The sequence below is a fragment of the Sphaeramia orbicularis genome, chromosome 8 (genome assembly GCF_902148855.1).
Source record: "Sphaeramia orbicularis chromosome 8, fSphaOr1.1, whole genome shotgun sequence".
NCBI lineage: Eukaryota > Metazoa > Chordata > Actinopteri > Kurtiformes > Apogonidae > Sphaeramia > Sphaeramia orbicularis.
In genome coordinates, this window is record NC_043964.1 from 13692494 (window position 1) to 13810626 (window position 118133).

General features: G+C 38.2%; 7 protein-coding genes across 14 annotated transcripts in view; 2 read left to right on the plus strand and 5 right to left on the minus strand.

Annotated features, from left to right (window-relative positions):
• Positions 1–43986: 43986 nt before the first annotated feature.
• On the minus strand, positions 43987–61343 carry trip10a (thyroid hormone receptor interactor 10a). Of its 3 annotated transcripts, none has more exons than XM_030140908.1 (15): positions 61031–61343; positions 55461–55576; positions 54285–54341; positions 53761–53908; positions 53043–53105; positions 52234–52338; positions 51997–52125; positions 51708–51854; positions 51400–51588; positions 48401–48424; positions 47648–47757; positions 47278–47410; positions 46309–46394; positions 46098–46231; positions 43987–45553 (listed from the first exon to the last, which is right to left on the minus strand). In XM_030140908.1, the coding sequence occupies exons 1-15, from the start codon at positions 61052–61054 to the stop codon at positions 45402–45404; spliced, it is 1617 nt and encodes a 538-aa protein (XP_029996768.1). In that variant the 5' UTR covers positions 61055–61343; the 3' UTR covers positions 43987–45401. The 3 variants fall into 3 exon arrangements, with proteins under 3 accessions (XP_029996768.1, XP_029996766.1, XP_029996769.1); XM_030140906.1 differs by lacking the exon at positions 48401–48424 and adding an exon at positions 48710–48874; XM_030140909.1 differs by lacking the exon at positions 48401–48424.
• A 1006-nt stretch (positions 61344–62349) lies between these two features.
• LOC115424934 (hemicentin-1) lies at positions 62350–70308 on the minus strand. The gene is made up of 12 exons (XM_030142340.1): positions 70105–70308; positions 68479–68757; positions 68077–68400; positions 67604–67915; positions 67247–67489; positions 66119–66448; positions 64903–65154; positions 64301–64624; positions 63985–64218; positions 63250–63480; positions 62857–63120; positions 62350–62723 (listed from the first exon to the last, which is right to left on the minus strand). The coding sequence occupies exons 1-12, from the start codon at positions 70154–70156 to the stop codon at positions 62548–62550; spliced, it is 3021 nt and encodes a 1006-aa protein (XP_029998200.1). The 5' UTR covers positions 70157–70308; the 3' UTR covers positions 62350–62547.
• Positions 70309–70482: 174 nt separating this feature from the next.
• On the minus strand, positions 70483–74596 carry angptl6 (angiopoietin-like 6). The gene is made up of 7 exons (XM_030142341.1): positions 74083–74596; positions 73861–73998; positions 73554–73761; positions 71944–72137; positions 71574–71844; positions 71164–71496; positions 70483–70573 (listed from the first exon to the last, which is right to left on the minus strand). Exons 1-6 carry the CDS (start codon positions 74542–74544, stop codon positions 71312–71314), a joined length of 1458 nt encoding a protein of 485 aa, XP_029998201.1. The 5' UTR covers positions 74545–74596; the 3' UTR covers positions 70483–70573; positions 71164–71311.
• Positions 74597–77125: 2529 nt separating this feature from the next.
• Positions 77126–84964, plus strand: ppan (peter pan homolog). The gene is made up of 13 exons (XM_030141335.1): positions 77126–77325; positions 77604–77774; positions 77966–78067; positions 78170–78220; positions 78424–78594; positions 78796–78872; positions 79059–79166; positions 80147–80270; positions 80356–80434; positions 80624–80753; positions 80842–80990; positions 81071–81475; positions 83892–84964. Exons 1-13 carry the CDS (start codon positions 77311–77313, stop codon positions 84818–84820), a joined length of 2511 nt encoding a protein of 836 aa, XP_029997195.1. The 5' UTR covers positions 77126–77310; the 3' UTR covers positions 84821–84964.
• Positions 84965–85965: 1001 nt separating this feature from the next.
• Positions 85966–88864, plus strand: eif3g (eukaryotic translation initiation factor 3, subunit G). The gene is made up of 10 exons (XM_030141382.1): positions 85966–86094; positions 86184–86230; positions 86965–87053; positions 87345–87407; positions 87513–87617; positions 87699–87894; positions 87994–88104; positions 88209–88345; positions 88561–88667; positions 88756–88864. The coding sequence occupies exons 1-10, from the start codon at positions 86072–86074 to the stop codon at positions 88769–88771; spliced, it is 894 nt and encodes a 297-aa protein (XP_029997242.1). The 5' UTR covers positions 85966–86071; the 3' UTR covers positions 88772–88864.
• Positions 88865–90719: 1855 nt separating this feature from the next.
• dnmt1 (DNA (cytosine-5-)-methyltransferase 1) lies at positions 90720–103161 on the minus strand. 4 transcript variants are annotated; one of them, XM_030141379.1, is made up of 35 exons: positions 102983–103161; positions 101272–101308; positions 100646–100753; positions 100336–100552; positions 100160–100232; positions 99965–100046; positions 99832–99872; positions 99699–99756; positions 99530–99613; positions 99226–99335; positions 99016–99134; positions 98835–98927; positions 98603–98754; positions 97990–98177; positions 97578–97592; positions 96613–96796; positions 96378–96475; positions 96092–96239; positions 95884–95999; positions 95609–95810; positions 95388–95521; positions 95114–95293; positions 94803–95027; positions 94524–94716; positions 94222–94312; positions 93972–94124; positions 93571–93853; positions 93330–93471; positions 93065–93231; positions 92793–92970; positions 92163–92358; positions 91912–92075; positions 91633–91749; positions 91379–91472; positions 90720–90978 (listed from the first exon to the last, which is right to left on the minus strand). In XM_030141379.1, exons 1-35 carry the CDS (start codon positions 103018–103020, stop codon positions 90926–90928), a joined length of 4533 nt encoding a protein of 1510 aa, XP_029997239.1. In that variant the 5' UTR covers positions 103021–103161; the 3' UTR covers positions 90720–90925. The 4 variants fall into 4 exon arrangements, with proteins under 4 accessions (XP_029997239.1, XP_029997240.1, XP_029997238.1 ...); XM_030141380.1 differs by lacking the exon at positions 102983–103161 and adding an exon at positions 101776–101972 and having other exon boundaries at positions 99971–100046; XM_030141378.1 differs by lacking the exon at positions 102983–103161 and adding an exon at positions 101776–101972.
• Positions 103162–111572: 8411 nt separating this feature from the next.
• Positions 111573–118133, minus strand: part of s1pr2 (sphingosine-1-phosphate receptor 2) — a 15888-nt gene continuing 9327 nt past the window's right edge. For 2 of the 3 annotated variants that reach the window (XM_030142034.1, XM_030142032.1), the window contains exon 2: positions 111573–114783. In XM_030142034.1, coding sequence (XP_029997894.1) covers positions 113550–114665 — 1116 coding nt within the window. In that variant the 5' untranslated portion in view covers positions 114666–114783 and the 3' untranslated portion in view covers positions 111573–113549. The remainder of the gene's footprint in view (positions 114784–118133) is intronic. The other variant, XM_030142033.1, reaches the window with a different exon arrangement.

Sequence of the window (118133 nt, forward strand, 5' to 3'; positions counted from 1 at the left end):
GTAGGTGGATAAATTTGATTGCATGACAGCAGATAATGAAACTTACATAAAGTATCATTGATTGATTGATTGATGTATTTATTTCGAACATGAATGTCAAACAGAAGAAAATAAATAAACAAAACACTTAAACATAAGACATATAATACATCATCATGATTCCTTACATGAAATTTGCAAGCTTCTTACATTAGTTTCCCTCATGTGAGTAGAAGAGACTTTTTTCATTGCAAAGATTTGGACTTGTTAAAGCAGAAACATGTAGATTTTTAGACGCATGGCCACATCCCATTTATGTTTATCACTTGTTTGCCTTGGAATTCTGTATGCTGGTTTCACTGGAATCGCCTGGTTTAATTTAATGGAACACACCCATTGTTAATGCTATCAGTAACACCCTTCCTTCTGCTTCTGAAACCAAAAAAGTGTACTGTGATGTGCCGTGCATAATGTTGAGAGTAAAAGTGTAGAGTTAGGCTGTTGTCATGGTAGTTAAAAGTGGAATAAATTATAACTAGTTTACCTTGAAATACCTTAATCTTTTTTTCCAGTTAATTTTGTCAGTGATGTAGAGGTCTGCTGTGACTTATGCCATTTTAATGCAGAGTTACAATTCCCTAGGGAAAATAAAAGAACCAGCTTTAAAGTTTAAGTTGGCTTGAATAATAAGTAAGCAATACAGAATTTTTACTTGGAGGATACATTTGTCTGTATGTTAGCAGCCAGCGTTAATGCAGAGCAGAAATAAATAATAAAAACAAAATGCCTCAGAGTGGCACTGGTGGCTTGATTTGCTCAAAGTGGCTATAAGCATGCAGTCTCACATGCACTTGAACTGATTGAGTACAAGTATGGCTGTGATAAAACTAGTTTGATAGAGTGCATAGGGGTGAGCTGCAAAGGCATGAGGACAGAAACTCAAGAATTAAGAAACATACCCAGTTCTCACTTTAATCATGCAGCCATATTGAGAAAAAAAAGGTCCTTTTTGACAGAACCACAATCAATTGTGCAACCAGTTCTTGAAATGCTTCTCATTGATTAAGTTGTTGCCAGCATACAGAGTGCATTTGCTTCCAGTCAATAGATTACTTACAACTACTTGTATGATTGTTGCTCAATAATTCTGCTATACTTTCCCATTTCATTCATTCTTAAATCAGTATTCTCATCTCACACACTCTGCCACCACACCTGGAAGCGTGCCTTAGTATCTTCCACATTCACAATAAACAAACTTTTCTCAACTCTCTGCCCCTCGAGGTGACACAAAAACACTTTGAACAAGTCTTTGAACATTTGTTTCCTCATGATTAAACATAACCTGCACATAGTTTCCTTGTTTCCCCCCACATCCTAAATTCATCTAAGAATTCAAAAAATGATGCACAGGAGTAGAAACAAGCAGATGGAAAACAAGAGAGGAGGTCATTTTACTTCACTTCATTCACTTGAGTGGAACATGAACATTAATTGCTTCTTTAATTGTGTTTTGAGTTTCCATTGATCAGCATTTGCATTTCTAATCTCATTAGGCTCTGTTTTGTGAAGGACAGTAAAGTAGGATCAATCTGGGCAACAACCATGGGTGATTCAGTTTTATAACCCTCATGTCCTGACATCATGCACCTCTATAAGGCAGTAAAGATGTGCTATGAAATGGTGTACTGCAGGATTTCCTGTATCTCAGCTTTCTGTCTGTAATTAAGATGCTCCTGCAGAAAATGAGCCTAATGCTGGTGTGTTGGAAAATAAAAACAGTCAAGATATACAACAACAAAACTCACAGAATAGCTACAAGCAGAGAACCACTAGTTAGTATGACAGAAATGCAGAGTGCCTTCAGTTCTGTATGATGTAACATGACATGCTCCAATCACTGCCTATAGGGTTGTATATTCTGAATTCACTTAACAGAACATCATCATCCTGAAGTGGAAAGTCAGTTTTATTTACAACATGATTATGTACTTCTTTCATCTGCTAGGTAAAGTTTAGCCACCTTTTGAGGAGATGATATTCATTGTGTCATCAATACTAATGATGCTTATTGGAGTGAAAAGACACTTTTAGAGATTACATTAAAATATATATTTGAAAATGTAGAAAATGCATAGTATAGTTCTTGTTAAATCAGGATATACACCCAGATCTGCATTTCATTTTACCTAAAATCTTTTGCAGTCTTTTCAACTCACACTCCTCTCAGTCCTTCTGCTATAGTGAGTAATATTTTGCACAGGAAAAATAAATTAAAAAATTATGATGATAAATTATTTGCGGTAAGATCTTCCCAACCCGACATCATGACTGAAGTTATTATGGAATTCAAACTGCATTTCAGCTACTATAGAACTACATTTTTAAAAGTTTATCACAATACAATTCACAAGCTTTTTTAAAATAATGTCTCTACTGGTGAGCCTTCATGGGAGCAGAAAATACTTCCAACATTCAAGTTTAAAACAGACCTCATAAAAGCTGTTGGACCTGTGGAAGTGAACAGCAGCTCCTCTGGCTTGCAAAGATAAGTGTGATCTTCTGTGATGGACTGTTTGTAATTCATAGGATTTATTGTGAATGTAATGTGTGACATCAGAAATCTTGTCATTTCCCTTGAAGCATTATTTTAAGGAAAATATATTGTATGCATTAGACTGCAAGACAGAAGGAATTATCATTCCCCTTCAAGTGATATTACAATCCAGCTCTGATGATGAGGACAACTGAACTCTGGGGGCTATAAACCAGGCGAGGAGAATCAGCTTTCTATTCAAGGTTGTGAGGTGCATGACAGCAGTATTTTTCAAGTTCAAACTATTTGAAAGGAATCACCATAAGCAGTAAATTCACTCATGGCAGCAAGGTAAATCTGTGTGATTTTTTTGTGTTGAGACTACAATAACTTTGATTAATTCTTCCATGTATAAATTCACTCTGTAGATGCTGCAGCCAGTCACCCTTTATTACAACACATTGTGATTTGTGCTTGAAGGAAATTCACATGCGGCTCTAATACGGTTAATAATGACTATGTTTTGCCTTTTGACCAGGGGTGTTAGAAAATATTAGTTCTGCACTATATGGTGATATTTCATTTCACAATACTGTATCGATATTAAAAAGTACTGTATCAATATTTTTAGGTATTTATTCAAATGCAAATATGGCAGAGGTTCATTTTTGTTTTTTGTTTTTCTTTATTGTTTGTATCTTATTTATTATTTTCTAACACAATTTTATCCAATAATGGTTATTTGAAGCATCCTAAAAGCACTTTTTACTGTCTGAGAGAGGCAGATGTTAGTTCCTTTGTTTGAGACTGCACAAAAATAATGTTTTGATGTTAGTTATGAACAAATAGAATTTGAACATTTGAGCAGGGTCTTAATCTGTAATGTCTGTAGAACATAATTTAAGTTTTAACACAGGAACATGTTGTGATATAGCATGAGATCCTGTTGTGATCAAATAAAAATGTGTTCAGTATTTGTGCATATTTCTGGTGTAATTCAATTCTTCCAAGAAATAATCTTTTTTTTTTTTTTTTAACAGAAAGAAACAAAAAAATTGCCTTTTTAACAGTATCATAATATATTGTGATATATCGTATCATGATCCAAGAATTGTGATTTTTTATCATATTACCAGATTCTTGCCAATACAAACCCCTACTTTTGACACCATGTGCAATACTTGCAACCTTAACCTACAGCAACTACATAAAAATAGTCAGTTAGAATGCACAAAATGCACACTTGTCTATCATTTACATTCTTTATTGGAAAACTAAATATTAGAAATAGGACTGCAGTGGGTTCCTATGATACAAAGTGCGGCTCATGATTGCTAGAGTGGATTGCGGCATTAATTAAGTTTTCCTCTGATTTTAACTCAATGTGCTTGTGACACACAACTCTACAAATATTTCTCTTTTATTGGTGCTTGACCTGTGCTGCACACGGAAACACTCAGGATATTAGTTGTCTCAGTGAGTGTCAGGACCTCAATACTAGAGTCTGAAGAGCCTTTCTTTGGATTCTTGTGTAGTTCAGATGTGCTCTTAAACACCATGTAGCTGCAAAACATCCATTTACTGCATATCGCACTTCTTATGAGGATCATACTTGCAGAGATAATATATGGCATCTGACCTCATCATTCCCTGCAGAGATGTACCACACTTACAACAGAGACTGGGAATTGAAGACAATAAAAATACTTGGAGATGAGAGATGGATTCTAGAGTGAAGCTGGGGCATATAAGAGAAATGTGTATCACCCCTGTTACCAGTCCCCTCCCCTTCGTGCCGGTAGCATGACCGTCTGTTTTAAACAAGACACAAATAATATGGCAACTTCCTTATCAAACCAAAAGCCCACCAGAATATCTGTAATAAAATCTTATAATGAACACAAACTAAAAAGAAGTACAAGTATGAAGACACTTACCAACACAGTACAAGTGTGCTATTTTTCCCTGATCACAGGGTTGAGATGTATCCAAAATTAGGAGAAAAAAATCCTATAAAGAAACTTTCATAAGCATCATCATAGTGCAGACTAAAAATTAATAATTTACACACATAAACAAATTAGTCTCTTGATTCTGTGTTTCTCTCTTCATAAAATCCAGGTTAAGCACTACTTAGCCTGCTTCATAATAAAACCAACAAGCAGGGCCAGCTGCAGCTTTTTTGGTGCACTGGTTGGATTTTAAGATTTTCTGCTTTGCACACCTGAATGATCGGACCAATTCAATGTGAAATAAAATTCTGCTACCCGACATCTGTCTATCAGTCATTCAGTCTATCAATCAGTTGCACTTCTTACATCCTGGACTGGGTCGGTTTGATGAATATGAAATGTAATCCTCCATTTTCAGCGTGCACAGTACATGTACAGGCCAAGGAAGATGAAAAATTGTTAGGAATAGAGGAGCAAAGTGTATTTCTTCTTTATTTATTTGTCCTTTTGTTACCTCAAGGCAGAAAACGAAAAGTGAACCCACTGGCAAATTTTTACTTATATGTTTTTTCTTTTATATTTTTCCTTTTGGGGCAGCCAGCTCCAAAGAACCTCTTTTAGCCAGCCCTGCTATAAAGTAAATAACACACAAAGTAAATAGCTTTAACTTTCAGGCAGAATTTAATTAGAACCACAAATTATGTATTGCTAAAAATAGTTAAATATTTATATGTTACTAAAAATACCAGTACTTATAACGCAGGGTTACATATAAGCTGTAAGGGAAAATGTCAACTTCAAATCTGATTCTGATAACAAAACTGAGGGGTGGTATGAGAAAGAGACAGACAGAGTGGCAGACAAAGTGAAATTCAGGTTAGAAAGAAGCCTAGAAGCAGACTGTCAGATCACAGCTGCATTCTCTACTGTATGTCAGGGAGACAAGATGGTGTTCTCTCCCTCAGAAGATCAAAAGAATGAAGGGGGACTTTCAGAGAGCTCTTTCCTCCCTCCCTGCCCTATCTCAATTCTGTAACAAATAGGATTTTAAAAAAGGGTGTTGTCATGGGTCAGTAGACAAGAGAATGGTCACACAGCATTGAACTATCCACGAAAAGGTCAAAAGATAAAAAAAAAAAAAAAAAAAAAAAAAAAAAAAAAAAATCTGGATGTTGAATTTGCACAGTTTCTGCAGATTTTTATCCCACAGGTTTAGTAGTGTCTTTGTCATCATGGCAACTCAAAACTTTACACTTTGTTATAGTTCCATCACAGACTGCCTCTGTTTTCCATTACAGATGATAATCAGTGCTATGTTGACACACAGGAGTAAACAAATATGATCTATATTTAGAGGAAATACTACAGCTAATTTGCATTTCCCCCATCACATAACTGCAACTTTACATAATTAGCCTAAACCAACATCAAAGTTAGACAGCAGTTATACAGACAGACTATACAATATGTCTAAACATACAGATGGGTGATTAAAAAAAAGGGGGGAAAAATGACTGAAGTGGCCTTCTCCAGAATGATAGTACCCTCTCAATTGTTTGATGTGTATATCAATCAATCAATTAATCAATTTTATTACAAAATTATTACAAACAGTTCAAATCAACAATTCATTTACTAGGTACATTTTTTAATAGGACACCCCAAAAGCAATCCTCAGCTTATAAATGGGGGCCCTTAAACATGTGATAAGAGACACAATTTACATTATAATCTTTAATAAATCAAAATGTTCTAAATAACTACAAACATATTTTAAAATATCTGCCTATATGTCTAATGATGTTTCATTTCATTTCCTTTCATGAGTCCTATTGTAGTCAGCATATTCCAATATTCTCAGATAATTTAATAGTCAGACCTGGGCTGTATCCACATATATAAAGAGATTACATGATTTGTATATCAGCCAGCAGGGTTTTGGGTCAGGCGTATTTTTGAAGTAGCTCTGTTTGTTTATGTTTATGTTTTTTTGTTTTGGTTCATTAGGCCATATAGGGTTACACTAAGTATAAAGCAGCAACAGGTTTTGCTTAAGATGCTGTTTAAATATACAGGGTGGGGAAGCAAAATTTACAATATTTTGAGGCAGGGACTGAAAGACAGTGTATGACCGATTAGTTTATTGAAAGTCATGAGAATTTATTTGCCACAAGAAAATTTACATAATAGAAAATGTTTTTATTCTATGTGTCCTTCTTTCTCAATAACTGCCTTCACACGCTTCCTGAAACTTGCGAAAGTGTTCCTCAAATATTCGGGTGACAACTTCTCCCATTCTTCTTTAATAGTATCTTCCAGACTTTCTCGTAATAGTTTTGCTCATAGTCATTCTCTTCTTTCCATTATAAACAGTCTTTATGGACATTCCAACTATTTTTGAAATCTCCTTTGGTGTGACGAGTGCATTCAGCAAATCACACACTCTTTGACGTTTGCTTTCCTGATTACTCATATGGGCAAAAGTTTCTGAAAAGGTATGGATAATAGTGTTAGGTATGATTATGACATCAATATATGTTTGGTTTCAAAACAATTGACGTAGTGCCTGCTGGGAAAAAACAATTAAATGTTCATTGTAAATTTTGCTTCCCCACCCTGTTTATAGTATTGTAGTATAGTAGCATAGTTTAGTATAAAAATAAGTTAAGTCATATACTATAGCCTTTGCAGTCACCAGATCTTAGCATAGCGTGCGTCCGTCAGGCTCCCCCAGGGCAGCTGTGGCTACAAATGTAGTTTATCACCACTAGAGTGTGAAAATGAGAGTGAAGGAATATTGGATCAATAATGTAAAGGGCTTTGGTTGCCTTGAAAAGCGCTATAGAAATCGAATCCATTGTTATTAATTATTAATCATTATTATTATTATTATTATTATTATTATTATTATTATTATTATTATTATTATTATTATTATTATTATTATTATTGTTGTTGTTGTTGTTATTATTGTTATTATTATTATTATTATAGCTGAGCACCTCTCTGAATCTTTGAACCGACATTTTAGACAGCGCTCTCCACCACTACCATCAAAACTGCAAATGAGAAAATAACTTTGGAAGAATGGTGCTACATCCCTCTCAGAGATCAGACTTGCAAAAAATGTATGTACCCTTTCAATCTAAATCAAGTAGTTTTTCCATGTTCCTGTCTATGATGTAATCTTTGGGTTTCACAGTGCAAAATCATGCAGGTTTGACAGTGTCAGGATGTCTTCACATTCATCTGCTCAAGTGAAAAGTTTCTCTGACAATTTAAAATCTGGATTTTCAAGAAACTTTGAGAAGGGTGAGAGATGCCACACATATTTAGAAGACAGTTTGGATTTTTTCATGCGCAACCCTGAAACTGGAAACTCTCATAACACATACACTGATTTTGTCATCCATACACCATAATTTGATGTTATGCTAGTTGTCAAGACATTCTTTTAATGTCATATCTGCCTGATGGTAAGAAGAAAAACTCAAAAGATTACTGAAGTCTGTTAAGCGAGGTACACACTTAAAGATAATTGGGCTTTTTTTGTCCCGATTTTCCACCCATCCCGACCAAGGATGGTAAACGTCAGATTATCTTATGTTTTATAAGATTATCCTGTAGTCCGAGGTATGTTAAGAGTGAATTTGTCCCGATAATCGGCTCTGAAACAGGTTGGGGCCAACAATTGTAAATATTAAACTTGTTCAATATTTACAATGAAAAATCTTCAAGGTTTTTCTAAATCTGCAGAGATTTTTTAATGTGTTACACACCCCATACATGAAGACAAAAAAATCAGGCAATGAACAGTTTTGATCATACTGTGTGTGGTGTGCTCCGATAAGTTCAACACAGCATGTGCGGGGTGTGCAGCACATAAAAAATCTCTGCAGCTTTAGAAAAAATGTGTGTACCCTGCTTTAGGGTCGTCATGATACTGGCCTTAACAACTGTACTGTCATGGTCTGTTTCCCCGTTTTAGTTTTTGCAACTTGCTCTCATGTCCTTCTCTGCTCTCTTCTTGTCTTTGTGTTTTTCCCTCCATTTCTCTGCTCATCTCTCCCTCAGAAGTTTTACACCTTCCTGCACACTCCTCTACTCATTTGCAGCTTTTCAACCTATCCCCCCCATAATCACCCATTTCCAATCCATTATAAATGCCATTTACCTTCTCTTTGTTTACTGTAACTTCATCAAAATGTCCTACCATTTCTGCAATAAACTCTGGAAATACTGATCCCTTCACATCACAGTCTCAAACTGACCAGACCTGGGTCCAACAGAATTGCAATTTTCACCTGCGAAGATTTACTTTTTACACCAGGTTTGGCAATTAGCCCAGTAGATTCACAACCTGCTGTTTACCACTCCTTCCGTCCTCTTTCTGCACACCAACTCTGGTTTGTTGGTTTCCTCCCTGGTTCCATCTGGAATGATTCCCAGGGGTCTCATTTCTGAGGCACTCAGCTAGCCATTATGAGAGCTCCCACAGGAAAGCAGAGCTCCTAAAATTGATGTCAGAGCACTCAACAGGCACCAGGACATGTCTCTGCAGTGCACCAGTCCCACTCCTACCCACTGACATGCCAACATCCAGTTCCCTTTTACAGCTGCAGCATCACAGGTATTGGAGTCTCATGGAATAGTTTCTGCTGCTGCAACATAATAGTAACTGGAGTTGGTAGTACCAGTTTACAGACTGTGGAGGTCAATGGTAGGCATGCTGTGGCAGTGCCAGGTCTAAGACTGGAAAGGTCTGGACATCCAAGGAGACTCATTCCCCAGAGGGGTTCTATCTCCACCTCTGACAATCCACCAGTGGAACTGTGTCTGCCCATCAATTGCATCCTGACCGGCTTCCAAAGAGTCTCACCTTTGCCATCTATTGACTTTTTTTTTTTTCTTCAGTCTTGTTTTTCTAGATTTAATTTGTTATGTCTGCCCTGCTGACCCCATCCTCCTTCCTGACTTGATTTAGACTTTCATTTTTATTAGGACAACTGGAATCCATGCTGGGATCAGTGGGTTCTGACATGGCCAGCTTCCTGTTTTATTTTGTAAGTTGCCCCCTTGTGTGTAATTGTCTCATATGCAGTTTTCACTCCAAACCCATTGTGCCTGCCCCTTACTTACCTGTTTCTAATCCACTAGTCACACACTTCAGTTTGTATGCTACCCACTCTCTCCTACTCACTTTCCTTGTCAGTTTGTCAACATCCTATTTTCTGCCTATTAGACTGCCTGCTCTCCCCATGTTTCATTTTGTTCCTTTGTGTTTTTTAGATTGTTTTTGATTTATGTGTTGGAAATTATGATCCCTTTGTATTATTTGTTTACCTGTTGTTGAATTTCTTCTCTTTTTTTTTTTTGCGTGTGGGTCCTTCACTTCCTGCTACAAACTCTGATGCTGTGTGACAAGTATCCGCAACATGGATAAAGGATCTAACAGACCTTTTTTTACAAAAGATATTTTGGCTGTAAAAACATGTGCAGGTGTTACGGATAACATTAACTCTGCTCTGTTCCATTTAGGTCCCCCAGGAGATCATGCCAGGGAATTCAAGCATGCATAACTCCAATCTCTGAAATTAACACATCTTGAGACGCAGCCATTTTAATAATACTAATTACACTTGTGTGTTTTCTATAACAAGTGTCTGTTAGGAACCAGTATATATAACAGGTAAATACATCAAAATTTTGTGGAACAATGTACATTTGCTGATCGAGTATTTCAAGGGAATATTAATGTTTTTAGCAATGAATCATGTAATTAGCTTTTATCCTACAAGATAATAGTATTATATTCATTGGACCTGGAATCAGATTTGTGAGTGATTTTCCACAGTGCATTATAAATAGAACAAAAGAATACAAATTTCTATATTCATGCTGTTTTGTATAGAAAATTTTCAAGGCTATTTAGTTCCTTCAAACGAGTTCAGTATGTAAAATGTTTATCCTGTATATTGTATCTGCTGCTGGCTGCTTCTTATGCACTTTGCATCTACTTGGTCGTGACATTATTGTTGCTTCACTTAAGGATGTGGGCAGGAGTTTGATTTAATTTTTATCTCATACCATCACAGTTGTTGCTCTGTGAAAGGATTACTGTTAATAAAACTGTATCATATGGTTTTGCATCCACCTGAACTTGAATTTATATTGCTTTTTATAGATTCTCACGTGTCTTTTGAGACAGTTTCAAATAATCTGTTTTCTCTGTCTCACTATCTCTTTTTCTCGCCTACAGTATGTGCTGAATTGTGCTCCAGGTTGAGACATGTGGAACTTCACATTCCTTGCATAAAGCTGTTGTATAATTCATGCCTATAGAATATATTTTCTGTTTTAAACTTAACATAAATCTAAGCCATGCCCACACATTCAGAAAACGACTTCACCATACATTAAAACATATTGAGCCTTGGCATTAATTTATGTGGGAAACCACAAAAAGCCTCAAAGTGAAATCACTGAAGTAGAAAATCCATGGGGGCGGATTCATATTGGTGTCATTATTTTTCTTCAGCCTGCATTAGGGAAAAAAATACCACCCCTTGTCTTTAAAATGAGCTGGGATATACCTTTTCTATAAATATGCAGACATTATAAAAATTCTGCCAGACTATGCTGTCTTTCCTTACCTCCACTCCAACTTAAATGGGTCCCACCCCTGTCACCTCGAAAGCAGCACAAAGTAAAGGTAATTAAAAACAGTCGCCTCAGCCCCACCCGTCCATAAACATTGCAGGCTGTATGCACCATGCTACATTAATATGCAAATTGAAGCCAGGGCCACGATCACAGCGCTTTACTGATCCAGTTATTAAATTAATTTCCCCAAAACAAGCTGAAGGAGCTGCTGAGGTAGTCAATGGGTTTTCCCTCTATCTGCGCATATTAATGTGCTGTTATCAATTTTACATTCATCACAGAGAGGAGATGGAAGGAACTGCACAAGCTGGCATCACCACCCCTGTAGCAGGACACCCTGCTCTGCAGTCACAGCCATTTACAAAGTCGTCCATCATCAGAGCAACTCCAGGACATAGAGGACCATGATGATCTCCATCTCCTCTTCCTGTTTCCCCTCTGGGGCCCAGTCTCATCTGTGTGGCACTGCATGCACAGCTACGCACTAAGACAACACGATCAAGTTGTTGCAGTGACAGCAACAGGTGAAATCAGACAGCAGCCAAAATGGTGCAGTCTCTGAGGAGCAGCAGTGTCAAACAACTGTACACTCTAGTGTGAGCAACTGGCTGCAGCCCAGCATAAACTGAACACACACACTGTGTAGGTTAAAACCAGCAAGGTATGTTGATGGTCTCCAGTGGTGGAATGCAACTACCCTTTCCTATTTTATGGTCATGTATTTTACTTCAGTAAAAATGTGAGATACTTGTATTTAAGGATTTATTTATTGTACATCCTTCTTCATCATGTACATCATTTCAGTGAAAAATACTTCCCTTTTTACTCCACTACATTTCTCTGATAGTCTTAGTTACTTTCAGAGTTCTTCCAGTCCAATGAAATCCATGTGTTTCCAAATGTGCTGATTTAGAATGTTTGAAATAAATGGAAGGATTAAGTGTTCATTAATCGTTGAAAAAAGATCCCCCTCTTAAACTAACTAAACCCTTGTAATAATCCTCTTGGATTAGCTCCAAAATGCATTGTCACAAAGCTGAAAACATGTCTGTGGATTAAACTAAACTAAAACTACATAAAGTGGCTCAAATAAGATCAGCATTAAATATCTACAGCAGTAAAATGCAACATATAAATTCACACAGCAGTGATAGGAATGCAAAAAATATATTATACACTGACAGGGACCATTTCACTGCACAATTTGTACTTTTACTTTTCACATTTTGCATTTTTGCTGATAGTACTTCCATACTTTTGCCTAAGTACGTACAGTTTTGAGTAAAGAACATTTCATTGTGTGGAGTATTTTAAGTGTGGTGTTAGTACCTTTTTTTTTTTTTTTTTACATATAAGTGCTGTATGTCTTCCATCCCTGATGGACAAAAGAACAAAAGACGTCCTGCTGAAAAGAGAGCGGTGCTGTCGGTGTCACTACAAAGAAAACAGAGTGAAATTCTAACTTGTTTTTCCTTTGACAAATATAGAATCAGACAGACAAATGGTTCTGGAATGGAACAAACTTTTCACAGCATGAAAACAACTGACCCACACTGTCAACAAATGAAAAAAAGAAAGGTGGTGAAAATATAAATGTTTCCTCTTGAGGACTGGGTGGGGATGATTGGAGTGTTTGCTTTACTTTTACCTTCTTTTATTTGTATCTGAAGTGACCTTGGACAGAGACTCAAGTGAGAGGACATTAGCAAACCGACAAGCATTGTTCTAGCAATTACTAGAAAATCATAGGGCCACAGGGAGCAATTATGTGCTTTGGGTTTAAATGACTGGGGTAAATGAAGATCAGCCGACAGAAAAAAAAAAGTGAGCTATACGCGAATAGGTGGAAGTGGAATAAAATAGCAGGATGAGGAGATGAGACAAAGACAGAGCAGCTGTAATATTAGCGGAGACAGCAAATGAGTGGCTCTACAGCTGGGTTTGTATGAGGATAGGAGGAGAGTGAAAAAGAAGAGAGATTTCAGTGGCAGAGAGGTATACTCACAGGTGTAATACTGTGAGCACTAAGGAAAAGTGGAAGAACAAAATAGCCAAGAACTCTTCTTGAGTCTCCAGTGCGTGCATTTTCTACTATAGTGATAACTTGGATTTCTAATACAGCATCTTGATCCTTTGAGGCATACATTTCTAATGGCTCCCACATTGTCCCCAAAGTGGCTGCCCACACTGGTAGATGTGAGTGGTGACGAGATGGCTTGGCAACATGGACAGGCTGAGTCTGGGGCTCAGCTGATAAGAGCAGGGTGGAGGAGGTCACTGAGCTCACTGTATTGAGACATAACCGCCGGTCAATTCAATTTCCTTAAGGACACAGGAGTCCTAACCGCAATCAGAACATTTCATATCACATAGGCCCCTCTTGCCCTTTTCCCAATTTCACTGGAGGAGAAAGGGAGAGAGGCAAAGGTATGAGAGAGAGAAAGCAAAAGGGGAAAAAAAAAAGAAAAAGCAAGTATCAGGCAGAGGTGGGGACTTTAGAGGTTACTGCAATGGCCTGGAAAATCTTAATTTCCTGTTAGTGTTATTGTAACCAGTGATTAGGCTCCAGCTGATCTCAAGAGGGAATGAGAAGTAACATCAGAGGACACATTCACAAACAGATTCAGTAAAGCTTCAGCGCTCAGACAAACAGGCTAATGCTGTCGGGATGTCGGGTTCTGTAAAAGAGAAGAATGAGCCTTTCCCCGGCGCTTTAATTATTCATATCAGTATGCGCTTGACTTTCAGAAGAGAGTAGGAGCAGAACACATTCAGGCCACCCATAGGATCAAACACCACGCCGTCTTCAACAGAGCATCCAGCAACAAAGACACCCAAACCACTCTGTGATGCAAAGAAAAAAAGATAGGAGGATGAATAAGACACGCTGAGGGGAGGATGAGGTATACAAAATACCAAGCTAAATTTGACTGAGATTTGAGGATGCTTGCGGACACCCACGGACCTAAAGCTAAACAAAAGATTTAAAGTTATCCTCTGCCTACTTAGAGCAAAAACAGTCAAGATGTGGCCTCATTTTTTTAACCACTGCAACTTATGAAACTTGTAAGTCTAGTACCGTTTCACTTGAATTCTCCATGCAGGTAATTGGTCTCATAAAGTTAAGACCTTTTGCACTCATTTAGCACATTTAATGATCTCCCAGGTAAGATTACTATGAAGAGTGCCATTACAATGCCATTAAGAGAAAGATTTTTCTCAAGTGTTGCAAAATGAGAGCCATACACGATTAACCTAATGGAAACCACATTTATGCAGGTGTGTTTTCATACAGCATCAAGGAATGTTGCAAAATAAGATGCCAACTGCACCGGTTTCTTCATTGTGAAAACTGCTAATTTACTACAGTTAAGGGTGCCATTTTCTGCCTTATGCATTGCATTTCACAAAGAGGAACTGTCCCTAGCTTTTAAATGTGTCTTGTGAATGACAGTAAAATGATGTGACAGAGTTGGTATTTACTTGAAGGATGCATAGTCATTATTTTCAATGAAAAAGGAAAGGAAAATAAAGAAAAAAAAAAAAATTGGCAGATTTCCTTTTACTGCCTCATTCTGAGTTTGTCTGTGTGCATATGTGAGCATTTTCTGTCCTCATTTACATACAGAATGCCTGGTGCTAGTGGTTTTAACTTGTTCTCTTTGGCTTTATGCATGAGGCATTGCAAGTAATGTGTGTATGTTTCTCTCCATCTGTATTCATGTATACAGCAATTAACCATAACATCATGACCACTGACAGGTGAAGTAGAAACAATATTGATTATTTCCTTACAATGGCACTTTTCACTGGAGAGCGATACATTAGGCAGGAACTGAACATTTATTCCTCTAAGATGATGTGTTAGAAGCTGAAAAATGGGCAAGCATAAGGATCTGAGCCTCTGGAACAAAGACAAGGTGAGAAAATGTGATGACAGATAACTGAGTATGTCAACTTCAGGTTTTGTTGAGTGTCTGTGCAGTTGTCAGTACCCTTCCAAAAGGACAGCCAGATCTCAATCCAAGTGGACATCTGTTGGATGTGCTGGACAAACCAATGCAGTCCAAGGAAGCCTCAGGTCGCAACTGACAGGACTTAAAGGATCTGCTGCTGATGTTTTGGTGCCAGATATCACATCCCACCTTCAGAAGTCTGGTGTCGTTCAGACCTTAGAACTGTTTTGGGCAGCAAAAGGGAGATCTACATCATTTTAAGCAGTGGTAATAATATTATGTTACATAGCACATAAAAAGAATGACTGGGCTGAGATTTGTTGTCCTGTTAAAACATCAACTTCAAGGATGGTGCTGTCCTCGGTGTCTGTAACAAAACTTGACAGTCAAATAAATACCTTGTAAACTTCACGACGCTGAAGGCATCTGATCTCTCGTCCACAAGTTTAATGACATCAGGAGGGGTGAAACTGAAATATACAGAAGCATAATAAATGCCTTGCTTGTCTGTTACATCCATAGTATTGCATAAAAAATGTATCAATTCCACATTTCACATAAATGAAGTCCCACTGAATTTTCCCTACCGCTACAAATCATTATTTATGCATTTTATTTATTTATTTATTTATACTATTTTTAGCTTCAAGATGTAATATATAACATCAATATTTAACATAAATTACATGTTTGTGCATCTAAATAGAATTTTACTAGAGTATCTGGTGACATTAATAAGAATATTGGCAGGATAAAGATTACTGCTTCAAACTTAACAAAATGAACATTTTCATAAAAATAAACTCACACAATCTTACAGAGAGGCAACATAAATCAAAACATACCAGTGATGCTGTCAGAGGCCTAAGATGTATACAGATGTCGCTGGATTTATTTTACCATGCCATTAGGTCAAAAAACTCCATGCCAGGTCATACCAAGCCAATGCCATGTCTCTTACTTCCTGTTTACACCTAACTTCCTAGTATTCTTAAAGTGACCCCAAGGGTGAATAAGACAGATTTTTGAAATCTTATTTAAGCTAAAGGGGTCATATTTTTGCCGAACCCATTTTGTTAAAATTAGTCTTTGGTACTTTTATTTGTGTATTTGGACCCTAATAGTTCATAAAGTTTGAATTTGAACCCTCCAGGTGCTGAAAAGCTATCTTTATATTCATTTTGGCAAAAATTAGGGGATTTCTACAACCTGTTTCAATTCCTGCTTAATTTGTTGCATCTATAAATAGTTACATCACAACATTTACTCATATAAGGTCAAGACTTCCGATGAACATTTCTCTGAGCACGCCATAATTGCTTGTCAGCAGCAGCGGTTGGAGTCCATACTGAAAATATGTCCAAAATTTGAGCCAGTTACCTAAAATGTTCAGTTGTTGGTTGTATTAATGAACACAAGTGGCTGATCGGGGCAGAGCAGCACAGCCAACAACTTGGAGGGGGCGGGGCATGAAGTGGCTCATTTGCATGCAAAGGGCCAGCGCTCAAAACGACCTTTCTCGTGTCATTACTCAGAAATAGGTTTGAAGATGGACCTATGGAGTTTAATTAATGAAGAATTCAGACCCGAGGATAGCATTTACAGTTTATGTAGACCGCAGGGAAATGTTTTAAAATGCATAATTCCATTTAAAATAGCAAAATATCACTCCTGTAATATAAATTAATCATAACAAAACAAGGACTAAATGCCTGAAATATCCCACCCCATGAAAGGTGCCATTGCAATGAGAAAATTAACATTATTATTACTTTCACCCATCGGTGGTCATAATCTTATGACTGATCAGTGAAGGTAAGAATGACTGAGTGAAGTGTGAGGAACAGTTCCTGCAGGTTAAGATAAATATGAAGGAAATATGATTAACACCCAGGATGAGAAACAAATTTCAGTGAAAATATAAATGATTTGGAAATTGTGAATGGATGGTCCCTTGGTCATTACACCTTTTATAAATCATGCATTTTTTGGATTGCATATCAGAAAGTTACACATGGGACTTTGCCAAACACTGACATGGAGTTCGCATAAGTTGGTGATTTAACTGAAAGCTGCAATAAAGAAACCAGATGCCATGAAAGTATAAATAAGCCTTTTGTTGCAGCAGTGATCTATAAGCACATAAAATGTAGAGCCCAGAGAGTAGATGAAGAGGTTGTGATGAGCAGCTGAGCAAAAGAAGAGCGGCTGATGAAATGATTATAGTGTTTAGAAGTACAGAAAGGAAGGATAAGGGCTCATAATCAAAGGCCATGGAACCCGGCGCAATCAGTCTGTCTACTGATTTTTATTGAATCAAAACCTCCGGTCTACTGGCAGAAACGTGGACAAGGGCATAAACAAAACTCATGAGAAAAGCTTGTTTACTGTTCTGTTCCTTCTTAGCTGTACGTGCAGCATCTAACACGATGTCAGGGAAAGGGCAAAATAAATTCCAAGACTACTTTTTATGGGATGCTACACAGTTAATGTGGCAAAGAGGAGAGAGGTGCAGACACATAAGGGTCAAAGTTTGGCTTTTATTGTACATATTTTCCAATGGCCTACAATTCCTCCCACTCATAATAACACTACTCTGAAGTATATAGGCCACCAAATGATTATGATTATGCAGTGCAATGTTCCCAGTTCTTGCTAAAGTAAGAAAACAGAGTGAGAGAGACAAAGTAGATGCAAGACAGCCAACAAACTCTAACAGCATCACTCTGAAGAGAATCTCTGGAGCTTTATTACCAGACTTCAACAGCAACAACTCAACTCTGTGGAAGCAAACAAGCTGCAAGTTTCTCATCTTCCTTTCATACATCCAATACTTCCATTCACCCTACTGCTCTTGTCATACTCTACTCCTCAATATATGAGACTCCTCACACCCTGCTTCACCTCTTCTTAGCTGGCCTTCTGACTGTCTGCCTTATTTTTGCTCCCTCATGTTGTCAGAGTTGTTGCAACCCTTCTGTGGGTCACTGCTTAGAGGCTGAAGTTGTATCATACTGCCTGACAGAAAGAGAATGAAAACCAATATGGAAAAGACAGAGGAAAAAATAGGGCTTTTTCATGCCCACCAGGAGGGGAGGATGGGGGCAGAAGATGGAAGAAAAGTTGTGAGTGTCACAGAGACCTGCCATTCTGAGGTCTTCACAAAGAGACAAGAGAGACAGCCAGTGGAAAAATACTCATACACAACCACAGCAGGTTCCCTACTCTTTTACAACCTTCCATCGCATTAAAATACAGTAGATGACAGGAGCTGACAGGTCTACAGCAGGAGGGAGTGCAAAAGAGAACACAGTACATGTTTTCTGTGTCTTTTTTGTGCATATGTCTTGCATGTGCACATCCATGCATGAAATAGGGTTTACAGCTGCTGACATGACTACCACATCATGCAAGCGGGATGTTTAATTAAAATGCTGATGTCATTAAGACATGATTTGCATTAAGTTTTATTTGAGCTTTTGTGCATGCTAGTTTATGGCACTGCATCTGTGAGTGTGCATGCAAAGGAAATCATTAGAGACATTCAGACCTATCAAACTTTAAAATGGGTCTATTATATATGTAAAGGAAAATATGATATCCATATGTGAGGAAACATGAGCATATATGTGAGTGATGTAGAAATATGAAATGCGACCAGGGGGCTCTTATGATGAGTGAGAGATTGAGGTCATCCTCCATCCTGATCTTTGTTATATGGAGGAAATCTTTCCAAAGTGAAAGCATTTAATCACTATTCTCTCTCCCACGCATATTTAAAAAGACGTGACATTATTGGGACATACATCATGGAAAACAAAGACCTTTCTAAAAATTACATGCAGCACAGTGAGGTGAGAAAACAAATGTGATTTTTATCTCTGAATATTCATAATTGATAGAGCTGCCATGCGGTTACATTTAAAATTCTATACACAAACCCCAAAAGACTGGACAGCATATGGACAAGACTGAAAGTGTGGACAGCTGTGAATTACTGCTTATAGTCAAAGTCAGAGCTAAGTACACATACTGCCACTAAGGTTGAACGCACTAGTAAAGGTGAGTCTTAAAAGTTTGGATTTTGCAGTATTTTATTTATTATAATCTATTTCCTTCACAGAAGTGAAGAAAATACATGAGCGCACCCCTGCAAAGTCAGCCCTGTAATTATAGACTATGCAGTTGATTAACACGGCATCTTTAAATAGGTTTTGTCCCACTTTCTGCATATATAAGATGGTCTCTTTCTTACTTCAGTGTGCAAGAACATGCACACATATTAAAGTTCACGCACACAGAGTCTAAAGTAACAGTAAGCAAGAGCAGGTGCTACTCTAGATGTGACTTGTGCCTTAGAGAACTGTAGATTTATTAAACCTCCAAGCAAGCTGCCAAGCTGCCCTTTTTTTGTGCACATCAATTCAAGCCCAAACACCACAACAAATTAAGATGGTGTGAGATGTTTCTTGGATCTAGTATGAATGACTATACTGTGCTTTTTCATATTAGGTTTCATATGGCCACTAATCACAGAGGTTGCAACTGAAATAATAACTGATCAAAAACAAAAGATATGAAGCTCTAATTAAAAGTAGCCACTGATTATTAAGAAGTACAAGGCTATATAACAACAACAAAAAAAAAAACCAAAAACACTCAGGTGAATTTTAATTAAATTAAATGAGTAATTTTAGATCAAACAGAAATTCTACTGTGTAACTGAAATGAAAGTACACAGTAAATAAACCTAAAACATGGCTGTGATCAGTAATCCAAGTTCGGAGAACATTATGCACTACTATGTGATACTTACAATAAAGTACATTCCAAGTTTCAAGTGCGTAACTGTGACTATGAAGGAGGTTCAGAACATACAGAAAACAAGAAATGATGTCTGAGCTGAATTTGAACCCAACCTGGGGTTCATCACTGGTCTTTTGTTTAGAAAACCTTGATTGTAAATACAACTAATCAGAGCAAAGTTTTCAGACTGATTCTGTTCTGGGTGTGTGTGTGGCAACATTCCCCTGCAAAAAGTCGTTATCTTGGCGTTTGTAGCATCATTCCCACAGAAAAAAAAACACCATCTGTGACCAGTGGCATGTGCTCTATTGCCATAGAAACCAGTGACCTGTCACTGTGTCAGCCGCTACAGACAATTTAGTTCTGAGAGAGTAATTAACATCATTACCTACACCGAGGCTGTACATGCAGTGCAGCCCACTACAGTCTAATTTCACCTGACACAGGCACTTGATAAGATAAGAATAGTGTATATGGAAAGAGAAGTAGTGACATAATTTGCTTCTCTATCCACACAGCTTTTTGTTTACAAGGAGTCATTCGTGAGGACCAAGGTGAGCCCAGTGAAATCCTTGTCCAGGACCGTGACAGTTAAGAGGTTTCAATTAGGGGTTACAGGTTCCCCGTCAAACTGTAACACAGGTGTCCTACAGTGAGCTCATGAAGAATAGGCATGTCTTCTGTAGCCAGAAGTATAACAACACCAGTGCTCCAGGGCTGTAGATCCCAACTCATTGATCATTAATTGTAAGGGACTGTGAGTAGCAGAGCCTGTCATTACAGTATTGCATACATTATAATTTATATGCAAATGTATTCATTTTGAAATCCTCAAAAATATGAACGAAGGAGAAAAACATGTAAAGCTTTTGCAGATGGGATCACTCTCTTCACATTTTAACATTAACACAGAATTCATCAAACTGCACCAGCAGGGGATTGTGTTATTGTATTATTCCATTACAGGAAAATGCAGTTACAGCCTACTCACACCAACAGAAAGTAATCTTGAATGTAATATGTAGTAAGTTAAAGACATCAAGGCACTTCTGAAGTAAGGGAGAGAATAAAATATCTAATAACAAGAACAAGAAATATAGATGAAAAAAAAAAGAAAAAAAAAAATTTTTCTAGACTTGAAGTGAGCTGACCAAATACTTTTAGTGCTAACAGAGTCAACAAACCACTACAGACACTGTTGTGGCCACAGGTTCCAATGGCCAGCTGACTTAGGTTACTGGATGATGTGAGAATCAGATAAGGTCTGCACAACCTGTGAGCTCCCAAAAAATTTTATTCACCACAAGTAGTGATGTTTCGGGCCACAGCCCCTCATCAGACGTGGGGCAGATCATGACACACAGATGTTTATATAGGGTACTGATTGTAATGACATGTGACAGGTGATGCAAATCAATTCATGTTATCAGTAACTTTTAAATAAGGATAAGTGTCTTTAAATACATAATAATGCATACAAACATGATAATCAAATTTCTTTAAACTAATATACACTACCGGTCAAAAGTTTATACTCACCTTGTCATTTAAATGGCATGAGATGGACCACAGATGGCCAACAAGTGCTCAGCATCACTGGGAACTCCTTCAAGACTTTTGGAAAACATTTCAGGTGACTACCTCATGAAGCTCATCGAGTGAATGCCAAGAATGGGCAAAGCAGTAATAAAAGCAAAATGTGGCTATTTTGGGGAATCTAAAATATAAAACATGTTTTGAGTTACGTCACACTTTTGATGTCTTTTGATGATGACGTTTTGATGCCTTCAGTGAGAATTTACAATGTGAATAGTCATGAAATAAAGAAAAACCAGGTGAGTCCAAACTTTTGACTGGTAGTGTAAATACAGTCAGTTCATGCAAATGCATACAAACCCAATGATCAAATTACTCCAAATTCATGCAAGCTCATAAACACAGCCGTCAAGCCACTCTAAATCAAAGCAAATTCATACTAATACAATGATCAAGTTTCTTTAAATTCATACAAGTTCATGAAACTACTGGATGATGTCACACATGGGATTATGACTGAACGCCTCTAAGTCAGAATCCCGCCTAGACGTAACGATACTTGATGATGCTGGAGGACACTACGCATGCAATGGTTACAATCTATTCTTTTTTAGTACAGTTTAAAAACAAAGTCGCAACTCGTACCACTTATCTCCAATAGTGGCACCAAAGAGAATAAACACTGCCAGCTGCTTTAAAGAGAAATCAAATCTTTTATGGTTCCGATCAACAGAGTACCATAATTGATTTCATACTTGATCTGATCCTAATTATGCACTTTTTCAGGGTGTGTTGTTAGAAATAACCCAGACATCTTTATATTTAATTGGGTACTGTATTCATTTCTCTCTAAATTCTGAATTACTGGACTGTCAAACACTACTGAACCAATTTGTGCAGGCATCAGCAATGATGACAGCAGGGAATAGTGAGATAATGATGCAGAAACACACCTGAATGATAAAACAAGCATCTACAGTAACTAATATGGGATGTTAAACTTCAATTGATGCCATCGTATTTTTTTGTTCCTAAAGTATGTGCAAGATGATTTGGCAGACAAATATTGTTTGTTGAGGTGCTACCAAGGCTCATTTAAATTTCAATTTGATGTGGAGGAAGGAAATAAGAACAAAGGAGCGCGAGGCAAATGTAAGGTAGCAAAGGTTTCAACAAGTCCAATCACTCATAGATGAGAGTCATTTGTCTCAGTCTGAGAGGCACACTTTCAATTACTCTTTAACTGTTTGCTTTGAAGCAGAGCAAGTATTGATTCATTTCTCTTTATACCACATCAAGGAAGCAGAGTAGGACAATGAATTAAATTTCCCGCAAAAGGCTCAGCAAAAACGTAAATAAATGCATTTTCCCCAATAACTTATTATACCCTACAAGGTATAGAAACTGAAAAAATAACCACTTCACATGCACTCAGTTACAAGTGATATTCCTTATCTTATACCAAAATCTTGTAGACTTAAGATTAATGAGCAAAAAAAACAACAACAACACACACTGCTCCTATTTTATCACACCCCAAAATACAGATTATGTGATAGAGCTTCAGACTGTATCATCGACCATGTCATACTTAAACAAAATCCTGTGACAAGTGGTCACGTCAAAAAGTCCTTTTGAATTTGGCACAGGAGCTGAAGAAGTTATTCAGAGCCTCAAAAACAGCTTTAGTTGTTTTATTCTATACTGAGCATAATGTGAACAAATATCAGGTAAACAAAGAGTAAAAAAGCAACAAAAGGATTTGAGCTCCCCGCAGATGCCAAAGCTCTGTTTCTACAGGGTTTATCCTAGAGGACGAGGAGAATGGGGAGGGTTTGCTTATTTATTTATTTATATTGTAAAACCGAGTCACATCATTATGAATGCTGGCGATACAACAGCAGAATAATTTCTAACTGTGGTGTGTGTGTGCGAGCACAAACGTGTCTGTAACGATATATGAATGAATCAATCAGTGAGTCTGTGGGCTTTTGTCACCAGTGCATGGTCCTCACATATATGCATGAAAAAGAAGAAAAGAGGGGAATGCATGGGGAGAAAGTGAGAGCCAGCAGAGATGAATTGCTGTAAACTGTTGACGGTGAGAGCCGGCTAAATTGCTGACTCATGTAAGGCACCGAATTACACCCCAGGAATGCCTGCTAACCCCCTGTGATTGAGCTGCTTTTCACAGTAATTTGTTATTTTGAGTTTTTTAGGCAACTATCGCAGATCCGCAAGAACCAAATTGTTGCCCTTTGGAAACTAATTCTAACCATTTAAAGTAGTTTGTCTGGCACATTATGCTTCCCTTGAATATTTCCCTACATGCCTTATTTCCAAAACTGTTTGCTTCCCATTTACAAAAAGCAGGCTTACAAAGGCCTCTTTGCTTTTTATGAAACTCATTAATTCAAAGACCCATGTTAAAATGTGACAGAATTCATTTTTTGGAAGAAGGAAAAGGCTGAGATATTTGCTTCAGTGGAGGAAACAATTGTTTGGACCTGGAGGGAATGAATGTGTATTTTTTCCAATGTAATGATTCTATAACTCTAGGGGGAACAAGACTTCTCATGTATATAAATAAATATAGAAACTGCTGCGATGTTTGAAATTGTAAATAACCCTTAAAAATCTCAATTAGCTTTAAGCAACCCATAATTGGGTAACATGAAACAAGACTATTGGGATTAAGTGTTTTCAAAAGAATAGATTGCACTGAGCCAGAGCAAAGCTATTTCAAAGTTTAGGCTTCACTGGATGAATATATGGATATAATATGTAGCCATTTTGAACCAGCTGATATATACACAATAACTCTGAACGAAAATCCTGAGTTGAAGTAAATTGCTACTACAACAACACTGTATTATAAGTCAGGCTGCAAAATTGGTTGACAGTCTCTACATATTGTCAGTGCGGTTAGATAACTGAACTGTGTGTAGTCACCTAAGATGGAGAGGAGTGTAATCTGTTGAATGAGACAAAGCTTTAAAATAAAACTCATTCCTTCCCCTTGGCATTGTGCTTTGTCTGCAAAAAATGAGGATTTGCAGTGACTTCTCTGGAAACCAGGGCCGCTGGTGAACAAAAAGAGTTATTATTCACATCACAGGAGTTCACACATAGACAGACACACATACACACATACAGATGCACACATGCTCCAGCTCACAGGTCCCTCTGCTGCACTTGCTCATCCATTGCTATTCAGCTTCGTTTCCCTCTTGGTCCTTTATGACTCCCTGAGCAGCTCTTGGAATCTGTGGTTACAAGAGGTACAAGTCTGTTTAACAGCCCCTGCATATTCAGAGGACCTATAATAAAGAAAGGGCAGGCAGCAAGTGTGCACAACACTTCCAGCTAGTTGATGACTCTGAACTCCAGACATCTTGAGAGCTGTGGGAAAACTAGTATAAATAGTAAATTAAGGTAAGGTTTCACAGTTAAAAGCATGAAGCACAGTCAGTTGAAAGTGTAATCTGATGGGCAACAACGGTGTTTTGACATTTTTAGCCTATTTTGAAAAAAAAGGTTGCACATAACTCTGAGACACATTTTTTTCCCCTTTTGCATCCATTTTATTGGGATGTAAAAATTAACTGCAAAGACAGTAAACTTTCTTGACATCCATTTTAACTAATGAAGTGTGAAATTATGACTTTTTGCAGTTTTTCCATGCATATGCTGTCATTCTGTGTTAAATTTAAAAGAAGATTGGCACAATAACAGAGGATGAAAAGGGCAACTACATTCACAAAATTGCGAATAACCTTCTGAAACATATGCTATATTTAATCAGTTGGGCATGTGCATATTTGTGCGTATGTGTGTGTATTTCTCTGTGTGCCGTATATTTGGGAAATATGAAAATAAAATGGAAAATATGGACCTTAAAGGAAGAAAGCAAAAAATAGGAATTTTGATCATCAACTGATATGATCTGGCTCATGCATTATGAATGATGCACTGTAGAAGGGCTGACTCTAAACCATTGCATCTGCAGAAGCAGTGACTGTCAAGAAACTGAAGGCATGAAAAGGGAGAGATACATTTGCATATGGGTTTATGGATTAATTGATGGTCTAATCAGGAGTTACTTTCAGCAGAGGGTTGTTTAATTAATGTCAAGAGCTTTTTCAGATGTGCTACAATAACTCACATAATTTCAGCTGGACCATTTAGACAGCAGTCCCAGCCCCCAGAGCTTTATGAGACTCATCCACCCCTCTCTCTCACACTTATACTAAACTCAACATTAGGCTGCATATTTCTGAATGAGCTAAGCCAGAGCAGCATTACCACGGAAACGAAAAGTATTACCATGGGAGCAGAAAATATAATTATGTAAAGCAGGAGTGGACGAAATATAAGAAACTGCAGAAAGTAAAGCTTTGATTAGACCCAAGTTTTAGACGTGAGTATTTTAGTTCCCTGAATTTTCTTGTATTATTTATATTATTATTGCTGCTTCTTTTTGACATCCATAAGGCATATGGAACAGCCTGGGTAAAATGATTTATATAAGTGGGAAGACAAATCATAATTGCAGCAAGCCAGAAAGTGGAATATATGTGCCTGTGTGTGATAAATACAGAGCATAGGGAAGAGAAATGTCCCATTCTGTTTGTCATAATATGATGGACCTTGTTGAAAATACAAACTGACAGCCATGTTTAATTTGCTTTGCAATAACTGAATATTGAACACAGAGTATAAACACTGACAAGACCTTTAATCTGCAGTAAATGCTGATGATAAACTAACAAAACCATAACATTTACGTCAAGAAATTTCTGCAGTGGAAAACCCACTCAGTCATATTTAAGTTAATATATGCATATACGCTATATCTAAGTGCTTACAAAGGATACATAGAGCTGACATGAAAAATAAAATGTTTAAGAAACATACACCTTTTTTTTTTTTCTTTTTTCATATTTGATGTTTAGAAGCATGCACTAAATGCATTTAAAAAAAATTAACTACATGATTAGGATTACATGAGTGAATTATTAGTCAGCACATAAATATTTTGTGTTAAATTTATTTATTTGTGTTTTATTTATTTATGTATTTATTTTTGCAGACATGCCTCTTCCATGACTTGCAACTGAGCAATATTCTATTTTAAAGGAATCAACATGTTGAAAAGGTAACCTGAGTTTCTGCATAGAGCCTTTAAAGTATTCCTCTGCCACCCACACCAAATCCATTATACTAATTTGTTACCTCAAGGCAAACAGGTCTTCTTGCATTAACCTCTAACAAAGTCCCTGGCTGCAAATTAAACAGCTAAAAGCAAGTATATATTTTAGTTTCATTTAAGCAGTCCTGATAACTTTTAGATAAATTCATAAATTTGGTTAAAAAGGGTTAAATATTTTAATTTTAACAAACTTATGTTATGTACACATATATGTCAGAGTTGAGCTTCTACAGCTTATCTGTTTATAAGTATTGAAGCATGTTTATATCCTGTAATATCATAAGAAACACTTCAGTTAAATCATGGTAATCTAATGTTTTAACTACAGTATGGGCTGTGTTTCAGTTGATAATGTCATGCATTTATCTACTCCCTGAATGTAGTGGAGCTACTCCTAACAAAGTTAATATTTCCCCTAACACTGTTATGCTGTTCACAACCCAAGAGTGATCTATTTTCTGAAGCTGCAAATGGAGATAGATGAAAGTGTTTTAGCTGTTGATGCAGAACATTGAGAAAGATGAATATTTATACAGAAGCACACATGGGAACACTTCACTATACTGCTGAAAGCCAAATATTCAACCAACTCATTCTCCTCCCTTCTTCTATCAACCCAAACAACCCCTCAATCAATTCTCTCCTAAAAAACCCAAACACACCCATTTCTTCATCTGCTGTAGTGTGTCCTGCTCACGCATCAGACCAAGGAATCTGTTCATATTCACTCTGCCTTGAAAACAGTCGTCTGAAGAGGCCAAAAAGCCCCGTCCAACCATGAGTGTGTGTGAGAAAGAAAAAGCCCATGTGATCTGGTGAAATACACAGCTTGCCGTTTATCCTCAGACAAAAGCGCTGGGCAGAATGAAAGGGAAATTGGAGTGCTTACTGAAGCTGCTGAGAGGGCCCCTAGCCGAGCTACAAATTGCTTTCCTCCTCTCCACTACACAGCTCTAACATGGCTGAAGCCATACATCAATTACCCGCTACCTCAATGGAACATCTCTGCCATTGCAGTACCCTTTCTGGTTTCCTGCCAAATAAGTCTTGCCTCTTACTTCACATAATAGAAGTCAAGCAGGCAATACTGAAAAGGCAGGTGCATTATAAATCTGCTGCCCATCCAAAGGAACTAAGTATCTGTTGACAGGTGCCTGTAGCACCTCATGCACTGAGAGTGAAAGCTGACAAAGGTCTACAACTAAAGTTTGACACAGCTCAATGATTTCACATTCTGTCTACTTACTGTGAAGATGAGATTTTCAGTACAAGGCTGGCCAAGCAGTTTGCTTTCTCTGTGTTCATTAAAGAAAAAAAAACCTACCCCTACCACCCCTCGATTTGAACAAGCAGTGTGCTCTTACTCTAAACCTCCCTTTCCCAGAAACAACTTAGTTCTGGGCAGTCGTCCATCAGAGTCGAAGCTCACAGGGACAGAGATTGAGAGAGCACAAGTGTAGCCATTTTGTCCAGCTTGCTACATCCCAAGCCCTCATCTCTTGTCTGGTTGCCTGCCAGGAAAACCCAGCTATCCCAAGATACATGCTGGCCTGTCCTCTGCAACTATTAAAATGGGAGTGTTCCTTGTTTTCATTTTATTACCACACCTGCATAAGGAGATTTTGTTACTGCATCAACCATTGATGGAGTCCAAGCTGGACAAAAATTGAGGATTAAGATAAAAAAAAAAAAAAAGGCAGTAATTTATGAAGGGATTGGAATTGTGTGGGGAGGTAAATGATGGATGGCTTACTGCACACGTTTATGCTAAGTTGGATTCAGTCTTTTGTGAAGAGAGCAGTAATGGTTCTTTGGACCTCTGGGCACCCACATATCTTGTGCTCTCTGTATGTATCATGCGTCTCTGCATGCCGATGCAAGAGCATGGTAATGGAATAGGAGCATGTCCGGAGGTCTGACTAGAGGTGGGAGAGCATACAATATACTAGCAGAGAAGCCAATTAGCAATTTCAGCAGTTGCTTGTTGAACCGGCACGGCACAGAGGTCTGTGTTAAATTAAAATACAAATGTGAACTTGCCAAATGGGGCCAGGGTGCTTGTAAATCACATCACAGCCACTTTCAGTCAGTCAGATAAAAAACACCGCATAAAGAAACAAGTAAAAAGTTTAATAGATAGGGGAAGACCAATTTCTACTCATGAGACACCTAGTTCTCGCCTACAGATATAAAAACATGGCATAGTTTAGATTTTTGTGTTGTGGGGTTTGGTCTGATTTCTTCTCTAGAGACTTTTGCTTAATTGCCGTTCACAAGGGAATCACTCAGCTCTTGGGCACATAAGCAAAACTGTGCAAACACACATAAGTGGACACAAATTCACACCCCGGGCTTCCTTCCTGGCATGTCATCCCACTCTTCCACAGCCTTGTGATTTCATTGAAACACAGCCTGAGAGAAAATGAATTCCAATAATCCAAACAATGTTTAATCTAATTGTCCTTTATGTTTTGCATGCCACGCTGCACAGCAGATGCTGTTGGTATGTGGAGGTTGAACATTGTGATAGAGGAGAGAGATAACTAAGTAAAAGGAAAGATCTATCCATTGCTACCATAGAAATCCGTAGCAAGAATAGATTCAGTATAAATGGAGACTGAGAACGATGGTGTATAGCTATATTTGAACTGAGACTCTGCATGTCTCTTTGGGCTGAAATAGGCAGATTCAGATTCAGAAAGCTTTATTTATCCCATACGGGCAATTCTTTTGCGGCTTACCATAGACATCAGCCAACATTCAAAGTGCAATGTGACAAAGACGAATCAGTATACAAATACAAAGACAAGATAGGTTATTGGAAGGCAACTACAAATAGATACATTAAATAATCAACAATAAATAATTAATCATCAATCATCTTGTTTAGTATCAGTGCAAAGATAGTCTTTTAGCCTGTATTAGTATTTATTGATTATTTATTGAGTCCTATCTGGGTTTGTGATGGTAATCATCTTATTTAGTATGAGTGTAAAGATAGTGATGTGTCTTTAGAGATCTTGTGAGGCAGCGATAATTTCCTAAAACACAGTACCAACTAAAACTGCATGGCATGTAACATGACTATCGGCCTGATCACAATCAAGGTGCACAAGTATATTTGCATCAGTTATTAATCAGTATTGCAAAAAGATACCCCCCAAAACCATTCCCAAAATGTTTCTTTACTAGATCTTGCAATCCTCCAAATTTGAAGAAAATCGGATAAAACTGATAAAATGGCGACCCAGTGAGCGAGAAAACATGCACAATTTTATTGTTATAAGAGAGCAAAATTATTGTACATAATGTTTGGTAACACAATAAATAATTACTACTCAACTCCCGTGTCTTTTTTATTACAAAATACACACATCACATTGCTTTTCATTTATTGATAATTTTTGTTGAACAGCTGTTTGATTATCAATTCTTATTTTCAGTATTAACCATTTTGTTATGAAAACCCTTCTTTTACAACCCTTTAATTGTAATAATAGAATGGGAACCTGTTTTTTAAGTATTATTATGACTAAATATGCACAGCTAGACAGATTTTGGTATGCTCCCTGGCTGCAGAAAATTTGGTAACAATGTGGCATACAGATGTTTACGTCAAACCACATATTTTCAATGGCGCGTTGTTCACCAAAATTCATGTAGTGTCTGTACACCAATATACTTCCATCAATAATATGGCGTATATGCCTTATAGATATATTGTTGTAACTTGTTCACAAATGTTTATTTACTCCTGTACGAGGAAGACTTAGTTACAGATCTAACAGAGATGCGACCATGTGGTAAGCCAGATTTCCATTCCAATCTTATAGAGTCCATACACCAAGTAGTGTCCGTACACCATATTCAAAATATGTGGGTCTAATTTTATTGTTTCTGTCAATATATGGAATTTTTCAGCATGCATGCTTTGGACATGACATCTATGCAATAAACGATGCATGATTATCCTGAGTGCTGAAACATTTGTATATCTTTGTAGGCATTAAATATGGAGGCTATTAGGTTGTAGTGTCCGTACACCAAAGAATTTCTGATTTGACAGGGGTACAAGCCTGCGAAATTTTTAGTAGGCACCGTAATACAAAAATATTTTGAACTTTAAAAGAGAAATATCAGACAAATAAAATGGCCCGTCTAATTTTTTGATAGAGCAATATTATTTTTTATCTATCTGTGCACCCTTCCTGTTACCCTTGATTAAGATCTGGCCATATATAAAAAACAGCTGATTTCATAGACCTACTGCTTTAAGCCTGTGTCACATTGTGGCCATCTATGCATCTTGAGTATTCTGTCTGTATGTTGAATTCTCTCCCCATGCATAAAGATTATTTGCTGAGGATGGCGTCTGCCCTGATTTGGCTGAGTTGTTCTTATATAAAGAGATTCAGTGTACCTCCAGTGAGGGTGATCTGCTCGAGGTTTGACATTTAATCCATGCCAATTTATCACTGCAGCCCACCTCAGTGGATACTACTGGGTGGCATATTCCTTTAGAGACAACTTTTGGCACAAATGTGGAGCAAATGACAGGTGTTTCGGCTTTATTTTTTACTGGTTTGTGTGTGAGTAGGAGGGGTTGTGCATGTCCTGTATAGAGGTGTCAGATGAACTTGTTCACATTTGAATAAAAAATAGAAGATGGTCATAAAGGAAGCTATTGTTTGCACCTTTTATGGGTGCATGGAAGCTGGCCAAGTCTGCTGTTGTGCAGAGATATAGTAATGAATCTCTTCAATAGCCTAGGGAGGAAAAGAATATAACAAAGTTTCTTGAGAGATTCATTACCATATTTGCTGCACTGAGAGAATAGTTGATGATCACTTTTGCTTTAAGTGCATAAGGCCAATGTAGAACCATTCATTACTTGTTTATGAAAAAAAGTTCACATTAAGAAGCCAGCCTAATAGGAACTGTCTATGTTCACAGGGCTAAACCTGTCAGACATGATATTTTTCTAAACTCATTGTCACCCCTCAGGAGCATCTCCTACATCTCCAATGATAATAAAAACACAGATTATATTACTTTCTGTCAGTATCTCCACGCTCCCTGTGCATCATCGTGATTGATTTTCAGTTAATTCACTGCAGGAGGATGATCAAATATGTGTCCCAGAAAGGTGGTACACCAACAGATTACAAGCGCAGCAGTCTGCCTTCCATACAAAACCTTGTTTAGGGTGATGTTGACATTCAAGCTGTCGTGCACTGAAAAAGCACATTGACTTTGTTTTCAGCAATGTGAAGATGGGGAGAATGTAAAACAATGACAAATGGGCATAGACACAATTCGATCTGTCAGCATTTGAGACTTCTTTAGTCATTGCAGTCCACAACTTCAACTTAATATCCTTACCAACACATAAATTCATTTTAATATCAGTCTCTTCTCACTGATTCAAGTTTTACAATAACAATTTAACATTCAAGTAATATTTGTGCCTGGAGTTGTTCTGCACACCTCCCACAAATCAGTTTATCCAAAGTCTCTGGTACACATAGATATAAATAGATTTTTAAGGTTAAGGTCATGGTTAAAGGTTAGATTTGGCCAGTCAAAGATGCAGGGTTTTTATGTAGCCTAAAGGAACAGTTTGACTGGAAGACACAACTCAGAGAAAGTTTCTTGAGCAAGAAAGTACAAACTCTGAGAGCTTTTTCTGGTATTTGTTAAAGCAGTATATACAGTATGTCCTTTATGAAGCAGACCATAAACCTTGTGTTTCTAATAGAAAGCAGCTCATGCTGAAAGCAGGAAATAAAGGAAAAGAATATTATTTTGCTGTATTCACAAACAGAATTATACCAACTGTGTCATACATTTTTCTTTTTCCCATACTCCCACCTCCGTCTCCACTTCCACATCCTTGGCATCCTGCTCTGTCTTCTTACTCCCAGCTCTGGGCTCTCTGAGGCCCATGACCCATCAGTTCTGCTAAGACTTCTAAGGGACCATCCATCACAAGGGCTATGCTGTAACCTGGGGATAGATTTCCTCTCCCCCTGCCCACTCATCAATCACTGGGGGCTACTGTGCATACCCAAGCAGGCTGCAGAAGGTGGAAAGGCCAAGCAATGTCATTCACTGGGCAAACAGGCACCCAAAGAATGATAAAAAACATAAAGACTACATCCAGTGTGTAAGATTTAGGTGGAATATACAATTGGAATGTATTCCTCCTAAACCTTACGCATGAAATATGCAACTGGAAATGGAATTTTCAGAACTGTGTTTTCATTAGTGTGCAGTATACTCACAAATAAGAATCATAGCATTTTCATTCATGGTAGGGGGTTAACATATCTTTTTTTTTTTTATGTATGTAAGTAAAAGACCAATGGAACTTGTCATCCATGGCAACAGATCTCATATTAACCCTTACACTACCATCCGCAAAAGACTTTTATTTTGCACAATTCAAATTAGCGTTGGTCACTGAAGCATGAAAACTGACTCAAGACACTGGTGTCAATCAAGGGAGAATTACATGGTCAATAAACACATATGACCAGATTTTCAAAATGTCTTCACATTTTGGTTTTATGTTGTTTTTCCTGAGAGTCTACTTTTTTTCTGATACACCCTGTAGTTTTGTCACCATTTTCTTTAGCCCAGAATGGACTTCTTCTTAACCCTTCTGTGTTTTCAGTTTTATATACCCTAAACCAAAATGATTCTGAGGACCTTTTGTATTGTTCACATTACTTTCCTGCTTTTTTTGGTTTTTTGTTGTTTTTAAATGTATGTTTTTATGTTTCGAAGGGGTTTTGAATTATACCGTTTGCCCATTGACACTACTTACCTATATCATACACACCAAACCCCCATGCAATATTATGCGGTATGTGTTACTACGTTGTACTAATATGTGGTAGTAATATTATTTACTGTTTTCAGGATAAAATCTCTACATTAATACGCTTAATTGACATGAAAAGAGAATATCAAAATATAGAAAGTGTATTCTGGCCGAGGTCAGATGCACTATTCTTTTTTTCTATCTTTCTCTTCTTCTTTTCTACTCTTTATCGATTGTTTGATTCTGAACTAGCGCTCACATACTTTGAAAAAATATCATTGTAACTTATTGTTCCTTAGAATGTCATTGAAATATACAAGAACTTTGTGAGTCACACAATGGAGGAAATGGAGGTACTGTAAGCAGAGGCCACGGTGACGCAAAACAATGAAAGCAACAATGAGAGACACTCAAAAGAGTTGAGAATACGGGGAGGTGTTAATCATTCACAACTACAGAGGAAGGGAGCGGTGATGCAACAGACTAGAAAGAGCTAAAATAGGACAAAAGGAAAGGAAAGCAAAGCGAGTGTTTAAGTTGATATATTCAATGAGAGATGGGATGGAGGCACCTACAGCAAACAGTTGCACATCGCTGAAGCCTAGAGAGGGAGGATGCAGTAGAAGATGAGTGGGTAAGAAGGCCCGTGGCTGAGCACAATAGTGGATGGTGTTGAGTCAGCCAGTGCCAGGTGTCCTTTTGACATGGGCACCACTCCCCTAAATAACTGGTTGAACGTACAGAGAATGATGCTGCCACCATCGCCCTCCCAATTAAAACCTCTAATTAATCAGAGCTATTTAAAGAAGCCCATTCATCCCCGAAGGCGTTTAAGCACACTGACACAGAAAGATAAAGTGCACATCTTGTATCTGATTTATGTTTTCTCTAAGCTGCCCTGTGGCATAGCTGTTTTCTTTTCGCATCTTAAACATGCAGCTGTCATCATTATGATGTAAAGAATGGCTGCATCAAACTGACAAAGTGCATTTAATTCCTTTTTTCTTTATTTATTATAGTTACAGTACTACAGAATGAGGTAATGGAGGAACACCACTTGAAAGGGAATTTTGTGATATGTAATAATAATAATAATAATAATAATCATCATAATAATAATAATAATAATAATAATAATAATAAGAAGAAGAAGAAGAAGAAGAAGAAGAAGAATATTTTTTATTATTATTTTATTATAACCTTTATTTAACCAAGGAAAAAAAGTGCGGTGCACCCAAATATGTGCAACCACATTTTGTATAATACATATTGTATAGTAGACAAAATCTTTTTATTTTCACTTTATTTGTGCAAATATACGCTGATAGTTAAGAGCATTATTATTTTACATTTGCGTGATGCAGGCCTGTGAGTTAATGAGTGTAATGGTAAGTGGAACCTTTGGCACTGTAGTCGTCTGCCCCCGGTTGCCTATTGCGGACCCATTTCCTGTTTCACTTCAGACGCAATCTGGAGAAAGATACAGGTACTTCTATTTTTCTTGCTCTAAGACTCCACCTTTGTTTTACAGATTTTAGTCTTTTTGTTATTGTGGTCACCATGCCTGGGGCCCATAACAAAAGCTCATTGAGATTAAAAATGTCTTTTCAACAGTGTCCTGGCCAAGACAGCAGCAGCAGCATAAGTGTCATATAATGGAAATCACAGCCATACATCCACACTAATATACATAAACACAATGAAAGTCAGTACTAAAAACAAACTTAAAACTGATAAGAATGTACATATAAAATGTCACCATTATTTTAAAAGGTACTAAAAGCATCTCAAAGCTGAACCCAATTCAATCAATTACAAAAACATCTGTCCTTTTCCCATTCATTTAAAATGACTTTGGATGTATTAAAAGAGACCAATTCCATGGATCACACTGTTTCTGTCACTTCAGCTCTATGCTTATTTGTTTTTTCACACTGTCCACATGTGAGGCTGAATCACCTAATAAGTTCATCGGGTCTATGCACCATTTTTAGCTCTTCATATGAAAGGAGCTCAAAATAAACTGTGTCTGTGTAGGAACAATGGGATGACAGTGTTATTGTGACGTGGTCAGGGATGAACACGAAAGGGAGCAGTTTGATCTAACCAAAGCCTTCAGTGGCTGCAGTTACATGGACAGTATGTCTTCCGTTTCATTGAAATACTACTGATCTGAGACTCCAGTTTAATTGTTTGCATGGTTGCTGATCTGACAAAAATGTGCAGTTCAAAACATGCAATTTTTCAACAAGAAGAAGACGAAGATCCACAAGAAACTTTCCATTATTCATTATTTTGAAGACCAAGATTATCCTTCCCAGAAACTTATCATGTGACCTAATGTTACCCCATGACACACACATCCAGTTGTTGAAAGGTGTGCAAGATCCCCCCCAAAAAAAACAGTAGATGAAAGAATTAGATAAGGTCCACAAAACTGGTGCACTCCCAAAAAATATTTTGTAGTGAATAAACACTTTTTGGGAGCTCACAGGTTGTGCGAACCTTATCTAATTCTTTCACCTAATGTTACCCCTACATGGGTCGAGAAAAAGCAAGACAGAGTGGATCGAATCAAGTGTTTACACATCTAATATTTTCCTATTGATTGGATCAAAGGTTTACTCCACCCTGCTCTCTCTGATTGAAAATTCCTTCTGGTCAGGCCAATCTCCTCTGATTGAGGTGGCATTTTTATTCTGATTGAACTGTTATTCCTGTTATTAATGGAATATCAGGGTCTGTGTAAACCCAGATTGGAGCAAGGTTATTATCGTCAACGAAAACTAATGAAATGATGAAAACTAGAATTGAAAAAACATTTTCGTGAACTGAAATAAATAAAAACTAAAATTAAAAGAAAAAATGATAACTAACTGAAACTGTATTGTCTGCTTACAAAACTAACTAAAACATATAAAAATTATGGAAAAAAATTCCCTTCATTTTCGTCTTTGTCAATGTTGGATTAATATGAAATTAGTTTATTTCATTCGAGCAATTTTAGCTGGTGGCACCATACGGCACTTCATGGTCCATCACTTCTCATCACTTGTTGTTTGAGTCGGCTTCTCGTCCCCATTCTACCTGGAAACATGGACACTAAAGCTGGGAGAAAACAACAGCATGGGATTTATTTGAATATGACGTCGAGGAAGATAAAAGATATGAAAAAAGTAAAACTAATACTCAAACTAAACTAAAACTAAGCATTTAGAAAAAAAACAAGAACTAATAAAAACTAGCAAACCTGCTCTAAAAAGAACTAGGACAAACTGAATTAGAGAAAAAACAGTCAAAACTAAATAAAATTAAACTATAATGAAAAATCCAAACCTATCATAACCTTGGTTTGGAGTCTAAAAGCTTCCTCTCACTCAACATTTCAAGACCAAAAACATGACAGTGGATTTGCAAAAGTCAAAACACCCTGATTGATCAGTGAAGACAATTTATGAAGTGGACATCAAGATAGTGTCTATATACAAATATCATAGTTTGCATTTGGACAACAAGGTGGACCAATCCCTGAACACAGATGCACTGTATCAAAAGGGACAGAGTGGGTTATTATAGCTAATGAGACTCAGGTCTGTAGATGTGAGGTGTTTTACCAGTCAGTGGTGGCACACATGCTGTCCTATCCTGCAGTCTGCTGAGGAGATGGCAAAATGGATAGGTGATGGATGTGGATAAGACAGAAGACATCATGAACATTTAAGATCATCCTCTTCACCACATTCTGACCTACCAGTGAAGCAGCTCCAGTGGAAGACTCACCTCATTACACCACAGCAACGAATCTTACAGGTCTTCCATCCCCATTGCCATCAGATTGTAAAACACCTTACTTGATGACAATCTGACCACTGAACTGGACATTTCCTTTGACCTGCCTCTCTTTGTATGTTTCTACTTGTTCTTGTTCTCTAATTCACTGATTTCTTGTTTTGATTTTCATTTTGTTTCTTCTTTTCCCGAGCTGCAGGGCAGATGGCTTTCTCCTTGGGATCAATAAAATTAATCTGAACGTGAACAGTTAAGCAGCAAACTAAAGCGCAAGATGTGGAGAGCATAGAGAATGACCTTACAACCAGCAGAATGCAGGTCATACAAGTTGTATTATAATCTGTCTTTACTTCACGAAAGCATTTCATTGTTGGGTCGAACTTTCTGGAATACAAAGGGATGCAGGTCATATTTTGGCAGCCTGCATTTTCTCAGTGAAAAGAATTCATTAGTTTCTGCTGCCCTCACTTGAGACTCCTAGACAGGACTTCCTCTCATGCTGAATACAAATCCCACCTTCCTCACTGGGATTAGAAGACCGAAAATCTTTCCATGGCTGTAGCCCAGGGCCTTTTCTATATCAAACCTAAATCAAACATTTTTGCTTAATTAGTGAAGCCTTGTGGAGGATATGCGTGGTCAAGAGAGACTGACTAACTGGGAAGGTCAGTTTAGGACAAAAACATTAAATCCAAGTAAAACAATTCTCCTTCTTATTGGATGGACTGGTTTATCCCCTAAACATATGCATACTGTGACCAAATTGGATTGCCCTTAGCTTTAAATGCAGCATGCATTCACCATGGCGTCATTTCAGCGACCTAATGCAATTGTTTTTTTGGACACATAATAATACTGAGCTTAGACCTGACCAACTGAAGCAACCCCATCAAAACACTGTCCCCACAAGCTTGGACTATAGGCACTAGGTATAATTAGAGTATCATCCACTTTTCCTCTCACCTTCATGTTAAATGTGGACTATAAGGAAAGAAACTGGCTCCAAATCCAGTCCTTGAGGGCTGGTATCCTGCATGTTTTAGATATTTCCCTCTTCCAGCACACCTGGAAGCCATTACATCGTTATCAGGCTTCTGCAGAGCTTGATGATGAGCTGATCATTAATTGAACCAGGGGATTTGAATACCCCTGGTATAGACCTACCAGTGAAAGTTCAACACCCACAGACATCAATGCCTTGGCCCAGGTAAAGTAACTGAGACCAGAAAGAGTCTAGATGATGGTTAATTCAGCTACCGGGTCAGGAATTCAGGGATTGTGATGACCCACATCAGGTTTTGCAGTCTACTCATCCTCCCCCATCTGCAGTTCATCAGCCAATGAGCAAGCCATATCAGCAGCTCAGTTTCTCCAGTCATTGTCAGATTCTTGCTCTCACTCGGGAGGAAGACTTCAAGCCCCTCAGGCTGTGCCGGCCATGCTGCCTGAGATTCTTGTAAATTTAATCCTAAGATTTTTGTGTTCCAAGCCTAGGATAAAATATCTGTGAAGAAGATTCCTGAGTTTTTGTTCCAAGTTAAAGACTTTGTAATAAAGATGGTCAATCTGATTGCACTGTGCGTGTGAGTCCTTACCCACACCACAGGGATACCAATACTAATAAAAGGCCTTTTATCCCTTGTGTTATCCTTGGGATCAATTTGACCCCATTCCGCTGCTTTCGTCTTGTGGCTACGGATATGGAAGGCACGGACAGCTCTACTGTAGTCATGGTTAGTAGATTCTACTCACAAGACTGTAAAGTGACTTTATAATGTTGGATGAAGTTTACCTTTTTTACTAACCCAGTAAGTTAGCACATTAACTCACCTCTGACCCCTCGGACTCCTGGTTTTCTGAACCTTTTTTCCAACTATGGTCACTTTTGGCTCTGTCATGGTTCTTGCATCCACTAATTACACAGCTTATGATCTAGACCAGGGGTCACCAACCCTGGTCCTCAAGAGCTACTATCTTGCATGTCTTAGGTGTATCCCTCTTCCAACACACCTGATTCAAATGATAGCCCTATCCTTAAGCTCTGCAGAAGCCTGATAATGACCTGTCAGGTGTGCTTGAAGAGGGATACATCTAAAACATGCAGGACAGTAGTTCTCGAGGACCAGGGCTGGTGACCCTTATGTAGACTCATCAGACCACATGACCTTTTTTGATTGCTCCACAATCCAATCTTTGTGCTCTCAGGCAAACTGATGGTTGTTTAAGAAATAAGAAGCTCCACTGCATCACTTAGGGTTGAACAACTTGTTGCCAAATGAAACGTATTAATCACTGCAGTAATTTGCCAGTCGATGGCTCTTACCTATTTGCTTGGTTAAATCCAGGAGGGGACTTTTTTTCAGCAGCGCTGTGTATGTAATGCGATTACAATGCCTGTCTGACTTTGGTCTTCCACATTTGTCTTCTTATACATATAGGCCTCACCAAATTGTCCAGGTTTGCCTCATTTCTGAGTGACACTGTTTTGCTTCTAAATAACAAGAAAACTGAAAAAGAAAACCTTGAATTTCCCTTTTTTATTCACTACCTTGATTTTATACTTTATGGAAATCTCAGTGTTTGTTCAAATAGGTTAGCAGTTGAGCAATTTCCATCATCTAATCACGCATATTTGTAAAATCTGAAGTCTATACCCACTTGTTAAGTACCTGGCAATTTGACTGAGGAGCTATTAAACTCAATTGGTGCTGTTACACAAATAGGACAAATTGTAGACCTGATGTTGTGTGATTTGATTAAGAACAGTAAATATTATAAATGGTTCAGTCTTAATCAAAATCGTGTTGAATTTGAAGAGACACTCACCTCCATTTTCAGAAATATAAAAAGAGAAGACTGAAGGCCCTGCGCTATGGGGATTTTTAAGGAGTAAATCAAATAAAAACTAATTGAAGACTTTACAGAAATTGTTTTAATTTGATTAATTTCATTTGCATTAATTTTGCATTCTTCGTTGCTTCTATGTGAAAATGTAATAAAAGTCATCCTAATAGCAGCATGTCTGAAAGTCCTTGCATATGGGGTTCTGTGGTTTCGAAACTTTAGACATAGTTGGTGCTACTGACGTACTGTAATTATGTAAGACAGAAGTAATTAGATTTGGTAACGGACTTGCCTAGTTCCACTCAGCTCAATACACAATATAGAGAATTCATATTTGCATTCATAATCAAGTAATACATGCAACTGAATGGTAGTGTTCAAACACCATCTGTTTTTCTTTTTTGCAATCCAGTTTTGAATAATCGGATTCACTTTACATGAAACAGCCTTTTTATACTTTAAAGCTTTCATAACTTGTCAGCATCTGTTAAGATGTATTTTTTCACTCATTCTCTTTGAAATCCACATGCTTTTTCAACATCCTTTTTTGTTAAGAGATCTTGGAGATACTTACACAGTGCAATGCTGATACAAAGAACTTGTACTTGATTAAATAAACAACATAAAAGTTCTGGCAGATACAGATAGTTGATGGATGGATTTAAATAAAATAATATGCAAATTTAAAAGAATGTGCCATTCACAGTGTGCATGCTACCTTCTGATGAAGGCAAAAAGCATCATTATTTTTCACTCTTTCTGTATTTAACTGGTTTTGTTTTTGCATTTTGCCCAAAATCAGAGTGTTGACTTCACAGATTTTCCCCCTTTGATAGTAACTGATTTCCTTCAAAAAATCTCAGAATAATGGTTTATGTTTCTATGCAATTTAATGTTGCACAAATAAGACAACCAAAACTAAGGTATTTTTTCATTTTGCATCTGCTTGTGAGACCAAATGTTAATAAAGAGGGGAATTGTTTATGAAAAGGCCTGAAGCATGCTAATGTAAAGAGAATTAATCACCACTGTTGTCTTGTTGGCATTCTCATGAAAACCTGAGTCAAGTTAGAGTTTTGTGTAGTCTCAGTATTACACTGACCATTAATTACTGTTTATTTTTTATTTTGGCATGTTACATCTGCATGATTAAGCTTACTGCTGATACTGAGGCAATTTTGTATTTCTCGTGACTCCTGGGAAAACTGTGTACGAGCTGGGTGGTAGTATTAAAATACTTTTGATTAGCTGAGCTAATTCAGGCTGTCTAGATTGTCATATACAAGAAGCCTTGAATGCACTGAGAGCAAGCTTCAGCCAAATGATTAAAAATAAAAGTAGTAAACATACAGAAAATTGGCCTCAAGCTGTGCTGTAGAAATAAACACAAGCCAGTGATTTACTGTATGTGGGAGAATTTTTACCTCTAATTTATTTTAAAAATTATATGTTAAAGGTCCCTACAAAGCAGTTGTAAAAGTTGCTTGTTTATTCATGACTTTCATTATTCAGATCACAAGGAACTTGAGTTGGTACAACAAAAAAATTCTAAACCGAGAATATCAATTATTCAGACATTGTTATGCCAGTATTATAATTGTCTTCTCTTGTGGCTTAATGGTATAGTGAGATCAGACACTATTAGACCACACAGAGCTGCTGAAAAGCTTAAAGGTTTCTCTCCATCTCTGTCTTCTTCCTGCAGTAACTGCTGGAAGATCGAGCTCTTAAATCTTTAATCACCTGTGGTGCAGTAGGCAGAGAAATAATTGCTTATTTTGTAACAGCACCCACCATAATAAAAAGGGTATGATATATCACTTACACTCTTATGAGACTGACACAATACTGAATTCTTGCAAAGACGATGGCTATTTCCAGCTTAGTTCTTAAGTCACTACTGTAATATTCAACTGACCTAAATGCTAATTAGCATCAGGTAGTGTTCATTAGTAGATCACACGGTAACAACTTAAAGGACCTTCAAATTAGGTCAGTGAAAAAGGTGAGCTGTTCTCACAATAGCTTTCCTTGATATTAGGTTGCATTTAAATAAATTTAACTAAAAATAGACATTTTCAAAAACCATGGCACCACAGGTAGGTTAATCCATCAACTCCTTTTCTTCTGGCTGACGCTAAATCTCTTTACCTCACACCAAAAAACTATGGAAGAGTCAGTTATTTCTGGTTTGGCTTCAAAATTGCATATATGCACACTAATAAGGGTTTTACTGCTGCATGCATGAAACCACTTTATCACATTGAAATTACTTATGTAATTTTAGTGTTTATATTGAATATATTAATCCTGTTTCAGAGGTGGAGGAAAGCAGTGGGATTAAGAGAATGAATCATGTAAAGGTACCTATTTTCAGAGGCAGCACATTACAAAACAGTGAAGCAGACTTGGTTTCATTTGTTATTACGTGGCAGATTGTGTTTGATGGCAGGTACAGTTAACTGTGCCTGAGATTACCTCAATTCTATTGTGTTCAGATTGAATTCCTAATGATTCTGAAAGGGCAGAAAACTGGAATGTCACCATTCTATGTGGATTAAAATCTCCACAAATTACTTTCCTATAGCCACACCCCTGCTGATGTTGTAGCAGGTGTTGTTGCAGCTGATTGGGTGCAGCAAAGCAACATGCTGCAGGTACTACAGCAGCTGAACTATCTCCAACTGTGCAGGCTTCAATGTGGAAATCTTTTATGTCGCCAGTAGGCAAAGGTGCCAGGATGCAGTGTTGTCTCCCAGCTGTAGGCAGGCGCAGGATGTTGGCTGGATCCAGTATCCTTATTGAGAAGTTGACCTTTAACGCATCCTGTGACTAAAGGCTTTGCATACAAATGATGAGTCTATTCCTCAGTCATCTGACCAGTCAGTCAATGCAACAGCACACCACTGCTTGAAGCCCCCTTTGCTGGGAAGCGCTCCATCAGCCCCCCTCAGTGTTGTTTCATTTCCACTGGAAAACACGATTATTTCAGTCTGAACTTAATATTTGACCATGTTTACTTTAATTGTCTTTCCCTTCATTTGACTGTTGATACGAATAAGGTGAATATGAAAGTGGGGCGCATGCCAATTGGGGGTTATTTAATAAGTCATTATAAACAGAACGGTTTTGAAGCCAGTGCAATTTAATCAGGTATGCAAATGCTTGGCCTATATTGAAAACAAAATTATGCAAAGAGAAGAGTGGATGGCAGAGGTATGCCTTAGAAATGATGCAACAGTGCCACCTATTGATAAAGGCAGCTGCATGTACTCAACACTGACAATTTTCACAGGCACTGCAATGAATTCTACCTTATCTTGTGATGGGAGATCAAACGTTTTTTCCAAGGTTGCTACAACATCTAAGTCAACACCAAGCCATGAAAAAAAAATAAAAAAAACTTTTAAAATGTGCGTACGCAACAGTTCAAAGGGCATGCAATACACTTGCTGTAACTATAAAACATCAGATGACATTTAAAGTTTTAAAATGATCTGGAAAAAAAAAAACATTTTGACAGGTTCCTTTTACATTACTAAGAGTCAAAAACATTTTTAGTTTTATGTGTTGAATATCTCCCTTCCAGGCACTACAGTATGAATTATTTTATAACATATGGCCTCACATTTTTCATCTCAGTGAAAGCATAAATTCAACTTCTCCAGTCTCTTACTTCAGGGAAAAGTGACACAATGAACACCAGTATTGACTAAACTGTCCCGTAAAGAAGAAAACATATTGACCAAGTTGTTGTGGTGCACAGAAGCTCTCAAAATGGTTGTCAATCCTTTTTAAGGTCTAACTGTGTTGGATGACACCATAGACCTCAAATTTACTGAATCAGCACAAATGGCACACACCTTACAGAACCAAGACACACAATGTTTGTTTCAAATATTTATTTTCCAGTCCAGAAATGATATAACCACTTCTAACCTGAAATGTGTTTTACATTTATTAAGCCTTTAAAAACACAACATATCTTGGTATAAATGATATATACAGAATCCTTACAATGACAACAATAAGGCACTATAGACACATGAGCAGTTATTTGAAGAGTAGTGCTTCCTGCTGGCTCCAAAACAACATAAAACCAAGACTAAGGATTGACCTGCGAAGGTGTTAAGTAAATCCAAACAAAACCAACATTATCTGCAGCATCATTAGAGACATTTACTTTTCTGTCACGACAACCTTTATTTGCATGGTTAAAAGCTAATAAGACAATAGTGGTGTTGTGATACCTAAAATATATATTATTTATTACATAAATACAATAGTCTTAATGTAGCACATTTTATGTGTGCAATATTTACTCCCTTTTGTGGCTCCAGACTGTCCACTACTTGTCCAAGGGGAAAAGAACAATATGAAGACATCCTTAACACAAACTTCTGAAACTTGAAAATCGTATTTATAGAACATAGACTTATGTAATAAATTATTATCATAGATCATTGTTATGGTTATAGGATGAAAATTAAATTAATGATGATATGGCTGTGATTGTCTGAATATTTAAGAGACTCTGAAATTGTGTACCTGTGGTTTTTTCAATAGGAGCGCTGTCAACATCTCTGGTTCCACAAATTTCTACAAACCAAAAACATCTCCTGTATACCTCAGTAACTCTGCTGAGGTACTCATGATTTTTGCTTCTAGCATGAGCAAAGTGATAGTGCCATACATCTCTGCAAGTGCTATTAGAAGAATATGGAAAGCAAGGAAGAGCTGTGAACATATGTGTTCAAATGTGGAGTGGACTGCTATGAGTTAGAGCAGGTCAGCGTTAACTGAAAAAGGTAAACAGGTGAGGTAACTTCCTCCTAAATGTTACTGGTACTAACACTCAGTGTAAAGATGGCAGCAGCACTCATCTTCTTCCTCCTCCTCCTCTATGTCTTTCAGAAACTAATGCCTTATTAGGCTATGGAATGAGGCACACGGTTCTACCATGATGGTGCCTTAGATCCATGCAAGTTATTAACCACAACCCAAAATGATCCTGATGTTACATCAAAACCTAACAAAATATGGTTTAATGTCTCTTTGAACTTGGATGAGAATACCTCAGGCTGGATTTGTGAGCCATAATGAACGGTATGTTAGCACCATTCCTCTGCCTATTTGGGGCACCTCTCTTATGAAATCAAAGAACCTTATTTGGACCCTCCTCTGGATAAACCAGTGGTCCCGCCCACTGTGCTGCGGCTTCTTTATGATTGGTCCATTGGGAAGAAATGCATACAGCTCTTTTTTCGGCGCTCATCTCTTCTTGTGGCTAGAGTGTGTTATATCATTTGTTTAGGGTGATTGTGACATAAGATGTAGGGATGTAACCTTCATCCCCATTATTCCTACGAACGCGGGTCCAACCATCCCCTTTGTCCTCTTCTACAACAGCCAGGACCTCACCCTCCTGCATAGAGATGGTCCCTTCACTGGCCCCTGAAAGCACAGCCCAGATGATGACACACAGCACTGTGAAGCTAGGCCAATGCTGATGGACATCCTGCCTGATTTGGATGCTGGTTGCACCACATCATTCTAGTTTGGCTGGATTAAAAGTAGAGCTACTAGGCAAGGATCTGTCAGAAAATACATTTTTGACACAGGATATTTTGTCAGTAAATGGCATTAATTAATGTGTCATTTAAATATTGCAAAAAAAGTCATATGTGTCAGATCAAAAGAAAAGTTCGAATAACTATGAACAAAGTCTACAATTATGGACTTTTTGTATTTGCTTGTAATAGTCAACCAGCAAAGTTTCACTTACCGGAAAAAAAGCATTACTTCAAGCAAAGCAAACCACATATTAAGTAAATAGAGTATTTATTGTATGTCCTCAAGGAGCAGAGCTAAAATGTAGAAGCAGTTCCTCATTTCTCAACAAGATTATCTGTCATAAGCCTAAATTTAATAAATTTACCAGCGACATTATTCATCTTGCACAATATTAAAATTTCAGACAAAGCACCCTGATACATACCTGGGAAGTTGTACATAGCTGTGCAGCTCCCAATAGGAGCAGTTAATTCCTCATCTTCAAAGTCGTCATCAAATTCAGCGTAGATGGCTTGGGAGGCATCAGGAGTGCTTTCATCAGAGTGAGCTCCATCAGGACTGGAGAGAAAAATACAGGAATCAGACAACATCTTCCTGTGTCGAATATAATGCCTGTTTGTGGAATTTGGTGGTACCTGTGTACATCATGGGCTCCGTTGTTGTTGAATGTGTGAGATTTATAGCGCGGTGTATCCCGACCTCCAGCCTCAGTGAGCCAAGTCTAATTAAGTGAAGAGAAAAGAAAAAAGAGCAATACAATGCTTTTTATGAGATGGAGCATTTAAAATAAGTGTGCAGTTACTTCCAAACCCCATAAAAATCAAAGTGATTTTTAAAAATTCATTTGAACCTTTAAACTAAAATAATCACTAAGAAAAAGATTTTCACTGAGCAGTTTAATTGTGCTTCGTAAATAAATATGGCTTTAATAAAGAGTTTGACACCTGCAACAAACTTAATAAAAGTTACAAGTGAGACTGTTATGAAAGATTACACGTTTAGCAGGTTAGGGGATCATGAATGAGCATAAATGGAGCACACGCCAATAGCATACTCTCTGATCTAATATTCTATAATGTTTTCAGTCTTATTCGTCTCTGTCCTTACTTTTTTGAACATAGTATGAGCATCGAAATCAAACAAACAATTACGGTGGTCAGTGAAAACCATTTTTTTGTAATTTTGTCATCTAAATAAAATTTACATATTTTAGTTCCTCTTGCATTAAAGGGGATGTGTTACATTTTCTGGAGAGGATATTTGTATTTTGGTATCACATGTCAACCACCATACTGTACAATGGGAAAAAATGGGAAATTAAACTTTTAACCTGCATTATCTTGAGACATTCCTTAAATAACAAATATTGAAGATTAAAGAACCATTAACAATTTAATTACCGCATTGTGCTTAAAAAAACAGGCACCATTATTAGATTAAAATATCGTATTCTAAGTGACAAGGAATCTGTGTAAATTCAGAATCCCCCTGTAATATGCTAAGAATTGCAGCTTCAGCTTGTAGTAGCAGCAGTCAAAGGAACTACTGAAGGCATAGTGACAATATAATAATAGGTTTAGATGAACAACATCACTCAGGATTACCTCATACTTGTTGAGCTCTGCCCTGAGTCGCTCTATATTCTGGGATGTCTGGCTGATTTGGGACGCCAGACTGGCAGGGTCTCCCATTTGAGGATTTTTTTCATAAACATCTTTCATCTTCCCCAGGGCCTCACTGAGAAGAGGAGAGGGAGAGAGATAGAGGAACAAGGGAGAAAGAAGGAAAGTGACTTTCAGTAGAAATCAGTTCCCTGCAGAGCTTAGAGCTGTGTAAACAACCCAAACACTCACAAAGACACTGCACAAGTACACAAACTGATATGCACTGCATTAATATTACATCTGCACTGCCACCTGAGAGGATCTAATAGAGATGGTTATTAATACGCTGGAGGAAAACAAACACACACACCTCTGATCTACTTCCTTTTGCAGCTCTTTGAATATTTCTTCTAGTTTCTGTTGTAACCTCTTCCTGCGCTGTTCTGGAGGAAGATGGCCAAAGTCCTCTGTTACCGTAGGCTGCAAGAGTTCACAGGAAGGGAGGGTTAAGACTGACCTTCGTTTGACAGCGAAGTGGCAGTTTCATAACAGTAACCACAGTGAGAGAAACAGGCACCTATAGAGCCACAACACACCTGCAGTTTGAGTTCAGCTCAATGGTCAATGTTAAACAAAACAAACATTAGTTTCATAGATGTCTTTTATAGATTTGTTGGCTTCAACTTAACGTAAAACAACTGATACACAGCAGTGAGTGAGCTGAACCCAAAACCACCACCCATGCACCAACAAATACAATAAAGCAGTTTTCTTACTTTCTGGTTCAGTAAACAAAGTCTTGAAACAAAAAGGTGACCCAAGAAAGTGCAAAAAAGAGTATGACCATTTCAAATGTGGATACTGAATTTCTCATTTTCTTTTTGTGCTACAAAGCTCTCTTCCCTTAAACCACCACTAGATGGCCACCTCTTCAACACAAACTTGCTTTGTCACATTAACACTGTTGGATGCTGCATGTTGAGGGTCTTCAGCCAAAAATTCTGAAAACTGGAGATTTGTGTTTGAGAAAAATCTAAAGACATCAGCTGTTGTAATAAAGAGGCGGCCATTTAAGGTCATCACCCAAATGAGTTCCCCACACCAGCTCTGATGTCCATATTACCATCATCCTCTCTGGAGTAAACTTCTGAGGGAGAAAAAAACAGTATGTGTGTAGAAAATCTCACAATATCCTTACATGATTCTTGCTTTCAGCCTTAAAAAGTTCTTACTTACTTGTTTATTACAAATACAAACAGAAGCAGTGGGAGAGACATGGTCAATAATTCTATATACTGAAGTTTTAAAATGCTACTTGTTTTATTCATCTGAGGAAGTCACTCATTCTTGCAGAATCACGAAGACAGGAAAATGTACAAGCCCCGACTGGTAGAGGTGTCCAGCGTGTGAACCATCTCGTTTGGTGACTCACCGATCTCCTAAGAGTCCGGAACGAGGAGATTCTGGGTTTGACTGTCTTATTGATCTCCTTCAAACAGTACGACAGCGTATCCCGGCCAAACTTGGGGGAAGGGGGTCCGTTAGCGGGCGAGGGGGCAGGGGGTGTAGAGAAAGGTGGGAGTGTAGCGGGAGAGAGCTGGGGTGGAACGAGACCAAAGTACCGGCACCCGAGCATGAGGTATGCAGACATAGGGTGGCGTGTTGGGGAAAAGAGGGGCGGAAGGATAGAAAGAGGGAGGATGGGGAGGACAAAAAGAAAACAAGATGACAAGGGAAAGAAAAAGACACCGTCAACACCTTAAAGCACACCACAAAGCCAGGAGGACAACACTGCAGCAAAACCAGAGAGCACAAAAGCAGTACACACACCTGGATCTTTGGGTTTCATCTGAAAAACCCAAAGCACAAAAACACAGCAAGCACCCAACCACAGCACCCACACCAGTACCACAGCAGCCCAACACCTGCAGTCAAACTCAAGCCAGGTTGAAGGGTGGAGTGAGCCTCAGTGAGGAACTGGGACAGGCCAGACCAGACTAAACCAAATTATTATTTTTAACAACATGGCTTTTATTATTTCAATACATTTAGTGATCATATTTCATTTCTATTCATTTCAGAATAGGGCTCTTTCACATTTCAAACAAATTGCATCCTCTTTTAAGTAAAATTGCGTATGAAAAGTTAAAATGCATTATTGAAACTGTTCAGAAACTTTTTTTTAGTGTTGACCAACTAGTCTTAATTAGAGTTGTAATACATAGATGATTTTATCAGCAACAAGTAAGTACCCCATAAAAGTGCTTCCAAATTCTTTTCTGCCTTGCTCCAATGGGATAGTTTGTAATAATTATTCTTTTCTTTATTTCATTAGCGCTCCTGCACTTATTAAACTGTGTAAAAACATCTACTGAGCATCTAAAGCTCCTGTGTACCTCTGGTGATAATGTTTGTTAAAATGTATTTATAACAGAATAGCATACTCACTCAAATTATCACAATTAGACTCGTGTTATAAAAGGGGAAAATCCATTTTATGGCCAATCATTAGGAATCTGTTAATTCTAATGTCTACAGTTCTTACACTGCCCACAAACCTATATATATCCTCACACTCTGACCTACATAGATAAATTAAGAATCCATACTTCAGTGGAGTTGTTACACATTCCCTGCTTAATTACTACAGTGGAATTGTGCAAACAGACTTTCTGGGGCTTGACTAGTGTTCAGTACGACCTCTCAGAAAGAGGTAAACTTAAAAATAAGCCTGGGGTAAAAACTGTATTCTACCAGAAAATAGTTAAAGTGTTAGCCATATGTGAAAAGAAAGGGGTGGGGTCCATTAGCCAAACTGACTGATGCCTTCTAGTCTTCTAGTACTCAATGTCTAAAACAGCCCCTTAACAAAGTCTCTTGTGTAAATACTAAGAGCTGGAAGTACCGCACTACTATTATGTGAACATCTACTGGGAATATGCTACTTTACACAGAGTTATGGGGATATAAGTAAAGGAGAGCAGTTAAGAATGGGAGTGTTTAGGGGCCAGGCATAAACCAAAAGCTCACTCAAGCCAATATTTTCAGCCTCCTATTCAGACTGCTACAGCCCTAATTGGGAGAGCATGACTGATGACACAGTGCGGTGTGCCACACACATACACAGGACAGGAAAAGTGCACAGGAGAGCACAGCCAATACAACATGCAGAAAGAAGAGAGGCATTGAACAAGCAAACACTGCAGGGAAGAAGCAAGAGTGGATCATTTAGTGTTGGGGGGGGCATTATAGCTGGTTAGTGATAAGCCACTCATATCACCAATTTATTTTGAACCAACTGACACCTCAGCACGAGCACTTCTTTGAGATAAGAGCCACGACTTCCAGTGGAGTGAAGGCCGCTTGACCCAAATAGATATTTAAAGGCAGAAACAAAAACAGCAAAGTTAAACTCTACAGCATCTGTGTTTGGACCTGGTCCAGTTTTTCTGACCTGCCAAACCTGGTGTCATCCTGATTTGTTGCTACAAAGATTTTATTGTGATGCAGGACATAATGCTACGTTCTGGGCAGTATAATGGAAGCAGTGTGTTTCTGGATGCCTGTAGAGGAAAATTCAATGTTGTTTAGGCCCTGTGCTGATGAAAGCACAAGCACAGCAGAATGCTGACTGCTGGTTGACCTACTGGAAACCACGTTGCAGATAGAGAGGGAGGGGTGCTGTGGGGGGGGTCAAGGTTTATTCATACACAGCCAGGGGACAGAGACATGCAAAGGACCTCTTCCAGAAGTGTTGGGATTCGTGTAAGTTTTTGGATGATAAAATGAGAGGTTCATGCATTTCAAGCATTATTATGTTGAGCTGTGGAGAGGAGTGTGCGTTTATGTTGTGCATGTGTAGGCACAACCACAGGTCCATCCTGAGTGCTCTCTGTAGATGGGGATTTCCTGACTTCACCAACTCACAGTGTGGTTGAAACACTGCCATGCAAAGAGCCACACACTCTTCTGACTGACTGCCTACCTGTAGAGCTTAAATTCTCTGAAGTAAGTCATTGGTGGAGAAGGTTGATAAATACATTCAACTATTTCCACATGGCAAAATGTGGGTTACTATTTTTAGGTTATGTTAGCCCCTGGTGTTAATGTGGAATGTCCTACCTTACTCCTTTTGCTGAATAGCCAAAAGTTTTTGCTCCTGTTCTTTCCCAGCAGATCCATTGGGCCTTTAGGAGTACTCAGACTACTGTCAGATGAGGCTCTGTTGATGCCTTGACTGTAGTCTTCAAACTCCAAATCTCCAGGACGGTCAAAGCCTGACTTGTTCTGTTCTATTACAACCATGGAGTCCTGCACGGATAGGAATGATCAAGATTTAAAGATATGTGTTTGTGCAGTCAAAATAAGTGGTCTGCGTGAAGCCATGTTAAATGTTTAAAATCAATTCAGCATTTTGGTGTCCAACTCACATTCCTCTCATTAACATTAGTGCCCGCTTTAGTAACGCCTTCCAGGCACTTGCCAATGATGGGCATCACATGCTTCTCTGTGTCTGAGAACAAGATGTAGCCTTGCGCTAACTTCCGTACCCGCTTCTCATCAAGATCCTGCAATTTCTGGAGAACACACAACAACAATTTCTCAAATGGGACGTTACATATTACTTTGCCTATAACAGAATGCATATTAACGTCAAGATCTTCATATGTAAACCAATGGTATAAAATATATCTCAGTGAAGAGTAAGCATTCACTTACATTGAAAATGAGTGGCATATCAATATAATAGAACTGGTTCTGTTCCTTGTTGTATTTTTGGAGTTGAGCAGCATAGTCGTTCTTACACTCTTCAGCAACATGTGCTCTCATATGGGCCTGCTGTTTGGCCTACAACCACACACAAATAAAACATATTAACTGGGTGTCCATTTCACTCAACTTGTCAGTGTGTTCAATGCAATAGTCTTCATAATGCAGAATTTTCCCTCTCATTACTTTTTCGACATCCGCTTTTGTGGCATTGATGTCTTGATCAGTCTTTTCTGCATACTGTGCTGCACGCTCTGCTTCTCGCCATTCCCTCTCAAAGCGCTTTTTACTCTGGTGAGCACAAATAAAAGAAAGACAGTGAGAAGAGTAAGACCATGTAGAGTAACTACATGAGGCCATTACATAAATCAAATATGAAGAAGTTCTCTAGTTCTATAAAGCAGTCTTTCAAAAAAAAGAGACAGATGAGGCTTATTTCTTAAGAACTGTCAAATCTGAAACCAGGTTTTGATTATACAGGAATAAAAGAGGTAAGTGTTTTATTCTGTATTTCTATCTGTACTGCAAAAATCTAAATCTTACCAAGCGTATTTTTATAATTTCTAGTCAAAATATCTCACACTTAAAATAAGACATAATCACCTAAAGAGTAACTTTTCAGTGAGATATAAGAACTTATTTGTTCCATTGGCAGATTTTTTTTTACTTGAATTAAGCAAAAATATGCCAATGGAACAAGTGAAAATTATATTGGTAAGATTTCTTGAAATAAGATTTTCAAGATCTATTGTCTAAAATAAGTTCTTATATCTCACTGAAAAGTTACTCTTTATGTGATTATGTCTTATTTTAAGTGTGATGAGATATTTTGACTAGAAATGAGAAAAATACACTTGGTAAGATTTAGATTTTTGCAGTGTGTTGTTACTGTAAGAGAATGTAGCCACTTAATACTTATACAATTTCTGTGAGTTTAGCGAACAGTTAACATATCATTTAAATCAGTCTTCTCCTGAATACAATATTAGACTTACGCTGTCAAGCTGTTTGTAGGTGCTCTCCAAACTCTGCTGGGCTTTCTTGGCCTCTATCAGATACTGCAGACATTCATAAAAATAGACACAGTGAGAGGAGGGGAAAAGGGTCAGATGACAGGGAGAGACTCAGCTATGTGTAGGGGTAGACATAGAATAAACAATGACCACCAAAAGCCACACAACATAACAGACAAGAAAACAAATACCAATGTGTCTGTTTGAGACATCTCGTCTGCAGAGAGAGCCTGTATACGGCTGCAGTGTTCTGCAATCCAATGGGACAATGCCAAAACATTCATCATAGAGAAAACACACCACTGCTTAGACCATGCTTCTCCCAGGAGACAGAAAGCAAAGTTCCCTTCCTGCCACAACATTTAGATCTTCACATCTTCACTCCTACTTAAACTCTCCTTGTGTCCTCCTCTAACCCTTCACACCTCCTCTCAGCAATGTGGGTTGTATACATAAATTCAAGCCCAATATATAGTAGACTGTTAGTGAATATGCATCTGAATTTACATAAATACTAGTGCAGTAGTTATTTCTTTTATAGGCATCCACACTAGATGCTTTGGAAACATGTGCTGCTTTAATAAAACTGCAAAGTCTCTTCTGGACAAAACTCTCAAGTCAAATGTGAGATGTTACTTTTTAAAACATGCCAAATATAACTTAACTACTGCACTGGTGGCTGCAGATTTATCAAGCTCACCATCTTCCGTTCCTGCTTGATGTCTTGCAGGTACTTGGTGAGATCGATGCAAATGTTCATCATCATGTTTTCAGCAATTAGCTCCCTCTGCCCTGCGTAGTCATTCATCTCATTCAAGATGTCCAAGAAGGATTGGTAGCTGGACAATCTACCATTAAAGAGGAGGAGAAAGGAAAGGGTGGTGTTTAAAGGACATAGTGATGGGGCCACTGATAAGATGATACATAGCCAGGCTCAAAGAGAAAACAACAGTGGACCATGCCGTGATAAGAAGCTCATGACTTCCTTATTCCTGCTTCCTTTTTGGGAAACAGCACCATGGATAAGACTAATGGCAAAACAACAGCTATAAACACAGTTTTGTGGTTATTATGCTTCAGAAATGAGTAACCAACACGGCTTTACAGGTGCATGTTTTCTTGAAAACAAGAATAAAATAATCAAATTTATCAAAACCTTTCAATCATGTGTCTCAATCATGTGTCTCTTTTGATGTCTTTTCCACAAATTCCACAGTGGCTCACCTGCATTCTGGTTCATCTTTGCTGCTGCGTTTGATGTTATATTTTTTTGAAAGGTTCCTGTAGAGGATGGAAGTGCATTAAATGATAAGGTACAGAAATAATTATTAGTAATCAGCAAGCACAGCTACAAATGTACAAGGCTGGTAAACAAAAATGTAGACATCTGCTGTGTAGGAAGCATAGACTGTGGCAGGAAAGCATCATCTGTCAGTCAGAATAAAGACATGCTGCTGGGACCCACTCTATACTCTAACACTGTTTCCACTTTTATTTTTCATTTATGTAAGTATGCTAATGCATGCAAATTTTAATTCTCTCAGAGAAACAGGAAGCTACACTGTCATTTACTTATAAATGTAAGATACATATACTTTATTTTACCCAATCATGACTTTTTTTTTACAGTTCAGATTACCTGTGGATATATTTAGTTAATTCACTTTTAACATAAGCACAATGTAAACACATTACAGAATATATTAAATAAAATAACCTATGATGTGATATTTTGTGTCTCATTGCTATTATTCATTTCCTGCATTTTATTAGATATTAGATGATATTGACTTTATACATGACTATCAGCCTTGGGCCACCAGCTCTCTAAATAATCTGCATCTGACATAAAAAAACAAACAAAAAAAAACATATCGGTTGAGCATGAGAGAAAAATAAAAGGTGCTACAAAAACTCATTACAATAATCCTTTGTTTTACAATAAGATTAGAAGCAAAACTCTACTACAAGTATTAAAATAGCTTCACTTGTCCTGTTCTTCCTCCTTTCACTCTCCTTCTGACCACATCCTGTCTATCATGTGCCAGTCTGCTCCCACTTCCTCTCCTCTCCAGCACAGCTCAGCACTCAAACAGATGTGGGCCTGCCGGCTGGGAGACAACTGGGAGAGGGAGCACCATGGATAAAGAGAGAAGGAGGGAGAGCAAGCAAGCACACTGCAGCTGGAGAATGAGGCCAGTGTTTCCGAGACAAGTTAGATTCTGTCCCAAAGTGGTCATAAGACCCCGCAAACATTTCATAAACAGTCTTTTAACATGCACCCATATAAACACAAGCAAACATACACACACACACACACACACCAACACAGGCACCACACTCACACACAAGCGTCTGAGGCAGCTTGTACAGGAGAACAACGACAGGAACCGGGCCTACCTCAATTGTTTAGCATAGTTTTGCTCGATCTCTGTTCTCTCCTTCACAAATTTCACATACTTCTCCACAAGCTCCAGGCCAGACTGTGTGTGCTTTTCAATGATGTCATATTGGTCCTGGGGAAGGAAGCATATCAGACAAATAAGGAAAATATCAAAAGCCAACACACAGTAGGATACAGAGCATGTGTTCAAATTTATAATAACTGTGGTGTTGGTCAAATTGAGGTCATTGCAAGGAATCCTGAATCAAGATATCCCAAGAAGGCTCTACACATGTAAAATCTTGCTGATGGCCTGTAAACCTAGCTTTAAAAAAATCATGAGACACCCTGTGGAGACAGTTAAAGGACACAGGGTCACTGCAGCAGTCACAGTTTTCATACAGGAAGAAGGAGGTGCTCTGATACATATTTTGCTGTACAGTGTAAAATAAATTGCGGCTCTCTTAAGCAACAAAACATATAACAATGAATTTCATCTCATCAATTTTAGAGGGCTTCATTTTGTACGTTATTCAACTGTTTCATGTTTACGTTCTGGTCGTCACAGGACAATCAAATGTGCTGATTCTGATTTTTTATATTGTACAGTATAAAAGAAATACTTTCTTCCTCTTTTGTTCCTTATTAGGTAAAGAACTTTATGACACATTCAAGCTCAAACAAGTCTTTTAGTGTGAGCAGTGATCTGAGCCAATCTCCTCTGCACTGTAAACTTTTCCTTCAAACTCTCTTTCTGTATTGAGAAGGGATCATTGTCAAAAGGGGGATTCCTGACAAGTTGGGCCATGTTCTTGCCTCCCCTTCCTGCCCTTAAGGTAAAACAAAAGGGACAAATGAATGAGACAATATGCAGTCTAATTACAGAACACATTTAAGGGTTAAAACAGAGGCCTGCAATCTATCACTGCAATAACAGCAGAAAGGCCAGTGTTTGGGGTTTAATTAACCTCCGTTAATTGCACAACAGAAGTAATGATAGTCAATACAGCCAACTTACAACGGCAGATTTCCTAATTTCCTAAGGTGCTAACAACAGATTTTCTTCTTAGACTTGGAAAGTAACTGACCTCAATTTCACTTGCAAGTAGAAATGGTGGAGAAGGATAATACTGAAATACTAGCTCCATTTTATTCTGGCAATTTGGCAACATGTAGTCTATGTTAAGATATCCTATCAATATTTGATTTATAAATGATTTATAGCAGTATATGTTACGCGCCCAAGGTATATTGATCAAAGTAGTCCTGAAATCTCTCCACTTTAACAAAAGGTGAAATTATCCATGTTGTCGTGAAAAAAATGATTAGACCATCAAAAGTCATCAAAAACAATGGTTATGCAATCAAGTACTGTATGTGTCATGTGACTAAAACAGACAGAAAAGAAAACATGGAATGCCTAAAAGCACTGTTTTTGGCAGTACAATGCCATAACTATTGATGTAAGAACTGAAGTGATTTTGGTTATTATTAAGAAAACCATGGAAAATGGCTAGATATCGGCTCTTAGATTAAACTTTTATGAGCTATTTTTGTTGTTATCATTATACATGTCCAAACAAATGTACCTTTAGTTGTACCAGGCATTAAAAAGAACAAGAAATTGAAGAAAACAAGGGTGGAGTAGTAATTTTTTTGGCAACTGTATATTCAAACTTATATATTTCCACTCCCAATAAAATGTTTTAGTTCTAGTCTCAATAACACAAAAAAACAAATATATGCATAAATGCAGTAATCAAAATGCAAGTAAAAATACAACTGGGGAGGCAAAAGCAGCAATAATTGTGCAAACATAAAGAGGAGCAGTTGACAATGTGCAATGCTTATTGGTCAAGACTTGACATGGTGTTGTGGTCAAACTTTTACAGTCTTGTTTACAACCTAGTAATTTGGAACATAAATTGTGACGGTAATGTGAACAAGGAGTACATCGATAAAAAGTTTCTTGTTTATTTCCAGAGTTTAAGATTTATGATCACATTTTGAAATTGCAAAGATTACTAGGAGGACGAGGTTGACCAGTTAATGAATTAATAATTTAAACGAACACTATAAGATGGTGATGTTTGTAAATTATGAGCATGATAAGGTTATTGGTTATAATAAGACATTATTAATGCATTCCACTCTGCCAGAAGCATGTCATCTTTATTTTGCTAGAGAACAAGCAATCAAGTTAAGTTTCTGCAAAAACAGACTTCATTTTTTTTTTTTTTTTTTTTTTGCAAGTGTGTTTTATTGACTGATTAATCTACAATCCACTTTTAACAGTGCCAAATTACCATCCCATCAGCCTTTTAAAATCCACCATTGATCAGCCTCTACAAAGACGGCTGAAAGATGTGGTCTCCCTTATAGATTATAGACTGCATGAGTAAGACGTTTCTGTAACTCACTGTGAAATGGCTATGACAGCAGAAATGGGAAGTTATTCTCAGTTCTTACTCTGATGCAGGCATTTTGCATAGAAACGTCTGTTATTTGCATATTCAGTTTCTGAGCTCCACATCAGTCTGTGGCAGTTTGTGAAATAAAGGCCAACTACTGTGAGGACTGCTTTGACTGATTCTCATTCAATATTTATACTTCCTTATACACTCCAGCTTTGTGGTGCATACCTGTACATAAATATATTATCACCTTTGTAATAAGATAAAAGACTGTATCAAATCTGCCCATCAACATTTGGATGGCTGTCAGTTGTATTTATTAGACAAAGCTTGCATTCCTGATAACAAAAAAATGTCAACTTATAGTTTTAACAAATACATTTTTGGAGTATCAGTCAGTGTAATGTTAGTCACATATTTCATCAGAGGATATTACTTACACTGACTCATTTCAGTGTCATATGTAGCAGTGTAGTAATCCTGGAAAAGAAAGATCACTTCATGAACTATATATGCTCTTTTATATTTGGCAAGAATTTTCATTTGATTCTGCTTTTGAGTACATAATTATGGTCTTGTCAAGCAGCAATTGCTGTCATATTACTGCTGCTTGTTATAATCTGCCCCAGCTGTGTCTACAGTACATAGACTGGGAATGAACTGATTTTCATAATTTATGTGGCGTTTTGAATATGAAATTCTACTAACGATGACTGTTAACCTTTTGTTTTGTTTGTTTACTTAAAAGGTTTGTTTTAAGAGCAACCTGTCTGGTTTACAGTAAAGCTATAGAATGTATTAAGTGTGATTATTATCATTATTATTACTGCCTAACAATTTAAATTTTACCATTGTAGGTTGGCTCTGGCAATTACATAGCTTGCCAGCCAGGGAAGCCATACAACTACGTTTTGTGACAGGTTTACACTAGGTGCTGTAACAAAGAGAATAATGATTTCAGTCTTAAAAACTCATATAGACAAAGCAAGAATCTTGAGAGTCTGCATGACGATACCATCACGTATTTCCAGTAATACCAGAGACAAACTGGCACAGTCAAATCCACATAACTACAAAAGGAGTCACCCTGAAAGTCACCAGTCCACAAGGCTTGGATGGATATTTCAACCCTGAGTCACCTTGTCTTCAAGAAAATTAGGGCCCTGGCCTGACCAGACCTACCACACTGAAGTTCTCATGACTGGCCTCATAGCACTCACTATCGCAGCTAATACCTACACTGCTCTTCCACACTGCAAACTTGTACCTTAAAATAGCCTTTGGATTAACAACAATCAGGGGACAGATGCCATAGAGCTGACTTGACCCATGGGAGGACTCTCCGGTCAAACATTAAAAGAACAAAGAGCGCTTGCAGGGCTTTGTCTCGTATGAAAAGAAAGACTGCACAGCGAGAAACCTATTGTACTGAATGAAAAAATTTTATTTTGATTTCACAATGACCAAAGTCAGACTATTACATGCAGAGTTCTAATAAACCGTTAAACAGCCTCTTGCAACGAACAGAGATGACTTCTGTATGGAGAGAGAGAGCCTAATAATGATACTGGGGTACTGATGTTTCTCTGACTTGATCAAAGTAGGGCAAAACTAATTAGGCTATTGCACCAGCACGTATGATGGAAAAGGGACAGGGGAAGAGGCCTAGGGGGAGACAGTAATGAGGTCACAACCTCCCAATCATCATCTTTGCATTGCTCCATTTTACATACGGTGTTTGACAGAGAATGTGCATGTATGCTGGTGGATGTGTGGGCTTATCATTCTGCTTCACTGGCACATATACTGTACCACACATCAAGTTAACATGGCAGGGAAAGTGTCAGCAAAAACTGGTTGCACCCACACCTTTCATTTTGTCACCTGTAACACTTTGACTCTTAACAAACACCTAGTCATCTGAAATTACCATGTGGAGATAATTTTAGTTACTACACTAAAAACTAAAAAGCAAAATAACTGACTCACACACTTATTTAATTCCTTATTACTATACCAAACAGCCATATTACAGAGATATAGTTTAAAACTTTAAACTATCTAGGAATCAGTGTGCCACTTGTTACCAGGTGGGCATCAGTGATGGGGCTTGTTGTCAAGGCAAATGACAGCATCTGATTTCATCTCTATGGATGCAAGGTGTGCCAGACTGTAAACATTGAACCACCCCACTGGGTCCAACCCACCTTAGCACACTTTGAACACCCTTATGTAAACACCCTGCAACACACCATGGCAAGTGAATTGTTTTAACTTGACAAAAACCTTGCATGCATTATAAGTGTTGAATGTATAAAGTAGCTAAACTAAATGATGAGAAACAAAAAATAATATGAAACACTAAAACAACTGAAAGCTGATATCAAATACAGCATATTTACATGGATATATGTGGAGTAAAATTGTGGAACAAATTGTGTGCGGAGATAAAACAAATATCAAACATTATTCAGTTAAAAAAAAAAAAAAAAAAAGATATAAAAAAAAATGATTCTTGAGAGGTACAGTATTTAATAATGACAATGAGGCTTGTTTGTTTATGGATGGTGTTGTACTGATAAATATACTGTAATTATTGAAGAAAATGGTTGAATTGTTGAGTCTGTTTGTATGACTGTACTGCTATGATCATATTGTTGGGTGTAATTCAGTTACTGCATTATGTAATTGTTGTGATTTGATGCTAAAATTAGGAAAATAGTATTATTTGATTCTTGTATCAAGTTAGTGATAAAGGTGTAAAAGCACTGAGGGATAGGATTAAATAAGTTTATACTTCTTCCTACTCCTTTTCGACCATGCAAAATTCAGACTTGTATGTGCTTGAAGATAGATTCTGTCCATTTAAATGTTTTATTTTTTTTTTTTAATTTTTTTTTCTTTGCATGTTCGAAATAAATCAATCAATCAAATCAATATATGCTGAAATACTGTTGAATAGAATCTGCACAATATTAGCTCCATGCTCCTGAATGCACCGTTTTGCAAACATCCACAGCCTGCTCCGGTCTCTCCGTTTCTTCAGACATGTAGGTTAGTCCTCTCAGCCTGGAGGTTTAGAGTTACCGACTGTCTACGAGAACCAACAATCTGCGTAAAGTGCACCCTGCTTTTATGTATTCTCATCAAACCGAGCCAAATGATGGACTCACCCAAAGCTCTGAGCCCCAGTCCATGTTCAGCTTGTCGGCCAAGCTGCCCGACTATCTCGAATACAAAGAACTTCTCCAAAGTTATCCCAAAAGCTCGGAGGACGGCCCTGACAAGTAATCCCGAGGTGATAAATCACTACAACTAGTGCGCACTGCGGGTTCCAGGCCTTTAACTAATAATGCGAATCATCTTCATAATTAGCTCATTAACTTGGGTTGGCAGTCGTTAGTCTAGTTTGTCCAAATATTTTTCATAGCGAAGGAAAGAGGGATAAACTAGGTTTCATATCCGCGTCACTCCCAAATCCTAAGTCTTAAAGGGGCAGCGCACTGAGCCGCACACGACTCTGGACAACTGTGTTATCCCACTGACTGTCTGCCTGCCTTCTCACTTCAGTATGCTTTAACCCAGTCTGTCCTTTTGGTGCAGCAACTGAGCTACAAAAGCTTTCCCCTAAAATTCAGCCAGGGATCAATTACATTCAGCAACATTCATCATATATTCCCAAAAGCTCCAAACTCCTGACTTGGAATAGTGCATTCCAAATATAGATGTCTGAAAATAACACTCACTGACTGCTGAAGTTAATTAGAGATACCACACACACACACACACACACACACACACACACACACACACACACACACACACACACACACACACACACACACACACACACACACACACAAGAAGATTAGATTATTTTACAGAAAGTTGCACTCATCATCTCATCCTTGCACCTTCATACACTCTCTTGCACTTTTCATCTTGTATATTGTACATATTCACATTTCCTTATTCTTATCCTACTGCTGTAGTCATATTCATATGTTCATATTTACTGTATATATTATATTGATACTGTTATATTCACATTATATTAATATGCAGATCCATTCTACATTGTGGTTAGACACAATCTGCATTTCGTCGCCTTGTACCTGTGACATGCAATGACAATAAAGTTGAATCTTATCTAATCTAATCTAATCTAATCTAATCTAATCTAATATAATATAATATAATATAAAAAGTGTTTCCAAATCAAAGTCAGTAATTGAAACCACATCTTTTTATTGAAGGTATATAATTTATCAATTATGTTAATTAAGGCTTGTACATTTTAATCAAATAAACATTAGACAAATGTCTCGTCATAACAAATAAATGAAAAAAAAAATGAAAGGGATACTTGGATACAATAACTCAACACAATAGCTACATGTTCTGTTGACATTTAAGGAAATTATATATATATATATATATATATATATATATATATATATATATATATATATATATATATATATAAATGCATACAAAAGGTATTTAAAAGTCTGGATCTGATAGTATAAAAAAATAAAATTAAAAAAAAAAACATATGAAAGTTTAAAATGAGGATACATTATTTACACACTATTGCTTCCATGAAAAATCATGACGTCTCTGATTAAGAATGATTACTTTTTCAATACTGAGGCTGCTTGATTTGCTTGTTTAGCCAGAAATAAGTGTCTTAAACACGCACCCCGTTGGACCGTGTACTCAGTGGCAAACTATTTGGCACCATATTATATTCTCCATGTTTTCTCTTGCGTCTCAACAAAACAGCGATGAGGATGACGAATAATAAAACGATAACCAAAATTAGCAACACCAATATTAAATTCTGGGGAATTGTGGAGGTTTCACCTGCAAAACAGACAAGATAAATCATCATCAATTTAAGATACTTTCCAAAACCATATTTTAACCCATTTATGTCAACTTAAACATAAATGTCTCCTTTACTTCATATATTTTTGTACAGATATAATATTATTACCTTTCATAATCAGTGTGACATTTCTTGACATACTCCCAACTTTATTCGTGGCACCACAGATGTAAACACCAGCATTGGTAGACGTGGCTCCTGTGACACTGATACTGATACTCTGCTGCCCTCTAGTGGTGTGCACATTTACCGCAGGGGGATGATACCACTGGACTAGAGGGGAAGGGTTTCCCTCAGCAAAGCAGTTCAGAGTTATATTTTCACCTGAGATCATCTCCCTGCTGTAATTTCTCTCCTGGAACTCAGGTGCATCTATGAGAAGAAAAAATAAGGTTAGAAATTTAAACACCACATGGAATATATTTAAAATAAAAAATCCCAATATTTACAAGAACAAAGCATTTCATTGATTTGTGTTCATTTTGTTACATAAAAACTCACACAAAACATCAAGGTATAGAGTGTGGCTGTCTTTTCCATATTTGTTGGTTGCTACAATTGAGTATTCTCCACTATCCTGTCTTCTCCAGATCTGTGGGGATTCCATCATCTGCTTTCCATCTTTAAACCAGACAGTGTCGGGTTCAGGTATTCCCTCTGGTTGACACTTAGAATAGAAATTGCCATTTTCTTCAACTTCATAGCGGTCATTACAGGAAAATGAAGGACCATCTGTGAATATTGCATTGAATTACTTTTCAGAAGAAAGATAACATCAATAATAATAATGGATTAGATTTCTATAGTACTTTTCAAGGCACCCAAAACACTTACATTATTCATTCGCTCTCACATTCACACTCTGGTGGTGGTAAACTACATTTGTAGCTACAGTTGCCCTGGGGCCAAACAGCCCCTCGGACCACCTCCAAACATTCACATGCATGCATACACCACTGTGAGCGACACTGTAGGGAACGTGAGTGAAGTGTCTTGCCCAAGGACACAATGGCACATAACTGGGACAGAGCGGGATTCAAACCTCCAACTCTTTGGTTATTGGACGACCCACTCTACCTTCTGAGCCATGGCTGCCCCAGTAATCATAACAACAATAATAATAATAATACAGCACAAATCTTCCAATCTTGAGGCAACTGGAATAATAGAAATAAGCTGGACATAATAAAACTGGGTGAACCTCCAGATGAACAGGACCAGGTTTGACGTACTCACATTCAACTGTCACATCAACAGACGTGCTGCTCTTCCCGACGTGGTTTTCAGCCTCAGCTCTGTACTTTCCTGACTGATTTCTTGTGAGGGGCACAAAGGGATTGATCGGTGTTTCATGATAATACCACTGGACAACAGTTGGGGGGTTCGCATCAGCTTGGCATGGCACCATGTTCATAATGAACTCATACTCCTTACCAGCATAGGGTGGGCAAGATGAAAACAACGGCTTATCTACAAAAAATAGCAGAAATGTCAGAATGGGAAACGTCAGGGCTATGTTTGGCAGGTTGAAAGAACAAGACAGGAAACTCACAGTGCACAACAGCGATGTAAGGTTCTGAGGTTGCAGCAGGGACAGGCTGTGGTCCATTCTCTCCTAGATGAAGCTCAGCCACACATGTGAAATTTGCTCCATTGTCATCCTTCTTGGGGATGATTGTCAAAATAGCACTGATGTTGTTGTTGTGTGGGTCCACATGGGTGTCGCTGACCATATCTTGCACATATTCATCGTTTCTATACCATTTCACTTTGACCTTGTCAGCAGGGACCACATCACTGATGTCACATTTCAGATGATATTCCTTACCCTCCACCATTGGGCCATTATCCAAGATTGACACCTTGTCTGGAGTCTCTTTAAATAAAACAACAACAAATGAACAACTGGCAAGGGATAGAAATCTAATCTATGTGTGAAATATGCTCCATTGTCATCCTTTCCAGAGGTAACTCTAAAGATAGGCCATGCTGGTAAGGTGGACTGATGTAACTATTCAGAAAATTATTAGTTTGTCATTAATGTAATTTCTTTCTAATTTTTAATTTTTTATGCATTAATTATCATATAATCATTTTGCAGGATACCTCAAGATGATCTTTATAAAACACTGTATGCTGTATTCACGTACTTACTATAAACAGTGATATTCAGTGTCTTGTCACACTGGTCATTATTTTTCAGTGTAATAAAGCACAATGGTTGCAAATCCCAGACTTCCAGCTTTTTAACTGCCCAGTGGACTGTAGGAGCAGTTGTCAATCCTACACCTCCAAATGTAGCCTCCCAGCCCATTCCCGCAGCATCTGAAACTGATGTACTGCAGTTTGCTGAAGCTGGATCTCCATATCTCACCACAATTTCAGCAGGTGTTATTGTAACTGGGCCTGCCAATTAGGAGAAAAAGTTGGGCAGTTATCTGGTGCAGAGATTAACATAAATATACAGTAATTACTACATATTCCATACGGATGCTTCTATGACACTGTGTTCATTTTGGGTCCTGGCACTTTGCAAGGTTTTTAGACCGAATAATAAAAGGTAAATGCAGACATATTTCCCCCCATGATGTAGCTAATGATGACCTCAGATAAATGCAAAAAAAATTATACTCTTGCTCTGAGCCATCCCTAAATTAATGAATTTTTAATCAAATATTGTGGCCAAAAATAGGAACAAAATTGGGACAGGAAAAGCTACCTAGGTGTCAGTGCATTTTATCTGGACTACATGGCTTGAAATGGTCTTAATATAGCACTGTAAGTAAAGACACTGTGTTAAATTTGATGATCCTAGTGGTTTTTCTAATCCAGACATGTAGGTTTTTCACAAATCTCAGTCTCATTCCAGGTTTTGTATGTAACCCATTGTGTCCATTGGCGTTACATGCAGTACCTGCCCAGTTAAACACTTATAAATTGTGAATGATTTTGCAACAATGGTCATTTTTGTGGAAACACTCTGCCTCACATAATTAATTCACTTGAGAGAATAAAGAGATATTTTTTTTTAAAAATAGTAGCACCTAAGTTTCATGATCATTTTGACCGTGTGACATGCAGATCTTTGTATTAAATATAATGTCAAATAATATAAAAATGTGTTTTTTCTGAAAAATAGTTTCTCTTTTATCTCAGAGAGTATTTATTTTTAAAATAGACCCAAAGTGCTTCCAAACTTGCTTCGTAACATTAGTCTACATCTAGTTTGAATGTTTAGCGCCCATGTCCTGTTTTTAGGGACCAGTTTCATAGAAGCACCCATACATAAAGGACATGTTCTGTGTCTTTTTTCATACAAATGCCTCTAATGCAGTCATGACTACAATAACACCAAAAGAAAAAGACTCACAGTCCACAACAGCGATGTAAGGCTCTGAGACTTCAGATGGGACAGGCTGTGGTCCATTCCCTCCAAGATGCAGTTCAGCCACACATGTGAAGTGTGCTCCATTGTCATCTTTCCCAGGAGTCATTTTCAAAATAGAGGATACATTCTTTGGGGTTACACTGGTGTCAATGAACATTTCTGTATGTACAGTTTCATTGTTTCTGTACCACTTCACTTTGAGACTGTTGACAGGGGCCACATTAATGATGTTGCATATCAGCTGGAATTCTCTGCCCTGAACCATTGGACCAGATATGTTCAAGGTAGAGACTGATACAATGTCTGGAGTCTCTGAAAGACAAAAGAGAGAACACTGAATATTTAACCATAGTGAGGGAAAGTCATCAGCCTGCTCTTGTTGTCATGTCTATAATCTCTGTACAATCTGCCATTTAACATAAATTAGTCATGATTGGGTCATTCTATAGCAGAGTTTTTCAACCTTGGGGTTGGGACCCCATGTGGGGTTGCCTGGAAGTCAAATGGGGTCGCCTGAAATTTCTAGTAATTAACTAAAAATAAATAAATAAATAAAAATGATAATATATAGTGAGTTGAGAGAGACAATCACAATACATAAAAGGCATGACAAACTGTGAAGCTGAGACTGAAGCACTGTGGTACTGTTTATCTATCAAATGTTCATTGTGGCCAGTTTAAGATGCTGCAGTTCTTTCATAATTCATAGTTTGAGTTATTGTTTCTTCAGTATTAATGTGCAGCCTTGTAAATACAAGCAGGACTGACTGTACATATCCTGACCAAGGAAAATAAAATTCTCACTTTGTGCAGTAATCTACACCTGGCTTTTCTACCTCCGTCCATAATGATATACATTATATAGACTAAATATAATCTAAAATTACCATTTATTTTCAAGATAGTATAGAAGACTATTACATGGTCAAAAATAAATTCAATTTAACAAAAAAATGTCTCCATTATGAATGTCTGGGGTCACCAGAAATTTGTGATGTTAAAATGGGGTCACAAGCTAAAAAAGGTTGAAAACTACTGTTTTATAGAATCACTACCTGCACTTCTATTTACTTTTACTTTCACTTTCACTTTACTTTTATTTTTACTTACTATAAACAGTGATGTTTGGGATCGTTTCACATTGGCTGTTGTCTTTCAGTGTGGCGAAGCATGCAGGATTCATATTCCAGTATTCCAGTTTATCAACTGTCCAGGTCACATCAGAAACATTTTCTGTCTCTACGTCCTCCCAGCCAATTCCTATTACATCGGGAGATGTTGTGCTGCAGTTGACTGAAACTGGATCTCCATATCTCACCACAATTTCAGGAGGTGTTATTGTAAGTGGACAATCTGTCATTCAAAACAAAATGTTGAAGAGTTGCTTGGTGTCCAAAGATGAATGAATATATAATATTGATGCATACTTCATGTTTAAGCTAACATAAAGGACACAGTTGTGTATACCTTTTGGGACAAATGCCTGTGGGTTGGTCATCACATCAGGGGCTGGTGTTGTTTTGGTTTCAGCCACAACAATAATATAGAATTGTTTTTCAATACTTCTGAGATTATTGGTTGCTGTGCAGAAATAGCTTGTGCTTTCATTTACTTGAATGAGATTTAGATATTCTGTGTCATTTGAAAGAGTCACATCATTTTTGGTCCATTTATACTGAGGTTTGGGGTTGCCCTCAGCCTCACAGTTCAGTAAGATGTCACTGTTTTTATTCACACTGATGATGTCGGTAACATTGTTAATCTTAAACTCAGGAGGATCTGAGGAGGCAAATATGGAATTTTCAGTTAGTCAAATATTTGCAGATTTAACATGACTTCAAGCAAAATCTAATCTGACACTGGAAATTTAAAAAAATAAAAAAAAATAAATAAATAAAAAAAATGCAGTGTAATATTGAAACAAGACTGAGCATACTCACAGTGCACAGATAATGTGTAATTATCATTTGACATGACAGGAGGTTGTGGTCCATCTGGCCCTAGGTTCAGCTGAGCCACACATGTAAACTCAGCTCCATCGTCTTCTCTACTGATGTTGAGTGGCAGAATTGAAGACTCAGACTCTGGGGTTTTAGTTGTGTTGGTGAAATAATCTCTCTTGATGATTTGATCGTTTCTGTACCACGTCACAGTGAGGTTTTGAACTGGAGCAACATTGACGATGTCACACTGCAGCTCATACTGCTCCCCCTCTACAGGGTCATTGCCACTTACAGGATACACAATAACGTGGTCTGGTTTCTCTATCACAACAAAATGACAGATATTATTGATTTACCCACCTCTTTCTTATTTTTTGATTTATTCAAAATGATACTTACTGTACAAAGTTATGTCAAGGTCTTTGCTGCATTCATCGGTTTCACTCAGCATGATTCTGCACTGGGCTTCTGTGTTCCACTCCGGCTTTGGCAATGACAAAACTCTGTAACTTCTGTATTCCTCATCGTAGGTTAGATTTCCAACTTTCCAGTATATCCCATCATGTTCTGCACTTATGTAGGTGCAATTGACAAGGATAGGCTCGTCATATTCTTGTATAATAAAAGGAGGATCCAGGGTGAGACGGTTAAACGCAGGAGGACATTCACTGCCTGAATCTGTTGAAACACAAATAGTATTGGTTTTATTTGACTCTGTGGAAATCAGATTGACAGTGTATGTCACTTGAGTTTTAAATCATGCAATGCTGATTTCTAGTTTTTTGTAAGATAACATCACTGAGATGTAATCTATGTACATTATTATTCCAACACTCAAAGACAAAATAACTGCGTATGGAGCTGTTAATTTCAAACGTAACAAAATATATAATACTGCCAAAAGCAATAATAAATATTCTAAAAATGTCTTGTGAATGAAATTAAAAAGTATGATTATTTAATAAAAAACACTGAATGAGAAGGCCAGAGATAGAAAATTAAAGCAGTTTATTCACAATTATCAAAATCTAAAAAAAAAAAAAAAAAAAAAAAAAAAAAAAAAAAAAAAAAAAAAAAAAGAGTGTATTGTGTTTTGTTTAAATATTTAGTGAAAGTATTGCAGATTTTTTTTTATGGTCCAAACTTGCTGTTAAGAACAGTGCAGAGACATAATTTTTGTGCAAACACACCCTATGCTCTAATGCTCGTTCACTCTCATAAACAGTGGAAAGCTTTAACCGCAAAATGTGTGACACCTACCTTTGCCTCTTAAAGTTTTTTTTTTTTTTCTTTTTTCGTTTGAACAGTATATAGCGCACAGGGTATAATAGGGCACATGTTTTTTTATTCACTATTTGTCAGATCTAAAAAAACAAAAACAAAAACAAAAAAACGTGTTTTTTTAATTTAAAAACTGTAATAAGGTTCCTGCCATAAACTTGTAGAGCTATATTTATTACAACACTTCAGCTCTAGGCCTTCAATCTGGAAATGGTTGAAAATGAGAGGCCATCTTAAACAGGGAGTGGCTGTGAGTCTGCCTTCACATGTGCAATAGGAAAGGATCAATCATCAATCAATTTATTTCATTATGAAACACGTTTAAAAATCATACAGTGAGTAATAAATATAAAATACTGCACATAATAAAACCATAAATGCTTTGCATATTTTCAAGAAATTAATCAGGAAATGCAAAATAATCACATTCAGTTATGAAATCTGTTAAAAGGATGGCACAATTTTCATGTTCCTTCCCTCAGATGGCCACAGTTGTACAGATCCTCGGAATTAATACTGTTATTAATTTCTATATTACTGCGCTATGGTTTACAGATTTAGATTTCCATTATCTAATTGTAATTTTCAGTGCATTTGTGTAGTAACCTCAGAAAGTAACACATGGAGCTACTGAAACTGTAAGTAAGCAGATGTTATACCAGCATTGTAATGCCTTTTGGCCCATAAACCTGGAAAAATTTTCAGACCTACATAAAGGGACGGCAAACAAGCATTACCACTTACCAGAAAATAAAAGCATGAGCCTGAGAAGGCCCAACATCCTGACTGACAGCATGCTGAATCACCATGGAGGCAGGAGGAGGATGGAAGGGATCAGGCGGATCAGCAGGTTCAGAGGATGTTAAACAGTGAATCCTTGCTGATGATGATGGTGATGACCTGCTGCTGTCAGTTACATGAAGTTTTCGGAGATAAGTTTGAGTACAAAAGAAAAGTCTACGCCCTGAGTGAACAGGAAACCCATGAAACGGAAGTATGACACCACAGCCACTGTAAGCTGGAACAAGTACGCATACATCCTCCCATATTTTGCGCAACATGCATCATTGTCAACTGTCATAAAAGACGGCATTATGTATGATTTATTGACAACGATACTGCAAATAATAAACATCCATTTTGACACAAAATTTCAACAACGACAATGGACAAACAAAAATTTGCTACTCATCATTCAGTGAACAATCTATACCTGTATTTTTCAACTTTGGGGTCAGGACCCCATGTGGGGTCACTTGAAATGTCTAGTAATCGCTAAAGAAAATCCCAAAAAACCTACTAATAAAAAATATATGGTGAGTTGAGAGAGACAATCACAATACATAAAAGACATAACAAACTGTGAAGCTGAAACTGAAGCCTTGTGGTACTGTTTATCTTTCAAATGTTCATTGTTTAAGATGCTGCAGCTCTTTCAAAATTCATAGTTTGAGTTATTGTTTCTTCAGTATTCATTTGCAGCCCTGTAAATACAAGCTGGACTGATTGTCCATATCATGACCAAGGAAAATAAAATTCTCACGTTGTGCAGTAATCTCAACCTGGCTTTTCTGCCTCCGTCCATAATAATATACATTATATAGATTAAATCTCCTCTAAAATTAAAGTTTATTTGCAACATAGTATAGCAAACTATTACAGGATCAAAAACAAATTAATTGTAGCAAAAAAAAACAAAAAAAAAAGGCTCCATTTTGAATTTCTAGGGTCGTCAGAAATTTGTGATGTTAAAATGGGGTCACATCACAAGCTAAAAAAGGGTTGGGAACCTCTGGTCTATACATTTCCCTCTTATCAGTAGGACAATTTTCAAGAGACAAACAGGTACCACACTGTATAGCTAAGACTTAAACATATCGTAAATACACACCCATGTTTCCAAATCCTATGCCTATAATGTACATTATACATACAAACATACAGCTCTAATTTATATAGGTTTGATCATCATAGAAACTCGTTTGAGTGAATAGGACCCTCCATGAAACTCTGCCCAATAGACGCCATCCTGATAACGGCTGCGATAGTGTCCGCCACGATACCACACACCATTCAGATTGGAGTGGGCACACATATGGTACCACCAGCCTCCCTTCTGGTAATGAGCACAGTTACCTGACAACACAAGAAAAAGAAAAGTTTTATTAAGAGAAACCAATGAGAGTCCAAAAACCACCAGGGGCAAAGCAGACCTGAATAGCTGTCCTTGTCTCGGTCTAGAGTGGTGAAGGCCTTGTTGTTGTGCCATGAAAGGGAGTCTCCAGCATTGCCGCTGTATTGTCCTAACCTCAGTCGGTACCAATCACTCTCTGGTTCTAGGTGGAAGCTGTCGTACTCAGCAAACACATGGCGGCCCTGCCAGTCTTCAAGAGCCACCCGGAGCTTATATTGTGCCTGTTTTGACAGCCAGTAAAGGTGTTCCAGGCCGAGCCAGTACTCACCATCCAGGTTCCCAAAGCCTTGCTGTGAAATACATGTGAAGAAGCAGTATTCATTAGTGTTGTAGAAAAGGACAAAAAACACTGACATGCTTGGAAGACATTAAAGGCACTTAAAAATCACCTTATACTGCTCCCAAGTCCTGAAGAAGTTGACTGATCCATCTTGTCTCCTTTGGATGACTGTCCATCCTCCTTGAGCCCGACTCTGCTCACACCAGGCCTGCAGGAGTCGGTTGGCACTCTGTGGCCGAAGCAGGTAAATCCCACTAGTGGTCTCACCTGATTGCAGTACATGCTGGCAGTCTCGCCAAGGCCCTGAGTGGGACAAAATGTTTTAAAATAGGTCAATTTTGCTCTGCTTGTTTTCACATGCAGATAACAGATTGACAACCACTCTACCGTATCGGTGTTTTCTTCAGCACATTTCATGTTTAAAGATAAAATGATGAAAAGACAAATACCTACGGAGGAAATGTATACAGAGAGAAACATCTCCCACACCAAGAGATAATGTCTAATGGTCTTCCCCAACAAGCATTTTCAGTGGAGACTAAACAAACACTTGTTATCATGTCATAGAGGTGGTTCATGTGTATAATTATCTTGGAGTCTTGATTGATGACTCCCTCACTTTCAAAACCCTCACTGAAAACCTGGTAAAGAAGTCAAAGCTTGAACTGGGCTTTTACTTTCGAAATAAGTTGTGTTTTTCTTTTGGTGGCACTGGCACTTTTTTGATCGGTGTTAGATTATGGAGATGTACTTTATATGAATGCGTCATCAAAATGTCTTCAAATGGTTGACACAGTTTATCATGCTTCTCTTAGGTATATTACAAATTCTAAAGCCATGACACATCATTGTGAGCTGTCCACTAGGAGGCTGGGATACTGGTACACCAATATTCACAAGGCCATACTTGGACTATTGTCTTCCTATATCTGTTTAATAACAAGAAGAAGTGTTGATTCTTATTGTCTGCGATCAAATGAGCATTTGTTCCTTTTTGTGCCATTCGCCTGTACAGAGCTGGGTAAAAGGGCATTTGTCTACTCTGCTCCTTGCACATGGAATATGTTGCTAAAAGACTGGAAATTTACTGAATTGATCCACTTGAATGCTTTTAAATCCAAACTCAAGGTGCTAGAGACTAACTCAATGACTTGTCCTGTAAATTATTGTATGTTGTAACTGTGTTGTATTTCATGCTGCCTCTTGGCCAGGACTCCGTTGGAAAAGAGGTTCTTAATCTCAACGGAGTCTTTTTTACTGGTTAAATAAAGGTTAAATAAAAAAAATAAAATAAAAAAAAAACTATTTGGATAAGATGCACAGTCTTTCATCAGAGCTTTTAGGAAGTTTTGAGTTACTTTAGTCATGTGGACTGGATACACTGGCTAATGTCTCTACTTTGGAATTTCACGCATTACACTTGTGCAGTGGCCAAAAATGCTCATGTTAGTTCATATGTGTGCTTAAATATATGTTTGCATTATACAGCCATCTATGCTGATAAGAGCTGCTAGCACTGTCGGACATTGTTTAGGAATTCCCATAGAGATAGGCTCCATCACCAGGTCAGTGACTCCAACAGCTTCAGCTTCTTATCTTAGCAGTGAAATAGCTCTGGCAAAAGATTGATGCCCTCTCACACACACACTTGAGTCTTGTCAAGGAATGCTATTACTACCACGTAGTACTTCTGCTAAAAGACAAGTTTTACACTGATACCTGGGGTCTTTGTGACAGGAAAACTAATGAATGGAGAGTCCGCGGGAGTACTGGTTGTAGTAGTAGGAAGGGAATGAACTCCCACTGTATTTTCCTGCTGTGGTGAAGGAGCACTTTGGTCTCTTTGAACATCATTAGTCATTTCGTTGGCTTCAGAACTGTAATTACGATCCACATTAGGCTGACTTTTTGGTGGTTCAGTCACAGCCTGTTAAGACAAACACAAAAAAACAACATGTGACCTTCAGTTTGTGGGTACAAAACCAATACACAGTACATATTATCATTTGAAATTATTTGTTTTTACCAGAGCGGACTGAGTGGAGTCCTTGCACTGGCACTGCTTCTCCAGACGGGCAATGAATTGGTTCTGGGAGCTCATCATGGAGGTGAGAGCTCCATATTTTTTCTCCAGCTCCCTGTAATTACTGGACACCTGCAGCGCCTGGGATGGCACGGACATGGAAGAGATGATAGCTTTTTAAAAAATTCTGACACATGAAGGAGACGAATAATATCCTTTGCTCACCTGTGCTGTAGCATTTAGCAGGAGGTTCTCCACCCTTCGTTGCTCCAAAGCCTGATCTTTCTTGGTGATGACTTCATGTAGGAGCTGGGCATATAGTTGAGCAATGCGAGAGTTCATGTTGGTACTCTCTTTACGCAGGGCTCTTATTTCAATTGCTAGAGCCCCCTCCTGCTCCAACTGTCCTCGGAGCTTCTCCAGCTGTTCCTGCTGCTGTTTAAGTTCTGCCCGCAATGCCAGCACCTCTGACTGGTTTGCAGTAGCTGTGTTCAGACACAATGCCCCTGTCAGTTTCTGCTGTGGAACAATGAAGGTGTAGGAGCAGCGGCCTTTTGAATCTGAAGAATGAGAAGAACGTTTCTGAGCGCTGTCTCCATGGGCCCCGTCCTTCTGTCCTCCAGCTTGTGGTATGTCCAGCCAAAGGGTTAAGAATAGTGTCAGACCTATTGTTAGTGTCCTCTCCATGAATTTGTGAAATATGTGAAACCCCTGGTAGGAAAAAAGGCATGATTATTAGAATTTCTTGATTTTAGCCTTTCTAACAGTTACATTTCAGGGGAAAGACTGTGTTGTGTTTTTTTTTGACTGTTCACCAGATGTTTCTTTCTAAGTAGACATATTTGTTCCTGGCTGGAATTTATTAGCAGGTCAACAATGAAGGGACAACAGTCAATATAAACCAGCTAGAATCAACACACTTCCATCTCTCAGTCAACAGAATCCTTTGAAGCAGCTCCACATCCCACCATAACAACCACACTCAACACCATAAACATGTTAAATCAAATATTGACATCTCATTTCTTTAAAGTTTCCCATCGAAGCACATTGCTGTTAAAATTTTTTTCTGCTTTTAAGTGTTCTTTTGTTTCTAAAAGAATTATTTGGCTAAATGCACTATGGGATGCCTTACCCAGTAACTAACCTTTTGACATTTTATTACTTACTGTATTAGCTGAGAAGTGTTTGGATGTCTTTGACCGGTGCCGGGCTGTAGCTGCTGCCTCCAGAATGTAAAGATGTTGCACAGAGACTAAAGCATTTTACAATTTACATTTTCAAAAGGATGAATATATAAAATGGGTTGCTTCCTCCAAATTAATAGATGATGAGAAAATGAAGCGAACTGGATTACAAATAAATCTCTAGGACAGGAGCTAGACTACTCCTTCTTCTCCTGAAGTTCTGTCACTGCATCTCCAAGGAAGGAGCCAACTAATTACAAACTGTCCAAATGACACCGCCCCCCAGTACTTGTTGTTTAGCAGGAATCCTGGGATATCTCCTCCCTCTGTCATCAACCTGTTATCCTGTGCTAGATTGTTTTCCATAGACAACTTAGAGAAACTCAAGTAACATGGGTGACAAATAATTGCATAGATGCCACCTCTTCACTGAGATATTGTTGATTAGTTTTTTGGCTATATTTGCTGAAAGCTGAGAATTTATGCAATTTATTTGTCTGATGTGTTCATCAGTTCATGTTGTTTTTGATTCTCTGATGCACAATTTTTTTGCCAGGCAGTTAAACTTCACCATCATTTGCTGCTTTTTAGTTTGATCTGATTAAGTTTTGGGCGGAGGTAGGTTGTGCAATCAGATATCTTCAGAAACATGACTTCACTTTTGACCTTTAAAAGTTGTTATTGTAACTGTTTGGTGTTGTCATGGGAATTTGTTATTACACTATATTCTTTACTGTAGAACATCAGTACAAGTAGACCTCATGTATATATTGAGCCATTTTTTCTCTGTTGGCTCAAGGTTATCACAAAATCATACAGGGCAGAGGGTTTAGTATTTAGGTTATGCTTGAATAAATGAAAACACGTAGAGAATAGGATCTGAAATTTGATTCATAGTCACACAACTGCATTTTACACTACTATATAGATACCACCTTTTCACCTCTCCAAGAGTACAATCTGATTCACTCTTTCAGTTTTTAAGTGTTTCCAGCCAAATAAATTTATATTATTACCTTCGTAGGATGTTTCACTTTGTTCTGCTTATAAACTGTAGATTGATCAAAATAATTTACCTAATATGTCTTATTTATCTTCTGTCTATTGCTGTTAGATTCTTTTAACTACCTGATTTCCTTGTTTAGCAATAATGACTTATTGTATCTGAGCTGATGGCACAGCTCCCTCTTCAGCTGGTATCTTAACACATTAATGCACACATTTAAAGCCACTGTCCTTTGGTGGTTAACTTGATGAACATTGTGTGCATAAATTGTGAAAGAAAAGCACCAAAAAACTTTCTCCAAATTAACTGATGGCCACTTGCCTAATAAACAGAAATTATCATTCTGATGGTTTTTTGTTGGTCTGAAGTCTGAATCTTGGAGTGTGCTTATTGAAAATAGGTTACTCCAAAAAAGGAATACTGTGTAATGTACAGTCGTGGAAAAAAAATTATTAGACCACCCTTGTTTTCGTCAGTTTCTTGTTTATTTTAATGCCTGGTACAACTAAAGGTACATTTGCTTGGACAAATATAATGATAACAACAAAAATAGCTCATAAGAGTTTAATTTCAGAGCTGATATCTAGACATTTCCTGTGTTTTTTTTGTTTGTTTGTTTGTTTTTTATAATAACCAAAATCACTTAAGTTCTTACATCAATAGCTATGGCATTGTACTGACAAAAACAGTGCTTTCAGGCATTCCATGTTTTCTTTTCTGTCTGTTTTAGTCACATGATATACACAGGAGTTAGTGCTTGATTGCATAACCATTGTTTCTTTTGACTTTTGATGGTCTAATAATTTTTACTGTATATATTTGACTGTATATTATTTAATACCATTTGATGTGTGTCTTTCCACTCATCAGTTATTTAAGGTGATGCTCTCACTATGTAAAAAAAAAAAAAAAAAAGTATAATATTTATGTCATTTTTGGGAATTTAGATTTAACTGAGTTTTTGTTATGTGTTCATATAGTTTGATTTAAAAGAGAATGGTGGTATCGTTGGTACATAACACAGGTTCATCATTTTTTGCCCGGAACGGTTTTCGGGCAACTTAGAAACCCGGACATGTTACTATGTCACACACGGTGGTAGAACCATGTGGACAGTGTCGCGTTGACTCCGTAGCTGAGTTGTTTAAGTGTTGTTAGTTCGGTTTAGTTTTCGCAATGAACGTAAAGTTACTTTTCATTTAGTAGTAACAATACGTGTACACCTATTGACCTACGTTACTCACTACATTTCCGTGGAAAATGGGTAAATCAAAGGTAAGTACCGGCCTGTGCTAGCATGCTACAGCCTTAACCTGGGACTTGATCTGAACATAACAAGAATTTACACATTTTGTTATTTTACTTCTAAATTTAATAAGCATAAAAATAAGAAAGTAGAGGACCAATTTGTCTTGGATTTTTGATAATCGTCAATAGAGCCACTTTAAGCTTCAGCTACTCGGTCCAAGTGATTTACCTTTCACCGAAGGAACAATCTGTATTGTCATAAAATATAACTTAAGTATTTGCATGTGACTCTTTTTTAATTTTAGACCAAGAACCAGAAGAAATCCAGAGCAACAGCCAACCATGTGGCCGAGGAGACCTATCAATCAGTCCCCCATTCCTTCGTGTTTCACCGGGGTCAGATTGGGAAAAACGTGACCCAGCTTATCATGGATGTTCGTAGAGTCATGGAGCCATTCACAGCAGAGTCTTTGAAGGTTTGTCTTCTGTTCAAAGGCTCAACTAGCCACCTTTAACATGTTGTATAAATGTGTATACAACGTCATACGTACATACAATGCTTTTTTAAATTACGTTGATATATGAACTATTTTTGTTTGTTTGTTTTTTGCTGCTTTTGCCATATGGCTGAATTTAGAACTAATTTAGCTTCATTTTCCCCTATCAGGTCAGGAAAAAGAATGTGTTGAAAGACTTTGTGGCAATAGCAGGACCACTGGGAGTGACACACTTCATGATTTTCAGCAAAACATCCAACAGTATCAACATGGTGAAGATACATCAGATCACTGGCAAACGATTCTTAGAGTATTCTGCAGTTTGGTTTTCCCTGTATTTATATTGTGTAACAACACTTTTATTGTGTTTTCAGAGGCTTGCTCGACTTCCTAAAGGACCCACGCTTCATTTCAGAGTCCTCAAGGTAAATATGCAGTGTAACATAATGAATATACACATGGAAGTAAAACTGAGAGATGGGTTCAGATGATGATAGTTTTCATACTTGACTGATAGTGATGTTTTTCAAAGTAAACGCACTGATGTACCCCAAAAAAACAAAGTTATTATAAGAAAAAAAAAACTCATTTTCAATTCACTTTGATAAGAACCTTTTTTTTTTTCCAGTACTCCCTTATCAAAGATGTGGTTTCATCTCTGAAGAAACACAGGATGCATGACCAGCAATTCACACATCATCCGCTTCTCATCCTCAATAATTTTGGATCTGATGGCATGCACATCAAGCTAATGGCCACCATGTTTCAAAACATGTTTCCTTCCATAAATGTGCACAAGGTATGAAAAACGTGCATATTTGTCATGTAAGAGACTCAATATTGAAAGCCCTGTTTGCATGATGAAAGTATAGTCTTCTGAGTTCACCTCTGAAGATTAGTCAAAAGTAAACGCTTTCTGACATTAGGAGGCTTAAATAATTTAGCACAGTTACATTTCTGCCTCGAATATAGTATGATGTGTTAGTGTCATGTTTTGCAGGTAAATCTAAACAACATCAAGAGGTGTGTGCTTCTGAATTACAACCCAACGTCTCAGGAAATAGAGTTCCGTCACTTGTAAGTAAAATTTTTATCGCACACAAAATGGTTGAATTGTTGGCTTCAATGATGACACTTTCTGACTTGACTGTTCAGTGATGCATATTCAAAGTAAACGCACTGATGGGCCTCAGCAGAATACTCTACTTTCTTTTATTACGTGATAAAAATTCTCACTGATATCGTCATGCTTACACCATGCAGCAGTCTGAAGGTAGTCCCTGTGGGTATGAGCCGTGGAGTCAAGAAGTTGATGCAGGAGAGGTTCCCCAACATGAGCAAGCTTGAGGATATCAGCGAGCTCTTGATGAAGTAAGGTTCTTTTAATGGTACTAGTTTTTTGTCCCCCCTGAGGTTGAGGGGCACTTGTTTTTGAAGCTGTAGTAGGGCGAGGTTAAGGGTGTCACGGATGGACAGCCCGCTATCTTTTGACTCATAAGTTTTGAACCAGACAAGTTTAAGACAAATATTACATATAATTGAAAAGGGCTAAATGTCATCTTAAACATACTCAAAGGGCAAAATTTATTTTCAAATATTTAAAAAAATATATATATATCAAAACTACTGCATCACAGATGGACCAAAAATTAACATCTGTTTTTTGCAAGAATTACAAAGTTCTCAAAAGTGAAGTCCCCATGACATTTTCATCCTAAAATTTACTCAGTGTATACCTTAAACTCTGTATTTTACGACCTAATAATTGGTTAGAGGAAAAAAATATTTAATCATACCTAAATAGCAAGAGTTTTGACAAATTGCAGTGTCACAGATGGACAACAAAAGTAAATACCAAATTAAACACTTTTTATTTCAGTTATCAATATCATATACATTTTCATTTACAATTTACAAATAATATTAACATTATATTCAAATATATTTTGCATAGATATATACATCTATTAATTTTAAACACTGTGTTTAGAATATGACATAAATAATATTAGTCAAATATCAATGTATTTGGAATAAATTTAGTTTATTTATGAGAGTTTATAAAATGAACCCAGAATGATGGCAGAAAACTTTGTCACGTTCCAAACATTCACACTCATAAAATTCCTCAAATTTTTTTTCACAAATTTTTTCTCATTTTAAAATACATTTTCCTGAAAATGTAAGTAATTACCTACCCAAAAATATAAGTTTGTTGTAGATTATTGTAATTTAACTTTTTTTGACCAGATGTTAACCTTCCCTTGACTTCGCCCAGTAGTAAGTGTGTCAGTAGCTGCAGAACTGTGAATAGACTGGTGTGGAAATGAACATCCTTCGTCTATTCTTAGGGGGACAAACCTTTCAGAAAGTGAAGCAGAACAAGACGGGGATCACAACATAACTGAACTGCCACAGGTGTATTCTGGCCGTGGAAACATGGCATCTCAACAGAGTGCTGTTCGTCTGACTGAGGTAAGTAGACAGAGGGGGTGAAATTATTTAAACATATTAGTATTCCACAGGTCACAGCTAAATTCTTGAATTGTTTTGTCCATAGATTGGTCCTCGGATGACTCTGCAGCTGACAAAGATACAAGAAGGCATGGGAGAGGGAAATGTCCTTTATCATGCTATTGGTAAGAGCACACTTAGACCAACGTATTGACTTCTTTGCTCTTCAGGTGTACATGATGATAAAATCAATATGAATCCAATGATTTCTCTCATATAAAGTAAACGCTTACTGATACACTGCAAGCTTACTATACCTACAATATTCAGGCTTGACAGACTGGCTTTTTAATCAGAATGTTATATACTTGCAGCCTTGAAAACGGAAGAGGAAATAAAGGAGATCCTAGAAAGAAAGGAGGCACAGCTAAAAGAGAAGGAGGATCGTCGAAAGCAACAAGAGCAGAATGTGGCTCTGAAGAAAGAACAAAGAGAAAAGAACAAGTAAATTAGCCTTACGGAGCATCTCATTCTCTTGTTGCAACATATTTTTGCTTCACTGAAGTGTAAAACTATCTTTATATTTTAACAGGAAAAAGAGTTTGGAGGGCATCAAGAGGAAACAAGCTGAAGCTGAGGAGGACAGTGAAGTAGAGGACCCAGGGTTGGGGGCAGCTGCTGTCGAATCCGACGACGAGGTGGAGTACTACAGACAAGCTGTAGGAGAGGAACCAGACGAAGGTACGTGAAACTACAATATTATAAAGTGTAAGTTGTTATTTACTTTGATGTAACATACTGACCAAAGACCCTTTGTGCAGATATGTTTCCTGGAGCAAAGAGAAAACGGAGCAGAGGAAAGCCTAACGGGCCCGTCAAGAAAAGGAAGCTGTCCCCTGGTAAATCATCAAGTAAAGACCGAGGTGGTAAATCACCAAAGGGAGACAAAACAGGAAAACCTCAACATAAAAAAGGATGGAAGAATTTTGGGAATGGGGAGAAACAGTTTGGAAAGAAAGGCAAGCCTGGAGGCAAGACGTTCGGAGCCAAGAAACCCGGTGATAAGGAAAAGAAATTTGGTGGCAAAAAGACTTTTGGAGCAAACAGATCATTTGGAGGAAAGAAAACTAAAGACAAGCCATTCAGAGCTACAGGTCAAAAAGGCAAACCAGGCTTGAAGAAAGGTGCAGGAGCAAAGCACAGCTTCAAACAGAGGAAGGGAAAAGGCTGAACCCTGCCTCTTTTTGGACTAGAAAAAGAATCGTGTAGCTGGAGCACTGGGTGGCAGCACACATCCAGTTGCTGTCAGTGTATCTGCTTCTGGTGATGTACATCAGACTGTTGCTGAAAATCAGCAGAGGGACAGAACTGATTAAAAGTGTTCATTTTCACATTGTAAATAAGTACAAATAAATATTGAAGATGTACTTGAATAATAAATGGTTTTAAAAAAAACATTGCTGCTGGAGTGATCACATTTTTAATCTTTGGGGCTGCACAGCAGAATTAGTTTTTGCATGTTATCACTTTGAGAGTCCCCCTTGCTGTATGAAAGAACAGTACCCTCCAAGCCGGTACTTCACCCTGAAATGCATGAAAAACAATGGACAAAGACACATGTATATTTCTTTTCTGTGTATTTTGTTGCTGTTTTTGTCATTTTTATTTGACAGTGCACTTCCTTATGTACATGTGTTCCACAAAAAAGCACTTCTCTTCTGGTGCTGTCTTGCAAATGCACTATTGTAGCATCCTGTGCAACATTCATAACTTTTTGCTGATTCCAGAAAGATCCTGTTGACTGAACTGGCATAAGTCTGGGAGACTACAATAGAACTGGCAGTTCTAGGAGATTATCGATTGTAGGATGTGGTTTGTCAACTTAAAATTTGACCATAACTTTAACTTATGTACTCTGTAACCACACTCCAAAAGGACCAAATTGTTGGGTATTCTATTTAATGTGTTGTGGAGCTGGGGAGGATCCACAAGGGACAAAGGTATTGGTCACTTTTACTTGGAATTTAAGAAATGTGGCCTGCAGTTAGACTTCAATCTTTCTACTTTTTCCTCAGATGCTGGATTCCCTGGGAATTGAGTAACTAAAAACAATATAGCAGTCCACACCCGTGGCATGAGGTTTTGTTGCTGATGCTTTTTAACTCTTTCCTGTCTTCATCAAAGGAGTTTAAATTAATGCATTTGTGAGGTCTGCTATAATAATATGAATATAAACTGGTTTTTAACTGGTGATAATTAGAAGATTAATATTTGTTGAAGGAAAAAAACACCTCAAACTCAAATTGGCTCACACTTTATCGATTATCTTCTAGGTCTATGGATCCTAAGCCTAAATTACAAAACATTTGGTTGAAATTGTTAATGTCTCTTTCACTCTTATTTGTAACATCAAAGGGATTATTTTTGCAATGTTGGAAAGTTTAGAGCATAATTTCAGATTGTATCAGGGACTTCAGTGACAAGTACATTGTATGGTGTTTTTGTCTTTTCATCAAATGATTTTTTTTGAAGATATGGGAATATAAGCAGCCAACCAGAAGCTACACAGAAGTAAGTGATAAACCAAGATAAGTCTTTTTAAGCACTGTGGGGGCAATCTATGAAAGTGTCTTATTTGCATGAATAAAAGATAGATCTATAAGTACTGCACAGCAACTTCTTATAAATTGTATTTTGAATCAGTGTACACTATGAATAAACACTAAGAATGGTAATATATATATATATGATACATATCCAAACCAGGCCAGTTAAGTACAAACATTGTTGGAGAAATGAAAGTGTTTTTTAATACCAAATTTAACTGAGGGTAAAGCATCACAAGGAATCAGACTTCTGAAAAAAAAAAAATCCCAAGTGCCAGTAAATTAACAAACATTATGCAAGGCCATCTCAATCCCTACAGGTACAAATACTGACTTTTTCAGTTGATGTTGTTCAATTTTCCACAAAAAATTAAGGAAAAGAGTCATCAAATTTGTGAAATACCCAACCTCAGAAAGGAAAAGTCTGTGAGGGAGAAACTGTTTGCCGCTGAGTTTGATTGCTGTAATCTACAAACAAGTTTAAGTCCTTTATATAAAATCCTAAATAGGCGACCTTTTTGGCTTTTTACCTGTTAGTTTCTGAAAAGTTTCTGTAAATATAAAATGATCTATAAAATGCATTACCTCTGCAGTGCATACAGTGATTTTTACTTTAAAATAGTTTGTTTATCCATGCATTGGTTGGCAAATGCTGTTGTCATCTGAGTTTTGCTTCTTCAAATTGTGAAATTTAGGCAGAGAGTGAGAGGAAGTGGCTGTGTCGCTGGTTTTAAATAAATGTTCCATATCTTGCCTGTATGTCAGTTCTGAGAGAAACATCATGGGTAAAGGACTTCCCGCATTTTCTTTACTGTTATCACACAGGAAATGAAGTCTTATATTTCACAGTACTGTGGACTGTAAGCTTTTCTTTTGGTAAGTGAAATTATAAATTCAGAATTGTTTTTTCCATCCTTTCCTAAATGTAAAATTTTAACAATTAATAAAACGCCACAGACTAAACTTACATACAAATGTAACTTTAATGAAGTGACCTTGTTTACAGACATTTGGAGGAGCAAGCTGTGAAAACAAGCCTCAGCTGAATGCAGGATGGGGGATCTCCAGGAAAGTGAGAAGTTCCAGATTGACCTGCTGTGCTCAGTCTATGGGTTTGAGTTCATTGTTGCACTCACAGGAAATGTCTTCGCGCTGTGGCTGCTTGTTGTCAGAGAAAGAAGGAACTGGCACACCGGCGTTGTCCTGTCCTGTAATTTGGCCATCAGTGACCTGCTGTATGTCCTGACCCTGCCACTGCTCATTGTCTACTACTCACTTCAGAAACACTGGGTGTTTGGTAATGCAACGTGTAAAATCGAGAGATTTCTTTTCAACTGCAACCTGTATGTGAGCATCTTCTTTGTGATGGCAATAAGTGTGAACAGATGTGTGGCTCTTGCCTGTCCATTCTTTACCCGAACACACATACAACCAGCCCACGCGAAGATCATCAGTGTCATCATCTGGATCACGGTTGGAGTCATTTCCTGCCCTGTGTTGAAATTTGCCTCTATTTGCCCAAGTGTGAAGAGTAACAATACTGTGTGTGTTTCCAGTTGTGATGGAAACAATGAGGAGAGGTCTCACTTCATCTACAGAATGTTTCTTACTGTGTTTGGTTGTCTCATTCCGTTCCTGGTTACTTTCACTTCTTATTGTGTGGTAATTTCGGTGGTGTGGAAAAGTGTGAGTATAACCACACTGGAAAAGCGCAAGGTAGCTCTGTTAGTCATGTCCGTCATTGTGCTGTATGCCATTTCATTTGTGCCTTACCATGTCTTTCAGACATATCACTATTATCTCAAACTTCACAAACGCTTTAACAGTGTGGTGTACAAATCATACCAAGTGTCCAAAGGGCTGGCAACTTTGAACATGTGTATCCATCCCCTCCTTTATATGGCAGTTTTTGACAGTATAAGAGTGGCTTGTTGTGGGAAGAGCCCAGAGGACAACAGAAGATAAATGACATGACATCAAGTATTCCATGCAGCAAAATCTAACCTGATGTTTTCACACAGTAGTTCAGCTTGCTGTTATTTCTGTTATTGCCATATAGTGTTTTTCTTTGCTATTATACTATTACTGTCTACAATAAAGATATTTTTATGCTGTAATGTGCCAACTTTTATTTATTTATTTATTTGGAGATGAAATGTCCCATTCTTGCTGTAGTTAAGACAAGAGAATAATAGTTCCTGTTTATCTACTGATTCAGTTTTAATGAAGCAGTTGTCTCTACCAGGACAGTTACTTTGAACTGACAGTCAGTGATTAAAGTGTATTCATGCTTTTTTAAGATTTGCAAGTAGATGAGTAAACATAATTTCACAATCAAAGTAAGCAGAATCAAGCCTGAGAAATTTTACATAAAATATTGCACAATAGCCTCCTAAGACCCTGATATGGGTTTTCTGTTCACATTTGTGAATAAGAGTTTCATAACTTTATACAAAAATCGAGAAAAAAAACTGTCCACCACAAAGGACATTCCATAAAAATTTTAAAAACTGCATCTGAAAAAACTGTTGTATCATGATGTTTCCAATATAGGCACTTATCTAATAATAATACTAATAATAATACTAATAATAATAATAATAATAATAATAATAATAATAATAATGATAATAATTAAAAAAAAAAAAAAAAGCTTGTACGTAGCTGACATTTCCTGGGTCTTAAGAGGATAGAGACGGAAACAGGACTTCCCATATTATGGTGTAAAAGGAGAAGTCGCCCTCTGGTGGTCTGTATCTCATATCATTTTATCCCCACCTGGAGATTTGAGGGGTCACAAAGCATGTCAAAAAATGACAGTTCTTGACCACGGCATATGTCTTCTGACGTGGTTGTTTAAGAAATGAGAAGCTCCTCGCTGCAGTTATGGATAAATAACCCTAACTGCAGCTAAAACATAATAATCACAATAACTATCCAAAGGAAGGATATGAACAATATGCGCAGTTAAATCCAGGTGGTGACTGTATACAATTTAATATATATACGGTGCCACACCAACAGTTTTATGTTTGAAACTATGCGTAAAAACACTCGCAAGGCGATATTATTGTGTAGTAAAAGTTTAGCAAAAAAATAAAAGAAAAGAACTTTTATTGCGAAGTTATCATCCCGGAAGTGCGTGTATCGGCGTCTGCGCGCGGCGTCCACGGTTCCGGTCTTCGCAGCCCTGACTCACAGAAGCTAATTGTGAGGATGCCGTCAATTGAATACGACGAGTGAGTGTATTTCTTTGACAGTGAAGTATATATGTTCATAATTGCGGTTCGTTTAGATATTTAATGTTCCATAACTCTGTATTTTCCAGCTCCAAGCCCAGCTGGGCAGACCAAGTCGAGGAAGAGGGAGATGAAGGTAAGCTACTGCTAGCATGTCTGCTACAGTAAGTGCCGGCTAGGTGGAGGCCGTCTATGCTGCCCATTTCTCCACGTGGTGTTTCGATTAGTTTTTTAATCACAAAGTACACCTGTTTGTGATATTTCGATTGTATTGACTAGTAATAGGCCGCGACATAAGGCTGTATAATTGACATTAGTTAGGTAGGACAAATACTTTATCGATCGTGTTGTGGCCTAGTGGCGACGTAGCCAACATCCAATACGCTAGCACGCTAGCTGTGCAGAATGGTTTAGTGACTGCGGTTAAGATGCATAAGGAATCATTGTATCCCAAGCCCTAATGTCTGTGCAAGTACATCGTATATTTGGTCTTGGTTTTGGGTTGTGTTAAAAAGATGAGAAAGTTTGTTGCTCCTATATTGTTACGTTACGTATGGTCTTACCAGAATTGTCTGTTAGTATCTAATTAATGATTGGAGCAAGTAGTCATTAGAGTAGAATAGAATAGATCTTTATTGTCACTGTCACAGGAGCAATGAAAATCAGTTTAGCAGCTGAGTTCAAATTAGCAGCAAAACACTTAGTGCAAAAGGGACTGTATAAGAACAATAAAATAAAATACAAATATTAGTTGCGAAGGCTTTAAATATTTCTTAATGAGTTGGAACATTTCATCACGTTTTTTATGTGGTGGTAGCATGAAATACCACACAATACAATTTTAATACTTTAATGTCGTTAATTTTACAGGTACACTACCATCCCCCAAGGAAACCATTAAAGGAAATATCAAAACAGTCACAGAATACAAAATAGACGATGACGGGAAGAAGTTCAAGGTAAACTGAGGTCTATCGTGTAACTTGTTATTCTCTGAATTTCTTGAGGGCTGCAACTTTTTATTGTTTAGCTTTTTATCTTGTAACATGCCATTTACACAACATGTAATAGGTTCTCTTTTCTACTTGTCCAGCATTGGAAATTAATTATTCAAATGTCATAATTGATGTGAGCCGTTTGGCAAATTAGTTTTCTAGATGTTTATCACATTTGTCTTATTTAGTGATACATATCGTTCTGTTGAGGAATAATAGAATTTGATTGCATATATTTCTTTTTTTGTCAACTAGATTGTGCGGACTTTCAAGATTGAGACAAGAAAAGCCTCAAAGCTGTTGCCAGAAGAAAGGTCTGTTTAGATCTAGTGAAACTGCCTTTATTTAAATACATAAGCACAACATCTGGTTGAGTAAGGATATCTATTTGGAATATTACAAGTCATTGCTCTTGCCTTTCAGAATTGGAAGAAATTTGGGAACTCTGAATTTGATGCACCAGGCCCTAATGTTGCCACTACCACAGTTAGTGATGATGTCTTCATGACTTTCATCTCCAGCAAAGAGGTAAGAGCTTCTGTAAACATAGCATATACCAAAATGTATGCCTTTTAAAGTTTTGTTGCTGAGTTACTAAATCTCTTGCAGGACTTGAATGCCCAAGACCAAGATGAGGATCCAATGAACAAACTGAAAGGACAGAAGATTGTGTCTTGTCGTATTTGCAAAGGTGACCATTGGACCACCCGTTGTCCTTACAAGGACACTCTGGGCCCAATGCAGAAGGAGTTGGCTGAACAGCTTGGGTTGTCCACCGGAGACAAGGAGAAGCCTGCTGGCTCTGGTATGATCACTTCACCTTTCACGTCACCAAATTTTGGTTAGATCTTATTATGGCTTACACACGTTTTAAAATACTTTTTCATTATTGTTGTTTTTTTAGCTGAACCAGAGCCAGCTCAGCCTGCTCAGAGCAAGACTGGAAAGTATGTGCCTCCAAGCCTGAGGGACGGAGGCACACGACGAGGGGAGTCCATGCAGCCAAACCGCAGGGGTGAGTGTATATAGATGTACCTTCTAGTTCGGTGTAATTAGTTGGCACTTGAGTAATTTGTACTGTAATAAGAATTTAAACAATACTGTGTTTCCACCTAACAGCTGATGACAATGCCACCATCCGTGTAACCAATCTGTCTGAGGACACTCGTGAGACAGATCTCCAGGAGCTTTTCAGACCATTTGGCTCCATCTCCAGGATCTATCTGGCCAAGGACAAGAATACTGGACAGTCAAAGGTCAGCGCTCATCTTAAGAAAATGTGCTATGAAATTGTTTCACTCATGTTGCAAAGACTTGAATCTTTGTGTTTGAACCCATGTGGATCTTTTTTTTTTTTTTTTTAATTTAGTGGTTCAAAGTGTAAGAGCTGTATAATTACTGTATTTTTTAATTGGTTTTAATTCAATTGGCTGGAGGGAAAAATAACATCGTCATGTCCTCTCTCTGGCAGGGCTTTGCCTTTATCAGTTTTCATCGTCGGGAGGATGCAGCCAGAGCCATTGCAGGAGTATCAGGATTTGGATATGATCATCTTATTCTCAATGTTGAATGGGCCAAGTAAGTAATATGTCAGTTTAAAAATGTTGTGATTTTATGCAAGTGCATTCTATTTAGTCTTGCTGCTAACTTTAAATCCTTTTTACAGACCTTCAAACAACTGAGGAATCATCAGAATATTCCAAAAGGATGCCACATTTTATTGTTTTAGTAAAATATGGCTGTTATACAAATAAAAAGATTCAATGTTGTCTCAATTTGTATCTGTTTTTTTTTCTGGCTGGCACAGCTTTTCAATGTAATTAAAAAAAAAAAAAAAACATGTAACATGGTAGCTTACATTTTATCAAATGTAGCAATAATTGTGATTGGGTGGCGGTGCAGTGGATACAGGGTTTCTGCGGGTCATTAAAAAGCATTGTCATTAAATTATGTAAAAATTAAGATCTTAAATGGCATCAGAGTATTAAATTTGATGTCTAGAGGCTTCAAAAAATTAAATACACTTGATGGAAAAAAGTATTATTCAAAATTTGTTTTGATTATATAAACATATTTTGATCATAAGTATAATGTGATGACTGTCAGGTGGAACCCTTTAATTGGCTATTGCTGATACATGAAGTTACAACACCGGATGCTTGGAATACAGCGTGCTGCGAGTGTGCTCGTGCTGTGGCCAAAGAGCGGAGGGAATATTAGCAATTGTGGGAAAATGCAAGTTTGAGCAGAAGTGATTGGAGGAGGAACTATTCAGAACCTGGTTAAAGCCTGTCGACGGTAAACTGTCAAAACTATCTGCAGTTGGACATTGCCATTAAATTTGTTTCAAGTGGCATTAAAAAGCATTAGATTTGCTGATAGCTGCAGAAACCCTGGGTTAGCACTGTTGCCTCACAGCTAGATGGTCCAGGGGCTTCAGTGTTTGCATGGTTCTGTCAGCCTATGTGGGTTCTCTAGCTTCCTCCGAGCGTTCAAAGACATGCACCTTAACAGGTTTATTGGCAAGTCTAAATTGCCAGTAGGTGTGAAAGTGAATGGTTGTTCATCTGTGTCAGTCCTGCGATGAACAGCAACATATCTGGCGTGTACCCCACCATTGGGAGCTGGATACTCCAGAACCCCTGCAACCTGAAGAGTAATGGTTCTGAAACCAACTGATCAAATGCAGGGATGTTTGTAGTTATAATCCACTAATGGGATTAAAACTACAAAGCTTGTTTTTCCCTACCAACACAGCAGATCATTTCCAATTCTGTGTACATATGAATCTGGGATAGCAGTTTAGTTAAAATGCTCTCCGTACTGATTTGACATGGATTTGGCTTAAGTGGTTCCCAAATTTACTTTGATGCTGCCTTTGGGGAATCACAGGGAACCCCATGATCTAGGTCTGAAATTATACTCGCCACTGCAAGGTTCCCACAGGGTCTTAAAAAGTCTTTAATTCACAAATCTGCATTTAACATCTTGAAGTCTTAAAAAAAAAAAAAAAAGTATTAAACTTGATATGGTAGGTCTTAAGTTACGTTGCCATAAACTTGTCTTCTCAGTTCCACCCCGACAATATTGAAATTAAGAAGCAATTATTGCCAACTTTGCAGAGAAAAGATCATGGAACATTCAGCCCAACATGTGCAGCCATTTGTCATGTGCGTGTCACCTGACAAAGCTGACTTTGGAAATTTTAAGGGACAGCCAAGTGAAAAGTAAGCATGGCAAAGTGCAAATTTAATAATGCCTGGTTGGAGAAAAGATTCTGGACCTGGATGACAAGAGTGGAGGGGAATGTTTTAGAAGCTTGCTGCACCTCATGCAAGAAATCAATTCGACTCAGAACAATGAGAATCAAGGTAGTGGATTCGTATGAGCAGTGGCACAAGTAAAAGCCAAATGAACTCCTGCCATCAGTGTTTGCGCCTGCACCAGGATCATCAGGTACCAGTCAGCACCAACCTAAAAATCACAAATTTTTGCCAGTAAGGCTGTGAAATGGGCATTAAATTTTGTTCTAAGTAGTCTTAAATTTAACTTGTAGAAACCCTGCAGTGATACAAGCAATATTTCCTCAACTGCTTATAAGCAATTGGAATACATACAACTTACAAAAAGTCAAATTTCATTAGACCTTTATTATGCATATAAAAACTACATACAATTTGTCATATTAGGTAAACATTTCCCTAACATGATTAAAAGCACATTTAAACCTCAAAAATGGAATGGCACATCACAATGTCCATGGCGGCCACTTAGTGACAAAGTTGAACACCAGCTTATGCAAGAGAAATGATTGCCTGACACAGCCAGCATCAGGATTAATAGAACTGAATGAAGTGAAAAAAGTCCATCTTTTCTTGTTTGACATTCTCTGTAGGAAAGAGAAAACAAACTGATGTAAGAAGTTCTGCTGGAATTATTTAAATGTTTAAAAAAATAAAAGAAAAAAGTTTGTTACAAAATGCAGAATTTCTTTTAACCAAATTCTACAGTTGGTCTTAAAGTATACACTGTTGCAAGCAGTATGAACACAATTGGGACATACTACAGTGCTTTATCCTTTCATGGGGTTTTGCCAAATACTGGAAACAACATCTGCCCCTACATGCAGATAATTGTGGGTAAGATGAGCCACAAAAGAATGCCCGCAGCCAGGTGAAGAATGAGATGGTATTTAAGGCAATACTGCATTTGACATACATATCACGTACGGTGGCAATATGGATGTTTGAACACAGGATAAGCCTACATCCCAAAAACAACAGATTCACCTGCTGCCTGTTCTTCCTTCATTCTCTCCAATACACAATGCTTAATCTCCATCCCTATGGCTCTGGCAAGTGGAGGGGGCACAGCATTTCCAACCTGGGGGCACAGCAGAAACAGGAAGCATTACAGCTATTACAGGATACTTGATAAAATGATAAATATCATTTCATTAGATAATTTAGTGAATACTAACTAGAGGAAAATCTTTAATGTTATTGACACATTAAAAAAAAACACTCCAAATCTCAGAATGTACCTGTCTATGTTTGTCCAGGATGTTTCCAAAGAAGCGGTAGGTGTCTGGGAATCCCTGAGAACGTGCACACTCCCTCACGCTGACCACTCTGTGCTGCTCAGGATGCAGGACACGTCCCTGGAGACAAAATGTTTAGGTGAGAATCCAAAAAGCCCATTTCAAATTAAAGTTTAGATTAAAAATTGTGGATTTAAGTGCCATCTGTTAATAGCTAGTCGATATGGCTGAACATTTTATAGCAATATTAACTTTATATCACAGTAAAAGACCCTGATGTACCTGCTTGCCCATGGGTTCAGGATTTGTTACGGTTGTGCTGAAGAAGCCGTCCCATTCCAATCTGCCGTAAAGTCCAGCCCAGTGATTGTGGCGATTCCCAGTGTGGGGCAGACACCAGGGGATTAGGGTGTTAAACTGCCTGTCTGCAGGGTCACATGGCGTCCCTAAAGAACAAACATAATCAGCATAGAAGTCTCCACAGTTTAGAAACTCCTTAATTTGTATTCAAGTCGAGGACTGGGCTTTCAGACCTCCTGCACAAGTGCAAACTCCTCGGAGAGCACCGGTGCTGCTGCGACCATTCTTCTTATCAGGGTGTGTGTAACGGAGTTTCTTGGTCATAGTGCCATCCTTCAGTCGAACCTCAATGTTGGGCAGATCCCTCCAGTCTGAGCCAGGAGCCAGTGGGATGTGCCTCATCCGCCCTTCAACTAAGGCACTCATATCCTGAAAACGCAGGTCAGTCCTCTTAATATATCACTTTCAGACCACTATGACAACAGAAGATCAGGTAAATGCTGCTTCAACCTTATTATTGGCCTTGTGCATTTATTAGTCAGCTATAAAACACTATTGTCTAATAAGTAACTATAAATCCACTTTAGTTAGTCATTAAGGAAATGAATGTGGTAAAAAATAAGCAGACTAAAACTGTTAAATCTGCCCACATCACTATCAAATACATGATTTACTAAATCAGAACTGGGAACCAGACCTTCTGTGACAACCCACACTCTCTAGATTGATTCCCATCCTGATGTCTTTATTGGTAGGAAGGAACTTAAAGAATGCTTGATTTTGACCAACAGCTTATAGTCATCTTTACAAAAAGTAAGTCCATAACATAAAATGTGTTAATTTGTGTGTGACAGACAGCTCACCTTGCAGATATGATCTCTGAGGATTGGCTGATATTGTGTGCCTCTGATCTGCCTCTGGAACCAAGACTGAGGCTCCCCATTGTAGGAGATCTCCAGTGCAGCTGCACCATTGCGGATCTCTGGCAGGTCTGACATTGTGTCTCTAACAGTTATGGTCCTGTAGATTCCTCCATTACCTCTGTGAAAGGAGAAAAAAAAAAAGTTAGTCCAGACCATCTCAGTCATTTAATGCAACTTGCTTTGTTACAGAGGTAAAGAATTTCCAACATTACCGTGTGACATTGCTGACGTATTTCTTTTCATCCACCACCACACTCAGAGAACAGGCTCTGGGAGCAAACACATGCAGAGGCTCAGGATAACGGGGCAGCTTCTCTCCAGGAGCAGCCGCCAAAATGATTGCCCTTCTACGAGTCTGGGCAACACCGTACTGACCAGCCTGGGGAAGGGGGGCAAGTACTGAAGGTTAATTGTCTTGTTTCTTTTCTTCATTTGAAATTCAGATAGTTTTAGTTCTCACCACAGTGAGTCACTCACCTGAAGAACTCCAAAGGTACACTGGTAGCCCATTCGCACCAGACAGCGTAGAGTCAACTTTAGAACCATTGAGCTCTTGAAGGAGACAAAGTTCCTCACATTCTCAAGTAGAAAAAACTTGGGTCTGTAGTAGTCACAGTAACTGTAAAAAGAAAACAGTCCATGTGATCCACACTGATGCTACTTTGTTCCATCTTGAATTTAACCAGATATTCAACTGAAATACTGCTCCTGCACTTACCTGAGATAGGAGACCACAAGGGAGTTCTTGAACTTTGAATAAGTGCGAGAGTTGAAACGGTTCATACCACTGAACCCTTGGCAGGGGGGCCCTCCACAGAGCATCTCCACATCACCTTTCTGAGGCAGCTTCTGCCCAAGAGAGTTTGTCTTCTCTCCAGACATGACCAACTTTAGCAGAACATTACAATCCTCAGTGAACACTGTGGTGCCCGGGTTGTTGAGCCTAAAGGCCTGTGCTGCAGGTTCCCACATCTCTATAGCCCACAAAGTTTCAGCGATACCTAAGGGCAAGAAGCAGTCACATTTCCAACATTGTATTTAAAAATAAATACATAAAACCGTTGCAGCTGCTCATTTGCCTATTTTGTTTACAATGTGAGAGCTGTCAAATGCATTTACCAGCCTGGTGGAAGCCTTCAGAAAGTCCACCGCAGCCAGAGAAAACATCCAGAGTGCGATACTTGGGCACTTTAGATGGTTGTGGCTCATTCTGACTGTCCTGTGTTTCCTGTGCTGCTGCTGTTGCTGCCGCTGCCTTTCCTTTGCCCTTACCTGGTGTAAAGTAGAATTATATCCAATAAGATTTTTATTGAACCTTCATTTCAATTCCGCTAACTTCACAAAAAACAAACACCATTAGCAGCCTTACCTTTCCCTTTACCCTTTCCTTTGCCTTTATGAACAGCTGAGCGGGCATGATTTGGTGGGTCTTCAAAGCTTTTTGTTTTAGCATTATAGGCCTGTAAAAGATAAAGTAATCAGGTCCACTGCACAGAGTATGTCAATATTAGTGCTTTGTGTTCCAAGTTACAACTTTAAGCAATAAATAAAGCAGCGGGTGAATTTGGCTGTAAGGTTATACTGTATGCTTCCCTATTCTGTTAATTCTCCTGCTACCTTGAGTGATACAGATTTTACTGAATATATTGTAAACCAAAGTAAAATCTGTACCTCCAGAAAATAGAAGCGGTCAGGTCCACCACCAGAATACTCCTGGACTGATTCATTCAGGTCTTCTCCATATTCCACCTGACAGCGGCCTAGTACCTCAGACATGTTGACGGTCACCTCTTCATCACTCCAGTACAGCTGATTAATGTCAGTGTGATAACTGCTTTTGACACCTTTGTGAGTGTTTTCAGGCCTGGAGAAACAATGCTACAGTCAGTTGAAGAAGCACATATAGGGTTTATCCTCATCTGAAACTTGTTTGAAATCTACTAGTTTCACCTGTAGAACTTGTAGAGTCGCAGTTTGACCTCCGATGTGTCAGGTTTTCCATTACTACGCCTGTGACAGAAGATCTCCTTGATGCGTCCAATACGGAAGGGTTCTGGAGCGTCAAGGTTTGAGCCTTTAATGTAATCTGATGACTTCCTGTAATACTCTGGATACAGCTCCTCATCCACATCCTCCTTCCTATGGGAGCGCTTCACTGGACTTGCTGGCTTTACACTAAAGAACAGTTAAGGAGAGTCAGTTTAATCCAGTAAGAATAAAGCAATTAAAATGGAACTTTTACCCTAAATTATATCACTCACTTGAAATTATAGGTCTCAGGAGGAAGGTAAACACTGTTTCCCACCCTGAACTGTTGCCCCTTAAAGCAAGCTAGAGCATACAGTGCCTTTGAATCATTGTCTTCACTCTCCAAGGGTTCAAATGCATGAGGCTTTGCCTGTTCCTCTCGTTCTTTAGTCCGAGCACAGCTACCGCAGAACCTGAGTGCAAAAGAAACCACATCAAAAGCGAGGATTAAAAATGTATCTACAGCGAGAACAGAGAGTGTCAAGAACAATCATGTCAATAACTTACGTGTATTTACAGTCCTGTGATGGATTAGTCTTGGGAGGTGTTTCAAAGCGCGCAAAATCAGTGTCATACCAGAACTGATAGAAGAAACTCATCCCATCATCCTCAATAACCTTTATGTCAACATCCATTCCACCCTAAAACACAAAGTAAGCATAAAAAGATGACAACCACAGAAATTTGAGACAAGCAGAGCAAACCAATCTGCTCCCAAATGAACTCACCTCCATAAACCAGTTGTCAGATGGGGCTTTATATGTGATTTTTACTAAGCCTTGAACATAGTTGAGCAGCATGTCTTCACACTCATCCACAATAACAACCTCCAGTGGATCAGAGGATTCTCCCAGCACTGTGTGAATTCCACGAAGAAACCAGTGGGCATGGAACATCTTTCCATTAGAATCCTCCCACAGTGATGTGATCCTTTAGAAAGAATACATCGTCAGGCAAATGAAATCCACTGTGACCAAAGGTTGTTAATCCAACATCGTCACACCTGGCTAGATACTGAGGAATGGAAGGGTCCTCTGATAAAACGGAGACACAGTCTCCCACCTGCAGCACGTCATCATTCACACAGACTTTCCTGTAGTACTGCTTCTTCCCCTCAGTCTGAAGAGAAGGAAGGAAACAGATTCAAAGTGTGTAAATAGGCCGACGAAAGTTTCAAGATTCTGACAATCAAAGACTAGGAAAACCAGTACCCGAACAGGGTCTCCTATCCAAGTGATTCTGCACGGGGTCTGCTTCTTTCTCTTAGCTTGAGAAACTTTTTTGGTCTTCTCCACTGGAATGTCCTCTTCCTCCATGTTCTCATCATCTTCAGCCTCCTTTACAGCAAGATTTGGGCATCTAAGAATGCATATAGCAATAATCCAAGTAAGGATTTGGGCTAAATATATCATTAAGGTAGTACAGGTAAATCCAAGTCTCCATGACACCACAGATCCATTCTTTGTGGGTTAAAGAGTAGAAATAAGATAGACTCACCTTCTCTGTTTGCATGCCTGCTTGCTCTTGCCACTTCCTCCAAATTTGATCATGTCCTTACATGCTGTACACTTTCCACAGTCAGGAGATTGACATACCTAAAGTAAAAGTATGAATTTTCACTGCTTAGATTAGGTGGTAGATGTATTAGATGCACATCTGACACTTGAATTCATGTTTGAAAGTCTAGCTCTGCAGTTATGAAGAAAGTTTTTGACATCAATCTAGCACTCACCTCACAGACACCACAACGTTGTCGCTTGGCTCCACCACTCTCTTTATCATTCTGCTCTATTTGGTCAGAGAAGAAGGTATCAAAGATCTGGTAGACGAGCTTGGTAGTGGTTGCTTTAGTTGGCCCCTTACTGTCCTTCTCTATCTTTGTTGGGTGACGAATGGCTTGTCTTCGAGCAGCTCTCCTGTTCAGAATAAAGCTCAGGTTCAGAATAGAGGAACATTTGCTTTGGCAGAAATACCCGATATGTGGAGCGATGACATTATGAAGCCCCTGGCTGTCAAAACACCACAGCATCAGGCCATGCAACATAACAAGCAAACAAAACCAGACAGACAGTAAATATGTATAATGCAGAGTTCTCGTTAGATGCAGCTCTTAAAATTAGTATATATTCTAGCCTGCTGAGAAAACAGTTACCAGACCAAGTGTCTTTTTTATGTACATTTTCTTCCCCATTGTGCAAGTTAAATTCTAAAACAGACTGAAACATGATTCTCCAACTCAATTTGAACATGAAATACTAAGATTGAATCTAAAGTCAATGGTGTTCGATGTTCCCACTAAATCCTATGCTACAGACAGGGTAACTTGACTTCAAAATGTTGTATGCAATACTATACTAAATCCGCAGTTCAATACATTATGTCCAAAACCTCACCACATATTAGCAAATGTGTGACTTAAATTGAAATTCTTAGATTAGGGCAAGTGTTCTACATTTTAACCCTAGACTTTTCTATATAATCTGTAGTCAAACTCAAAGTGTGTCAGTAACTTTGTCCATGTGCGCACACAAACACTGAGCCAGAGAAACTAAAAAGTCCGAATGTAATGCAAAAATAAGAAGTAATCCAGCGTGAACTCTGGTAAGATGTTCTGATTGTTCATATAGTTTCTAAATGCTTCACACTAAACACAACACCATACAAGCTAAAAATGCATTTACAGCAAGGCCTACCTACCAGTACAGCAGCATGCTGCATTAGGAAATGTTAAAGGAATGTTAGACATTAGGGAGAACAAGAAGCGCCATAAAACAGGAACACAAGCAAAGAAAAACTTCAAACCCTGAAGCATTTTTGTTTAGAAGTGGCTGCTGCTAAATAAAACCAAAAAACAGGGCATATTTAAACAAATTTAATGTACATCATGTAATCTTGTCTTATTTTCACCCCAAACAGCAGAGGCTATGTAACATTTAGTTTTAAACCACATTAAAACAAAAGGGTACAATCAACTGCCATTTAAGTGTCAAAGAGCCAGAACCACCACAATTTCCTCAGGATTATGAAGGAAAGCCAACTTTTTATGATTCTTGAGTTAAAACAGACATCATATTATCATATGACAAAACCAAAATCATCTGAGACGTACCTTTTCCCTAGAGTGACTCCTGCAAGTTTGATGAGGTCTCTCATGCAAGGAGTAACAATGATGGGCTGCTCATCAGAATCACCGGCCTCATCGTAGCTCTCCACCTGCTCCACCACGAACTGGGCATGGCGCAGCAGTGTGTCTTCTGTGAAGCAATTGAAGTTGAGCCCTGCAGGAGGCACAGTTGTCTGTGGATGGACAGAATGTAAACTGGTCAGTTTCTTTCCATGAGGATCTGAGTTCCCTATGCATTTAGGAGATTTTTTTTACTCCTACCTTAAAATGTGACACTTCTGTACAAGACTATTTCATTTCCATTAGCCATTTCTCACTGATTAGTATTTGATAGAATTGCATGTATTTCCTCTTTCTAAAGCTCACTTATTTGAACTCAGCAAAATCAACCCTGCTCCAATCAGTGTATTTGCAAATGATGCAACTTGTGCCTTTATCTACATAAGATAGTTTCTGACTGAACTTCTAGATATTCCTTTATGTCATTCTTAATCTATAGCATGCAGTTATTAACTGCACACCAAAACAATTACTCATAACAGAGCTTGATTTATTATATTGGAAGGAAAAAAAAAAAAAAAAAAAAAAAAGATCTCACCTCAATTTTGTTGAGAAGGTCCTCATAAGTTGCATCAGGATTCTTCTGGAGGAATTCTACTACTATCTTGCTCATGTAAATCTTCTCCTGCATCAGGGCAAAAATGGGGCTGTACTCTTCACTGGGCTGCATCAGAATATAATCAGCAAAAGCTGGATGTGGGAGAAAGCTATTGTTAGAATGTAATAAAGATAACACCACATCATTTGGATGAAAGAAAGTGGCATCTTACCTGTTGTGAAACCAATAAGTGCTTTTTCGCCACCATCAAATCCAGTGATCCACCAGGCGTTAATGGGTCCAAGCTTTTTGGCAGGAACACCGCCTGTGGGGAAGACGGGCAAAATAAAACTCAGACCAAATTGACAACATAAAATTCAATTATTCTGGTGTATAAATGTAGGTTTTCCTACCATCCAAGCAAGGATTATCATCATAGATAGGTTTTACAACACAGCTGAAGTAGAGCTCTACATTTTTCTCAATCAGCCCAGAGTCAAATGGACAAAGATGGCCACGCTTGTCATACACACTGTAAAACACAGTACAGAAAACTTCATAAACCGTAGCTTAATCTGGGAAAGTGAAAAAAAAAAAAAAAAAAAAAAAAAAAAAACACTCACCTGAAGTTTGTGATCTTGTGCTGTGGCAAATCCTCGTAGCTCTCAAATCCATCCTCATTTGAGTCAAAAAGGGAAAGACGCTCATCTGTCAACATTTCTGGTTCATCCAGCTAAAGGAGGGAGCACATTTTTAAGGTTTCTCTACATGTAGCCAATATTAGTAATATTCCGTTTTGCATTTACAATAGGAAGCGTTTACTATAACAATCTACAACAGGTTTCATAAGACATTACAGTGCATGGCAAATGTTGCATTTCCATTTCATGTGAGATTATACAACATAAAATGTTGACAAACTCTTACAGCATTATCAGGATCCCCCTGGAAGAATTTCAAATCCGAGTCATCCAAGTATTGTCTGCAGTCCGGACATTTAGGTGGTGGTGTCTGAGAAGACATGCTTCATGTCAGTAATCAGCATTCACTCCGACATGTTTCCACGTGATATTTGTTAAATGATGCAATTCATTACCTTTGCAGCAGAAACTGATGTTTTAACCTCAATCTTATTGTCTTCTTCTGGAGAAGTACTGCACAAAGAAAAATATTAGTAAGATGTATTTGAGATGCCTGACTTATCAATGATCAGGGGTTAAAGGACTTACTTTTCATCTGAATCCACTTTGAGACGCTTTTCATCCTGTGACTACAATAGATTTAAACAAACGGCACAGTTAAGTATCCAAGACTGAATATTGAAAAAGGTCTTAACGTTTATAGATAAATCAAGAAGTTTACCTCCTCCTCATCATCTTCTTTCTTAAGTTCACTTTGTTGATTGCTGGCTTCTCCGTTTGAGTCCTCAGACTTGCGCTTTTGACTAAAATACATTTAAAAAAAAAAAATTTAGACACTGCACATATGAATTTTTTTTTTTCTCATTTTACGAATGGTGAGTGAAAATGTGTAAGACAAGATAAAAACTATACTCACACTTTAGAAAACATTGACGTGATGGTTGGCTGTTTTCCACCATTTCTTGTAACCCTGGTACTAGATGGTGATTCTAGAGAAGGAAGTCACAAAATCATGTTTTCTCTCCCACTGAAAGCATTTTGTGTCAGTAATACAAGACATTTACTAGTGTTATAAAGAAAGGTTTAACTAACTTTTGGAGTCAGAGTTTGCCTTGCTCTTACGTCCACCCTTCCCTTTGGAAGCACCTGGTGATACATCCATGGTAACATCTCCATTGTCTTCATTTTTGTGAGACCCGTTTGGGGATACATTTGTCTTTACAGTCTGCTTCACATCATCAAAAATTAAGGTAGTGTCAAAACATAGCTCCTTTCCCAGGACGGCCTTCACTTTAGAGATGTAGACCTCCTGAGGGAAACATATGATACAAAGTACAGAATGAGTGAGCAGCAAAACTACAACATTATTATAGTATTTCACAAGTTTGATACATTTACTGACTCTTGGGATTTCCGAACTTGTCAGCTTTTCCTTCAGGCTCTTCAGCTGATCCTGAGTATCAACACGTAGATAGTCCTGCACCAACCTGAGCTCTTCTAAAACATGATCCTGGAGTGGAACCAGAAAAAAAAAAGGTGAATTAAATTAACTTTCACAATATAATGCAGTAATGTAGAAGTTGTCAAGTAAACCAAACATGGTGCACTCATATGGCAAGCTAAAAACAAAATATTGCTTTACTGTTGAGTGGTGCATTGACTGACACTATAAATGTATCACATTTTAATTGAGTCTCACATTGATGTCCAAATGAACACACAAACCCAAAACTGACTTTTTGCTCATGACTGAACCCAAAATCTTTATTGGACGCTTTGTTAATTGTTTCTGAGATTTGGTCTCTTCGTGTGCATCTCTGGGACTTATTTAAAGGTGAGTATTACCTGTACATCTTTCCCTTATGGCTGAATCAGACGATATAACTTGGGCAGAGAGTTTCACATTGTGAAGCTATGTGTCAGTCGTCTTAAGCCCCAGTGTCAAAAGTCATCAGTGCAGCTGCGCACAAATTATTGACGCTTACACTGAGATGGTTTGTGGGTGTTTTACGTTGATAGAAAACCCACCTCGTCTGACAATCCACTCTGGTCCAGCACCCGCAGCCTGTGGACAAAGAATACATCAAATCAACGTTACGGGGAGTTAGCTTAGTTCTTCGCAATGGTTAGCGTGTAAATGCGGTTCCTTCGCAACGTTCATGCAACACAGCCAGTTTGACAGCAACTTAACGATAAAACAAATGACAAAAGTTCCAGAGTGGCGCCAGATCCACCACGTATCCAGTGGCAAGCTAAGATGCTAAGTTCCTCGCGTTAACAGTAATGAACGGGGGTTATAGTCACTCTATGCAGTACCAGTCCTGACTGTCAAGTGGTTTGATGCTAATGCTAGCTTGCAGCTGGCTAGTACGGGCAAGAGGTAAAGTAATGGCACCACACACGATTACCACAAGTCCACGGTTTAAACAGTTTAATGTTGCTGTGGCTTTTGAAGTAAGTCAGTAAGCACCCAAGTATTCCACGCTATATCATCAGCGCTTCATTAGCATTCATTTACTAACGTTTCCGTACCTTCTAATGACATCCTCTGGCAGAAAGAGGGCTGGCATGGTAAACGGCTATCTAGACGAGCAAGGCAAAACGGTTAAAATAGCTTTAAAATCGGTTAAAACAATGTCAAATCCCGCAGTCGCAGAGCACACTGTGGCAGCAGAGCGACTGCTTTGTGACTGATACTTCTCGCAATGGACGCTTTTAAGCTTTCGGGCGCGCGGGCCGTCTTTTCGCGCGGAAACCCGGGCGTTGTGGACTGTACCACTACACAGATCTGCGGGTAAACAATTTCAATGGAGGATGTCACATTTTCCTGCAAAAATGCAAGTTTTAAAATAATAACATATTACTACACATAAGTCACATTTTAGCACACGCGTAAGGGTTGCAAAGCTGTATATCTGAAAGCATATTACACGGAAAATGGTCTAAAGTTAAAAAAGGTACCCCTTTTGTCTGGAGGATGTTGAGGGCAGCTGCCCAGGCGGAAGCAAAACCAATGCTGTTTACAAATGGGTAGCAATGATTCTCTAGACAGGTGGATGAAGGTTTGACAAATATGGGGCTGCTTTTAATACACTAATAGCACTTTTTTTTTTTCTACGGACAATTAATATAATTTTCATCTGCCTCAGTTTTCAGTTCGTTTTTTTAAACCAAAGAACGTCCAAATTCTTCACCATTGTTAGTACTGATAATTAGCTATTTTCTATATTTAACAGTTGCTATATTTGAAGAATAAAACATTCCCACTGTGCATGTAGTAAATAAGAGGAAGACGTTTTGACTGTCAGAGCCACACATTTCTCACTAGTGCGACTGGAATTAATGGTTATGGTTGACATTCAGAGGACTCCGTTAGATAATAGTGAGTAGAACAAGGACGGATGTCTCGACACTAAGCAGGAACCAAGAGTTTTAGGTATTTAATGTTTACTGTAAGTCAGCGTTGCGATATATCAGGTGACAAAACTTTCGATCAAATCCATCGCGGTGCTTCATCCACTGACAGGTTACTTTCTAACGGTAACTGTCACTGCATGTTGCACCAGTCCTGACAGATAAAAAATAAGAAACTAACACTCGCAGCTGCGGGTTCATACAAGGACACAGTAAAGTACACTACATATCACAATCAGCTCATGTCCACAACATTTACTCAAGCGGCCACAATGCTGACATCATCAGAGCAGCATTAGCACTCGTGTTTCTAACATTTCCATACCTTTTACTGACATCCTTTGGAAGACACAGGGCTGGCATGGTGAACACCTCAAAACGAGTAGGACAAAAGGGATAAAAAAGGCTTTACAATCCGTTAAAACACTGTTAAAAGATGCCGTTGACCACACCGCAGCAGAATTGCTTCGTGTCTTCTTCTCCTTGCAGTTAATAGCTTTCAGTCGCGCGGGCCGTGTTTTCGCGCGGAAACCCGGGTGTTGTGGACTGTACCACCGCACAGATCTGTGGGTAAAACACTTTTAATACAGTTCATAATATTTTCCCTAAAATGATCTGTTCCAATAATAACGCATCATTGTATGTTATAAATGTTTTCCAGCTCAATCCTATATGTTTGTAGACTGTATATTCTAAGACATCTTATTCTGTAAATGAAAAACATTTTAAATAAACACCTTTCCTGTTTGGACAATGTGGCAGACCGCTTCTTAAGCGGAAGCATTGTTTATTACATATTTACAATAGAGACAGGATTAGATTTGTCCATTACTGGAAGATCCTTAGTAACTAATTTATGCAGCTATGGCCCTCGATGTGTCAAAAGAAATATGCACGAAAACAGACAAAATTCTGTTTATATGGAAAATGAAAATACATTTTATTAAAAAGAATGTGATGATAAACAAATTCAGCTCTGGACGCATTAATACCTTAGACTTTACCTCCCTAAATGCGTCTTTCAGGGTCAAATGTATCCAACTGTTCTTGAAAAATTCCAACACAGTCTGGAACTTTATTACTTACTAGAAAGACTGAATTTTCTGCTTAGATGTAACTACAGTGTCTCTAAATTACACGGGAAACTATCTAATTTTCATAGTCAACTTCTTTTATCCTGGTCAGTGATGTACACACAACTTCTCTCCCCACAGATATTTCATATAGAATAATCAGGATATTAGATTCATAAACATGTGTAACATATAACGTACTGCATGTATTTGGATGAAAGTGATGTTGTTTTACATTGCATTTGTACATATAAGTTATTTATTACAAAAAATGTTTGCTATAACTGTGTAACAGCACAACAGGAAAGAGAAAAACAAAGGATAAGGCTCTCAGGTTGTGTGACCCTGTGCTCTCATTGGCTGGTGTTCCGTGATGCTGTGCTCTGATTGGCTGGCGTTTTGTGATGCAGAGCTCGCGTTAGCTGATGTTCTGTGATTCTGCGCTCTCATTGGCTGGCGTTCTGTGATGCTGCGCTCTCATTGGCAGGCGTTCTGTGACGCTGCGCTCTCATTGGCTGACGTTCTGTGACACTGCACACTGATTGGTTGATGTTCGGTGACGCTGCGCTCTCATTGGCTGGTGTTCTGTGACGCTCTGCTCTGATTCGCTGGCGTTCTGTGACGCTGCTTTCTCATTGGCTGGTGTTCTGTGACGCTGCGCTCTCATTGGCTGACGTTCTGTGACGCTGTGCTCACATTGGCTGGCGTTCTGTGACGCTGCGCTCTCATTGGCTGGCATTCTGTGACGCTTCACACTGATTGGTTGAAGTTCTGTGACGCTGCGCTCTGATTGGTTGACGTTCTGTGACGCTGCGCTCTCATTGGCTGGCATTCTGTGTCGCTGCGCTGTCATTGGCTGGCGTTCTGTGACGCTGCGCTCTGATTGGCTGGCGTTCTGTGACGCTGCGCTCTGATTGGCTGGCGTTCTGTGACGCTGCACTCTCATTGGCTGGCGTTCTGTGACGCTCTGCTCTGATTGGCTGGCATTTTGTGACGCTGCGCTCTCATTGGCTGGCGTTCTGTGTCGCTGCGCTGTCATTGGCTGGCGTTCTGTGACACTCTGCTCTGATTGGCAGGCATTCTGTGATGCTGTATTCTCATTGGCTGGCCCTTCTGTGATGCTGCGCTCTCATTGGCTGGCGTTCTGTGATGCTTCACACTGATTGGTTGACGTTCTGTGACGCTGCGCTCTCATTGGCTGGCGGTCTGTGACACTGCACACTGACTGGTTGATGTTCTCTGACGCTGCGCTCACATTGGCTGGCGTTCTGTTACGCTGCGCTCTCATTGGCTGGGGTTCTGTGACGCTGCACACTGATTGGTTGATGTTCTGTGACGCTCCACTGTCATTGGCTGACGTTCTGTGACGCTCTGTTCTGATTGGCTGGCGTTCTTTGACGCTGCGCTGTCATTGGCTGACGTTCTGTGACACTGCGCTCTCATTGGCTGGTGTTCTGGGATGCTGCGCTCTCATTGGCTGGTGTTCTGTGATGCTGCGCTCTCATTGGCTGGCGTTCTCTGATGCTGCGCTCTTATTGGCTGGCGTTCCATGACGCTGCGTTCTCATTGGCTGACGTTTTGTGACACTCTGCTCTCATTGGCTGATGTTCTTTGACACGCCACTCTTATTGGCTAGCGTTCTGTGACACTGCGCTCTCATTGGCTGGCGTTCTGTGACGCTCCGCTAAATTGTCTACTCAAAACAAAGAAATGAATGAAATAAAGCCTGTTTTGTTTAAAATCATTGCTTCCTGGTGCTTTTTAAGGCTAAAAACTCAACAAAGACTGTTCTAGGTAATTTGCAAATGCTCATGTTCCTGTGACTTTAATAAAAGAAGCCTCAAATCATCGCAACTTTCACCACAATTTTTTGTAAAAGCTGCCGCAAAATCAGGCATTTTAGTCCACAATAATCAAATAAAAAATCCTGCGAAATCCTGGAGGGACTGATATATTAAGAAATGGGCTTACAACCCTTAAATGACAATGGTCAATTATTCTCATATGAGGAATTTCTTTCAGGCATACCTGCGACTGAGCGAATACTCAGTTGTATTTGATGCAATACCAGATGGTGCTAGAAGGTTACTGTTCTCTTCTCCTAAAGGTAAAAACTGTAATATTGCAAAATTGAATCCTTATGAGATAAATTTTGGCAATGTTTGTCTCTTATTATGTGATAAAGCTACTAATCAATGTATTAGATCTATTCTACAAAGAGGTAGCGTCTCCAAACCTGCAGCAGTTTTCTATTGGGATAATTTATATAATAATATAGACTGGATAAACACATGGATCTTAACAAGAAAATGTATCATTACAAATAAGGTAAGAGAAGTTACCTTTAAAATACTCCACAAGTGCTATCCAGTCAAAACCCATCTCATAAAATATCAAATGAATGTTGACGCTCTTTTCTCTTTTTGTGGCAACACAGAGGAAACAATATTTCACTTATTTTGTGATTGCACTCACTCACATAATTTGGACTGATTTTAATAATTTTTTTAATACCAAAATTGACTCTTCACTTAAATTAAATATCCAACAGGTAGTATTTGGTTTGTCAGAAAAGGAAAAAAATAAGCTTAGATAACATATATGTGATCAACCGTCTCTTAATTATAGCCAAATTCAATATTCACTGTTTCAAATTTGCTAAGCAATGACCAACTATTATTGTTTTTAAAGCTGTACCGCTATCTTATTTAGAAAGCATTGAGCAGAGTTTTAATCTCAAAGTAATCAAAGCAAGGAGTCTGTGTGAAAAGTACAATATTCTCTGAATTTTAATTAACCTCAAGCTTTTTAAAACATTTTTACTTTGTTTTTGATTCTTCGTTGTATCTTTGTTTTGCTATTAATATTGTAACTGCATTCCATCCTAAAATGTTTGTATGCTTCTGTATATATTTTGTCAATAGATAAATAAAAGAATAAAAATATAGACAGTATTAGTTGTATTTGACCATGGATAGGGCGGGTAAGCAGAAATAACACCTTGAATTCAACATCGGTATCCATAGACAAGAAGGGAAGAGCATGGTTTCAACAATATTTATTTGAATTACAACATTGGAGACAGCCTATATGTTCACTTTGGGATACTGTAGTGTGAACAATACACAGAGGAAGCTACATGAGTGAAGAGGTGTTTATGACAAGACAGAATGTAGGACACAGTAATAAAAATACTTCTTTTCATGTCATACAGAGACATCCATCTGATTTATGTGAGGTATGTCGGCGAGCAGAAACTGGAACATGTACTCACTTCTTGCTGGAAATGTGCAGTATGAAGGAAGGATATGTTGACAGGAATGAATACAGTGGGGCTAAAAGAGAGTGGACTGGAAAACTTCCTTGGTTGTGGTGAAAAAGAGCAAGGTCGAGAATGTTTGTCTGTCAAAAACTGGACAAACCAACTCCAGCAGATGGCAGCAAAGTCACTTTATTGACTCTAGCTGCTGTCTTAAAGCCCCCAAAGAATGAGAAAGCTTATCCACAGTTGTGCTCATAACTTTCCATACCCTGGCAGAATTTGTGATTCTTTGGCCATTTTTCAGAGAATATGAATGATAATACAAAAACTTTTCTTGCACTCGTGGCTAGTGATTGGGTGAAGCCATTTATTATCAAACAAATGTGTTTGCTCTTTTTAAATCATACTGACAACAGAAACTTTCCAAATGAAATCAAGAGTTTCCATACCCAGGTTTCTAATCTTCTGTGTTGGCCCCTTTAACATCAACGACAGCTTGAAGTCTTTTGTGGTAGTTGTGGATTAGGCACTTCCAAACCACCGTAGAACACTTAAATCACTGTGTCACTTTATATCACTGCTACACTTTATATCACTGTTTCCCTTTTTTTTTTATCAGTGCCCTGAAATGTGAATACAATCAGAAGCCTTTATGTACAGCACTGTACAGGAAGCACTTTTAGAGTAGTTTCTTTAGCAATTGTCTCTTAGAGTGTAAATACTAACCTTTTTGTCAACCTAGTACTAACCCACTTATGTGTTGTGTATTGTATGTAAGCTGCTGAATACTTGAATTTCCCCACGGGGATCAATAAAGTATCTATCTATCTATCTATCTATCTATCTATCTATCTATCTATCTATCTATCTATCTATCTATCTATCTATCTATCTATCTATCTATCTATCTATCTATCTATCTATCTATCTATCTATCTATCTATCTATCTATCTATCTATCTATCTTTATTTTCTCAGATGATAAAGCTGCCAATTCTTCTTGTCAAAACACCTTCAGTTCCTTTAAGATTTTGGGTTTTCTTGCATGAACTGCATATTTGAGACCTCCCCAAAGTGGATCAATGATATTGGGGTCAGGAGACGGAGATGGCCACTCCTTCATCTTCACTTTTTTTTGTTATAGCCAATGACAGGTCGACTTGGCCTTGTGTTTTGGGTCATTGTTGCGTTGGAACATCCAAGACCATCCCATGCATTTTCTGTCAAGGTATGTAAACTTATGAGCACAGCTTTACATGGATGAATGAAATTACTTTAAGGACAAAATTAAATAGTAATAAACTTTTTTCATGCCTTTCTTTAATAACCACTATCATTTTCATAAATAAATGCACCCCATAAAATTACAATATCATAGAAAAGTAAATTAATCAACTAATATATTTCACATTTATTATACATATTGTATACTTTTTGTTATTAATTTTGATGATTATGACTTTCAGCTAATTAGAATCAAAATAAAATATCTCAAAGTATTAGAATATGTCATGAGATTGATTTAAATAAAAGGATTTATAAAACAGAGAGAGATAGATAGATAGATAGATAGATAGATAGACAGACAGACAGACAGACAGACAGACAGACAGACAGATAGACAGACAGATAGACAGATAGATAGACAGATAGATAGATACTTTATTAATCCTGAGGGAAATTCAAATACCATACTGATAAAAAGTTTCTTCGTTTAGGCACTCATTATTTGATGGCAGCTCTTTTGCTCAAATATGCAAAAACTTTTCAGTAATTGTGGCGTGAGGGCGAACAGCCTGTGACACTGCTGAAGTGTTACGGAAGCTCAGGTTTCTTTGATATTGGCCTTCAGCTCATCTCCATTCTTGGCTCAGGTGTTTCTCATCTTCCTCTTGACAATACCAATTAGATTGTCTGTGGGGTCAGGTCAGGTGTGTTGGTTGACCAATCAAACCTGTCCTGAATAGTTCCTGCAATGAGGGTAAGTGACATGGCACCCCAAAGTTTACACTGGACTTAAGGCAGCTTAGATTCTATGCCTCTTCACTCCAGACTCTGAGACTTTGATGTCCAAATGAAATGCAAAATTTACTTTCATCTGAAATGTAGACTTAGCAGTAAATGAGTATGAGTTCAATTTTCTAAGTCTCCGTTACGATTCTAAATATATCTGTATTTCTGTCAAATATAAGGGACATGTATTGCATTATTTCTCCTTGTTTTACTTTCTTTATTTATTCATTCATCTTCTGAAGTTCTTTAACCTTGAGAGTTGCATGGGTGCTGGAGCCTATTTGCTTTTTTTCAGATGAAGATGGGGTTCACCCTGGACATGTCGTCAGTTCATTGGAGGGCTGACATATAGAGATGAACAACCAATTACTCTCACATTCACACCTATGGACATCTATGTTATAAAAGCCAAGGGTTCTCTGTGTTTGTGCATGTGTATATGTGTGTCTGGGGATTCACACAAAATCCGGGAAGAAATGACTGCTGCAGCTAGGCATACTTAGGTATTTTTGGTCAAGGAACAGACTAGCGAAAACAACAAGTTGATAGGACCAGTATTTTGGGGGATATTAGTAATTTTGGAATACAATAGCCTTACAATCAGGTTACTATACCCAGAATGCTTTGGCGGTGACTGCTGGACAAATATACAACAGCATAAAAACTACCACATCTAGAACCCATGGATCTCCCTGGGTCAACACACTAGTTTTAGATTAACCAGTCAACCTATCAGTGCATGTCTTTGGATAGTGGGAGGAAGCTGGAGAGAACCCATGCAAACACAAGGAGAACATGCAAGCCCCACACAGAAAGGTCAGCTGGTGTTGGAATGAAACCCAGGACCTTCTTGTCATGAGGTGATATTGCTATCCACTGCAACTGTTTTCTTGAATGAACACGAAAACATTGTACAGAATAAGAGAGGGAGTTATGGGTAGAATTCAGTCAACAATGGTGAAATTATTCTCAGAACAGACAAATATGAGAGGATAATTATACTAAAAATGAGAAGAGAAAAATGCTTTTAAAAATGCATCTAAAAGACATAAACTTAGCTATAGATGTGTGCTTTATTTGCTTTTCTGTATATTTTTGCCACACATATCAAAATTATGTATGAACACACACACAAAAAGACTGTTTATGATATTTACACAAAATAATCACAGGAATCATTTGAAATGCTTGCAAGTTGTACAATAAAGTTAACTATGCAATTAGTAAATGGAGGAATGTTATAGATTTTGATGATAAGCAACTGTGAAGTAGAATTAGTATATGCACATTTATTTTAAAAAATGGTGAATCTCTGGAATAGAAAATCAACAATCACATATATAGCTGATGCTATCTTAAAGGTGTTTTCAGCTTAGCAATGGGACAAGACAGATTAAGAAAAGCACTGCTTGCTTATAAGGAACTATTACATTTTCAGGTGAGAACATAAATTGAAATCAGTAATCTCTTTGTTTTAATTTTTTTAAACATATGGACTAATTTGTTATTACATTTTTACACAACATGTTCATATCACCTAGTTAAGTATTATTTTGTTCCCTCTTTCCGAGCATAGATCTTCAACAAATACAGCTATATAACAATTTTACCACAAGGTGGCACTGTGTCATTAAGCCTGAAAGCAAGTGTTCAACCCATAGGTGAATCTTTTGACATAATGAAAAAGAAATACATAATTCTGGTCACATTTACTGTCAGCTTTCATTCACTCAACTTTAATCTACTACCCTAAATTAACAGAGCAGTTATTAGTTTTCTACAATGCCATCAATCACTTGTCCTACCTGTCACTCTTTTTTCTCTTGCTGTGTGTATGCATATAGGCAAAATGACCATAATTTAATAGAAATGTTGTTTTTAATTATAATTTGCAGTGGTTCACATTGAACAAGAGCTCTGTCTGAGTTGAATGTTTTTGTACGTACAACTTTACCTTCAGCTTTCTGAGCCTGATGTCATATCCTGCAGGGTACTGGAACGACTTGGCTGACTTCCCAGCAGTGCAGCCTCCTGGGGCTGATTCAGCCAATGGTTCCCACCCAGGAATCCTGGATGTCTGACAGGAAACAGACCCAACTTTCCCAAGGCCACTCCAAGTCAGCCTATCCCTTCACCCCAAGTCTCCCCCAAATACCAAAACCTCTCCTGGGGCCTTTTTTATGCTTCTCTCGGACAAACTGTCTTACAAATAGACATTCTTCCTCACCACACCCCACATTCACCCTCTGTGCCCTCTGCCAAGCTTCCCATCATGTCTTGTCTTATTTTAGCCTTTAAGCAATTGGATGATTTTAATAGGTTAGAGAGGCATGATTAATGACAAAGCAGGATTTGCATGTACAATTCCAGGCTTTCATGTTGAAGCTAGTGTTTTTCTGACCTTGTCAGAGCATGTTTGGCTTAAATACTGCATTTTGAAAACTTCTCAGGTATAAGTATAATACAGAGGCATCTCAGGACCTGCAGAGTAGTTACATTGGCAATTAACTAGAGACTTTTCAGTTTACAGCATACACATATTAAAAAAAAAAAAAAAAAACAGAAAGTATTATTTCAGTCTTTTGTTTATTTTATAAAAAAAAAGGAATGTAATTAACAAAATGTTTATGTACCTACATTAGTGTTTCAGATTGTACCGATTTGACAAAGGCAGCGTGCTACTAGACACACAAGGCTATTGCACACAAGACATTTCATACAACACAAATCATACATACTGTACATAGATACATACATACTTACAAACATACATAGTTCATAATTCATATATTTAGAATAAAAAACAACACAGAGTCAAGCAACACAATGAAAAATAGGTACACAGATTACAATACCTCTCCATCTGAACCATCTGAAAATGTGGGAAAGCAAACATCACTGAAGCTGCCAAAGTGCTTTTCACCATTTCTACTTGGTCATCTAAATGTCAATATGAAAACACTGAGGGACTGAAGGGTTTTTAAATAGGTGTCCACAGGAAGAAGGTTAGTGTAACCCCGAACAACAGGAACCGGACAATGAAAAAGGGGACTTCCTTTGGCTGTAGGAAGTTGCATGTCATAGATAGTCAGAATGAAGATGAAACTGACCTCCCAGGAGGGCAGATCCCCATGTGCCTTTGAAACCGGATCTTGTCCCATTTGTACAGAGGTGTGAGGTTTTAGGGGAAATATGATACATGTTTACATCTTTATTTGCACAGGACATATGGCTAGCAAATTAAACCAGGATGTTCACAACTAAATCCTGGTCACGGTGCTTTTTTTTAGTCTTCACAGTGAGAGTAACCTACCCTGTGCATCCCACTTTCTGCTTGTCAATAACTTGGTAAATCAAAATGATGATCAATAATACTGTCAACAATGGGGCGCCTGCCCCAAACACTTCATACATACATTCAGCCTCATTGTATAAGAGGAAGGCACAAACCCAGACAGTACATTGCTGTTACATTGATACAACAACACTGTCAGAGCTACTGGGCCATCAGTCAAAGCTACTGGACAGCTGTCTTTAAGTAAAATTCATCAGTGCCAACTCATTTAAGGAAATGTACTTTCTGATTAGGCCTTCCTCAAAGGAAACTGTTAAGATACAAAAGACAACAGTAAAAGCAACAGGGACAGACTATGAGGACAGATGAGGGAAGGGGCGTTAGTGATGAAAGCTGAAATGGGAATATATTATACATATCAGAGCTTACAAATGAGTTAGAATTTCATGCAGTACATGTAAGCAGATTATGTAAGTATGTTGTAGTTAATCAAATAGTTTTAAGCAAGGTTATATAAGTAATATATAGCCCTGGTTTTGTTGAGGGAGTACTCTATTAATTTGGCTTCTCTTGGCTGATCACTGCCTCCAGCCCTGTAAAGCATGTTTGATGAATATGTAGGCCTAATGTATACATATATCAGCAAAGTACAGTAATGTATTAAACCTTACAAAGGGCAACAATCTCTTAGGATATTTACAAAGTGCAACTTTGCAATCTTTGCATTGCAGACCTTGAAAGGCCTAAAACAACCCATCATTACATTGATATTATGCATGTTATGTTTCTATTTTTGGCTTTTTAAATAGGAGTTTACATTTTTTAGAAAGAAAAAACGAAAAGTTGACAGGCATATACATTAAAATGGCTTGCAACTCTATATAGAGTACCCATAGAAAAGCTTTTTTTCACATTTCTTGAAATTCTCAACTAAAATTTGGAATCACTAAGTTTGTTCCCTCTTGAAAAACTGTTTTATCACCCATGCAAGGGTGAATCATTTCACTGCAGATTGTGGACTCACAAGTTTGATTGAAATGTGTAAAAGTCTGCATTGTAAAATTAACCTCCGGAGACAGGTGCGTCTTAGCCTTACCAGGCATTAATGTCCAACCTTTGCTCTCCTCTTCTTTAGCATCTCTCTGCTTTATGACACCCTCCGTATTTGATCTCATTTTGTCACACACACACACACACACACACACACACACACACACACACAAACAAGCACTCTGATCTTTGCACCGTATTAAACACATGTGGTACAATCCTGCATAATGGGTGTTGTCTGGTGTTCATGTTTGTTGGTGCAGTGTTCCAGAGAGCTGGAGCTCTTTAAAGGGACTAGGCAACGGTCAGTGGGCCGTCCACTTTGTAGCACCCCCCAACAGCACAACAAGCGCAGAAACTCCTTCCTCATGTCTTTGCTGCGCAGCGTGTAAATGACAGGATTAAGTGCTGAGTTCAGAGTGGCAAAGCCAAAAAAGATGTCTGCTTTGGAGAGGATTGGACAGAACTGTATCTTGCAGGATGAATCTAGGAGGAGAATGGTGAAAGCGGGCAGCCAGCACATGATGAAGACACCCAGCACTATGGTGACTGTTTTCAAAAGCTTGTAAGCCTGTGAGTTGGTGGCTTCCTGGTGGCTGGAGCGTACAATCAAATAGATCCTCACATACAGGATAACAATAGAAAGTAGTATGATGCTAAAAATGGTGACTACACAGAGGATGTATGTCTTAGAATAGAGTGGTAATACAGCTGAACATTCAGGGAGGTTGTTGATGCAGTTCCAGCCCATGATGGGAAGTCCTCCAAGCAGGATCGAGGTGACCCAGCAAGCTCCTATTAGGAGGAACATGCGGCAGGTTTTGGTGGAGCCGTACACCTTGACCTTAGTGATGGCTATGTAGCGCTCTATTGCTATAGCCAGCAAACTAAAGACTGAAGCTGCCAGTGCAATAAAGGCTGTGCCCTCCCGGATGAACCACTGCACAGGTACTAGTTCAAAGGTTTTTGGCCCTGATAAAAAAATGTTAGCTATGTAGGCAGAACCTGCCAAAAGGTCAGAGAATGCAAGGTTTCCAATGAAGAAGAACATAGCAGAGTGGAACTTCTTGTTGCGGAAGACTGCTGTGAGGACCATCAGATTCTCCAGGATGATGATGATACAGAGGACCACAATAACAATGTTGAGGGTGGTGAGCCCTTTTTTTGGTGCAACACGATCAGCCAGCTCCTGGCTGGTCAAGTTCTTAGCAACAGCATAGTAGTACTGGATCAGACTCTTATTGTAGTACAGGGAATACTTGCTCTTCATGGTGACAGGGTGGCAGAGCACAGTGGCTTTACGGCAAAGATTCATTCACACAGTGGAGTTGAGCAAAACGTCTAAGCCATTAATCACAAGATGAGAAGAAGCCCCCAGCCGGGTGGAGACTGCGTGTGCCGCAGTCACGTTTTAGGTCCTCTGTGTGGGTCACCTGCAGACACAGAAAGGAAAAAAATGCCTGGTTACTGACAGGGGAAATTTTATTGGACGAATAAAATAAACTATGACAAGGCAAATATACATTTTTAGGAAACTAATACTCTTGCCAAGGTCAAAGTCCTTCAGCAAAACAAAGTATCTAGGCAACAACCTGTCCTCTACAACGGAAACTAAACATCTTCTCCAATTCATTTAAATATTATTCCTAGTCAAAGACTGGAAGGTCAGAGATCTGTAAAAAAAAAAAAAAAGTGCTATCAAATGCCCTTGAAGTTATATAACAGATGAAATAAAGTAGACACAAAATGGTTAGTATTTTCACATGTAAAGCAATGAACACCCACACAGTGAACACATTGCTCTCAGTGTATCCATTTGTAACATCCCCAAAATTATCACCCACACAGGCAGATGACAACAGCTTTTTGCACTTTTTACAGGAATAAAAAATCTAATGTTATAGCCCACAAAGAGAATTGTAAATTTATTCTGAATAAAACTCTATACAAGGATAAAACATTGATAAAGGTTAACAGTAACCTTTACTTGATGCTAAACCTGCACAGGAAGACAGATAATCTTCAGGTAGAAGAATACATGCTCTGTGCAGGGGAGTGCTGATCAGACAAAGGTTTCCAGTCAGACAGAGTGAGGGGGACATTCCACTAGCCCTGTTCAAGCATTCGGCTGTCAACACAGGGTATTGTTGAGGGGAGCGAACCATTCCACTCCAGTGAGTTACCTCTTGAAACTTTAGCATAGCTTGTGGATCAGCCAGCCCTCTGCATCCTGACCCACCTATTCCAACCACTCCACATCACAAATCAAATATAAACAGATAAACTAGAGGAAAAGGCAGGAGCTTTACTGACCATTTGAGATAAGAGCCATCAAGTAGGCTATTGTGACACACAAATTTCATAAAGTGCAATTTCAAAGATTCATAACGCTCTAAAATTGCTCCTGAATAACACGATACACACTTGTAAATAAACTATTGAAATAAAGCTAATGGTATAAACCTTTAATCTAATGTGGTGTAAAATTTCATAATGATGCACTTAAAAAATAAAACAGCACAAACAGCTTTTGAACCACTAATATGGCTTCAAATTACTCAGAAAAGTGTTTTAAAGGTGAAACTCATACTAACAAACCAAATCTAAATAATGTGCTGCCGCTGAAAACAAAGGAAAGTTTAAGGTTCTGGAAATCTAATTAGAGGTGGAGCTGGTGTCTTAAACCTGTCAAAAGTAACAGGATCCCTTCGCTGGCCAGCTCCAGAGGTAATTCAATACTGATGCTTCAACTGCTTGCCTTTGCATCTAGTTTAGCCAGCTCCAGCAGCTCTCAAATGGAAATCTTAAGTGGAAACTGAGGCACAACCTCTCCTCTCATCTGCTGGTCTTTGACTCTAGAAACTGAAAGATGGAGAGGCGCTGAGAGATAGCTTGACTAAAAGCATGCATGTGGAACGGCATCTGGACACAAAGGCAGGAATCTGAGACATCACTGTGACGTGAACACACACAAATGCATGCATGTGACATGCTGCTCCACACAGGCCTCACTCTATCTGCATGTGCACAGAAATCTGTTGTTGCACTGCCTATTAGACAGATACAAAATAGGATATATGTAAGTTCAGCACACTGCTGCTAGTGGTTGCCTGTAATAACCAGCATACTGTTTCCTCAAGCAGGAACAAAGAACAATAGTCTCCTTCAGTGTGGAGAGCACTGCCCTTCAGCCTTAATAATGGGACAGTGCGCTTCCATTTGGCTGCTGTATCTTTATCATAGCACAAATTTATTTAGAGTTAAACACTCCCTTATCAGAACTACCGTATCAGGATGGTGCCCCCCCCCCCATCCCCCCCTCCAACCCTAGCCTTTTAGCTCCATTAATAGACACAAATAAAAGGCTTGAGGCCGTGCACGTGTACCAGCTGCACCAGTATAATTACTTTAAGTTACATTATGTGAGCCTGCAATGATTTTATTAATGGAAAAGTCAGACGATATAGACCGGCTCTATATTTCCACTGTCTCCAGTCTGCTAGATGAAAAATGCACTTGTCTTGTTTGATTATGTTTATGTTTATGTTGTGTTTTGATTGTGTTTTTGCTCAACTTGCTAGGTTTTTTCAAGTCATTTCTATATGATGTGTAGACTGTTCGAAGTCCTTTTGTCACCAAGGAGATTTTCGCGTCTGTCATCAAGAGATTTCTCTGTATGTGTGTATTTATATGTAAAACCTGACAGGCTGGTTTGCCTGCAGCTCTGTTTCATTGCAGCCCTGCCCTGCTCCTCTACCTGTCGTCTACCATTCAGGTGTTTCCACAGTGATTGGTTGATAGAAGTGCAGCTCCCTCCCAACCTGGTGACAAAGTTGTGCCCGATGTTCGACCCAGACATCACTGTCTCAGTTCCACAATAGATGTAACACATTGCCAAAAATGTCACACCAATAAATATTTTCTTCACAGAATAGGACAGCAGGCAGGCTTAAAAATAAATACACTTCAGTATGTTGACAGACAACTTCCTACATTAAAAGATATGAATATAACAAACTACACAACTGATGTATCTACCAATTTATTAAACAGACCTCAAGAAAACATTTTCCTAATTTGCTTTCAAGGTTTACAACAATGCATATTCTTGAGTGTACCAAGACTGGAAATTAGTGTAAAAACTACTTGTTTTTTGTAGAAAAAATTTTGCTGAAGTGATCGAAAATTTCACATTTCAGTTAACAAATGTCACAGTACTGCCATGTATGTTAAGCTGCAGAACGGTTGCAGAATGACACATAGCATAATTTCCTGTGGATTTCACAACAACAGAGATATAGAAAGAGAACCTGATGCAAAGTCACTGTAGACAGATGGGTTATAGCAACAAAGGAAACCAAACAGGAGATGAACACCTAGCACAGGAAACAAAGTACTTTAACATAACCAAAACTAAAACTCTAACAGTTTCTCAGCCAGTTATCATTTATGCATTAAAAAAAGGAAAAAAAAAATCATGTGGTACATACGGAGGCTCTTAACAGCTACACTTTCTTATCACAAACAGGTGGTTTAATCAAAAGATAAAAGAACCACAGTTGCATACAGCTGAATACAGACATCGCTTTCTGAACATCAGAGAAAATTCAAAGCACATAATGGTGAAATACGACTCTCGTTTCAACCTAATCCTAATAGGTAACCGTTATCCTCTCCATCATGTGACTGCCAAACGTACAAAAGCCACAGGTGCTTTACCAGCAACACTCGATAAGTCCCAATTATCAACGTCTGTTCACCAAAAACAAGGGCAATGACATCC

Excerpts from the sequence above, each read along its gene's own strand:
- trip10a (XM_030140906.1), bottom strand. The coding sequence starts at position 61,054 with ATGGACTGGGGCTCAGAGCTTTGG. Across the intron at positions 53,909-54,284 it reads AAAGATGAACCAGAATGCAG|ATTGTCCAGCTACCAATCCT; the intron begins GTGAGCCACTGT and ends CTTTAATGGTAG. Across the intron at positions 45,554-46,097 it reads AGCTATGTACAACTTCCCAG|GGGCCAGTGAAGGGACCATC; the intron begins GTATGTATCAGG and ends CTGTGCTTTCAG.
- LOC115424934 (XM_030142340.1), bottom strand. The coding sequence starts at position 70,156 with ATGCTGTCAGTCAGGATGTTGGGCCTTCTCAGGCTCATGCTTTTATTT. Across the intron at positions 68,758-70,104 it reads GCTCATGCTTTTATTTTCTG|ATTCAGGCAGTGAATGTCCT; the intron begins GTAAGTGGTAAT and ends GTGTTTCAACAG. Across the intron at positions 62,724-62,856 it reads TGTCACACTGATTATGAAAG|GTGAAACCTCCACAATTCCC; the intron begins GTAATAATATTA and ends TCTGTTTTGCAG.
- angptl6 (XM_030142341.1), bottom strand. The coding sequence starts at position 74,544 with ATGGAGAGGACACTAACAATAGGTCTGACACTATTCTTAACCCTTTGG. Across the intron at positions 73,762-73,860 it reads ACTCCACTCAGTCCGCTCTG|GCTGTGACTGAACCACCAAA; the intron begins GTAAAAACAAAT and ends TTGTCTTAACAG. Across the intron at positions 71,497-71,573 it reads AGACAAGGACAGCTATTCAG|GTAACTGTGCTCATTACCAG; the intron begins GTCTGCTTTGCC and ends TTGTGTTGTCAG.
- ppan (XM_030141335.1), top strand. Across the intron at positions 78,873-79,058 it reads GAAATAGAGTTCCGTCACTT|CAGTCTGAAGGTAGTCCCTG; the intron begins GTAAGTAAAATT and ends TACACCATGCAG. Across the intron at positions 80,754-80,841 it reads GAACAAAGAGAAAAGAACAA|GAAAAAGAGTTTGGAGGGCA; the intron begins GTAAATTAGCCT and ends ATATTTTAACAG.
- eif3g (XM_030141382.1), top strand. The coding sequence starts at position 86,072 with ATGCCGTCAATTGAATACGACGA. Across the intron at positions 87,895-87,993 it reads GGAGAAGCCTGCTGGCTCTG|CTGAACCAGAGCCAGCTCAG; the intron begins GTATGATCACTT and ends TTGTTTTTTTAG. Across the intron at positions 88,105-88,208 it reads CATGCAGCCAAACCGCAGGG|CTGATGACAATGCCACCATC; the intron begins GTGAGTGTATAT and ends TCCACCTAACAG.
- dnmt1 (XM_030141379.1), bottom strand. The coding sequence starts at position 103,020 with ATGCCAGCCCTGTGTCTTCCAAAGGATGTCAGTAAAAG. Across the intron at positions 95,294-95,387 it reads TCACAGGACTGTAAATACAC|GTTCTGCGGTAGCTGTGCTC; the intron begins GTAAGTTATTGA and ends TTTTGCACTCAG. Across the intron at positions 94,125-94,221 it reads AGGAAAGGGTAAAGGGAAAG|GTAAGGGCAAAGGAAAGGCA; the intron begins GTAAGGCTGCTA and ends ACTTTACACCAG.